A 139,229-nucleotide genomic window follows, 5' to 3' on the forward strand; every position below is an offset into this window, starting at 1 on the left:
TAAGCTGAAACCAGAAGCCAGTGTTGGCAAACATTCTATAGGAGTTGTTTCAATGTCAGTAGTGCTTTAGATGTCCAGAATTCAGGCTAAAGCCAAACATCCTCTGATCTACCTGGTTTCCCAATATATATTACATTGCAAAATGTCTTAAACGATCAAAGATGATAAATGCAATGTTCCCATTTTTCTTTACCCACATGTTGCTTAACTGCAATGTATTGATTTGCTTTACATTTACCTAAATACATGATACAATAGAAAACAAAAGAAGATACCATTCAGCTTCACCCTTCTTACCAGCTGTGTGATCAGAGGATTTCTAGTTGTGAAATCATTTGCAGAGGAGTGGAGATGGGATGTCTGAGGTGGCTGTGTTGTGCTCTCATGTAGCCTACGACAAACGCTTCCCATCACAATAGTAATTTAATGTTGTTCTAAGTTAGCATTATTAGGTAACCCGGTTAGCATGTTAGTGCTCGAACCATGAGGGTGGGAATAGAGCCATTTCCTGTGCAATACAGTACATGCCAGTCAACCTCTTTTATTAAATCAAAGCCATAATATAACCTGTACCACATACATTATATTCCTCATACTTTCAGTTTAACTACAAACATACTTTGTTTTCCATTTAAAATCTTTGGACCAGCACAACATTTTAAGAGGGCACGACAACACCAGTTCACCCTCAGGAGACTGAAAAGATTTGGCATGGGTCCCCAGATCCTCAAAAAGTTCTACAGCTGCACCATCGAGAGCATTCTGACTGGTTGCATCACCGCCTGGTATGGCAACTGCTCGGCATCTGACCATAATGCGCTACAGAGGGTAGTGCGTACGGCTCAGTACATCACCGGGGCCAAGCTTCCTGACATCCAGGACCTATATACTAGGCGGTGCCAGAGGAAGGCCCAAAAAATTGTCAAAGACTCCAGTCACCCAAGTCAGACTTCAGACACGGCAAGCGGTACCAGAGCGTCAAGTCTAGGACCAAAAGGCTTCTACCCCCAAGCCATAAGACAGCTGAACAATTAATCAAATGGCCACCCGGACTATTTATATTGACTCCACCCCCTTCCCCGTTGGTTTTTACACTGCTGCTACTCGCTGTTTATTATCTATGCATAGTCACTCTACAAATTACCTCGACTAACCTGTACCCTGGCACATTGACTCGGTACCCCCTGTATATATCCTCGTTATTGTTATGTAATTTTCTTGTATTACTTTTTGATTCGATTTTTTTAAACTTTATTTATCAAATATTTTCTTAGCTCTATTTCTTGAACTGCATTGTTGGTTAAGGGCTTGTAAGTAACATTTCACGGTAAGGTTGTATTCAGCACGTGACAAATGAAATTAGATTTGACATGTAGTTGATACAGAACTTTTTAAGCATGGGACCAGATATAATTAGAGCCACCCTAGCACCATCCCATCTCCACACCAACCGGGTTTGTGTGTGGTGTATTTTGTTAATAATGTTAGAACCTTATACAGACTAATGAGAAAAGGTGAGACATACTTTTCTTTTCATACACACTTAAAAAGAGTGAGGTAGATATATACTTGAAGGGGGAAAAAAAAAGTCCCCCAGCCATGACACCAAAGAAAGTACATATCAAAAATCCAACTTTATAATGAATGAAGGGGCATTTATACAGTGATTTAAACTGATATCACAAAAGGAAAATAAAAAAATAAATAACAATCCTACAGAGAATAACTTCAAAGCTGGAAACTTTTTCAAAAGATGAGGAGAAATCCTTCAAAACACTTTTCATACTGACACCCCCAGTAAGACCTATTCAATTCATGACATTGAAATGTGACCACTTCCCTGGACTTTAACCCATCCTTATTTGGTTTACAGGTGCCATGTTTAAGGAGACAAACAATAGAAACTGTTTTCACTTTGATCATAAGAGAATGAGTATGACAACACAAATGAAATGAATGATAAAGGAGAATAAAGCAGTAATGCTGCACGTGAAATCTAAGACACAAAAAGACAACTTTGAATATGGATGAGCTTTCTTTGAGAGGATGGCGAGTGGTTGGGATCATTAAGGCAAACGAGACAACCCAATTAGCCCTATCAGTTGAGAGGCAGGAAAATGGATGGGTTAAAACAACCAGATCCAGTAGAAAAAAGAAGATCCTGTGTAACTGATCCTGACTTCAAAAGGAGGCACTGGGGGAGGCAGGTGTACTGCACATTTCAGTGTGGGGCTGGAGGGGAGGGGAGAGGGCACTATTGGACTCAACAGAGAGGTGAAACAAGCAGAGGACAGTAATGAGAATGTATGGAGAAAGAAAAACATGTACTTCGACCTGAGATTAAGTTGCACCTAGGGGGCAATAACTAGGTACTAGACAACTGGTACAAAAAGGGTGTCAAACGTACACACTCGCACACGGAGCTACGGTGTCCATTCGAACTAATAATAATAATAATAATAATAATGATAATTATATAGAAATCTACAAAAAAAGAATGCAAAGAAAAACATGTTCATAAAAAATAAAAGGCAATGGACAATATGTTGTGATACAGACAACCTGTTCTGGGGTAAAGAAGAGAGAAAGGTCATTTTTTTAAATATTTTTTTTTGCTAGAAGTATGAAGCATAAGAAATGGACTGTAGTGGAGATCATAAAATAGTCAACCTGAAGGATTTCTTAATATATATAACATCCAAAAAAGAAAAAGAAAAAAATAGCAGCTTTATTCTGTACAGACATAGAAGAGAACATCTGAACCGTATAAAAGTTATAAAAGTGACAAACCAATGATGTGTGTGTGAAAATGATCCTAAGGTCTAACATACAACTGTAAGACCTTTATATAAATGTTTGAATTGTACAGAGAGACTAATGACTAGTCTAAAAAATACCTGCTGTGTACAATGCCTTTAGCAGACTTATGTATGCTCACAACGTGGAGTTCTGTTAAGTCCTTTAGTTCTCCTTGTATCAGAACTGATCCAATACCTTCCACTTCAGGTTTGTCTCTGTATGTGTTGTATTTTTGGCGCCAAGTCCTTTTTGTTCAATGTCTCTGTTGGTGATGTTGGTGTTTTCATCTCTCAGATGACACATACAATAAAATAGGACTCCAAATAAGGGCTCTGATGTGAACCCGAAAAACCCCAGAAAAGAAAACAGGCAAATTCCTTTTACAATTTGATTGTAATTGTGAAGTAGAAAAAGAAAAAAAAAACAGCAATGTGGGAGTTTTAGGATGCTTGATTGTGTTTCTCTCCATGTCCAATCAAAGAGAGAAATGAAGAGCAAGAGGGAGAAAATTGCTAACTTTGATTTGGCAAAACATATGGCAGATTTACAATAGCCCCTCCTCTATCCTATCTACCCACTCCTGAAAACATTCCCTCCTACCCCGGAATATTGACAGGAAAACCAATGAGCCTAATCCAGAACACATCAATGTCTGAAATATGGGAGAAGTATATTGATGGAAAGAAGTATGGAAGAGGAGCTATATCTTACTGTCAAGAGAATCATGTGTTTGTATAGAAATACACAATCAGATATATACAACCTTCTCTCTGAAATCATCAAAAAGTGCTCTTCTGTCGGATCTGCTGGCAGATATGCTTAAAATAAGTTATTGTCTCTCACTTACAATACCTGTCAGTCAGGGAATATTAATAAGTCTGTATTTTTGTCTTTCTTTAAGGATTAAAAAAAAGTAACAAATACTCTACAAGAAGGAAACAACAGAGCTCCCCAGTGTTGTAGTTCGGTTTGAGCCACCATGCTCCAAATGCTTTAACAGGTTTCTCTACTGTTTCTCAGTCTCGGTATTCAATCATAAATCTTGTTAATATTTTTTTTTTTAATAAAAGACTCCTACTGCAGTAGAGTAGTATAATGTCTGTCAGTTATTCACTCATCCATCCCCCCATTAGAACTAAAGCAGAGGAGAAGTTTATGTTACCCTGTCTGAGTGGAGGAGGTGGAGAGGGGTGATCTGGCTGAGGGGGGCTAGGGATCAGCAGGCTGAAGACTGGGGCAGTGGCAGCGCCCGCTCGTTCTTGCGCCCCCCGTTCATGTGAGCGTAGTTCTGCGTGTCCTCAAAGTTCGGCCGTAGCACCACCACTGGCCCGTTGGCCGATACCTGTGCTGAATGCTTGTCCAAAGCCAGGCTTGGGGAGGCCGAGGCCGAGGCAGAGGCTGCAGGGGCTGAGGTGGAGGGGGAGCCATGTCCCATCAGGGTACTAGAAGGGCCTTGTATTGGAGATAACTGCTGGGGAGGAGGGGGCGCTGAGCCCCGTGTGGCCCCCATAGGTCCCTGGGAGGGCTGAGGGACGGCAGTGGGGGGTCTGCTGGGTGCAGGGTCCAGTGGCACATTCTCCATGTTCTCCACCTCCATGTCCAGCTCCTCAGTGTCTGGGGGCTTGTTCTCCTTGCTGAAGAAGAAGCTCATCTCACTGAACGGAGGCTCCAGCTCCTCCTTGAGGCTGTTGATGATCTCCAGGAAGGAGGGACGCATCTTGGGGTTGTACTGCCAGCACATCCGCATCAGTTCAAACCTAAGGGCAACACACAGACAATCTCAATTATACATATATCATTACATCTTCTCACCAGAAGGTGGCAGAGTACACCAATATTATAGAGCCCATGAAAATGTTTCTGATACTCACTGAACCAAAGAACTTCCAGAACTTTCTATACAAACAACCACTGCAAACTATACATAGTATCTCAGTTTGAATGTACCATCATAATATACTGTAGAATGTGTACAACTACACTACATGTCCAAAAGTATGTGGACACCTGCATCCCAACGGTGTTCGATGGAGTTGAGGTCAGGGCTCTGTGCATGACAGTCAAGTTCTTCCACACCGATCTCGACAAACCATTTCGGTATGGACCTCGCTTTGTGCATGGGGGCATTGTCATGCTAAAACAGGGAAGGGACTTCCCCAAACCGTGGCCACACAGTTGGAAGCACAAAATTGTCTAGAATGTCATTGTATACAGTAGCATTAAGATTTCCCTTCACTGGAACTAAGGGGCCTAGCCCGAACCATGAAAAACAGCCCCACACCATTATTCCTCCTCCACCAAACTTTACTGTTGGCACTATGCATTCGGGCAGGTAACATTCTCCTGGCATCCGCCAAACAAAGATTTGTCCGTCGGACTGCCAGATGGTGAAGAGTAATTCATCACTGCAGAGAAGGCATTTCCACTGCTTCAGAGACAAATGGCGGCAAACTTTACACCACTCCAGCAGACGCTTGGCATTGCAAATTATGATCTTAGGCTTGTGTGCGGCTACTCGGCCATGTTAACCCATTTCATGAAGCTCCCGACGAACAGTTATTGTGCTGACGTTGCTTCCAGAGGCAGTTTGGAACTTGGTAGTGAGTGTTGCAACTGAGGACAAACGATTTTTATGCTCTATGTGCTTCAGGACTCTGCGGTACCATTCTGTGAGCTTGTTGCCTACTATTTCGCAGCTGAGTCATTGATGCTCCTAGATGCTTCCACTTCACAATAACAGCACTTACAGTTGACCGGGGCAGCTCTAGCAGGGCAGAAATTTGATGAACTGACTTGTTGGAAAGGTGGCATCCTATGACGATGCCACGATAAAAGTCACTGAGCTCTTCAGTAACACCATTCTACTGCCAATGTTTGTCGATGGAGATTGCATGGCTGTGTGCTCGATTTTATACACCTGTCAGCAATGGGTGTGACTGAAATAGCCGAATCCACTAATTTGATGGCGTGTCCACATACTTTTGTATATATAGTGTAGACAGTAAATCATAAATGAACATACTGTGGAAGGCCAGCGACAGAACACAGAAAACGTCAAAACAACATAATAAAAGGAGAATCATTACAGTTGGGTGCGGTGCTCCCCCACACACCACATCTTAAATTATACACAAACAAGCTAAGAATACCTTCTAAAGCCTCAGAATACCTTCATAAACACCTCAGTCATCTCCGTCTATCTCCCAGCAGCCACCTCTCTCTGTCTGATCTCACAACAGCCTGTACAGCTGGGTATTCTAGCCTCTCTGCACTAAAGCATTCTGGGTAGTTAAGCAGACACTTAACTTCAAACTACGTTTTAACCAGCCATGGGTTGTTTTTCACCCTCTCAGTTAGTCTCTTAAAGTTGTCTTTCAGATGGCTAAACTAAACCCCGGCTCCAAGACCTCCCATGAAAATGGCTGTAATGCTTGGAGCTGAGCCCACGCTCCAGAGTAACCTGTCCGCTTGGCGTTGGCCTGCTGCAAATTCTTCCTGAGCCATCTGTCGCTGTGTGTAACACTCGTTGATGTGAATACGCTGCAGTATATCCTCTCTGCTTGTCAGCACTCAGCTCCTCATCACACACAAACACATTCCAGGACCTTTTAGCAGATTTCACTCACATCATGAGATGTAAACGTTGCATCGTTCACAACATTATAAATAACCAAACCTAAGCTAGCCAGAGTAGAGCTAGAGAGAGCAACCTATGCTATGCCAGACCATTAACGTAAACAGGAATCTTCAGCTGTAGGCCATTAACATGTTCCCCAATATCACCACTCAAAATACCATATCTTTTCATGCAGCTCCCTAACATTGGACCAAATGTGTAGTCATCCTTTACCATAGAACAGTAGTTCAGATATTGAAAAAATGTCTATCTAGTATAAATATTTCATTTTTCACTCATGCCCATAAAAATTCAGCTTTGAGGGAATGTAACCCTTTGAAAATCAGAATTTCCTAACTAATTAAGGATATGATACACGTGGTAAAACCTTTCAAATATGACTCATCCCTTTCTCGATTATGTTCTCCTTGTCTTCTCTGTCATTGATGTTGCCAATCATTTTTATGATTACTTTATTGGCAAAGTGGGCAAACTTAGGCAGGAAATGCCAACAACGAAAAGTGAGCCATCATATTCATGCATGAAAAAAAAATCATCATTAAAGAAAAGCATTGCAAATTGGAATTTTGTAAATAGTCTGGGTGAGGTGGAAAAATTATTGTTATCGATCAATAATGACAAACCTCCTGGAAGCGACAACTTAGATAGAAAGCTACTGAGGATGGTAGCTGACTCTATAGCCACTCCTATCTGTCATATCTTTAATCTGAGCCTAGAGGAAAGTCTTTGTCCTCAGGCCTGGAGGGAAGCCAAAGTAATTCCCCTACCCAATTGTGGTAAAGCGGCCTTCACTGGTTCTAACAGCAGACCTATAAGCTTGCTGCCAGCTCTTAGCAAACTGTTGGAATTTTTTGGGGGACCAAATTCAATGCTCTGTAAACAAATTAACAACAGACTTTCAGCATGCATGTAGAGAAGGGCACTCAACATGTACAGCACTGACACAAATGACTGATTAGTTGAAATAAATTGATAATAAGAAGATTGTGTGAGCTGTACTGTTAGATTTCAGTGCAGCCTTTGATATGATGGACCATAACCTGTTGTTGAAAAAACGTATGAGTTATGGCTTTTCAACCTCTGCCATATCGTGGATTCAGAGCTATCTATCAAATAGAACTCAAAGGGTATTCTTTAATGGAAGCTTCTCTAATATCAAACATGTAAAGTGTGGTGTACCGCAGGGCAGCTCTCTAGGCCCTCTACTCTTTCCTATTTTTACCAATGACCTGCCACTGGCATTAAACAAAGCATGTATGTCCATGTATGCTGATGATTTCAACTATATACGCATCAGCAACCACAGCTAATGAAGTCACTGAAACCCTTAAAGAAGGTTTTGGAATAGGTGGCCAGTAATAAATCTCTAAAACTAAGAGCATTGAATTTGGTACAAATCATTCCCTAAGTTCTAGACCTCAGCTGAATCTGGTAATGAATACTGTGGCTGTTGAACAAGTTGAGGAGACTAAATTACTTGGCGTTAACTTGCATTGTAAACTGTCATGTTCAAAACATATAGATTCAATGGTTGTTAAGATGGGGAGGTCTGTCCGTAATAAAGAGATGCTCTGCTTTTTTGACACCACACTCCAAAAAGCAAGTCCTGCAGGCTCTAGTTTTGTCTTATCTTGATTATTGTCCATTCATTTGGTTGAGTGCTGCAAGGAAAGACCTATTTAAGCTGCACCTGGCCCAGAACAGAGCAGCACGTCTTGCTGTTCATGATAATCAGAGGGCCGATATAAATACTATGCATGCCAGTCTCTCTTGGTAAAGAGTTGAGGATAGACTGACTGCATCACTTCTTTTTATAAGAAACAATGTGTTGAAACTCCACAATTGTTTGCATAGTCAATTTACACACAGCTCCGACACACACACACTTACCCCACCAGACATGCCACCAGGGGTCTTTTCACAGTCCCCAAATCCAGAACAAATACATGAAAGCGTACAGTATTATATAGAGCCATTACTGCATGGAACTTCATTCCATGTCATGGAAGTGAACAGCAAATCTGGTTTAAAAAAACAGATAAAGCAACACCTCACGGCACAGCGCCTCTCCCCTATTTGACCTAGATAGTTTGTGTGTGTGTATTGATATGTAGGCTACGTGTGCCTTTTATATATATATTTTTTTAAATGTATTGATGTAGTTCTGTCCTTGAGCTGTTCTTGTATATTAATGTTCTGTATTATGTCATGTTTCATGTTTTGTGTGGACCCCAGGAAGAGTAGCTGCTGCTTTTGCAACAGCTAATGGGGATCCTAATAAAATACCAAATACCCCTCTCTCCCCAGACTCTGATTACAGCAGTGTTCACCTCTGCAACCCTGCGGGATCTACAGGCCTCTATAATGTAACTCTTCACTAACTCACTACAGTAGAAGTGACCAGCAGCTTTTCCCATATAAACCATCCCCCTAACCCTCACCCTCCCTCCCCTGCGTAACACAACCCACATGCTCCTGCAATCAGGACACCGCTGTGAGGCTGCCATAGAAACCTGAGGTTTGTGTCTGCATAACACTCGCCCCTCTCTCACCTCTCTGTAAGGTGAGGTCAGCCATGGAGAGTGGAGGAAAAAAGGGAATGCTTTCACATTGAGATCAGAGGCAGAGAGGAGAAATGCATGTACGCAGAAGAGCCACCTGACAGCTAAGGAGGCTGTTCTCTCCCACTTTCCGGACAGATATTTCTTAATGAGACTAGAAATTCAGGCTCTGTCTGTATGTCTCTCTCGCCCTCTCGCTCTCTCTATTACAGGATAGGGCTGATGAGCAGACACTGATCCGTTGCCTCGTACCCTCACTAATGGGGAATGAGGGAAATATTTCACACACGGGCCGTGGCATCCCTTCTATGGGCCTCGGCTTACTGCTGAGGCGGGAGCTCCTGTCCCGCCAGCTGAGCATGGGGGCCATGATGTCACTGAGCTCCATTTAAACCGTGACGTAAATGTCACCAGTCAGGCATTTGCTTAGCTCCCCACTGGCATACAGATCTCATGATATAGTATGCACATTTGGCCCCTCAATTCTAAATAGAAGCAGCAGAGGCAATATTCGCAAGAGGTAAATCTTTAGATTTAGCTAGGAAACAATGACAGTGAGCTGGTACTAAAGGACAATAATATCTGAAAATGCACCTAAAGAATAAGCATAACAGTGGAACAGGAAATAGGAAAAACATAGCATCTTGAAGGAGTGGCTAATAGTGTCATTGAGAAATTATCCTACCCCTGACCCAGCCCAAGAGCGACATTGACATTGAGAGAAAGAGCAGGGGACTCACAGCATGTCAGGACAGTTGTCAGGCTTGTCCAGGAGTCCTCCCTCCATGACGAAACGTAGCACCTGCTCGTTGGACATGCCCTGGTACGGCTGCTCAGACAAGGTGGCAATCTCCCACAACACCACCCCAAACGACCTGCAGGGGACGACCGAGAGGATACAGGCCTATTAGACAACACATGAGCTGCTGCATAACTGTGGTAGAACCATGCAGGGTAATACAGGCTAAAACATCCATACACTGCAGGGCATGTAACTAGTCTCTGGAAGCTCTTTACAATGATGGCGCTGCATAGTACAAGGTTGAGTAAGAATGCTCCCTCACAGTATAAAGCAGATGGTGCAAAGAACAGAAGAAAAGTTTATTCATAAATTCATGTTCCATATATTAATCAAAAAAGGACATAGACTGCATTATGTCTGTCATATGTAAATGTTTGTGTCATCTTGCCTTATCCATGTGTTGTTCATTAATATCATGAGACTGTATACTACCCAGAGACCACTAAGGAACTGCAACAGAAAACCAAAACCTAAGCTTGACACAAGAAAACAAAGAGTGCATCGTTGCCAATTATTATTTGTTAGCTCTCCAAGGCCACTGGCTAGGGATCTAAGACGGCGCTCAACACTCTTTAAAAAAGCCTATTACAACACTGACTTGTATCTAATTGGCTGAAACAGGAGAGTGTTGAAAGACAAAGCCACATTAAGAGACTTTTTTAGGTAAAGACACCTACTGGTAAATCTCATAAGAGCCCAGAACGGGTTCCCACAATGCTCCTTTTCATCTGCCTGACTTCAAAGAGGAAGATAGGGAGTGGGATGTGGAGGTGGGTTTCTGTTGGCACTCTAACCCATAATTTGAAAACATCTGGAGGAGTTTAAGTGTGCTTGTAGGGACAGACCCGTGGGACACTTTCGATTGGGAAACAAAAACTAAGGAGCTAGTAAACAGCTATATTTCTCTAATGCAGCCCATTCCAGAGAGAGAACTGGGCGGAGCCTTGATCTGCTGTTCTAAACTCACTCCATGGTCCTGAGAGCACAAAGGTACATGACTAAACAAGAACTATTTTTCACTGCCAAGACTTACTGTATCTACTAACTATAATGGCATTCAGATAACCTCCAAACTTCCTTCCCACTGGGCAGACTCTGGTTGAATCAATGTTATTTCCACGTCGTTTCAATGGAATTACGTTGAACCAACACAGAATAGACGTTGAATTGACGTCTGTTCCCAGTGGGTTAGGACATGGGCTGTGTGTGTGTGAAGTGATCTGCCGTTTTTTCCCAAGCTAGGGCATGCAATGTTCTAGAACACATACAGAGTACACTTGTTGTTCTGCGCAGGCCTCCTAACTCTGTGTGTGTATGAGTCAGGAAGGACAGCGGGGAGCTCGTACCAGACATCAGAATTTGTGGTAAACACGCCATCTTTCAGCGACTCTGGGGACATCCAGCGGACCGGCAGAAGGCCCTTTCCTCCTTTCCGATAGTAATCCGTCTCGTAGATGTCTCGCGTCATGCCAAAGTCTGAGAAGAAGAGGAGAAGAGAGGTTTAAATGGCCACTAAATATCCCACTAATGTGAGAAGAGGAGGCACATGAGGCCTTATCCATCACCTCACCTCTCCTTCTGTCCATTTAGATTTACGAGCTATTCCTCCCACTCAAGCACTCAGTGATCTCAAAATACTTACTTTGGAATACAGCAGAGGGAGTTTAGCGTTAAACTTACAGCGGGGATTATGAGTACTACTGTATTTTGAGGCACTCACCTCCGATCTTGACTGTGAAGTCCTCCGCCACCATGCAGTTCCTGGCAGCCAGGTCTCTGTGGACAAACTTGTTGGCGTTGAGGTATGCCATGCCGTCCGCAATCTCTCCTGCCATCTGGATCATCTTCTTCAGCGGGGGCAGAACCTGGCTGGACGTGTTCTGTGGCAGAGAGGCAGAGACCTGAGCACAAGCAGGCCATTCAGTCTCTCCCTCCAACCTCCCTCTCCCTGTCTGCAGCACTGAACCATGGCCTGGCCTGGAGTCCAGGGCACACCACACAATGGGAGAGACCAACTGGGGATATATCTCCCCCTCCATGTCTTTCCTGTGTGTGTGTGTGTGTGTGTGTGTGTGTGTGTGTGTGTGTGTGTGTGTGTGTGTGGACCAGAAGTCCCCGCAACAATAGTAAACAAACAAAAATTTGACCAACTGGGGATATTTTGTTAGTCCCCACAAGGTCAAATGGTATTTCTAGGGGGTTTAGGGTTAAGGTTAGAGTTAGAATTATGTCAAGGGTTAGGGTTAGGAGCGAGGGTTGGTTTTAGGGTTAGGGTTATGAGTTAGGGTTATGTTTAGGGTTAAAGTTAGGTTTTTGGGTTAAGGTTAGGGTTAAGGTTAGGGTAAGAGTACAGGTTAGGGTTGGGGTTAGGGAAAATAAGATTTTGAATGGAACTGAATTGTGTGTCCCCACAAGGTTAGATATACAAGACTGAGTGTGTGTGTCATATTAATGCACTGACACAATGGCCGTGTCCAAAATAAATTGTAGGCATTTTGGGAATGCGAAAATATGTTTTATAGTATGTGAAATTTTGATAAATAAGTATCCTTTAAATGCCAGGATGTCAAACTCATTTGGGCTTTTCATTTAGTATAATTCGCTGCACATTATACAGGTGGAGAGTCGTATTTTCAGATCCACGAGTGTTTGACAGCAGCTGATAATCAGCTAATAGTGACATAAGGTGAGACGCTCTACCAAAATGGACGAATAGCGGGAAACAACGCAATTGCGCATTAGATAACGCATTCTCAGTATGAGTGAGTCTAGTATGCTGATATTTGTTGCTTAAATTTTTACACAACAGTATGTTCTAAATAGAATGTAGTATGATTAGTACACACAGTATGCAGTTTTGGTAAGTAGTAGGCAAGACAGATTCAGGACAAGGCCATAGACTTGAGTTCTGTGAGAGACTATGGGAGAAAGAGCAGGAGGGGGTAATGTACGTACCTCTTTCCGGAGTGATCGCAGGTGGCTCTTCAGGTCTCCACGGGTCATCAGCTCCATTATCACCAAGGTGGGCTGGCCCTGAGAGACCACGCCCAGCAGACGCACCTACAACAATTAGAACACAGAACAGATATGGCATCAGAGGAAATGAGTACAAACAATTCTCATTGATGTAGTATTTCTTATGAAGCTTTTGGGCAATAAACATTATCTCTGTGCTATTATTGGGCAAAAAACATTATTTCTAAGTGTTATTAATCGAACTGACTGAAGTGATGTGGAATGTTCTTGCTTTTGAAACTACTCTGGTTCCTCTTAAACTAAAGCTACTGAGGAACTTTGAAGAAAGCAAGAAAAAAAAACTCCTCTTTGCGTCTAAATTATTCAAATTGAGCTTAATAATTAAATGTTTGACTTTTAAACATCCAGACATGCTAAAAGATTGTAACATAGTCTTTCCAAGGGGGAAATCCTTAACACTTCCGTTTAGCTGAATTAATGAGGATTTGGCTGTGATAGAGCTTAGAGGTCTCAGATCACACAGTTACAGCTGGCCTCAGGTTATACTGGAATTATACTGCATCTCCTTGGGTAGTGTACCCTGGCTTTGACCTCTGACCTCAACAGCCAGCTCGGTGTCTCTGACCCTATGCATCAGGAGGGGTGACTTATAACTCCCAAGCTGATGGATCTCTTTCCTTTGTTTCTAACTTTTAACCTTTGAAATTGAGGCAATACCTTATAATTTAAAAGCGAATGTTTCTGAGCCAATATCCCTGATGTTAACTGGTGTTTTGGACTCTCTCACCACATGGTGACAGTTGAACTCCTTCATGACAGAGGCCTCGTTGAGGAACTCAATCCTCTCCCTCATGCTGGCTGACTCGTTGACTGTCTTGATGGCCACGCGGGTCTCAGGCTCGTCCTTAACCACGCCCTTAGCCAGGCCCTCATACACCATGCCGAAGGAACCCTGGCCCAACTCCTTGTGCATAGTGATCTTCTCCCTGGCCACCTCCCACTCGTCTGGAACATACACTGAACACAGGAGGAGAGGACAGTCAGAGACAGCCATCATCTAAGGAGACATTGACACAATCTTATCATTAAAATGACAGTAGGTCTTTAGAGGGTTCTTACTCTCGGCAGCACTGAAGTACTCAGGGTTGACAGAAGCATAGAGGACACCATTCCCCAGCCTGTCACTGTTCCTGTGGACACAAACACATCTGTGTGAGCCAGGGGAGGCAGATTTGGCAACAGATAAATGGGATTGTTCATTCAGCAGAAAAGCCTACGATCTTATGAACTGACTATGGCAGGAAAATAATCACAATAGCACTATTATATCATTAAACTGATTAATACTGCATTAGTCAAATGTTTTGTTATTTGTTCTAGTGACCATTCAGCTTCTCTTACCTCTTTTTGTTGATAAAGAAGAGTACAGTGATGAGGATGGCGATGAGAATTATCACGATGATGGGGATGATGATGACCAGATAGAATGCGTTGTCATAGTCCCCTGCAACCAGATGAAAACAGAACAACTATTCAAATCTGACCAGTGAGAAAAGGAAGATGTTCAAATCGAAATAATTTCTGGGCATGAAAATCATCTATATAAAAAGTCCTTTGAAGAGGGTAATTTATGTGGAAATGCATGTGTTCTCCATACGTTTGGGTGGGGGCACGTAGAAGGACACTGGCTCAGTCCAGGACCCGTTTCCTGCCAGGGAGGTGGCACGCACACGGGCAGAGTAGTTCCCATAGCCCAGGTTGGTCAGACGAGTTCCTTTGTGAACACGGTAGTGCTGGCGTGACACACACTCGTGTTTCTCAGGCTGGAAGAAAACAACACACAGACAGTGTCAACCTGAGGTTTGAGGCCCTGCAGAGCTCCCACAGGCCTCAGGCGTCCTGGTCCATGCAGACTCACCTCAGTGCCCTGGCGGAACTTGATCTCATACATCAGGATGAGGCCATTGGGGTTGACAGGCTCCGGCCACCTCAGCAGCACCGAGCCCTCCACCTTCTCATCCCTCTCCTGGATCACGCTGCCTGGCATGTCATCCGCTTTGTCTGATGGACAGAGACAGACACTGGATATCAGATGGCTTCCTACTCATTAGCCATGTCCAAAAAGGCATAGTGAGTCTAGAACAATAATCTATGCAGATGGCTGCTGTTGTTGAAGCCTTTTTCTAGCGACTGTGTGTAACTGCCTCACCTGCAGGTTTCGTCCTGGAGAAGACGAAGGCCCCAGCGCTGCAGCGATGGACCTCCTGGTTGCATGCATGGATGTCGATGCGGTACACAGTGAAGGGCTGCAGGTTGGGGATCTCGATAAACTCTGTCTTGCTCCGGTCCTCCATGAAGGGGAACTCCCTCTCAGGGGGCTCTCCTTCTGTCCTATTACCCTCCAGGCCTGTGGTGTTGCCACCCCGTGCCAGGGTGCTGTTAGCCACCCCAAATAGATCCCTACGTCGCCGGTCTGGGGGTCTGAGGGACAAAGGGGGTCCAAAAAAATGTGAGAGAGACCCACTGACTGACTGCAGCACAAAAGGCACAAACGTGGCAAAGAAAGACAAAGGATAAAAGACAGAGGTTGAAGAGGAGGAGGAGGAGAGCAGATGTGTGGGCTTTCAGCTTCTCTGGAAGGGAGCAGAGGCACAGTTAAAGAGGAGAAAGGGGAATACGAAGTCAGCCAGCCATACAGTAATATACTCTGGTACACCGGTTACAGACAGCACACTAGGACTGGGAATTGCCAGGGACCTCACGATATGATATTATCACGATACTTAGGTGCCGAAAAGATTGTATTGCAATTCTCACAATTCCCAGGATTCTATATATCCATTTGTAAGTTGCTCTGGATAAGAGCGTCTGCTAAATGACAAATGTAAAATGTAAATGTAAATGTATATGTATTGTGATTCGATACTGTGATTATATTGCGGTTCGATGTTCCAAACATATTGCTCACCATGTCTGTTGCAGAGGGACAAGAAAGAGCCATGAGCAAACACGTGTTTATCAGTCATGGAAATAAAAGTGCTGTAAACACATTGGCTCACCATTTATATACTGAACAAAAATATAAATGCAACATGTAAAGTGTTGCATTTATAAAAGGGTCCCATGTCCCATAAAGGGTCCCATGTTTCATGAGCTGAAATAAAAGATCCCAGACATTTTCCATACACACAAAAAGCTTATTTATCTCAGATAATCTATCCAGCTGGCAGGTGTGGCATATCAAGAAGCTGATTAAACAGCATGATCATTACACAGGTGCACCTTGTGCTGGGGCAATAAAAGGCCACTCTAAAATGTACAGTTTTTTCACACAACACAATGCCACAGTTGTCTCAAGTTTTGTGGGAGTGTGCAATTGGCATGCTGACTGCAGGAATGTCCACCAGAGCTGTTGCCAGATAATTTAATGTTAATTTCTCTACCATAAGCCGCCTCCAATGCCACCTTAGAGAACTTGACAGTACGTCCAAGCTGCCTCACAACCGCAGACCACGTGTAACCACGGCAGCCCAGGACCTCCACATCTGGCTTCTTCACCTGCGAGATCGTCTGAGACCATCCACCTGGACGGCTGATGTAATTCTGTCTGTAATAAAGCCCTTTTGTGGGGAAAAATGTATTCTGATTGGCTGGGCCTGGCTCCCCAGTAGGTGGGCCTGGCTCCCAAGTGGGTGGGCCTATGGCCTCCAAGGTCCACCCATGGCTGTGCCCCTGCGCAGTTGTGAAATCCATAGATTAGGGCCTAATTTATTTATTTCAATTGACTGATTTCCTTATATGAACTGTAACTCAGTAAATTGTTGTTTAAATTGTTGCATGTTGCATTTATATTTTTGTTCAGTATAAAAAGAAAATGGGAAAAAAAGCTAGAGAAGAAGAAATACCTGAGTTTTGGCGCAAGTACAGACAATATTTTTTGAGAATCAATAGAATAGTCACAGAATCTATATAATATCGTCAAAAACAATAGTGCGATACTCTACTGTATCTAATTCTTCCCCCATCGCCACATCACACAATATTGTACATACAGTATACTGTAGCCTACATACACCGCCCACATGACGTCATCGACACCGAGTCACACTGAGCAAAAACATCCCCTTCAACCTCACTGGACAGGGTGGGGTACTCTACAAGAATCCAGAATGGGAATAAGAAGTAGTCATAAGTACATATCATGTAGTAAAATGACAGTTTCCAGTGGGATACAACACAACTGAGAGTAGAGTACAGTATGTTGAAGTGGCCTGGTGTTATTTGTTGTTGCAGTGTGTCTGTCCAGCTGCAGTGGTCTGCTCCCTGCGGAGCTGTGTGGTGTGATGAGGTCAGAGGGATGGGAGAGAGGTGCAGAGAGAGCGCACATCCACACACTGTCAGCTGCCTGCCTGTCCATACAGACCCCTACTGACTGTGTTATCCTACATGTCCTCATCCACAGGACAAATTCACTGCTCAGGGAAAAGTCATGGGAGAATAATAACCACCTGTTTGATGCATAGTGGTAGTTTTCATATGATAAAGAATGGGTAAATAAAGCAATAAACACAAAATCTAAATGGTAAATTTCACCCAAAAGAGCAAACAGGAGAGCCTGCAACAGGACTGCAGCCCTCTTTCATGGAGCGATGGAGATGGATGTAAACACAATCATGAGGATGATGAGGAGGATGATGGTGTGATGATGGAGAGCCGGCCGGCTGCAGGTGGACCCTGGCTGGAGCCACTGACAGCATGTAGGCAGCGGCAGCAGCAGCTCACCAGATGCTACGAGGCGAGGCCACTGGGACTCCACAACACACAGGGGACGCTGTGCCGGTACCGAGAGGAGCAGACCTTACCTAGAGTCACATTTTAGGAGACGCGGAACGACTGGCTCTCTCTGAGTCTCTGAAAGAATTCAACAGTCAGCCCACAGTGCAGTTAAATGGGCTAAGGAGAATACAGGACTGTCTGACAGTAGTGGGATGTGCTGTATATGTTGAACCAAATGACAGTGAATCCAGAATATATTTAGATTCATGAGGTATTTGCAGTACACTTGGAAAAGATACAAGTCAATATGTAATGTTGGTTATTCTTTACATAGCTGAGTCTTTAAGGAGAGGTAAATGAGTGAATGACTGATGAGTTTATCCGAAATGACTGACCTCCTAAGAATTCCTTTCTAACTTCACCTAACAGGCCAGCAGGGTTTACACAAGAATCCAAGAGAATGTTGTTTCTGCTTTACTTTACATTCCAGCATCTAGACCTTTAGAAACTGTAGAAAGCCCATGTCAATGTCCTCTCAGAACTATTCCTTGCGAGTATGACAATATTATGAGCGGGTGACAAAAGACCTTGAGACTGACCGGGCACCCACGGGAAAATAGTATTTACTGGGAGTGGAAAAACACAGCTGACAGACAGATCTGTGGGAAGAAAACAGTAGCCATCGCACACCACTGTCAACATTCCATTCTGACCCTTTTAACTGCTCCAGCAAAGTCCACGGTCCACCTCTCTCCAAAAGTATTAGTTACTATTAACAATACACACAACAGCACTAAGGACTAGCATAGCTTTAATGAACATCTTGTATAAAAGACAAGTGCTTGGAAGACAGCACAAGACGCCTGCCATTGAAGACTGGGTCACCCCCGAGATGAATGAGAGGGGTGATGGGTAGACCCCCCCCGTGTGCCAGTGTGCCCAGGAGAGGGGACAGACAGCAGGAATGCCAGAGAGCTGCCAGGGCCAGGCAGAGCAGAGCAAGGGCAGATCTGTCCTCAGATGAACTTCCAGACAGAGGCATGAAGCTGAAGCGTGACCATCTAACCGGGTGCTGACTACAGCTGGTGTCCTCCCTCCCCAGCTCCACTCCTACTTTCTCACCTTTTCTGCTGTGCGAGGGATCCTGAGTGGGACATGACTGCACACTCTGTCTGGAGCCAGAACAGCGTGATTTAACGCTACTCTTTTACCACAGCAGCTGAACACAGCAGTCTCTCATGTCAGTGAAAAGTGAGGTCAGAGAAAGGGGACCCGATACTTTTTTACTTCATGCTCATATACAGTATCAAAGCTAGTGGTGTCTGAAGGATACACAGAGAGATAACCAGAGGCTAAGGGCAGTGCCAACAACAGGACAAAACACACAGAAACCTTTACTGTACTTCCTTCTACATGAGGTCATGTTTGCAACAGCCCAATCAGCTGATGTCCAGTCAGTGAATCTAATCGGTCATCATCCATCCCTGTCCCCTGACTATTCTCCTCTACTACTCGAGCCAGTCAGTCTATCCCACTGAATGGTGTTCACTGGTCTGGCCAGCTCTAAGGGGATCTTCCCTTCCTTTCTCTCCTCTCATTTATTTGAATTCCAGATGGCTTCGCTGTACATTTCCTGGCAGCCGGTCACTCCGAACTGCGCCGCGGACAAAGAGAGCGTGTGAGTGGAGGAGGAGGGAGAGCAGCGAGGAGGGCGACAGAATGGAAAACATTTCCTCTTCCCTCTGTTTCTGTTTCCCCCTCCCTTCGCTCCCTCGCCCCTTCTCTGTAAATCTTGAACTTTTCAAAAAACTCACACTAATTCAGAGGCACTTCCCTCGAGTGTTTTGTGATAATGCTGTGTCTGTTGTGGTGGAGGGCCTGTGCATACACAATAATAGCCTTTAGCGGGAGGCAGGCAGGCAGGCCAGAGACCTGGTACTCCTCGGTTTCCTAGACAGCTATACTATAACAAATCAACACAGTCAAATGCAGGGAAGAGAGAGAATGAAAACAATTAGTAACAATAGTGGTCTTGTTTTATTGTTTATTTTCTGAGTTGGACATATTGTTTTAATACGGTGAAAGATCGCATCACAGAGAAGGAAAGGGCATCATAACACTACATGAGTGCATGAGCTTGGCCCAGCAGGTGATTAAGGGCAATCTGTACCAAGCAGGCTGGAGTCAGGACTAGGTCTGTGGCGGTCACGAAATTTCATCAGCCGATGATTGTCAAGCAAATAACTGTCGGTCTCACTGTAATTGACCGTTAATTAACATAAACACATTTAGCATCGCCTTGCTTCTACACACAGCCTACAAGCCTCTGATGCAGACCTTTGGAACATCTACATTTTAAAAAGTCTAATAAATCCATGTAATATAGCTTACACCTTAACAATAAATCCATTTATAATTTTAGACAGGTCTAAAGAAACATTATATGAATAAAATGTAGTCTATTTCAGAAGAACAGAATAGTTGTCCTTCTGTTAAGTCCTGATGTGACTATGCCATATGGCTGTGTGCTACACTAGTTAATTTACCAGACAAGATTTGCTTAGAATTCCATGGCATTATTTTATATTATTTTATAGTCTGAAGAATACAATTGAACAAAGCTGAATAAAATAGAAAGGATATTTTTCTCCAATGATTTGAGGGAGTGCGCACACGCGACTATTCTGTGTTGAGCTGTTAACATAGAAATAGGTACTCCTATATGCTTCATTTATTAATGTAACTTTAGTTGTTCTACAAACGTTGTGCTTTATGTTGTGATTTTTAATACATTCTAAGGCTGCATGATGAGACTCTAATGATTATTTGAAAAAAGTCGCTTGAAAAGGCATGAGGTCTACTTTGTTATTTGTGCAAGCTGTACACACTTCGTCAGTCTCTCATTCACAATTTGAGAAGCACTCGATAATGCCTCGAATTTCCAGGCGGAATCACCCTTGTGTGGCCATAATGCACCCTAAAAAAAAATCCATGCCTTTTGCAGCCCTTCTCCCTAAATGCTGCCTGCTCCAAAACACCTCTCATCTCACTCACATGGTTCTCCATCACGTGATCCATCTTTCTCACAGGCTACAAGTGAAGACCGACACATCGGGGATGCAACTGCGCATATCCTTATCCGATTCCGAGGTGCATATTAAAGATATTGGAAGAACTGTCCACATTAACTTTTCGTCAGCCAACATGATGAGTAGGCCTAACGAAGAGCAAAAGCACTAGCCTACAGTATGTCAATCTACTAACCCCATAGTACAAAAGTCGACCTATTCTATTCTGTGCGAGAAATAAATATTCCAAACATAGTCTGGGACAGTTGTGGGATGCGATGGATCCCAAATTAATACAACCACTAGCATTTTAAAAATGAGGCTGACGCAACAGATCAGAACGTTTAGCTTAAAATGTTGATAAATTATTAGGCCATTTCGTCACATTATGCACAGCAATGCGCACATGGTAGTAGGCTATAAGCTTGAATGTTCCATTAGCAGAAAACATCATTATCAAAAGTGCATGCATGTAATGCTTTTATTATAAAGGTGCATTTCTATGGTGAAAATTATCTTCCCCAAACTTGAAACTCAGGCGTTGCTTATATATGCCAGTCAGGTTCTAGACCCCTTGTAAAGCAGATTAATGTGCTACATTTTAAGAAGTTATTTGGCCACTTTAGTTGTGATGCAAACCTTATCAAACATATTGGCCTATGGGCTAGGCTACATGAGGTGTACAACTATGATTAGAAAAATTCACAAAAAAGGCATTATTTCTTGCCTTAAGCTGGGCATCATTCACAAGTATTAATATATAATTCACAAGTGATAGGCTAATATTGTCACCCATCAGACTATTCTTGTTTTAATCTTGTCTTTACATATACTAAATAATATATGTGTGAAATATGTTTTGATTTAGAATTGACCATTATCATGCACCTGTCTCGAAACAGGGGCAGGGTGAAAAATGCATGCAATCTCTGCACTTAAATAACAAATGGAGGACACTTTTCCTGTGGTTTATTTTCATGCCAGCCAGGTGGCTATACTCCTGTTGTAAAGATAAGCAATGTGTTTAACATTTGCTTAATATTAGGAAGGTTGAGAAATAAATATAGTAGGTCTAGCCCAGGGCTGCCCAGCACTCTTCCTGAAGATCTACCGCCCTGTGGGTTTTCAGATCAACCCTAATTTAACACACCTGATTCTACTAATTAGCTGCTCAACAAGACCTTAACTAGCTGAATCAGATACGCTAAATTAGGTTTGGACTGAAAACCTACAGGACAGTAGATCTCCAGGAAGAGGGTTGGGCAGCCCTGGACTAGCCTATAGAAAGCTGATGGGATCCTCCTCTTTTTAATAGAGGCCACCATTTCTCACGCAATTACATAACCTATAGACATGTTGCGCAAAATGAGCTCATGAGCTCTTATGAAGTGTTTTATTAGATTTTCGATTACATTTGCATTGATGTCAGAGTGACTAGAGGGACTTTAGAGTGTTTTTTAATGTCGCTGAAGAGGATAACTGACATCTTACATGCTCCTAACCAATTGTGCTATTTTTTTTATTTTTTTTTGCTTTTTTTTTTGTAACTTTTTTTTTTAACTTATTTTGTACATAATGTTGCTGCTATCGTCTCTTATGACCGAAAATAACTTCTGGACATCAGAACAGCGATTACTCACCACGAACTGGAAGAAGCTTTTCCTTTAACGAGTCCGACGAGAATGATATACTGCTCTCCCGGGAACAGGCCCAAATCCCCATCATTTGCATGAAGAAAAGACGGAGGAAAAGAGGACGCAGACTGGGCTGCCTTCTGAGAATTCGTAGGCGAGCAAGCGAGTAAACTCCCACTGCAATCCATTCTACTTGCTAACATGCAATCATTGGAAAATAAAATGTATGACCTACGATTACAATTATCCTACCAACGGGACATTAAGAACTGTAATATCTTATGTTTCACAAAGTCGTGGCTGAACGACAACATGGATAATATAGAGCTGGTGGGATTTTCCATGCATTGGCAGGACAGAGAAGCTACGAGGGGTGGGGGTGGGTGTCTTTGTCAATAACAGCTGGTGCGTGATGTCTAATATTAAAGAAGTCTCAAGGTATTGTTTGCCTGAGGTAGAGTACCTTATGATAAGCTGTAGACCACATTATCTACCAAGAGAGCTCTATATTATTCATAGCCATCTATTTACCACCACAAACCGATGCTGGCACTAAGACCGCACTCAACCAACTCTATAAGGCCATAAGCAAACAAGAAAATGCTAACCCAGAAGCGGCGCTCCTAGTGGCCGGGGACTTTAATGCAGGGAAACTTCAATCAGTTTTACCAAATTTTTACCAGCATGTCACATGTGCAACCAGAGGGAAAAAAACTCTAGACCACCTTTACTCCACACACAGCGATGCATACAAAGCTCTCCCCCGCCCTCCATTTGGCAAATCTGACCATAATTCTATCCTCCTGATTGCTGCTTACAAGCAAAAACTAAAGCAGGAAGTACCAGTGACTCGCTCAATATGGAAGTGGTCAGATGACGCGGATGCTACACTACAGGACTGTTTTTCTAGCACAGAGTGGAATATGTTCCGGGATTCATCCAATAACATTGAGGAGTATACCACCTCAGTCAGTTATCGGCTTCATCAATAAGTGCATCGATGATGTCGTCCCCACAGTGACCGTACGTACAAATTCCAACCAGAAGCCATGGATTACAGGCAACATCCGCATCGAGCTAAAGGCTAGAGCTGCCGCTTTCAAGGAGTGGGACACTAATCCAGACGCTTATAAGAAATCCCGCTATGCCCTCAGACGAACCATCAAACAAGCAAAGCGTCAATACAGGATTACAATTAAATCCTACTACACCGGCTCTGACGCTCGCGGATGTGGCAGGGCTTGAAAACTATTATGGACTACAAAGGGAAAGCAATTCGCAAGCTGCCCAGTGACGCGAGCCTACCAGATGAGCTAAATGCCTTTTATGCTCGCTTCGAGACAAGCAACACTGAAGCATGCACGAGAGCACCAGCTGTTCTGGATGACTGTGTGATAACGCTCTCAGTAGCCGATGTGAACAAGACCTTTAAACAGGTCAACATTCACAAAGCTGTGGGGCCAAATGGATTACCAGGACATGTACTCAAAGCATGCGCGGACCAACCCGGCAAGTGTCTTCACTAACATTTTCAACCCCTCCCTGACTGATCTGTAATACCTACATATTTCAAGCAGACCACCATAGTTCCTGTGCCCAAAGAAGTGAAGGTAACCTGCCTAAATGATTACCGCCCCATAGCACTCACGTCGGTAGCCATGAAGTGCTTTGAAAGGCTGGTCATGGCTTATATCAACAGCATCCTCCCGGATACCCTAGACCCACTCCAATTCGTATACCGCCCCAACAGATCCACAGATGATGCGATCTCAATCACACTCCACACTGCCCTTGCCCACCTGGACAAAAGGAACACCTATATGGCAATGCTGTTCATTGACTACAACTCAGCGTTCAACACCATAGTGCCCACGAAGCTCATCACTAAGCTAAGGACCCTGGGACTAAACACCACCCTCTGCAACTGGATCCTGGACTTCTTGACGGGCTGCCCCCAGGTGGTAAGAGTAGGCAACAAAGCATCTGCCTCGCTGATCCTCAACACTCAGGCCCCTCAGGGGTGTGTACTTAGTCCCCTCCTGTACTCCCTGTTCACCCACGACTGCGTGACCAAACACAACTCCAACACCATCATTAAGTTTGCTGATGACACAACAGTGGTAGGCCTGATCACCGACAACGATGAGACAGCCTATAGGGAGGAGGTCAGAGAACTGGCAGTGTGGTGCCAGGGCAACAACTTCTCCCTTAATGTGAGCAAGACAAAGGAGCTGATCGTGGACTACAGGAAAAGGTGGGTCGAACAGGCCCCCATTAACATCAACGGGGCTGTAGTGGAGCGGGTCGCGAGTTTCAAGTTCCTTGGTGTCAACATCACCAATGAACTATCATGGTCCAAACACTCCAAGACAGTTGTGAAGAGGAGACTGAAAAGATTTGGCATGGGTCCCCAGATCCTCAAAAAGTTCTACAGCTGCACCATTGAGAGCATCCTGACCAGTTGCATTACCGCCTGGTATGGCAACCGCTCGGAATCTGACCGTAAGGTGCTACAGAGAGTAGTGCGTACGGCCCAGTACATCACTGGGGTCAAGCTTCCTGCAATCCAAAACCTATACAATAGGCGGTGTCAGAGGTAAACCCATAAAATTGTCAGAGACTCCAGTCACCCAAGTCATAGACTGTTTTTTCTGCTACCGCACGGCAAGTGGTACCAGAGCCCCAAAACTAGGACCAAAAGGCTCATCAACAGCTTCAATCCCCAAGCCATAAGACTGCTGAACAATTAATCAAATGGCCACCGGACTATTACATTGACCCCCCCCCCCCCCCATTTGTTTTGTACACTGCTGCTACTCGCTGTCTATTATCTATGCATAGTCACTTCACCCCTACCTTCATGTACAAATGACCTCAACCAACCTGTACCCCCACACACTGAATCGGTACCGGTACCCCCTGTATATAGCCTCGTTATTGTTAATTAAGCTATTGTGTTACTTTTTATTATTTTGTATTTTTTACTTTAGTTTATTTGGTAAATATTTTCTTAACTCTTCTTTAACTGCACTGTTGGTTAAGGGCTTGTAGGTAAGTATTTCATGGTAAGGTCTATACTTGTTGTATTCGGCACATGTGACAAATAAAGTTCGATTTGATTTGAGTACCAGGCAGTTGGTAAGTTTGGTAGGCTACTAATGACCATCAGCAGCATCAGAGCTTGGAGAAGCCTAATTACCGTGACTAAACGGTCACATGGAATTTGACTGCCCTCATGACTCGTGACCACCGGTGTGGCGGTAATACGGTCACCGCAACAGCCCTAGTCAGGACAAAGTATAAGCACTGGGATTTATCAAGCACCAGAGGCTTCATTCTGGGGGTTAACTAGTGGACTAGAATTTGTTTTCCATTCCATTTGTTTTGAGATGAACTGGTACTAATTCAGTGAATACTCAAAACTGTACCCTGAATACACAAACACAGTACTGCTCATGCACTCATTTACCTCAGACACACACAGTCTGATCTGCCATCTGGTATGGGGAAACAAGTGGCCTGAGTTTACCCTGAAAAAGGCTCAATTTCAAAACGCAATCAGTCTCTCAGTGTGAGTGAGTACATCTGTGTGTCTGTGTGTGTATGACAAAGAGTGAGTGTGTGTGTGGGAATGGGTTGGAGTCTTTAAACTGTAAAGCATCCGTAGCCACGAGCAAGGTAAAATGATAACACAACACAGATGTCAGTCCCCATTCTGGCAAACAAAAGGCTAACGGGCTTATAGTGTGCAGCCAGCCCAGCGAGCAGAGCGCAGGCCCTTCAGACTCATTAATCAGATCCCTCTCCCCGGGTTTGTTTGTGCTGCCTAAATTACAGCCTGCTAGGCCTTAATATCCTGCCGCCGCTGTCGTCATGGTGATGGAATCCACAAGTGCCGTAAGCAGGCCTTTGATCCCTGCACCCGTGTCTCTCTCTCTCTGTCAGGGTCCTCTGACACAGTTCCAGCCCTACTCCCTCCTTACCTCCTCCCCTCTGCCTCCCTCCCTCCCTCCCTCCCTCCCTCCCTCCCTCCTTCTAAACCCTGATGATGTTTAGATCCTGTCAGTCCCAGTCCCAGGGCTGGGTAATTACAACACCACTGTGTCCTGACCCTGGATCTCTCTCTGGGCTATTAAAGAAAACAGGACCCAGATTGTGAGCTCAGCTCTTTGATAATCATCTACAAAGCCTCAGAAGGGTTTGGTCCAAAAGCTGTTAACAATGGGGAAGTTTTTAGGTAGAGTTTTACTATCTTACTGTTGTGTGATCTCTCTCCATAGAGGGAGGCTGCCTGCTGTCTGGCACCTACCTGGGGGTGAAGATGGAGTTGTGCAGGAAGTTCTCAAAGACTTTGCGGTAGGAGGCGTCGTCTATCTCTGCCTTCAGGTCCTCCTTGGTCTTGGGGCAGGGGCAGCAAGGGCCCTTATCCCCCCCAGAAAGGTCAGACTTGGTGGGCTTGGTGTCCTCCTCCATGTCTGCCAACCCCGTGGCTGATATCCTGATGGGGATCTTCAGCTCTGTTGTACAGTGGGAGGGGAACGGGACCCGTTAGTGAATTACATTCCCCAAAGAAAGCACAAACAGAAGGGGAATAAGGTGGTGTGTACAGGGGATCTGAATACAAGGTTAGAACAGATACAGTACTTGTATTGGAGAATCAGTGCAAAAATCTATTATATCAACTCCATAATGTACACAGATAAAAATACGGGTTGGTTAAGAAGAGGGGTTGGAATGCTGACCTTTGGAGCAGTAGTTGTGTTGGTACAGCTCCCTGTCTTCAGCTTGCTGCTGCCAGCGGACCAGGTAAAAAGTGAGATTGCCGTTAGGGTTGAGGGGAGGGGACCATTTCACCACCAGCTTTGAGGACGAGTTGGCATACGCACGGGCATCCATTGCCATAGACGGCTCTGTGACAAAAACACACAAATGTTGAAATGTTGTGAGTGGTGTTTACTATACAGTTTAAAATGTGTCGTTTTCATGAAGTGTTAAATAAGGGGGATACATTTAATGAAGTTCTGATAAGAAGTCTTTCAGTTTATCTTAGTTTGGTGAAAACTTACCCATGGCTGAGGTGACCTGCTGCTGTTTACAGAAGCTGTACTGTAGCCTAGTACTGTCTTACCTGAGGGTCTGGTACGTATGTAGACCACATCACTCTTGGCTCCTGGGATGTGTTTGTCCTCCACGACAAGGGTGATGGCCTTGACAAAGATGGCATACTGGGTCCAGGGCTTCAGTGGGGACAGCAGCACACCAGGGTCTATCTCTTTGTCCTGAGGCAGGTCCACGTCAACCATGTTCCAACTGTTGGAGCCACACCCATCCTGGCCATCAAACTCTGTGATGTTCTGGTGCGGTCTGGAATGCATGAAAAACACCACCTTCGGTAAATGTGAAGTATAAAGGCTATATAGTAAATTAGTGTAATATCTGTGTGTGCTATATGCGAGCACTCACGCCTCCTTGTAGTAGACAATGAAGCTGATGAGGTCTCTGTAGTCTGGTGGTCTGTAGCGCTCCCAGGTCAGCTTGATCCGGTTACTCACCGTGCTGTTGGACTTGAACTTCAGGATGTGGCTCTCACCTATAAACACAAACCACATCTTAGATATCCCCCTTACAGGAAACTCAATAGTGATATGATAAAATACTACATTGTATTAATTGAAGTACTGAATGAGCATAGAAAGTTAAAGTTAAAGTCCCACTCCATATGTCCAGTGGTGTACTCACAGCTGGCTCTGTCCCCATTGTTGCGGAAATCGTCCTCCTCAAACTTCTCGGTGATGCCCGTCTTCTCCCACATCTTGTGTATCTCAGACATGCAGAGTTTGGGGTTGAAGCGGAAGGACAACCTCCCAGCCCTGATGGTCAGGTTGTGTTGGGTCCAGTCCCACAGGTACTGCAGGCGCTGGTTGTCGATGGCAGAGAAAGCATACATCCTGATAAGGAGACAACAGACAGGTGTTAACTTCCTCATACACCTAGTAGCTGTGCTGTGGGCATAAATAGGGCCAAACCACTTTTCAATCCATTGATTTACTTTAAACACACAATAGAGCACTGAGGATAAAGTTGTCAAAATGTTGTGGAGTGGTTGGCTTAGTTTTCCATCTGGTGGATGTGTAAAGGGAAGTAGATCGGGTGTCATTGTGTGGTTGTGTCTGTCTAACACTGAGCCGTACAGACAGAGAGGGCCAGAGATGAAACAGAGCGACTCAGAGCCTCTCAGCTCCATGGAACACCTCGGAAACTAGCAGAATGCCAGTGCTGCTCTAGAGCACTCCTCCTGCTGTAACTCTAGCCTGGGAGGGATGACAACAAGAGGCCTGAGAGGCTTTCCCACGACCCTCCTGGTCATCTCCAGAAACACACTCCCTATCTCTGACAGGGGATAGGCCGCTGGTGATGTCATGCTACAGCCAGAATAGGCTGGGAGACCTGAGAGTTTCTGTTCAGATAGATAGCTCATCCACCTTCTCATTACATCACAAGGAGAGGTGCCATGTTGTCTTATGGTGGTTTTGTGTGAATTCCTCACTGAAAATGTTATGGCTGGAACCTTACTTACCCTAGCCACATATAAAAATAATTCACAAGGCTTTCAAAACCGTGTGGGATACATCTAACATGAGATAAAGGCTGACACTTCCCCTAGTCCCCAGACACGGCTCGGACTCAGACAGTGGCCTGCCGTACCCTTCCATGAGCTCCTCCCCGTTAATGTAGCGCAGGCTCTTGAGGAAGGAGAGCGAGCCTAGCGTGTGGGAGTGGCGGATCCTCACATAGCCTGTCACTGTCTGGATCAGCCCCATGAAGCTCTCCAGCTCTGAGGCGATGTTATCTGGAGAGAGGAGAAGGGAAAGTTAGCAAACACATACTCAGACACAACAGTCAGCATGTGAGAACCCCAGCTCTGAACACATCAAATCCCACAACAACTGTACTGAAGACATCAAATCCCACAGGCAACTGTACTGAACACATCAAATCCCACAGGAAACTGTACTGAACACATCAAATCCCACAGGCAACTGTACTGTCTAAAGATAAGCTGTAAGTCACCTTGTAAACTGAGCAAATACATAGCATAATAGCAAAATGTGATAATTGGTTTGGGGCACAGTGCAGGCAGCTGATGTAATGTTGACTCTGAGGCCCACACTAGCTCTCCCAGCGCCGCCGTGCTCCCTTCCCGGTCTCTGGGGAGACAGACAGACTGAGTGGTCCTGGTTACTGGTACTGGTACTGGTACTCACTGCCACGGCGGATGTTGATGTGCAGGTTGCCTTTGATGACTGTGCAGCCCATTAGAGACTGAGCAGCATCCACCGAGTCGATGGTCTTGGAGTCACAGATCTTATCACACAGGCCATCACAGGCACTGCAGAACATACTGTGATTGAGGAAGAGAGAGAAGAGGGAAAACAGTCAAGGAATGTCCTTAACCAAATAAATCTACAAAATTACAATTTCCAAGAAACCAGATTAAGATGCCTCACCCTAACTCACCCAAAATTTCAAAAAATGTGTCTAATGTTTGCTATGAAATAGAAGGTCACTTTCTTTATGAACTGTGTAATCTTTTATGGGTGCTTAATTGAACCCTTGGTTTTGTGAGAGTGACTCACTAAATGGCCCTAAAGACAAAGACTGATATGTCCACAAATATATGGCAACAACGACTCAACATGGAATGTTTGGAGAATGAAAATCTAAATATGGAGTCAAGTTACCCTGAGTCACAAACAAAGACATTCTCTTATTCAAACAGGGGAAATGTCAAATGGGGTAAATGTCCCGAGTTACAGTGCTGCTGTGAGGAATCCCTCCTGAATGCCTTCAAGCAACATTCATAAAGTATTTTTTGTATCTTAATGCACCAATGGATGAGTCTTGTATACCGGGCACTGAGGTCAGCATCTTCCTCTGATTCTGAATTTCATGGAATGTCCACAAGCTTCAATCATTCATGACCTAACATGACTTTCTGCCTGAAGCATTTTTAGCTCTGAAGCTTCTCTTTAAGAATGGAATCTCTGAGAGGACCAGGTGTGGAAGGGTTTCACATACAGTCTCTGAGAGGACCAGGTGTGAAAGGGTTTCACATAGAATCTCTGAGAGGACCAGGTGGGGAAGGGTTTCACATACAGTCTCTGAGAGGACCAGGTGTGAAAGGGTTTCACATATAATCTCTGAGAGGACCAGGTGTGGAAGGGTTTCACATACAGTCTCTGAGAGGACCAGGTGTGAAAGGGTTTCACATAGAATCTCTGAGAGGACCAGGTGTGGAAGGGTTTCACATACAGTCTCTGAGAGGACCAGGTGGGGAAGAGTTTCACATAGAATCTCTGAGAGGACCAGGTGTGGAAGGGTTTCACATAGAATCTCTGAGAGGACCAGGTGTGGAAGGGTTTCACATAGAATCTCTGAGAGGACCAGGTGTGGAAGGGTTTCACATAGAATCTCTGAGAGGACCAGGTGGGGAAGAGTTTCACATAGAATCTCTGAGAGGACCAGGTGTGGAAGGGTTTCACATAGAATCTCTGAGAGGACCAGGTGGGGAAGAGTTTCACATAGAATCTCTGAGAGGACCAGGTGTGGAAGGGTTTCACATAGAATCTCTGAGAGGACCAGGTGTGGAAGGGTTTCACATAGAATCTCTGAGAGGACCAGGTGTGGAAGGGTTTCACATAGAATCTCTGAGAGGACCAGGTGTGGAAGGGTTTCACATAGAATCTCTGAGAGGACCAGGTGGGGAAGGGTTTCACATAGAGGTGAATTATTCAGAAGACCTCTGCATGAAAATTCATAAAGCAAAAAAACAAACACAGGGCCAGAGACACCCCACAACCAATATGTCAGAGGACTGTATACAGTAACAATTGTGCTGTATATAATAGTATAGATGACCCATAACAGGACCATGATTGATCCTGGAGAGCCCTTTAGAGCCTTTGAGGTGAAGTGTGCTCTCTGCTCTTTTACCTATTGCTCTCATTGCGTGTAAAGCCTGATGGACACTCAGGCATGCACTCTCCTCCGTGAATGACAAAGTCAAAGTCGCTGGGCAGGTGCACGCGGGCACACAGGTCCATGGTGATGCAGCGCCAGCCCTCGAACTTGTAAGTGTCTGGGGGGCAGTCCTGCACACAGCGGCCCTCGTGGTAGTAGTGCAGGCAGGCTGCGCAGGCCATGTCGTCGTCCGGCTCATTACAGCTTCCCAGGCACTGGGCATGGCAACATTCACCACTGTCCGTACATGCCCTCCGCTCACACTTCTTCTCTGGGCACACTGGGCGAAACACAGAGAGAAACCGGTTAGTGAGATGACATGACTGGGTCAGAGTAAACAGTCACCATATTACAATAGGCCTGGATGACAGGGTTCGAGTAAACAGTCACCATATTACTATAGGTCTGGATGACAAGGTCAGAGTAAACAGTCACCATATTACAATAGGTCTGGATGACAGGGTTCGAGTAAACAGTCACCATTTTACTATAGGTCTGGATGACAAGGTCAGAGTAAACAGTCACCATATTACAATAGGTCTGGATGACAAGGTCAGAGTAAACAGTCCCCATTTTACTATAGGTCTGGATGACAAGGTCAGAGTAAACAGTCACCATATTACAATAGGTCTGGATGACAAGGTCAGAGTAAACAGTCACCATTTTACTATAGGTCTGGATGACAAGGTCAGAGTAAACAGTCACCATTTTACTATAGGTCTGGATGACAAGGTCAGAGTAAACAGTCACCATTTTACTATAGGTCTGGATGACAAGGTCAGAGTAAACAGTCACCATTTTACTATAGGTCTGGATGACAAGGTCAGAGTAAACAGTCACCATTTTACTATAGGTCTGGATGACAAGGTCAGAGTAAACAGTCACCATTTTACTATAGGTCTGGATGACAAGGTCAGAGTAAACAGTCACCATTTTACTATAGGTCTGGATGACAAGGTCAGAGAGAAAACACACTAATGCAGCTAACAGATAAAGCACAGCTCACTGTTTAAGCTCATATACAGTCTCGAAATACAATAAATTAAAAGGCTTTTAGACTGGAATACATTTATGAGCGTCTTCCCCTGGAGAGGAAAAACGGTTAAATGGGTTAACTATTATTAGACCTATATCAAGTGTTCTGAGGACAGGAGTGAGGATAGGTGACATGACGAGACTCAGATTAAGCTGGACAGTGTGTGTGTGTGTGTGTGTGTGCGCGTGTGTGCGTGCGTGCGTTTACGCACTATGTGTGCGTTCCTAGCCTGTTCTGTGCTCGTTGGAGGTCGAGGAGAGGCAAGCTTTAGGATTAGTGGGCTGTAAAATGGTAATCGCTGAGCAGAGCTGGGGAGCTGTAGAGCCCTGTCAGAGAGGAAGTGGTGTGCCGTCAGGGCGTTGAATGTTTGCGCAGGGCCCCACGCTGCTCTATGCCAGCCTTGTTAGTAAACTGCAGAGCTGGACCCACTACAGATACATATTATTGCTGTTTGGGACTATTAAGGGAATTTGAGGGAGGGGAAAGAGAGAGTGGAGAGAAATAGAGGTTGTCTCGCCAGTAGTTGGAGCTCCATTGACTCCAGGAGCAGTGGAGAGCTCCAGGACTAGGTCCCGCTGAGAAGAACCTACGGACGTACAGTACAGTGCACCCCTACCAGATTACAGTGCATCCCTTTATTCAAGTATGTTCTTTATTAAGTCAAGAGAAAAAGACTCCAAAGAAAACCCTCATCTTATGCATCATAGGCTATACAATCCCAGACAGCTAGACAGAGACAGAGCTGTCTGATTTTCAGTCAATTGCTTGAGAAACAACATTGATGTATTTCATTGGTTTACCAATATTGTGCCTTAACTAGGGACAAAAATGACACCACTTACAGAGCTCAGAACTCCTATCCAAACTACCAGAGCAGCTTCCAAGACAGATGAACTTCCTTCAAGACCGTGAGAAAATCAACAGTAAAATTATTATGTGGAGAACACTGGCATGTTTCAAATTAAGCTTTTAGCGACATGAATAACAGAATAGTCAGTGTTTACTGAGGATAGCAAAAGGACTGAACCGCACAACAATGTGGTATGAATAACAAAGCATTCTCTCTGGTTGAGACAGACACTGACTTTGGTTACAATAGTAGGAAAGACAGGCTCCAAACAGTCCATTGGATTTGCTGCCCTATCAACTCTACAACTACAAGACTTTAAATCCGCCTGTAATCAGCTCTGAATATCCGCCCAGGTATTAGGCCTGTGCTGTAAGATGTTTAGACCTAAGTGGTATTAACCCATAGTTAGTACTGCTTATTATAATCCTTATGTGCTATTTGCTGATGTCTCCGGCAAGAGAAGAGGAGGAGAGAAGACTCACTAGTTCTAATGTGTTAAAGGTCATCTGAGTTTGGTCAGAAAAGGGAAAATGACTTTTTCAGGGGCCCAAGGGATGCATGAGGGAAAGTGAGGCAGCATATCCCCATGGTAACTCATGCACAATGATAGGAGCTCTAATCTGGAGGCCAAGGGAAGTCTAATACACAGAGGCAAGTATGGGTGTGGGCCAAAGTGAATTGACGTGCAGGAGCCCTTGGTGACCCAGTGCTTTTTGCAAAGGATTGTCCCCTGTGTGAAGAGGATCTAGCTAGTAAAATACCAACTCCAACTGAGAAGGCCAACGGCGAGCAACACGACGACACTCCTGGTTCCTTAGCAACGGCCTCCTGGGGCCAAGCGCTGCAGGATGGACGGGCACAGCCAAACACACATACACGTCTCCATCATTCTGTCTGTTCAGGCCTATACATGCCACAGCACTAATGAGGAAAACCACCCATTGTGTGTTTATCGGGGTAATTCATCTGCATAATCTGCATTAGGTGTATACTGGGTGTGATGCAGAGCGAGAAAGAGTATGAGAAAATGAAAGAGAGAGAGAGAGTGTATAGTAGGGGTGTTTTTTCGAGAGACAAGTTTGTTTGCTTGTATAAGATGTGTCTGGTGTCAGAAGATCAGCGGTGCTTGTGAATCAGGGGAGAGAAGGAGTGGGGCTAAACTAATCTCAACATGAATATTTCATGCTGTTTTACCAAACATCTGTGTAAGTTAAGGAGAACGTGACAATGCACTACAGCAATTCTGCAGTGCAAACACATCATACTCCCACAGTAGAAACTAGCCTAGCACTTATCTTCCTAACAAGGGAGGATACTCTTTCATCATTCCCACTCTTACCCATTTCTCAAATAGTTGAGATTCTTTCTCACATTGGTCAAATCACAAGCTGAACATATACGAGGTTACTCAAACATTCCATCAGAGTTTGGTAATCAACAGAAAAAAAACAAAAAATGTAATGAACAAAAAATGCTAAAATGTTCAGCTATTTAGTTAAAACAACACAGGCATGATCCTTTTTAATTCTTCTGATACCTTTAGCCAACACTTCGGCTAATCACTCCATTTATTACCATCCAGAATGTGATAATTTGTTTATTACTGATCAGCTCCTCGCCTTTAGCACACAGGAGTGAATGAGGGAAAACCTTTTCAAAACCCTATCACAGGATAGACACAGTGGAATGAGTATGGGTGGCAAATGAGAACTACACTTCCTTAAATAGCCAAATGGTCCTTTTATGAGCTATATATAGATACACCATTCCTCGTTCCAATTCCAACTCTCTAACCAGGCTCTGGCTCAATGCTCCATAAATACCCAGCCATTCTGGACCTACTCCATGAAGAGAAATGCTTTTCCTTTAACTAGCCTATCCAATGCCAACACATATTAGTCATTGATCTCGGAGTTGATTCCCATATTTTCATGATGGAGGTGAACAGAGAGAGAAAGAAAAGCAGAGAGGAGGAAAAAAACAGGAAGCCATTCATTTCTTGGAACTCTGCCAAAAGGGGGCAGCCCAGGCAAACTCAAAGGGGCCTCGCTGGGAGAGGTTCCGCATCATTTAAACAGATTCCTCAATGAAGAGAAATTCCAAACATGCATACCTTCCGCTGGAAGGAAGAGGGGGGAGCTGCTGCCTAACAATCCATATAAGTCAAGCCCATTTCCCTGTGTGACCAAACAACCCGTGGTATCAAGGATACAATCCTGTATTTATAGATGCTCCAAGTGCAGCCAGCCTATTTCCACGCTGCTCGCTCTACACACAGCTATGCATGGCATTGTGGGTTTCCACTGCTTCAGAGGAAAGGGAAGAGACCACCAGACTACCTAACAAGGAAGGGGCTCCACGCAGGACTGGTCAGAGAGTATGTCTCATCAATTTAGGAGTTAGTTAGGCCCAATAGTGCTTATCAGGAAGGAGTGCTCTATCTTGCACAGTATTGGATCTATAGGAGATGAATCACAATTTACATGTATATCACTGAATTGAGGCTAAAATGTAAATAGATACAGTATAAAAAGTGCACTTTCTGTTATCCTTCATTAATAATTAAAGAGTTCATTACGATACTGGAACACTGGGCTTAGATAATATTAGCTATAAATTGTTGTTGTGCCCAGTCATGTGTGACCGTCAGTAGAGAGAGCTGACAACACACTCCTGCTGCAGTGAACCAGAGGGTTGGGGAGTGGGTGTAGGGGTTTTGTACCATACTCTTATCCCTGCACAATCTCTCCCTCCCCTCTCCCAGTGAAAACTGTCAGGTCAGACGCCATAGACACTGCAGCTGCCCAGCCTGCCCCCGCTGCATGCTGCAAAATCACTGCAACGTGAGGAGCAGCACGGTCCATCTCCTCTGTAGTAAACAACACAATGAACACAGAGAGAGAGACAGAGAGTGGGCTCACCGCAGAGACATCCACACATTCCCTCCAAGTAATAAAAGGAGAATGAACGAAGAGCTACAGTAAAATCAGTGCAATAACACACTGGAAAACCTAGATGCTGTATAAAAGCCCATTGACCCACTTGGATGTTTTTCCTGTCATATGTTGCTGCCTGTGGTCTGAAGTCACTGGAGGAGCCTATGTAAAGTATCCCCAGAGTGTTCTGGGCAGCTCAGTAATCAAGGAGCAGAATGTTAACCCCTTTATCCTCTGAACCAGCACAATAACAAACTTCAAGAGACTAGACTCAAATACAGGCTGTAATAAACCCTGGATATCCTCTAGTTCTGTAGTAGAGGGATGAGAATGCTCATCTTGCTGCAGGAATGCGACTGCAGGGCCGGGATGCAGACAAGTGGTCTGAGAGGTTTGGCTGACAAGCAGCATCTGCATCAGAGAGAGAGAGTCAGATCCTTGCATCGAGAGGGCTCGCTGGCGGGGGACATGTAATCATGGGGAGCTGTTGCGATCTTGGGTTTAGTAGCCTATGGGAACTTGATGTGACCCACCATCTGGCCGACGGCTCCCTCCCCCCTCTCCAGGGTTGGGGAGTAATGGACATGTAAGGGATTACAAAAATGGTAACTGTAATCCGTTGTTACCAGCAAAAAATATTGTAATCAGATTACTGATACTTTTGAAAAACTAGACGCTTACTTAGAGGATTACATTTAACTTCAGAAAGGACATTTGCGGGAAGAACATTATTGACACTTCTCTGTTTTCTCAATGACATTCAAATCAGCATTGAAAAAAGGCGCAAGTTTAAGTTTGTTCCACCTGAGCGAGTCTGACCAGAGACCACTATTCCACCTGAGCGAGTCTGACCAGAGACCACTATGATGACAGACAAAATGTGTTTGATGGATCACGGGAATAGAGCAGGAATAGGCTTTTGTAAACTACAGTCCAAGCTATGTCTTCCAATGGTGCGACTGCTGTTGGCATCCAAAGATTATCCAAATTGAATAAACGCTTGGAGGTAAAGATGACAGCAGTGGTGTAGTCTACGGTAAAATGGATATCACTTATTATTGATATCTACAGTACCAGTCAAAAGTTTGGACACACCTACTCATTCCAGGGATTTTCTTTATTTTTACTATTTTCTACATTGTAGAATAATAGTGAAGACATTAAAACTATGAAATAACACATATGGAATCATGTACTAACCAAAAATGTGTTAAACATATATATTTAATATTTTTGATTCTTCAAAGTAGTCACCCTATGCCTTGATGACAGCTTTGCACACTCTTGGCATTCTCTCAACCAGCTTCATGAGGTAGTCTCCTGGAATGCATTTCAATTAACAGGTGTGCCTTGTAAAAAGTGAATTTGTGGAATTACTTTCCTTCTTAATGAGTTTGAGCCAAACAGTTGTGTTGTGCCAAGGTAGGGGTGGTATACAGAAGATAACCCTGTTTAGTAAAAGACCAAGTCCATATTATGGCAAGAATAAGAAAAGAGAAAAGACAGTCCATTATTACTTTAAGACATGAATGTCAGTCAATCCGGAAAATTTCAAGAATTTGAAAGTTTCTTCAAGTGCAGTCGCAAAAACCATCAAGCTCTGTCACGTTTTCCACCGCTCCCCCTCAAATGGTGCTCGACGTCGCCAGTTGTCTTATTATTACGCACACCTGCCACAATCGTTAAGCTCACCTGCACCTCATGACACTCACCTGGACTCCATCACCTTCCTGATTACCTCCCCTATATCTGTCAGTCCCATTGGTTCTTTCCTCGGGTGTTATTGTTTGTGTTCCTGTTTTCATGTCTGTACGCTACCCGTGTTTCTTGTTTTGTTCCATGTTTGTTTGTTTATTAAATTCACTCCCTGTACCTGCTTTCCTGATTATTTGTGTACACGTTACAGAATAACGCCTCACCAAAGGGAAGCAACAGGAATGTTTTTTTGGGGGGGGGGGGTTTCTGGTCACGTCGGGTCCAAGCGCGGCTGCTGAAGCAACCAGGGATGCCTCAGCTTGCTCGTCAGGCTTCCATGCCTCAGCTGTCTCGTCAGGTTCTCAAGTTTCAGCTGAGCTGTAGAGCCAGGTTCTCAAGCCTCAGTTTGCTCGACAGGCTCCCGCGCCTCAGCCGGCTCGTAAGGCTCCCTGCGCCTCAGCCGGCTCGTCAGGCTCCCGCGCCTCAGCCGGCACGTCAAGGTCCAGCGCATTAGCCGGCTTGTCAAGAGGCTCCTCAAGGTCCCGTGCCTTAGCCGGCTTGTCAGGGTCCCGCACCTCAGCCGGCTGTACAGGTTTCCGTGCCTCAGCAGAAGCCACCGTCCCACTCGTGGTCCTCGGGACTGTCCCTCTGGTCGGCATCATCCAGCGGCTGGAGCCGCGCGTCAGTGGGGTACTGTCACGTTTACTCCCGCTCCCCCTCTCTAGCGCTTGACGTCGCCAGTTGTCTTATTATTACGCACACCTGCCAGCCACAATCATTAAGCGCACCTGCACCACATGACACTCACCTGGACTCCATCACCTTCCTGATTACCTCCCCTATATCTGTCACTCCCCTTGGTGATTTCCTCAAGCATCATAGTTTCTGTTCCTGTGTTTCATGTCTGAACGGTACCCCTGTTTCTTGTTTTGTTCCATGTTAGTTTATTTATTAACCTCTACAGGATCGGTGTTGAGCTAACGTAGGCTAATGTGATTAGCATGAGGTTGTAAGAAACCAAAATAAATCCCGGGACATAGACATATCTGATATGGGCAGAAAGCTTACATTTTTGTTAACCTCTCTAGGGTAGGGGGAAGTATTTGCACGGCCGGATAAAAAACGTACCCGATTTAATCTGGTTATTACTACTGCCCAGAAACTAGAATATGCATATAATTATTGGCTTTGGATAGAAAACACCCTAAAGTTTCTAAAACTGTTTGAATGGTGTCTGTGAGTATAACAGAACTCATATGGCAGGCAAAAACCTGAGAAGATTCCTTACAGGAAGTGGCCTCTCTGACCATTTCTTGGGCTTCTACACTCTCTTTATTGAAAACTGAGGATCTCTGCTGTAACGTGACACTTCCTACGGCTCCCATAGGCTCTCAGAAGGCGGCAAAACGCTGAATGATGCCTTTGCAGGCCCTGGCTGAAAAACAGTAGCGCATTTGGATAGTGGTCGATCAGAGAACCATGAGACTGAGGCGCGTGCACGAGGCGACACCATGTTTTTATTTTTTCGTCTTTGAACTAAAACAGGGTTTCCCGGTCGGAATATTTTCACTTTTTTACGAGAAAAATCGCATAAAAATTGATTTTAAACAGCGGTTGACATGCTTCGAAGTACGGTAATGGAATATTTAGAATTTTTTTGTCACGAAACGCGTCGGGCGCGTCACCCTTCGTCACCCTTCGGATAGTGTCTTGAATGCACGAACAAAACAAAGGAGATTTGAACATAACTATGGATTATTTTGAACCAAACCAACATTTTTTATTGAAGTAGAAGTCCTGGGAGTGCATTCTGACGAAGAACAGCAAAGGTAATCAAATTTTTCTAATAGTAAATCGGAGTTTGGTGAGGGCCAAACTTGGTGGGTGTCAAATTAGCTAGCCGTGATGGCCGGGCTATCTACTCAGAATATTGCAAAATGTGCTTTTGCCGAAAAGCTATTTTAAAATCGGACATAGCGATTGCATAAAGGAGTTCTGTATCTATAATTCTTAAATATCGTGAGTAATTTAGTAAATTCACCGGAAGTTTGCGGTGGGTATGCTAGTTCTGAACGTCACATGCTAATGTAAAAAGCTGGTTTTTGATATAAATATGAACTTGATTGAACAAAACATGCATGTATTGTATAACATAATGTCCTAGGATTGTCATCTGATGAAGATCATCAAAGGTTAGTGCTGCATTTAGCTGTGGTTTGGGTTTATGTGACATTATATGCTAGCTTGAAAAATGGGTGTCTGATTATTTCTGGCTGGGTACTCTGCTGACATAATCTAATGTTTTGCTTTCGTTGTAAAGCCTTTTTGAAATCGGACAGTGTGGTTAGATTAACGAGAGTCTTGTCTTTAAAATGGTGTAAAATAGTCATATGTTTGAAAAATTGAAGTTTTTGGATTTTTGAGGAATTTGTAATTCGCGCCACGCCTATCATTGGATATTGGAGCAGGTGTTCCGCTAGCGGAACGTCTAGATGTAAGAGGTTAACCAACATGGCTATCACAGCATTCTGCAGCGATACGCCATCCCATCTGGTTTGCACTTAATGGGACTATCATTTGTTTTCAACAGGGAAATGACCCAAAACACACCTCCAGGGTGTGGAAGCGATATTTGACTAATAAGGAGCAGGATGGAGTTCAACCCAATTAAGATGGCTTGGGATGAGTTGGACAGCAGAGTGAAGGAAACGCAGCCAAGTGCTCAGCATATGGGGGAACTCCTTCAAGGCTGTTGGAAAAGCATTCTTCGTGAAGCAGGTTGAGAGAATGCAAAGAGTGTGCAAAGCTGTCATCAGGCAAAGGGTGGCTACTTGAAGAATCGCAAATTATATATTTTGATTTGTTTAACACTTTTTTGGTTACTACATGATTCCATATGTGTTATTTCATAGTTTTGATGTCTTCACTATTATTCTACAATGTAGAAAATAGTAAAAATAAAGAAAAACCCTTGAATGAGTAGGTTTGTCCAAACTTTTGACTGGTACTGTAGATATATATATATATATATATATATATATATACATACAGTTGAAGTCAGAAGTTTACATACACTTAGGTTGGAGTCATTAAAACTCCTTTTTCAACCACTCCACAAATTTCTTGTTAACAAACTATAGTTTTGGCAAATCGGTTAGGACATCTACTTTGTGCATGACACAAGTAATTTTTCCAACAATTGTTTACAGACAGATTATTTCACTTATGATTCACTGTATCACAATTCCAGTGGGTCAGAAGTTGGCAAAATTGACTGTGCCTTTAAACAGCTGATGATGATGTCCTGGCTTTAGAAGCTTTAGAAGTCATGGCTTTAGAGGCTAATTGACATAATTTGAGTCAATTGGAGGTGTACCTGTGTATGTATTTCAAAGCCTACCTTCAAACTCAGCGCCTCTTTGCTTGACATCATGGAAAAATCTAAAGAAATCAGTCAAGACCTCAGAAAAAAAATTGTAGACCTCCACAATTTTGGTTCATCATTGGGAGCAATTTCCAAATGCCTGAAGGTACCATGTTCATCTGTACAAACAATAGTACGCAAGTAGAAACACCATGGGACCACGCAGCCGTCATACCGCTCAGGAAGGAGAAGCGTTCTGTCTCCTAGAGATGAACATATTTTGGTGCGAGAAGTGCAAATCAATCCCAGAACAACAGCAAAGGACCTTGTGAAGATGCTGGAGGAAACAAGTACAAAAGTATCTATATCCACAGTAAAACAAGTCCTATATCGACATAACCTGAAAGGCCGCTCAGCAAGGAAGAAGCCACTGCTCCAAAACAGCCATAAAAAAGCCAGACTAAGGTTTGCAACTGCACATGGGGACAAAGATCGTACTTTTTGGAGAAATGTCCTCTGGTCTGATGAAACAAAAATAGAACTGTTTGGCCATAATGACCATCGTTATGTTTGGAGGAAAAAGGGGGAGGCTTGTAAGCCGAAGAACACCCTCCCAATCGTGAAGCACGGGGGTGGCAGCATCATATTGTGGGAGTGCTTTGCTGCAAGAGGGACAAGCGCACTTCACAAAATAGATGGCATCATGAGGGAGGAAAATTATGTGGATATATTGAAGCAACATCTCAAGACATCAGTCAGGAAGTTAAAGCTTGGTCGCAAATGGGTCTTCCAAATGGACAATGACCTCAAGCATACTTCCAAAGTTGTGGCAAAAAAGCTTAAGGACAACAAAGTCAAGGTATTGGAGTGGCCATCACAAAGCCCTGACCTCAATCCTATAGAAAATTTGTGGGCAAAACTGAAAAAGCGTGTGCGATCAAGGAGGCCTGACTCAGTTTCACCAGCTCTGTCAGGAGGAATGAGCCAAAATTCACCCAACTTATTGTGGGAAGCTTGTGGAAGGCTACCCGAAACGTTTGACCCAAGTTAAACAATTTAAAGGCAATGCTACCAAATACTAATTGAGTGCATGTAAACTTCTGACCCACTAGGAATGTGATCAAAGAAATAAAAGCTGAAATAAATCATTCTCTCTACTATTATTCTGACATTTCACATTCTTAAAATAAAGTGGTGATCCTGACTGACGTAAGACAGGGAATTTTTACTAGGATTAAATGTCAGGAATTGTGAAAAACTGAGTTTAAATGTATTTTGCCAAGGTGTATGTAAACTTCCAACTTCAACTGTGTGTGTATATATATATATATATATCATTCCGGACTCTGACATTGCTCAGATATTTATAAATGTTTTATTTCCATTTTTTGGATTATATATGTATTGCTAGGTATTACTGCACTGTTGGAGCTAGAAACACAAGCATTTTACTGAACCTGCGGTAACATCTGCAAATCTGTGTACACGACCAATACACTTTGATTTGATTTTCACTTTTGTAATATCTATGCTTTTCAAGGCCAGCAATAAAAACAATAAATATAATCCTATAGTAATAACAAAAATAGCAGTTATTTAAATAAAAATAACCCCCTAATATTATACACATTGGATTATTATTATTAAACGCATTCTTATAATCCTAGATATCCAATTTGCCAGTGTCATGAATGGGACGTGCGACGTGTGCAACAGAGTTGGGAAATGATTCATGATTTACTGGGGAGGAGTTTGAGGGGGTGTAACTGGGAGAGATTTCTTGTGGACTAATAACAGACGTGCAGGGGCGGCTCTGGATGATTGGCATGTTATTGAGTCTGGAGTAGAGACGGTAAACAATTCTTCTCTGGTGAGGGGAGTGGGAAGGGGAGCTGTAACCATGGTGATTAAACATGCCCTTTTCAGCATACAGTGACTATACCTTCAGGAAAAACATGAAAAGATGTTGTTTGATAAGATACAATACAATTTCACTCTCAAAACTCAAAAGTCCCCTTTGTTGTAGAGGATGTTATTTTGCCTTCGCTGGAACAAAACCTGCATGTTTTAGGGGCCAAAAACGTTGAGAAAAGAGTATCAAAGGAGTATACTCATTATCTTATCACAACCATGATCTTTGAACGGTAGTTAAATGTCATCTTGTATGTCATCTGACCTGGAAACAAGCCTACATCTGTGGCAAATCAATGTACCATATGTTCAATTAGATTGTTATCTCCTTCCTTGCTCTATTAACATGAACCCATTAACAGTTCAAGTAATCTGCATGCATCCATTTATTGCAATTTCCAGCCTATACACCAAGACCATCTATGAAGATTGAAACTAGTGAGCTCAATGCTGACCCCAGCAGTCAGGTAAAGTAGCCACTCATTTTGTAAACAGTGTCAAAGCTCTCTGTCTCAAGATTACCAGCAGAGCCAAGAGCAGTAGCAGCAGTCTGCAGCCGTCTGGACCAACCGCCTCCACAGGCCTGTGTAGCTCCTGCAGCCTGAGTCCTCCCCCACCCCCAGCTCCCTGGCCTCCATCAGGCCACATCCTCATCCAGCAACCCGATCCTCCCCTGGAACCCCCAGCGGATCACTCTAGACACTTGTTTAAAGCACATCAGCACAGCGAGCCAGATCGAGAGAGGATGCTTCCTTCCTACACTCAGCCTAGAACAGCCAAAGGCAAACAGCACCAACAAATCCAAAACTACTGTTGCTGTTACAGCGAAGCGTTTCAAGGACTAGCTCAAATGGGCCGATTTAATCAGATGTTTTGCACATTTACAGACACAACATCCGCTTGTTTGTTCATGGAGTTACTGTAGGCCTACATGTTTTGCTTTAAACTGTATTTTTATGGTCAAACTCTGTTGTGTCTACAATCATACCAGATCTAGTTTTCTCATGCAGACAGCTGGCTCAGGAAAGCTTGAAAAATGTCTCCTCAGTGTTTTGCAGGTGTACGTGAACTCATTCCTCTCAACCCAGCGTTTTTGAGTCTCTTCCACTCCCATGCCCACTAAAGACCAGCACTGTGTTTTTCACTAAGGTATGTGCTGGTCTGTGTGTTCAGGCATGCATGGCATTTCACATCACCCATGTTCAGTCACAACAACACACACCCCTTCCTTCCACCCTCAGGCCTCAGCCCACTGGAGCTGCTGCCTGCTAATGTTGTCTTACACATATGCAATACATTATTATATAGAAATGTGTTTTCCTATCGTAGATGCATGAGAGACCATTTAGTGGAGAGCATTTTGAGTATAGGCTTACTCTTAAGCAGCTAATACATTATTATATAGAAATATGTTTTCCTATCGTAGATGCATGAGAGACCATTTAGGGGAGAGCATTTTGAGTATAGGCTTACTCTTAAGCAGCTATAGTGCCACATACGATGGATGTCTTCTGTCAAACATCTGTAAATATTGTTTTTTTTTTTCAAAATGGCTGAAATATCAAACATACTTTTAGGACTCAGGGAGTGGAAACATATTTTACCTTTATCAGCTATCAGCAGTGAGTCTTACACAATTATATACAGGAAGGGATTCTGGTCATAGAGAGATAGGGAATGTTTCGAGCCTCATATTTGATGGGGACCCTTCCTGGATCCTAAATGTGTTGTCTAAATATGGTGGTTGTGTGAGGTCCTGGGCTTCAGAGATGAGGCAGCCCAGTCTCCCAGGCCAATCTCTCAGCTCATGCCCAGACAGACACAGATAGACAGAGGATGCCTCTAGATCTTATTTTTTGTCCAAACAGTGCCCTCAGCATTCTCCCTTATTAATTCAGGAAAGTCTCCAAGTTCATCTGAGGACTCTTCACGGCGGCTGAGTTCAAGCTGTCATGAATGAAAAACAGAACTCTCTCTCTCCTCTCACTCTTGTTTTCTCGTCTTGTCATCTCCCGGTGTGACTAACCTGCCTACTAAGACATTGCTCAAATTAACGACAGCGTGTCATTTGATCTCCACTCTCCTCCAACGTGGAGCGCTTTCAAATCAAGGAGTTATTGAGATGCCTGTTTTGTGACAGCCAACAAAATGTATCATGAAATAAACAGTGGCAATATAGTGCATACTGCATTTTTCTGGCAAACCCATTCACATAAGAATGTATAGCCATGTTAAAGACTGTCAGCAAGAGCAAATCAAATTACTGTCAGTTTTGTTCTGGTCAGGCATGATGATGATGACATTCATGGTAGAACACAAACATGGAAAGCATTCCGGCACACAAGGTTCTATTTGGCAGGGCCAAAGCACCCATGTCTTCTCACTGGCTTAAACACACATTAGTATGGGAAAAGGCAAACTCGGTGAGAAACCAGGCTAGGATTTTTTTTCACCGATTCGGAGGTGTTTCCTCTGAGTGTAAGTGGCTTCTAAAAATACCTGAGTTACCAGATCTGCTTCATTAAATGCACTGTGTTTCCTGGCAGCCCTGAGCTGGCTGGCTGGCTAGTTGGCTGGCTGGCTGTTTGGCTGGCTGCCTAGTTGGCTGGCTGGCTGTCTGGCTGACTGACTGGCTGGCTGGCTAGTTGGCTTGCTGGCTAGTCTGTCCCTCACACCCCCACCCAACACATGACCATATAGTCCCTCCTCCCAGCACTACAGACACATACACCAGTACTATTTCCCTATATCCAAAGGAACAAAAACAACAGCATGATTTCTTGCCACGTGTCTGCATGTTCACCTAAATTATGCCCCATACTCCCACTTAGCACATTCCATAGCATATACCATATTTGATTAAGTTGTGCTAGACTCCAATCACAACAATATAAATACACATGACTCCAATCACAACAATATAACTACATATGACTCCAATCACAACAATATAACTACACATGGCCTTTGTCCCCTTCTCCATGACTTGTTTTGACTGAAGGAGGCGTGAGTGACGCACTTCAGTGTGGCTATGCACCTCCCTGTCCCCAGACTGCAGGAGTCAGAGACTAGGAGCATTATAGGGGAGCATTACATCACAACACAAGCTAATACTAAAACTGGCCAACACCTTGGCTGCAAACCGGTCCTTTTTCATGAACTGGATTATTACTCTGCCTGTAAGTATGCTGTCTGCACAGAACAGAGACTGAGAGTCCACAAGCACAGAGCCAATCAGAGCCTCTGGATTGTGGCGGTTCTGATGCTGCCAAGCCCTATTTTTGTGGATAGCCATCTGCAGCTTTGCGGCAGGCTTCAGTACGATTGGCACACAGCACACACACTTCATCCTGGCACTGCGGCTTGCACACACTGCTGGCACAACATCTGGATTTAAAATGACATCTGTATTTTACATTTACTTCAAGGAAGCCCTAATCCTGATTAAGCAGACAAACATTTACTCTCACTTAAAAAGCGGATGAAGCTGTATTCATATTCACTCTAGGCCTCCTCATTTGGATAAATTGGGAGTGCTTTACCAAAACAGATAATGTCATTAATGAATTGCTAATCTGACAGCTGGTGGATAGAAAATCCTCAAATTATACTTAAATGTGTAGTTGCAGTGTGTGTGTGTGTCTGTGTGCGCACGCGTTCTAACCCAGACGACGGTTCTGTTGTCTTGAGCCACTCTTTAACAGAGGTTGTCAGGGGCGATACGTCTGACTCTGCAGTCTCTTCTCTTATCTTTCCTCTCTCGATCTCTCTTCTCTCCCTCCTATTTCTCTCCCTCTCTCTCTCTCTCTCTCTCGTACGACCGTGGCTAGGCAGCTGGCACACCCAGACCAGCCTTTGGCGAGAGACATTTTGTTTTGCTGCCTATTTCACTGGCTTTCTCTGTCTTGTTTTGTTATGGGGATGCCAGCAAGCGTCTTCCACTTCTCCGGCTGGCATTCCGATCTTCAAGAAAACGTTGGTGGCCACTTAAGATTTGACATCTGGCAGGGAGCCCCGTTTCATTTCATTTTCATATTGTGTTTCTCAAGGATTCACATGGTTGGTGTGTGGATGTTTTTCTACTTTAAAAAGGACCAGCCAAGGGTTCAAAAAGTGCAGTTGTGACTGGTCTTGACATCTGTTGAAATAGGGCAGAAAGATAGTCTGCCCAACATCACTAAGGGCTTTGTTTTGATTTTGGATTTTAGGCCTTTCAAGTGTAATGGTCTGATAACGCGCTCTTCAGCCTGACTGTATCAATAGGTAGGCCATGATAACATGATGACCAAGTACCCAACACAAAGTACCATAAGCTTCATTTCACATGAAAGAGACGTAGCCTAGGATCTTTCACATCACATGGATATCAAGGGTTCAATGCTTGTTTTGCTAATTTCCTACCTGCCTATCTATTGTAAAGCCCAGGGCTCTCTGGCCGTTCATGGACACTTGAACAAAAATACAGAGGAGAAAAAGAGGCCACTCATACTGAATTACTGCCATGTTTACACACTGATAAGATTATAGAGGTGTAGTCATATTAGAGGATACACTCCTTTTGTATAATTGACACAATACATATTTAAGAGTGTTACACCCTCCCTTGTTTACAATTTCATCCTGTTTTATCAAAAGGCCAATTCAGAACGCAAATAGTAGAGACAAGATATTAGCAATCTTCTTTATGCTCATCTGTTAGAGAGGACAATAAAAACTGCCGGTATGTGTTATGGTGAGGATTAGACGGCTTTGATTACACTAAGACGCTATTATATTGCCGTAAACAATGAACTCAGAATAGCGTGTCCTCATTAAGCATTGGGTAACAACAGCACCAAATAAGGCTCTGCAGTTACACATGCAGTGGTATAAAAAACGTCACTGTTTACGGTCTTTGAACAAATTAGGGGTTACGTCACCTAAGTTTCTCCCTCAGACCGAGCAAACACAGTTCGAGCTTTGCAGGACAACTGAAGTTAATCTGGGGTATTGTACCACACCTTTTACACTACTGACTTCAGATATGACGTTTGACAGAACAATATTAAGATCTTAGAAGTAAAAAGGGACAGAGGCTGCACACAGCCTTGCTCTGGTACACAACAACAAGTAGTTCATGGAGAGGGTTGCTTGGAAATCCCCAAGTGTTGTTGTTGGTTAGGGAGAGGGGCAAACTGTGAGGTCGCCTGGCTGGCATGCGCAGAGTCAGACGCAGGGATCACGGGATTGAGGATAGGGGCCAGAGGCCAGGGGCCAGAGCTCAGCGCAAGCCTGGCCTGGTTAGCCCTGGTCAGCGCTCCAACAGTACACACTTCCTATTGGCTGCCGGTGACGTCATCATTTTCTTCCCCCTTTTCACCTCCTCTTTTCAGTGAGAGGAGAGTTTTGCCCTTCCTCTCTCTCTCTCCCCACCACTATTTTTTTGTCTCTCTTCCCCCTTTTAGGGACTCCGTGCAGCTCATATGGCCACCCTAGTACAAGAGGAGAAGAAACAGAGGGAAAGAATGAGAGAGAGAGACAGAAGTTTTAGTCACTGGTACAGTCATTATGAGCATCAGAACTATATAAGCCCATAATGCAGATAGGCTTAACTAAGCAGCTCTCTCTCCGTGCTTCCCCTCGTTTTGATAGTGTATCTCTTGTTGGAGCTAGCTGGAGGTTGGGCTGCGTGAGGTTAGTGTTCGTGTGCTGGTGTGGAAAGTGCACGCTGTGTCTGTGACATTCACAGGACGTGGCATGTGCGCAGGGCTGCAGAGCCCACCCCCAGTGAACCCCCTCTGACACATCACACTCAGTTACCATTAATGTCCACCGTCAGTGTGGGCTCCCATGGGCCAGTGTGAGGTCCGCTGAGACAGGGCAGGAACACACACACACACACACACACACACACACAAACACAAACACAGCTGCACACAAGCGCTCCTCAATCTAACAACCGACCAGTACTCCCTGGCTAAAACCATGTGTTATGGTGTGTTATTGTGAATAGAGCTTAAGTTGTACTGTTTCAAAACTTCCTTCATCACCAGCTGAACTTCACAAACATATTGGAAACCCAAGAATGAGGGAGACAGAGAAAAGGAGATACAGAGACAGAGACAGAGACAGGGACAGAAACAGGGACAGGCCGAGACAGGGACAGACAGGGACAGACAAAGTCAGGGACAGAAACAGACAGAGACAGGTACAAACAGAGACAGGGACAGATAGAGACCCAGACAGGGACAGACAGAGACCCAGACAGGGACAGACAGAGACAGACAGGGACGGACAAAGACCCGGACAAGGACAGACAGGGACAGACAGAGACAGGGAAAGACAGAGACAGGGAAAGACAGAGACAGAGAGAGACAGACAGGGAGAGACAAGGACAGACAGAGACCCAGACAAGGACAGACAGAGACCCAGACAGGGACAGGGACAGACAGGGGCAGACAGGGAAAAATAGATACAGAGACAGACAGAGAAATAGATTGATCTCTGTACCAGACAGGTGTCACTTATCTGGCGGGGCAGGGAGGGAGAGACTGAGAGATGGAGGGGGGGAAGGGGAAGAGTGAGTCAGCCAGTCTGCCTAGCAGCTCTGCTCTGATCTGAGACCTGGCCCAACAACCCACATCCTCCCGGTAACAGATTAGCCCTTAGTCGGATTAAGGAGGAGTCAGCGCAAGCTGCACGTAGGAGAGGTGAAATGTCGTCAGAGCACTGCAGGAGGAATCAAGGGGGCTACACTGCAGTGGAGAGCGCAACACAAGACAGCGGGGGCCCAGGGAGCAGAACGCTGGGCCAGGGGCAGATGGCCAAGGCTCTGCTCCACTCCACAGGCACGCCACGCCACGGCACGACACAGGCAACAGTCAGTTAGTCAGTCAGTCCCTAAAAACCTCCACACAGCCCCCCCCCTCCCCACAGCCCCCCGCTGCTCTAAGCATAATCAAACATTCTGCCGTACATTTAAGGCACAAATCACAACAGAGCCATGGGTGAAATGGTGCCTGTGCATGTTTGTGAGAGTGTGCATGTGAATTGAGAGACCTCACTTGAACGGCAGTGGGCAGGACTGCTGAGAAGGACAATTAAATACAGAAACAGAAATCTAATTTGTATAAGTATTCACACCCCTGAGTCAATACATGTTAGAATCACCTTTGGCGATTACAGATGTGAGTATTTCTGGGTAAGTCTCTAAGAGCTTTGCACACCTGGATTGTACAATATTTGCACATTATTCTTTGTTAGACAGCACATTATCATTGCTAGACAGCCATTTTCAAGTCTTGCCATAGATTTTCAATACGATTTAAGTCAAAACTGTAACTAGGCCACTCAGGAACATTCAATGTCATCTTGGTAAGCAACTCCAATGTATATTTGGCCTTGTGTTCTAGGTTATTGTCCTGCTGAAAGAAGCAGGGAGCAAGAACATGAGTCTGAGCCACAGGAAGTGCTAAACACCCACCACGTCAAACATAAGACTTCCAGAAATGATTGAAAAGGAATACCCGAGTTCTCTCCCCCAAACAAACAATGAATCCCATTGTAGAATGTTGTGGCACTCACAGCCAGGGGAGACATAAAGGCACAGTTTGAAAAAGCCTCTCCCCTCTCCAAACCCCCTCCCTCTCAGATAGGACATTGACGAGGCCAGGCCAGGCAATGCCACAGCCCACTTCGCAGCCCCTGTTCTGAAAAATATGCCCTTTGTCGCCAGAGACCTCACAGAGCTAAACAGCCATGCAGACCCAGAATCAGAAGCACTACCGCTGCCAGCCAGCAGGGGGCTAGACTACACCAGGCTAGATTAGAGGAGAAAAACAGGCTGCTGCTGCCACTTTGTACTGTTTTAAGACTGGGGAATGAGGTACAGAGTAATGTTACCCACATAATTACACAGAGAACAACCAAAACAAAAATGTAGGAAGCAACTTTCCTAATCATGGGAAACATTACCAATACCAGACCCATGTTCCACCCCTATAATAAAGATTTATGATGTTTTTAGTTACAGTATATTTGTATATGGTCCCTAGAGTATTTAATCTTAATATGTTGACAAAAACAAAATATGTTTTTCAGACATGATCCCAAAGTGAAAAATACTAAGTTCTCCAGTCACACTCAAGCACATAGTGGGTAACTACCAGCCAATCACATTACATGATCAGACACAATAACAAACAAACGATTCCTCATTGAGTCTACTCAATGGGCTTGTATGAAACTGAACAATTGTTAGCCACTTCAGGCATGCGAGCAATACAGTCCATGGCTTAGCTCATTCTGCCTGGGGGCTTTCCCCTAACAAACTACTATAATTCTATTTTCCCTTCATTCAAAAATAGGATATTTTGTTCCACTCACATGCCAGTGTAAACCTGAGCAGGCTCCTGCACCTGACCTTCCCATTTAACACAGCTAACCTGCCCATTCAGCAAAACTCCCAAACCATATCCTACTACAACCAACCAACAGACCAGACCAACAACCTCCAACACACCAACAAACCATCCTGTCCGGGTAGGAGGAAGAGAGATAGTAAAAGTTTCAGTTTAGTTTAATGTAGAACATATGTGCATTAAATTAACCAGATGGAATGGAATGTTCTCCACTACGTGCCTGTATCACCCAAAGTGTAGTATGTCTCCTGATCTGACATATACTTGTTTTACATTGTGCATTATCTCTGATGTTTGATGTAATCATTTGTTGAAGGTTCTTCATGAATGTTTAGTTAACTGTCACTGGTACGGAAGATGCCAAATTACACAGTCCTAGGGAAATATTGACTGTTACATGGTGGTGAAGTACCGCTCTGGAATCGGTTCAAAAACATGACTACGCCTGAAGATAACAAGAAAATAAGGAGTTTATCTAGCGCCTAAGGGAACTAAAAGTAAGGGCATGTTGATTAATCAAAAGTCATTTTCTCCCAAATGAATGTCCGTTGAGTCAGATTTCTCTCCAAAATGATATTTCCTCAAGGTGTTAAACCTTGACCTGGTTTTGCATTGCTGCTAGTCACATATCATCAAGCTATTACTGTGTAACAATGGTATCACAGTGTAGAGGCAGGGTGCGACAAGGAATCCCACTTGCTAGAGCAATGAGTTAGTTCCTCTAACTAACATGTCTCCTAACCTGTGTGTGTTGTTGCCTGACCGGGCTGCAGACAGGGAGCCGATAGCTGCCTCGTTCAGCAAGGAAGCGGGAGCACGCTGCTCAATCAGTGACCCATCAATCACACTGAGAGAGAGGGAGAGGAGAGAGGGAGCTAAAACAGGAAACTGGAGACCATATCCTTTAACTAGCACTCAAAAGAAATGAATCAAGGAGCTGGCTAGGACTTTCCAAGCATTGGTTTCACTTGTGATGATTTGATTAGATCCACTGGTGCTGTGACCGTCTGAGAGTTCCCTATGCTCCGTCCTGCAGCCTGATGCGGTACCTGCTACTAGGCTATATCCAGATACTGCCAAGCCCACCACTGCAAGGCCTTAGGCCTCACAACACTGTACTGGGCTTTCAGACAAGTAGGGGTTTAAAGCACTTTGTTTTCAGGAAAGTATAGGTTTTGGGGAAAGGTTGGTAAGGGGAGGGGTGGGATTGGGATTGATTGTCTGTGTATTTTCCACAGTGTGGGAGAGAGAGAAGGAACAGGAACACAACCCAGCTGGAGGTTAGTTTAGCACCAGACAGCCTGCAGATCAAAGGCACATTCCAACCCTCCTCCCCAGTCCCAGCCTGGCCCTATTCTGCCTGCAGGAGGACATTCTTACTAACTACATGCAACACAAGGCACACCTGAAGCATTTTATTACCCGCCCGCCTGCCTGCCTTCTCTGGAGGGAACATAGACAGGCCAAATAAAACCTTACAACCTTTGAGCTCACACAGCTCAGTTGTTGGTGTTTTGATCAACGTGGCCTTAACTTTGAATGAGAAAATCTCTAGAACAGTGAACAGAGTGCAGTAACAGCGCCAGAGCCGTTTGTTTGTCTCCATGGCCTCAGAGTAAGGTCAGACAAGAGAAGGGAAGGGCAGCCTCAGTTAAGTAAGTGCAGACGGTGAGTGGAAAACAACACTGGGACCGTCCTCCTCATGGCGGGGGGGAGGAGAGATCACCACAACAACACATAGGCCCTGGAAAACCACAAACTCTGAGTTACCAGCTTTCTTGGAAATCTGGCCAATTGTCAGGTGTATATAATGAGGAGAATGAAGAGCCTCTGCTGAGGCTCTCATACTGTATATCCTCCAGTTAATCCACAGTGTCTCAAGCATTAGGCTACCTTTCCATGTTTACACAATGCCTTCTCATTTCTCAACGAGCCAGCTAGTTGCCTTTTTATGGGCTGCCATTTAAAATAAGAAAAAAACGAAATGCTAAAAAGTTCAGAGGTGGAACAAAGGGGAGATAAATCTACATTTGCGTCAGGAGGGGACAGGCTAAATGAAAAAGACTCCCCCATGCCCAGTAGTTGTATCTTTGCCTAAACAAAATGGCCTTCTGCCTCCATAAAAGCCCCTGTATGCTTATTCAACAGCAGGCCTGAGTTATCTGGGCTCTTTCAAAGAGCTTTGGAAAATAAAAATGGAGGGAGGGCTGGTGGGGGTGGCGAACGTTTGACCCATTTCCCCTGACATGGGCCCCTGGTCCCATCATGCATCAAATAGAGTTCAGGGATGGAGGGGCAGCAATGCCAGCATTGTTGGCGGTTTAAGGATGGATTCAAGCAATGAGAGCATGGATCAATAAGTCTTGGCGGTCTGAACACCACGTCAGGGACATCCATGTAATATACTGCATCTACAAAGAACAGAGGTTTCAACTCACTGTGACCTCGCACTGACCATGTATAAGAAAAATATGACAAACAATGTTCCCTCAGGTCGGGACAAAGAGAGCACTTCCAGTGTTCCCAGTTCCATCGCTCCCTCTACGCCTTCGGGAGACACACTAATATCGATGTGTTTCATTCTACTGAGAAGAAGCAGACACCAATCAATTGTAATAATACATGGCGATTTTGACTCTACCGGTGGGAGAACTGAAGATACTGAAGATGCATATGCGAAAAGAGAAATATATCTTTAGATGCGGGTGTATGGGGGACATGATACGAAACAGTCAACACCTCACACACAAACATGTACAAACAGATACATAAAACCATTCCTGCAAGTCATTGAGGTGTTCACAATGTGAATTAGAGAATGGAAAACAGAAAGCGCTAGAGTGGGGCATTCTTCCTTCAACACCCCAGACAGAGGCTGATCTAGTCAGGCTGCAGAGTGAGCAGTTTGGGGCGGAAAGGAAGCTCAGCCCAAACTAGGTCTTTCTTTCCACACTGCTCTTTGCTTCGGAGAAGGCAGGAACAAAACACTAACACACAAAGCCTGCGGAAAGGAGAGGAGAGGCAGTGTGTGGGCCCACCCCAAGCTCCTCCTTATCCAGCGAACACATACACACACACTCCGCCACGATCGCCTCGCTGAGCTGCGTCACGCACACACCACCTGACCAACTCCCCCTCCCGCTCCCTCTCTCTCTCCCTCCCTCCTTCCCACCCTCATTCATAAAATGGCCGCTTCACAACTCCAGCTGCTGGCATGGGATTTATAGATGAAGAGTCACAGCCAGTGGCGGGATGAGAGGGAGGAGGGGGTGTTTGTGTTTTTCCATTTTTCTTCGCTCTGTCTCTCTATCTGTCTGTGTATCTGATTCCACACCCGCTTTTTTCATTACGCACAATGTAAGAATTCTCCCTCCGTTTGTCCTCACTGCGTATGCCAGCCTTAGCCCCTTTCCCTTGCCCTCCAGGGTTGTGCTCAGTTCAGAATTTAAATGCGAATGCCTCAAATTCCAATTCAATTCTTGACAAGATACAGAATTGCATTGAATTCAGCTAAATGAAATTAAAATACCTTCTTTTCTATATTAGGTGTAGTCTATACAAATATACTGTACATCTTGTACATAAAACATACATGCATATAAAATATTGATGGAACAATTGATTTTCAGGACAAACTTAAAATGAATGATCAAGGAAAATAATGAATCACTTACATTTTGTTCAATATGGGGAAAATATTACGTTTCCCAGAATGCATTACTTTAACCCTGAAGTTGACCCTAAAGCCTTCAAAAAGTAGCCAAACAAATGAATTAGTTGGCGGAAATATAATTGGCTATTCTAAGTACCAATGTTAAACGAGTATATGAACATTGTTTTAAAAGAAAAGTGATATATTCTTTGGTATCTGGAAGTGTGACCTGTCAGAGTCAATGAAACTCTCATGTTCTATGACTGAGTGGAATTTCTTTGAATTGTACTGAATAAAATGTTACTTCCTGTCACTTCAAATTCTACATCACGTGAGGTGTGGCCAATTCATTCAAATTGCAACTCTTGAGTTGAATGGGAGTCAATTCCAAAATTCTGAATTGAACACAACCCTTCTGCCCCCCCAAACAAACCTGATACCCCCATGGTCTGGGAGGGAAACTGAAGCTCTGTCTTCAGCAGGGAGAGAGCGGGCAGGAGTGGGAGTGGGTGAATCCTCCTCAGAGGCCAACGAGAGGGAGCAGGGACATTCTCACGTTCCAGTCCAGGAACACAACTTCCATGTGTCTGCTATTTTACCACATCACACGCTGAGCCTTGAGGCAAGGCAACATAGAACCTACTGTTACTGTATGATGCCCTGCTGTTTCTCTTTACAGAAACACTTTGTTTTTGTCTTTTTCTTTTATAGGATGCTGTAAAATGATCTAGATCCAGTGAGAGATTGTGTCTAAAAAGAGAAAACAGACAAGGGAAGGAGTACCAATGGACTGTATTCCTGAGCAGCTCATTCCAGACTGCCACAGCCTTATAAAATTATCAATCAGAGGGAGAGGGAGAGGGAAAGCACCAGGGTTGAGTTCCTGGAGAAATGACTGAGACAACAGCGTCAAAACCGTTCAGACAAAGCCACAGGGAGCAGGCAGGCATCCTGCATCAGCCAGTGTGTATGTGTATGCGCGTGCCTGCCTGCGTGCACGTGGATCTGAGGTGAATGAGTGCATGAGCGGTACTGCGTCTGATCCTCCTTTCCGCCACACTGCAGCGTCTTCTGCTGTGAGCAGACAAATTAAAACTCACTCAAGCAAAAGGCTTGGCTATACCCCTCTTCCTCTCCACCACCACCCTACTCCCTCTCTGCTATCCCCTCCCACTCCTCTCCTCCCTCCTGCTGCTGCAGCCCCTAGCCAGACAGGGGCACCGGGGAGCAGGGAGGATGGGGGGGGGGGGGGTCACAGCCAAGCCAAGCGGACACACCTCTTGCCTGAGTGCATTTTAATTTGGGAGGGGTGGGGCTGGGCCTCTGTGGCAGGACAGGACACGCACGTGTGCCACACAAAGGGGCATGTGTTTATAGAACATGAGGGGACACACACAGAGTGACTGACAGGGGCCAGTCTGAGGACAAAAACAACCCCTGCTGCCGCCTGCTGTCACCCCTCATATCATCACTACTCTCTAATGAACCAACATGGATACCAACCCCTGTATGACCCATTTTTTCACAATGAAATTCTGAGTCTCCTTTCGAACAGAATAAATATATGCATCTACAAAGAATGTAGTTGTGCACATACCTACTGTACTGTGCTACACTATACACGTTATAAAGTCATTATTTTTTGTTTTTGAGTTGTTGAGCTATAACCAGGACATTACATTTCCCTTCCTCAGCCCACTACCCACGCAGGCTACCACCCACGCACCCACTACCCACGCAGGCTACCTCCAGCCCACCCACCGCCTGCCTGTCTCTCAGCCCTGGCCCAGTTCCACTCAAACTTTCCACAGATGGGCACGGGCTCTGTGGCGGTCGGTGTGTTTAGCATGCAGCCTGCGTCAACCACACCACAGCCTGGGGACCAGAGGCTGCCACCACAGGGGCGGAGCCAAGGGACAACAGCCTGACGGGGGCAGAGCTAAGGCATCGGCATGGCGACGTCACTCACCATATCTGAGGGGCCGACACAGGAGAAAGGCCGGTCTAACACACGGACCCTGCTGCATAGTGTGGTTTATGCAGCCAGGCTATTTATATGTGTCCCTCCTTCAGAGGAGGAAGCTGGACCTATTGAATCCAGATGTGAGAGGACAGAGAGACGGCACAAGACAGAACCAGAGCCTGAAGAGACAGGGCCAGAGTGGCAGCCTACTGTGTCTGAACAGAGAACACTGTCACACAAACACAGGTAGGATATGATAGGCCTCTGATTAATGTCACTCAACATGGGTTCACAAGGAGGAGATTGTCATTACATCCATACTGTATATTGGACAAATACAGATGAAAACAAAGTTACACGCGCATACATTCCTGTAACGCTACAGACATGTAGAGACAACGAGAGACTGGACAGTACTGTGAGATGTGCAGGGCAGGACAGGGAAAATACCAACAGGCCTTGCATATTTGTACCAAAACAAATCACCCATTGTCAGTCACACACACACACACACACACACACACACACACACACACACGCACGCACACACACACACACACACACACACACACAAAGAGAGAAGCGCAGTGAATATAGGTCACCTAAAAGGGCCATGGTGAATCCATTTCCGGATCTTTCCATGTACTTTAATATTTAATCGGCCCTGGTCAAGCTGCATTGGTGATTTTATGAAATAGTCAGGATAAAGTAAGTGCTATTCTGAAGAGCCTCTATCCTATAGTTTAGCCCAGCGCAGCTCTCCCCGCCCATGTAGGTCCATAGCACTTGAATGACAATGAGGGCTTGTGGGACAGGGCTAAATGTGTTGTGACCCCTGATGATGAATTGCCAGAGGCCAGCCTTACTGTGGGCCTGGAGCCCATTGATCTGCTGCAGACCCAATGACACATCATCAATCCCTAGTCAACAGCTCACAGGGGGGTTGGAGGGGCCACAAAGGCCAGGAGGTCTTCACTCTGACCCTCACTCCTCCTGCAGTGGTCTATGATAAGAGAGGAACCGTACTAGAGTCTCTCTCTCTCTGTCTCTCTGTCTCTCTCTCTCTCTCTCTCTCTCTCTCTCTCTCGACCTCCACAGTCATAGACTTACAGGACAAGTGATGTCCAGTCAAGAGAGCGGATTTCAGACCGTAGACAATGGAGAATCTGGTCAACCACTAATTCAGTCACCTCTGGCTCTATAATCATAGTACAGTATTCACATGTATTTTCAGACGTGGATGGATAAGTATTCAGTATAAGTATACTCAGATCAGTATTCTCTGAAATAATATACTGAACTTTTGATCCAGTATTGCATCTGATTTGCACCAGCCTGCATTGTGAAAGCAGACACACACGCACACACAAACATGTGTGGTTATGGGACATCAGTCAGGATGAGGTCTGAACAGGAGCCATTGTGGACTGAGATCCCAGCCACACTGCAGCCTACTCTCTCCTCTAATATACCCAGAGATGAACAACGACGTCAGCTCGCAAGCAGCCTGCATGATGTCAACAGATATGTACTTTGACCAGAAGCCTGAACTGTCTGGACGTCATGTTGAAATTGTGGCCCACCATAACAAAGCGTGAGATCAGCTTTGAACAGAGGAGCACAATAAAACAGCAGCATTTCAGTGCAAGCATCACTGTCAGTGCAATGGTACAATTATCTGTCTGCTCTCCTCTCCAATAACGCTGAGGTATTCCTGGTGCCAACAACACGTCCAGTGTTCATAGAAACACTCACGTCTTGTTGACCTGTGGGGGCTAACTTATATTTACAGAGAAGTGATAGGGATGGCAAAGTGTATATTAATAAAACACATTTTAACCAAGGGGAGATAGATTAATGTCAAATTGGATTTCAGGTCTCTCCAAATGAGTCAGCATTTCTCTATAAATCATGTCTACCTTATTAACACAGTAGCCATGTGCTCTAGCTCTGTCCAGTGATGGGTAACACAGAATGACAGTGTTGATATTGTATTCCGTTAGCTAATAAATGACATCATGTTGCTGGTCAACTAACTGAGTTGTGTAGATATGACTGGGTGAAAGGAACCAATGGGAGTAGCTCTGGGTTCGGTGAAGAGGGTTATAAAAAAAGAGCACATACATAAACCTCGGAGTGCATTCCATGCCTTCCTCTGCAGCCTCCATGTGCTGCACTCTGAGGCTCCTCCCCCAGGGCCACCCGGGCACGAGGCGGGAGCAGGATCTGACATTCCACAGGGCTACGTGTGACGCCACACAATAGCTTAGGCACAGGGGCAGGAGGCCTCCCCTGCCAGTCCCAACACAACCAATCACATAAGGATGCATGGCCTCAATACAACAACTTTCTCACCAACCACATCATGTCACATATTACTAGAACGTTTTAATTTACATATTTTCCCCCATTTTTTTCCCCAATTGGTAGTTACAGTCTTGTCCCATCGCTGCAACTCCCCTACAGACTAAGGAGATGCAAAGGTCGAGAGCCACGTGTTCTCTGAAACATGACCCTGTCAAGCCGCACTGCTTCTTGACACACCGCTCGCTTAACCCGGAAGCCAGCCGCGCCAATGTGTCAGAGGTAAGTAACTACATCCAGCTGATGACCGAAGTCAGCTTGAAGGTGCCTGGCCCGCCACAAGGAGCCATTAGAGGGCGATGGGACAAGTAAATCCAGGCCGGCCATAACCCTCCTCTAACCTGGACAACATTGGGCCAATTGTGCGCCGCCTCATGGGTCTCCCAGTCACAGCCGGCTGTGACACAGTCTGGGATCGAACCCGGGTCTGTAGTAACGCCTCAAGCCTTAGACCGCTGCGTCACTCGGGAGGCCCATAATACTTTATTTTTTTGATTTGTGATATCTGTTATGTTCATGTGCTGGTCAGCTGGTGAGGCTACTGCACATATGGTCAAGGTTACAGACCTCCCCTCCCATCATCCAGACCACGTTACCATCAAAACACGGTCGCAGCATTTGAACCGAGTCCAGTGACCAATGGGGACCGGAGGAGGGATAATGGGCTTAAGTGAGTGTCCAGACTACCCACTGCTCTCCTAAGCCTGTTTGACCAGCTGTCTGTCTGTCTAAAGACGGCTAGAGAGTGCCTCACTCACTCACTAACTTAAGGGAGTGCTCTGAGAGGCTAAACACACTCCTGCGTAGCGGCCTACCCTCCCATCTGTTCCACCAACCGCCAGCCTCTCCTCCAACACAACAAAAGGCAATATTGACTGGATGCAGAAAACAACAAGGGGCGAATCCAAAAAGGAAAAGCTAAAACTTTGAACTCCCTCAAAAACGTCCAAAAAACATCATACAAAACAAAAAAAGTAATCCTCAGTAATTCAAATTCACTCAGAGCCCTACACAGATCCGGGGAACTGAGAGGACGGAACTGCTCCAGTCAGTATTCCGTGCAGCTCCTCGCCTGTGACATCCTTCAATCCCAAGAAGCGTTTAGCTGCAGATATTATAATATCAATCTTTCTAGAATTCTTATCCAGTCCGGCACTGCAGTCTATCACCATAGCAATAAATGCCAAAAAGTCCACAGCATTAGACTGCGGTGCCTCCACCATAGTGACCGTCACACTCCCACTGTCTTTCACTCTTTTTCGCTGCCTCGGCATAAGAGCAGTGGTATAAAGTACTTAAAAGTAAAAATACTTTAAAGTACTACTTAAGTAATTTTGGGGGTATTTGTACTTTACTTGACTATTTATATTTTTGACTACTTTTACTTTTACTTCACTACATTCCTAAAGAAAATAATGTTATTTTTACTCCATATATTTTCCATGGCACCCAGAAGTACTCGTTGCATTTTGAATGCTTAGCAGGACATGAAAAGGGTCCAATTCACACAATTATCAAGAGAACATCCCTGGTCACCCCAACCGCCTCTGCTCTGGCAAGAAAATGGCACCATCTGGTTTGCTTAATATAAGGAATTTTTAATGATTTGTACTTTTACTTTTACCTTTGATACTTAAGTATATTTTAGCAATTACATGTACTTTTGATACTTAAGTATATTTAAAACCAAAAACTTTTAGACTTTTACTCAAGTAGTATTTTATTGGGTGACTTTCACTTTTACTTACGTTATTTTCTATTAAGTATTCTTTACTTTTACTCAAGTATGACAATTGGCTACTTTTCCCAGCACGGCATAAGAGACACGCAGCTGCTAGGCTGGCGATCTCTGCCTCCTTCACCCTAAGAGGGCACTCAGGGGACTCATGTGCATGTTCTCCACCACAATTCCAACATTCATAGTCTTCTTCTATCTTAGCAAAATGATCACTCATATCCAGTTTCCTACAAACACATGACACATGTCCAAGCGCTTTGCAGTTTGTACATTGCAATACCCTGGGAACAAATGCTCTCACAAGATAATTCACATAACCCATTTTTGTGTATAGGGAGAGACCCCTCTTTAAAAAAAGAGTAGCACTGACACACTTCTCTTTTCTTCCATTGATGACCATACGAGACAACCGAGGAACACCAACTGCTCCAGGAGTTTTCCTCTTCATAATCAACTTCCCCAGAGACCCCAAAAATCACTCTTGGTGCCCTGCACTGAAAATTGAAGCAAGTCAACTCTTTCGCCTTCAATCTGGTGAGGCCCAACGTGCGCAAATTCAAATTCGCTTCCACCCTGTTCCTCGCCACCATCTTCTTCTCCTTCGTTGGGGTTTTAAACCGATGTACATACCAATATTAGGTGCATTACCGCCACCTACCGGGCTGGAGTGTGATGGACACTATGGAGGTGTTCTAGATTCTACACTCTAGTCTACATGAATGGAGGAGGGACATTATTGCTGAGTGAATTAGTTTGTTCTGGACGGGTTTTGAGTAAATAGGGGAGGGTAAAGCTTATTCCCAGAGATGTGATCGTTCTTCTGAGCGTTTGCCTTTGATGTTCATAGGTTTGACAGTGAAGGAGGATGTGATCTTTAGTTTCTGCCACTGGACAGTTGGGATATGAACCTGTGTTAGCCGCCAACTTTATCACCCACATCCCCCTATGGAGGGTGGGCGTGGAGCAGAGGGTGAGTGACGGAGAGATCCAAGTACCCATCCCCACAGCACATAGAAGGTGGCACCGCCCACCACACGTATCATTTGTTGAGGCAGTGTTGCCAATTTAGGGCCTTTGTCGCTATATTTAGGGAGTTCAGACTCCAACATGGAATCCAAGATGGCGTAGCAGTCAGACGTCTTTGTCTTGTCGTGTCCCTTGTATATATCTTTTTACATCTTTTTCTTCACATATCTTTTAAAAATATTTTCCTAAACCTCAACTTCTAAATACTCTCCTGCAACCCGCCTCACCCAATGTGGCGTGGATCTGTTTTTTTCTCTAAAGTATTTCTATTTACTTCAGATCTGGAATCCCTCAACTGAAGCTAGCCAGCTAACTACCTACCAGCTATCAGTCAGCAAACCATTGCTAGCGGTCATCAGCTAATCTTTAGCTCGGAAAGCTCTCGCCAGTTCTACCAACGTGACTCAAACCAGAGCATAACGGACCTATTATTATTTTTTATATTTTTTTCCCCACATCCCCGGATTCCTACTGCAAACTCTGAACATTTTCATCTGGATATTCGCAACTAGCTAACCGCAATCCAGGGTGACTACTCCTGGCTAGCATTTACATCCCGGAGCAAGCACCAATTAGCATGAAGCTAGCCCGGCCAGGGCTCCTGTGCTACCACCGAAGCCCACTCCTGGGCTACAATATCCGGACCCCTTCTACTGCCGGTACGGGGCACGGAACCCCGCCGATCCTCTACGACTGGAATACCGACATAATCTGCCCGAGGATTCCAACAGGCCCCTCAGGCGCGATGTCCGCTGAAGGCCCATTCTGCTAACCGCGGCCTACTAGCTACCTAGAGCTACTTGGAACCCTACTAATTCCACGACTGGTCTATCGACGTCACCGCACGAAGTGGCAAAAACAGACTTACCCCCATGGCGACGTCCAACAAAGGCTAACTTGCTAGCCCCGGTCGGTTAACTGCTAGCTTGCTTGCCCCGGTCTGCTAACTGCTAGCTTGCCTGCCCCGGTCTGCTAACTGCTAGCCCCGGTCTGCCAACTGCTTGCTTGCTAACCCGGTCTGCTAACTGCTAGCTTGCCAGCCCCGGTCTGCTAACTGCTAGCTTGTTTAGCCCCGGCCTACTAACTGTTAGCTTGTTAGCATCGGCCTGCTAACAGTCTGAATCGCCGTGTCCCCAGTCAGCCCAACCACTCACTGGACCCATATGTTCACTTGGCTACGCATGCCTCTCTCTAATATCAATATGCCTCGTCCATTACTGTCCTGGTTAGTGATTACTGTCTTATTTCACTGTAGAGCCTCTAGCCCTGCTCAATATGCCTTAACCAATCATGTTGTTCCACCTCCTACATATGCGATGACATCACCTGGTTTAAACGTCTCTAGAGACTATATCGCTCTCATCATTACTCAATGCCTAGGTTTACCTCCAATGTACTCTCATCCTACCTTACCTTTGTCTGTACACTATGCCTTGAATCTATGCTATCGTGCCCAGACACCTGCTCCTTTTACTCTCTGTTCCAAACGTGCTAGACGGCCAGTTCGTATAGCCTTTAGCCATACCCTTATCCTACTTCTCCTCTGTTCCTCTGGTGATGTGGAGGTTAATCCAGGTCCTACAGTGCCTAGCTCCACTCCCACTCCCCAGGTACTCTCATTTGTTGACTTCTGTAACCGTAAAAGCCTTGGTTTCATGCATGTTAACATTAGAAGCCTACTCCCTAGGTTTGTTTTACTCCCTGTTTTAGCACACTCTGCCAACCCGGATGTCTTAGCCGTGTCTGAATCCTGGCTTAGGAAAACAACAAAAAACCCTGAAATCTCCATCGCTAACTATAACATTTTCTGCCAAGATAGAACTGCCAAAGGGGGCGGTGTTGCAATCTACTGTAAAGATAGCCTGCAGAGCTCAGCCACGCTCAAGGTCCTAAATGACATCATAACCGCCACCAATAAGAGACATTACCGTGCAGCCGTATTCATCGACCTGGCCAAGGCTTTCTACTCTGTCAATCTCCACATTCTTATTGGCAGACTCGACAGCCTTGGTTTCTCAAATGATTGCCTCGCCTGGTTTACCAACTACTTCTCTGATAGAGTTCAGTGTGTCAAATCGGGGGGCCTGTTGTCCGGACCTCTGGCAGTCTCTATAGGTGTGCCACAGGGTTCAATTCTCGGGCCGACTCACTTCTCTGTATACATCAATGATGTTGCTCTTGCTGCTGGTGATTCTCTGATCCACCTCTGCGCAGACGACACCATTCTGTATACTTCTGGCCCCTCTTTGGACACTGTGTTAACTAACATCCAGACGAGCTTCAATGCCATACAACTCTCCTTCCGTGGCCTCCAACTCCTCTTAAACGCAAGTAAAACTAAATGCATGCTATTCAATCGATCACTGCCCGCACCTGCTCGCCCGTCCAGCATCACTACTCTGGACGGCTCTGACTTAGAATACGTGGATAACTACAAATACCTGGGTGTCTGGTTAGACTGTAAACTCTCCTTCAAGACTCACATTAAGCATCTCCAAACCAAAATTAAATCTAGAATCAGCTTCCTATATTGCAACAAAGCATCCTTCACTCATGCTGCCAAACATACCCTCGTAAAACTGACCATCCTACCGATCCTCGACTTCGGTGATGTCATCTATAAAATAGCCTCCAACACTCTACTCAACAAACTGGATGCAGTCTATCACAGTGCCATACGTTTTGTCACCAAAGCTCCATACACTACCCACCATTGCGACCTGTACGCTCTCGTTGGTTGGCCCTCGCTTCATACTCGTCGCCAAACCCACTGGCTACAGGTTATGTACAAGTCTCTGCTAGGTAAAGCCCTGCCTTATCTCAGCTCACTGGTCACCATAGCAGCACCCACTCGTAGCTCGCGCTCCAGCAGGTATATCTTACTGGTCACCCCAAAGCCAATTCCTCCTTTGGTCATCTTTCCTTCCAGTTCTCTGCTGCCAATGACTGGAACGAACTGCAAAAATCTCTGAAGCTGGAGACTCATATCTCCCTCACTAGCTTTAAGCACCAGCTGTCAGAGAATCTCACAGATCACTGCACCTGTACATAGCCCATCTGTAAACAGCCCATTTATCTACCTACCTCATCCCCATACTGTATTTATTTATTTATCTTGCTCCTTTGCACCCCAGTATCTCTACTTGCATATTCATCTTCTGCACATCTACCATTCCAGTGTTTAATTGCTATATTGTAATTACTTCGCCACCATGACCTATTTATTGCCTTAACTTACCTCATTTGCACTCACTGTATATATACTTTTTGTTTTCTTTTGTTCTACTGTATTATTGACTGTATGTTTTGTTTATTCCATGTGTAACTCTGTGTTGTTGTATGTGTTGAGAGAACTTGTTCTCAACTAGCCTACCTGGTTAAATAAAGGTGAAATAAATAAAGACTCCTCCAGCGAGGAGCAACAAATTCAGCTACTTTTCAGGCTGCCTTTGGGGAGTTTTGCCAATGAGAGTTTCTATGGTTTTGATAGAGAGTTTCTATGGTTTTGATAGCATTAACCGAGTTTTCCCACTCAATTCTGCCGCAAACGAGATTGGGAGAAGCTGACTGTGCAACAGAAGTTATAGCAACGGTGCACACACAGGCAGAGAAGCACAAGATAAGGGGGCGTGCGGCAGGAGAGGGGGCAAAAACTAAAAGCTACTTTGGGGACCGAAGCTGTGGTATAGCAAGCAAATTAGTGCTGTGACATCGTCGTGGCAACATCAAAACGTAATCTTGCGACTTCTAGTGACAAATCAAGGAGCCAGTAGCAGTTCTCACTGAAAAAATGTTGTCACCACTGGGTTGAAGAGCATTCACATTATACTATGCTCGACACAACGTAGCATGCATGGTGATACGTCAGCAGTCAGCACATACATGTACAGTTGAAGTCGGAAGTTTACATACAACTTAGCCAAATACATTTAAACTTAGCCAAATACATTTAAACTCAGTTTTTCACAATTCCTGACATTTAATCCTAGTACAAATTCACTGTCTCAGGTCAGTTAGGATTACCATTTTATTTTAAGAATGTGAAATGTCAGAATAATAGTAGAGCGAATGATTTATTTCAGCTTTTATTTCTTTCATCACATTCCTAGTGGGTCAGAAGTTTACATACACTCAATTAGTATTTGGTAGAATTGCCTTTAAATTGTTTAACTTGGGTCAAACGTTTTAGGTAGCCTTCCACAAGCTTCCCACAATAAGTTGGGTGAATTTTGGCCCATTCCTCCTGACAGAGCTGGTGTAACTGAGTCAGGTTTGTAGGCCTCCTTGATCGCACACGCTTTTTCAGTTCTGCACACACATTTTCTATAGGATTGAGGTCAGGGCTTTGTGATGGCCACTCCAATACCTTGACTTTGTTGTCTTTAAGCCATTTTGCCACAACTTTGGAAGAATGCTTGAGGTCATTGTCCATTTGGAAGACCCATTTGCGACCAATCTTTAACTTCCTGACTGATGTCTTGAGACGTTGCTTCAATATATCCACATAATGTTTCTTCCTCATGATGCCATTTATTTTGTGAAGTGCACCAGTCCCTCCTTCAGCAAAGCACCCCAACAACATGATGATGCCACCCGCGAGCTTCATGGTTGGGATGGAGTTCTTCGGCTTGCAAGCCTCCCCCTTTTTCCTCCAAACATAACGATGGTCATTTTGGCCAAACAGTTCTATTTTTGTTTCATCAGACCAGAGGACATTTCTCCAAAAAGTACGATCTTTGTCCCCATGTGCAGTTGCAAACCGTAGTCTGGCCTTTTTATGGCTGTTTTGGAGCAGTGGCTTCTTCCTTGCTGAGCTGCCTTTCAGGTTATGTCGATATAGGACTCGTTTTACTGTGGATATAGATGCTTTTGTACTTGTTTCTTCCAGCATCTTCACAAGGTCCTTTGCTGTTGTTCTGGGATTGATTTGCACTTTTCTCACCAAAGTACATTCATCTCTAGGAGACAGAACCCGTCTCCTTCCTGAATGGTATGACGGCTGCGTGGTCCCATGGTGTTTATACTTGCGTACTATTGTTTGTACAGATGAACGTGGTACCTTCAGGCGTTTGGAAATTGCTCCCAATGACGAACCAGACTTGTGGAGGTCTACAATTATTTTTCTGAGGTCTTGGCTGATGTCTTTTGATTTTCCCATGATGTCAAGCAAAGAGGCACTGAGTTTGAAGGTAGGCCTTGAAATGCATCCACAGGTACACCTCCAACTTACTCAAAGATGTCAATTAGCCTATCAGAAGCTTCTCAAGTCATGACATAATTTTCTGGAATTGTCCAAGCTGTTTGAAGGCACAGTCAATTTAGTGTATGTAAACTTCTGACCCACTGGAATTGTGATACAGTGAATTATAAGTGAAATAATCTGTCTGTAAACAATTGTTGGAAAAATGACTTGTGTCATGCACAAAGTAGATGTCCTAACCGACTTGCCAAAACTATAGTTTGTTAACAAGAAATTTGTGGAGTGGTTGAAAAACGAGTTTTAATGACTCCAACCTAAGTGTATTTAAACTTTTGACTTCAACTGTAGCTTTACATAGTCACATCTAACAATACAAATCTTTGTTTTCTAATCTATTTTTTGGTTAGCTAATCATTTCTGTTGACTGTAAATACTTGTTATGCATGCTTATGGTGTTATAACAATTTGCTTTTCACACGTTGAACATTTTTTACTCTGTTGCTATGGTCACCGGTGGCTGCCTTCCTCTGCGTGTGTGTGTGTGTATAAAGGACTTCATGCTGCTTGCTTAACGAGTGCCACTTCCTCCCGATTCTGCCCATACCTGGCGCGAACTCAGGACCTCTCACAAACACACGTCCTCCTCAAGCATCTTAGCCGATCATGCCACCTCAATAGCTAGCTAATGAGGCAAAGCAAGCAGGACACTTAAGGCTGAGGAGTATGTTTCACAGATACCCATGTGCTACAGTATGTCTGTGTGTGTGTGCGTGTGTGCGTGCGTGCGTGCGTGTGTGTGCGCAATTTATGGTTCACTTTCAAAACTAAAGTTCCCCATTAAAAGTGATGCAAAGGGATAGCGGAACAATGCCATATTTGGACTAGATAATGCTAAACAAGGTTGGAATGTTGTTACATAATAAAACATGTATACAATAATTCATTATTTTGACAATACAAATAACTGCTGATGTATTAGACTGCATAATTGCATTGGGGCATACTTATATGCACTGTACAATAGAGCTAAGACACTAATATTTGTGTAAACTCTAAATAGTTCTACGGGTGTCACTGAGTAGGCTGATGCCCCATTTCATGGGTGCACAATCCATTGGTAACGCTGTACATGGCAATATGAATGCCCAATACATACAATAGACTGACTAGAAAGGTGATTTCCTACAGTCAAAGTCCTACAATAAGAGCGAAGACGCTAATATTTGTGTAAACTCTTCAAAATAGTTTTTTGTGGGTGTCACTGAGTAGGCTGATACCCCGTTTCATGGGTGCACAATCCATAGGTTAGGCTCTACAGTGTATATACTGTAAGTATGCCTCCAATGCAATTATTAATACATCAACAGTGACATTTCCCCACCAACAAAATCCAGTTTATTGTCAGAATAATTAATTATTGTATTTCATTTTTAAATTATGTAACAATATTCTAACCTTGTTTAGCATTATCTAGTCCACATATGGCATATCCACTATTTGTATCCGTTTGCATCACTTTCAATGAGGGACTTGTATTTTGAAGGTGAACCGCAAATTCCACTATTGTTCAGCAGGAGGACAAACACAACGTTGGCCAACGTTCAGATAGAAATGTATTATGTAGAACAAACATGCCTCTCTGATTATAAGGAATCATGTCAGTTCTATTCACGGCCTTTCTATCTGCAACGTTCCAAGACGATTTTGTACTGAACCTACTGAGCTACGGGATACGAGCTCCGCTCTGCCTGTCGCTTGTCTGTCTGGAAAGCCTCCGCAAATGAAAATGTGTGGTGGGCGGGGTTGACCCCCGCCGTTCCGTGTGCCGTGGCGAGGGGCTTCTCTACAGATAAGGCTGCAGCTACACACACACGTCTGTCTGTCTCTCTCTCTCTCTCTCTCTCTCAGTGTATTACACAAACATGTACTCTGCTGCTCCGCAGTAGCCGTGTCTCTAGTCTGCTGCTGTTCAAATGGCCATTCATGGCAGTGCTGTGGTGTAAGAAAGAATCCATCAGAGGAAAGTGAGTGTGTCCCCCCAGTTTGTGTGCCTCAGCAGCCATTTCCCTCCACACTCATCTCATTACAGCTACAGAAGTGGAGGAGAAGAGGAAAACAACCACCACAGATCAGTGTGATGGAGTCTGCCTGTCAGCTCGCTCTCATCCCTGTGCAGTACAGTACTCTCTCTCTCTTTCTCTGCCTTCCCTGTCTTACATTCCCTCTGCTGTTAACCAGGTATTAGCCTGAGATGAATGACTACATTAATTGCTTGGGATAGCTAGGGGATCTCTCTGTGTGTGTGTGGTGTGTGTGTGTATGTGTGTGTGTGTGTGTGTGCGTGCGTGCGTGCGTGTGTGTGTGTGTGTGTGTCAAACCGTTCACTTACAACCAGTCCTGATGGGTAAATGTCCCTGTGCTCCCTCTGTCTCCTCCTTAAAATGCAACTCATAAGAGGAACAGCGGGGCACTTAACCCCACTTTGTTAGAGGGACACATGGCACTCTCTCTTTCTCCGTCTCATTCTCTGTTCCTCCTCAACTCAGAGCTGTTCCCGTAAGGTGCGTCCCCACACCCCTACACCCCCTCCAAGTCGGTCGACTGACTACTGGTGTTCTCAGATTGCTGCAGCTGTCAGGGAGGCCCAGCGGAGTGAGTGTCTTGTTTACCTAGCTCACTGAGGTGGCAGAGCAGAGGGCTACCCTCATCTGCCAGCCTGCCTGCCAGGCCGCCTCCACAGCGAGCAGGTTAAGAAATGGCTATGAGAAGAACTGAACTGGTGTTGTTACAACAAACCTGTTTGCTTGGCTGGCCCTCTAGACAGGTGCCCAGTACTACATGGCCTCAACCCCATACATCTGCCAACAGGCAGGTGTCATATTCTCTAACATGTGATTAATAGTCATGTGAGAGCTGAGACTGGGGCGGTTGAGGGAATACCTCTGTGTTCTGTTGTACTGTATCATCATGGCACCTTTCTCCAGAGGGTACATCTAATCCATTTAGTGAATTAAACAAAGGTATTGGTCTATGATTGGTTCAGATTTGATCTGGTCCGGACCAACCAAATTCGGTCTTGTTTTGGGCAGAGCTCATTAAAATAATATCAAGTGAGAAGAATAATACCCAAATATGCCAAGGAGGATATTGTATATTTATACCTTTGTGTACTTATTTAGGATACATCCCCATGAAGAAAATGACAATCTTTTCCATAATTATGCATTTCTGTGTAGTACAGATCAGGGACCGCAATTCCATTACCGGGTGTAAATCCACTTCACTTACTGTAGTTCAATAAAGTCAATGTGTCATGGCATAGCTGACACCCCATTATTTTCTGTGGAAATTGTTCAAAGTAGTCCTTGTGCATAGAGTTGTATGGTTTGTTAAACTTTGAAATCAATGGTTTTTGTTTGGCATACAGTTTAAGTGGAAAATCAGTGCAATTCCGTTACCGTGGAATTGACCAGCACCAACACATCAATGACACCTCCACATCAGACCAGTTACCTCAAAACAGCATAAACTTGCCAACTCATGGCACCACCTGCATGACAGCCTAACACTCCAAACAGTGCATTTCTACGTTTTATAGAAAAAATATCAAGTTAAAGCGTTTTACTGAATGACAACATCATAAATTAAAACATTTTAAAAACACTTATTTCCAAACACTATGAGATTTGAGGTAACTTGGGGAGTAAGAAAATACCCTCCCTCTGACTAGAAAAGATCATCAAGGACATCAACCACCCGAGCCACTGCCTGTTCACACCGCTACCATCCAGAAGGCGAGGTCAGTACAGGTGCATCAAAGCTGGGACCGAGAGGCTGAAAAACAGCTTCTATTTCAAGGCCATCAGACTGCTAAACAGCCATCACTAACTCAGAGAGGCTGCTGCCTCCATTGAGACCTAATCACTGGCCACTTTAAGGAATGGATCACTAGTCACTTTATACAATGCCACTCTAAATAATGCCACTTTAATAATGTCTACATATCTTACATTACTCATATCACATGTATATATTGTATTTTATACCATCTAGTGCACCGTGCCTATGCCGCTCGGCCATCGCTCATCCATATACTTACATGTACATATTCTCATTCACCCCTTTTAGATTTTTTGTGTATTAGGTAGTTGTTGGGGAATTGTTTGTTTTCTTGTTAGCTATTACTGCACGGTCGGAACTAGAAGCACAAGCATTTCTCTACACTCGCATTAACATCTGCTAACCATGTGTATGTGACCAATAAAATGTGATTTGAACTGAGCTTTTTTAGGACCTTTCTTATCTTTTTAATCATAGAAACATGCTGTTTTCACATATATAGACACTGGTATGTTGCTGAAGATAGTGTATATGAGGTTGAAAAGTGGCGGAATTGCCCTTTAACTCTTCGCCCTGATTCCCTATTCCCTCAATACACGGAGAGAAACAATGGAAATCCCAAATACCATTCGGCATCCGCTAATCTTGATTAACAGTTTTAAAAAGAATAAGAAGGGCGGAATTTGCTATAAATACCCTGATTAGTTGGGGTCTAAGAGGCTAAATGCGGCATGCTGGAGTAGCTGTGCTCTGATGCACTGGGGTGGGCTGAATAGGAAGAGATGTTTTGGGAGACTAATTTCCCGTCATACATTCTTTATTTGAGCCGTGTTCCTGTGACTGTTTAAACTCCTCTAATGCCCGTGATGCTACGGAGCACAAAGGGTTATTATACATAGAGCAGGCATCGTCATGGTGACAGGACAGAACTAGAACTAGGCCCTCTGGTTCTTCAACAACACACTGCTAGCCAATGAGGGACTCCAGATCCCCAATGCGCTCTTTAATTTAGCGACAATTTAATAAGATGATACCCTCTCAGAACTCCTACATATTTTCCACTGCTCTGGACCAAATGACACAGGGAAAAACAATGAGTCATCGGTTAAATGTGCCGGCTTACATTGTTTAATTGTACTGATCCACTGAAAGGAAGGTAGGAAACGATGAGCACAGAAGTGCCAGCTGTGACAAGAACTGTCTGTCTGGACTGAGGGGGAATTGAGGAACGGGGTCTTGGGAGGACAGAGGTTGTGTCCTATTTTTGCCTTTGTAATCACTGTAGCTCCCTCCAGTAACCATGAGCACAACCGTTCCTTGATTTTAACTGCCAGCTTTATTCTGAAGTTTTAGTCAGAATTATCACCTTCCGTGAGAACTATAAAGTAAATGAAAATACAGTTAAGCACACTCTTACAACTTTCTTGTCTTACGAGAGACTTATTAGCTTGGTATAACTCTGAAGTGCTTACATACATAAACAGTTTAGCTGGAGCTATAACAGTATCAGATTAAACACATTAATTAAGGAAAAATACCTAATTGGCTGCTTATTACAGAAGGGAGGAAATCAAAACTTCACACTTAATATTCCTGGCATGAATTCACGCTTCAATGTTAATTATTACAACGTTACCATGCTAACATACACACTTCAACCTTTACGAACTACACCCGAAGACATGAAAACTTAGCTAACACAGCGCGGGATCGCCTTCACTCCAAAGGTGTGTTGCTATGATAATGATCCCCGTTACAACAGTTATTAGCCACGTAGTTCCGCTTGTCTTATCATTTCCCCCACATAGCGAACACGTAAACAATTCAAACAAAAAACAACGACATAGCCTTACAGGTCAATTGTCAGTTACAATTACATAAAGCGCCACCCACACACTGTGCCCTCTGTAACAATAGAAAAAACTTCTTAGGGATTGCCCCCTTTTTTTCAATTTTCGCCTAAATGACATACCCAAATCTAACTGCCTGTAGCTCAGGCCCTGAAGTAAGGATATGCATATTCTTGGTACCATTTGAAAGGAAACACTTTGAAGTTTGTGGAAATGTGAATTGAATGTAGGAGAATATAACACAATAGATCTGGTAGAAAAAAATACAAAGAAAAAACCAACTGGTCTTTTTCTACTACCATCTTTGAAATGAAAGAGAAAGGTCACAGTTGTAGCCATCACTCTGGTTGTAATTCCGATACTGTCCACAAGATGGCAGCAGTGGATGTGCAAGGTTTTGGATGGATAACTTGAAAAATTAGTGGTCAACACGACTTATAGTGTGAAGTCCCCAGGTACATTTGGGAAAATTGTGAAGCAGACATTCACATTTAAATTCTATTTTTCTGCAAGAATATCGTCAAATCTGTATACTTGGACTTTGATTTAGCTTTCCAAGTATTAAGTTCAACATTTGCAAAACAACCAGTTTTCATAACTTCATAATCCTGAATATCCTTATAATTTTTGTCCAAAATGAAAAGGTATGCTGTCGTACAAGGTTAGAAGCTACATTTTACGACATATATATGGTTTCCGGATACTCACGTAAAGCCCAGCTCATTGGCTATGTAGCTAGCTTTGTTTGACCCTGATTGGTGCTTATTTGACAAAGATAGTCGTTCAAGAGATGGCCGCCCGCGTCATCGGCGTGCCATGAAGGCGTCGCTCTCTGACCAAATATGGTGTCCTATAGGATATACTACACCCCTAGTGAAATAGTGAAGTCTTGTTACCTTCTAGGATCTCTGAGGAATAGATATGAATGTGATTTGACTCGTTCAAACAACGTTTAAGGTGAGATTTTCACAGATTCCTTTGTTTGCAAATTGAACGATTGGAAATACAAAATCAATCATGCATGCTATGTGGATCTTTTTAGGATACGAAAAAGGATTTTATCTAACAAAACGAAAGTTCATGTTATCTCTGGGACCCTTTGGATGATAAATCAGATTTCAGAATGTAAGTACACATTTCACCTTCAGAGGTGAATTTATCAAACCTATCTGTTACTCTCGTTGTTTGAATGAGACCAAGGTGCAGCGTGGTAAGCGTACATCTTTCTTTTATTTGATGAACAATTGACAAAACAAAGAAAATACAAAACTAACGTAAAGTTCTACAGGCTTCACAGCAGCTATACAAAAACAAGATCCCACAATCTCAGGTGGGAAAAAGGGCTGCCTAAGTATGATCCCCAATCAGAGACAACGATAAACAGCTGCCTCTGATTGGGAACCATACTAGGCCAACAAAGAAATATAAACATAGATTTGCCTCCCCATGTCACAGCCTGACCTAACAAAATAGAGAATAAAAAAGGCTCTCTAAGGTCAGGGCAACACTATCGCGTTGAAAAAAGTGTTTTGTTGTTAGGAGCTCTCCTCAAACAATAGCTACTGTAAATTGGACAGTGCAGTTATATTAACAAGAATTTAAGCTTTCGGCCGATATAAGACACTTCTATGTACCGACATTTGTTGTTACTCTAAAATCAGCAATCTTGATATAATGCGCTGCATGACTTACAACTGTCCCGTTGGAGGAACGCCGATCCTTAAGAAGTTTTGTACCGGCTTACATTGTTTAATTGTACTGATCCACTGAAAGGAGGGTAGGAAATGATGAGCACAGAAGTGCCAGCTGTGACAGAACTGTCTGTCTGGACTGAGGGGGAATTGAGGAACGGGGTCTTGGGAGGACAGAGGTTGTGTCCTATTTTTGCCTTGGTAATTACATAAAGCGCCACACACACACTGTGTCCTCTGTAACAATAGAAAAGTAAAAACAACTGCATCAGCCATGACATGAGAGAGAAAAAGTAGCCTTTACATTATCCTGTCCAGATCAGGGCTTTTTATCCTGGGTAAAGCAGGCCAGCAGTGCCCACAGGGTGAGGAGAGGTCTCCCAGCTCTGCCCTGCTCAGCAGCTGTTCTACTAAAGATGAGCAGGCCAGGGAGAGCAGGAGGAAGAGGAGGAGGATGAGGTGGATGGGAAGAGTAGATAAAGAATAAATAGAGGACAAAGAGGAGATGAAGAGGAGGAGAGATGGACTAGGTGAAGAGAGAGACTAACAGCTTTTGGCCCAGATAGAGCAGACCCAGAGGTCATCAGACAAGACAAGTAATGAGAAAACAATAAACATTCTGTGAATTCCTCTCACTGCGAGGGCAAGACAATGAAATGAGCACCCATAGCAGTGGCCTACAAAAGCAATAACAGTGAGGAGCTAGCGGTCTCTGTCCTCCTATTGTGCTGTTATGTAAAGCTGCAACTTAAAATAACAAGAGAGACAAACTCTCATAAGCTAGACATGACATCACCCGGCGATGAATAATAACAAAGCCATGCCAATCAAGTAGGGGCACTCTGAGAGCCAGAGTCCATACCAGCCAACACCACACACGTATCTTAACCAAGAATCTGACTGTTGCTTGACTTTGGTTTGAAGTGCCTCATCTCTCATTGCTGTCTCTCTGGCCCAGAGGCCACTGTCTGTCTCCTCTCCTTATCTACAGCCCAGCACGAGGAATCCCTAAAATGCAGCAGGAATGCCCACCAGGGAGGCCAGCCATGGGTCAACTGACTCCTGATGTGAGTCTCTCTGAGGGGATCAAGGCTCCACCAACAGAGTGCTGGGTTAGGTAAGAATGCCCCACCGTGGCTCATATCACATTCTCCATGCCAGTATTCGTTCCAAGAAACATAGACCATTTGGTTTCACAGTAACCTTTATGAGTAGCTGTTTGATTTTCAGTCACCATACAGTGCCTTCGGAAAGTATTCAGACCCCTTGACTTTTTCCAAATTGTGTTATGTTACAGCCTTATTCTACAATTTATTACATTGTTTTCCCCCTCATCATCTACACACAATACCCCATAAGCAAAAACAGGTTAAGAAATAATTGCAAATGTATTAAAAATAAAAATCTGAAATATCACATTTACATAAGTATTCAGACCCTTTACTCAGTACTTTGTTGAAACACCTTTGGCAGCGATTACAGCCTCGAGTCTTCTTGGATATGACACTACAAGCTTGGCACACATGTATTTGGGGAGTTTCTCCCATTCTTCTCTGCAGATCCTCTCAAGCTCTGTCAGGTTGGATAGGGAGTGTCGCTGCATAGCTATTTTCAGGTCTCTCCAGAGATGTTCGATCAGGTGCAAGTGCAGGCTCTGGCTGGGCTGCTCAAAGAGATTCAGAGACTTGTCCCGAAGCCACTCCTGCGTTGTCTTGGCTCTGAACTTAGGGTTGTTGTCCTTTTGGAAGGTGAACCTTCGCCCTAAGCTGCCACCACCATGCTTCACCATAGAGATGGTGCCAGGTTTCCTCCAGATGTGATGCTTGACATTCAAACCAAAGAGTTACATTTTGGTTTCATCAGACCAGAAAATCTTGTTTCTCATAGTCTGAGAGTCCTTTAGGTGCTTTTTGGCAAACTCCAAGCGGACTGTCATGTCCTTTTACTGAGGAGTGGCTTCCGTCTGGCCACTCTACCATAAAGGCCTGATTAGTGGAGTGCTGCAGAGATGGCTGTCCTTCTGGAAAGTTCTCCCATCTCCACAGAGGAACTCTGGAGCTCTGTCAGAGTAACCATTGGGTTCTTGGTCACCTCCTTGACAAAGGCCCTTCTCCCCCGATTGCTCAGTTTGACCAGGCGGTTAGCTCTAGGAAGAGTCTTGGTGGTTCCAAACTTCTTCCATTTAATAATGATGGCGGTCACTGTGTTCTTGGGGACCTTATATGCTGCAGATCTGTGCCTCGACACAATCCTGTCTCGAAGATCTGCGGACAATTCTTTGAACCTCATGGCTTGGTTTTTGCTCTGACATGCATTGTCAACCGTGGGACCTAATATAGACAGGTGTGAGCCTTTCCAAATCATGTCCAATCAATTGAATTTACCACTGGTGGACTCCAATCAAGTTGTAGAAACACCTCAAAGATTATCAATGGAATCAGGATGCACCTGAGCTCAATTTCGAGTCTCATAACAAATGTAAATAAGGTACTTCTGTTTTCTAAAAATCTGTTTTGGCTTTGTCATTATGGGGTGTGTAGATTGATGAGGAAAATGTTTTATTTAATCCATTATAGAATAAAGCTGTAATGTAACAAAATGTGGAAAAAGTGAAGGGGTCTGAATACTTTCTGAATGCACTGTACATGTCATACCAGCACCTCACGGTGTAGTTGACAGGGCGTTATTACCCAGTGTCCATACAAGGCACTGTGTACTTCCCTCCCCATGGACAAAATGCCAGGAGAGCCAGGGCAAAATGAAATCCTGGAGAGGATTTTCTTTTCAATAATGTCTGTGTGCTCGCTTGTTTATTCCTGGTTGAGACATTTGCTTCCATGGGTTTAACAGAGCGGCACACTCTCGAAAACTCAATTAACAGATTTATAGCCCTTCAGCCTCAAGTCACACACTGGCTGGGAGAGAAAGAGGAGAGGGAGAGCAAAGAGCAACCGGGGAGAGCAAAGAGCAACCGGGCTGCCCAGATGAACACGGACTAGCCTTGGATTACACAACAATAGGCTCATTTACATCTTGGAACCAATTCAATAATGATAGAAGCAGTGAAATGCAATATTCAGATCAAATAAAAAGGCCATGGTGCTACTTTGCCAAATGCCAACCAACGTAACAACAAGACTACAATAGAATGACTTCTATTTTCCATTGTCCATTTTAAGAAGCCAATGTGAGGTCATCTGGCGCCTTGTGTCTCTTCTCCTCCAATGGGAGAGCCAAGTGTAAAACTGCGTGGAGCAGAATAAGTCCAGAATAAGTGCATTCTCCCAGTGTTGATGATTCTTAGACAGACTCCAAACTAAGCAAACAGCCCATTAATCCCCAGTTGTAAGAGGCCATTAGCAAAAAGAGGGACTTCAGTCTGCTGAGTAACATAGCCTAGTTTTAGCTTACAACACTCAAAGTTAGGCTGAGGCCTTTGATGACTCATGAAGACTGATGCCAAACTGGACAAATGGCAAACGAAAGAAAGGCTCATGCAGATGGGATTGAAGTGAGGATGTTGTCTTCCCTCTGATGGGGTAGTCCAGTTATCCATCCATCCATCTCTCCTTCCTCCTGCTCATAGCAGTGAGGTGACACCACCATTCTCAGGAACTTAATCCGAATGAGAATGCCTTTGCTCTCAAAGGATGCCCGCAGCCCAAGAGGGAGATGGATGCCAAACAATTAAATGGAAACTCACTGGTTCAACAGTCACGGTCTGGAACCGTTTTAATAAGCTGGAAACTATTTCCAAAATGGTTGACGGTTCTGATGGCGACCAGAGACAAAGGGCCTCATTGTAAAGGGAGAGCGTGTATTTTTCTTCACTGATCAAGTTCACTGCCAAGAGGCAAGGAACAAGCGACAGACCCAAGAGCTGTCATCTGTTGTTTTTTCATACCCCCTGCCCCCACCACCACAAAAGGAGACAGACGAGACCTCCTCCATTGAGTGCTGATAGAGAATGCCACACTATAACCATCCCCACCGTGGCCTATTGCCAATATCTGAATCAATCTATGATAACCCTAATCTTCCCCCAGTCAAAGGGGATGTAATTACTTGGAGAAGTTAAACTCAGTAAAACCACAAAACATTTCTGGAATGGGTGTGTCAGTTCACACACCAAAAAAATGCTAAGAGAGAAAATGTCACAGACAGATGCACTTCTTCTCAGCACAATGCCATCGTTACAATTACAGACAGCAAACAGTGAGGAGACAGAGCTGCTTTTCTATTACACTTCTCTCCCACAGTTTCTAAGCTATGGCTCACAGCTGTAATCCACAAAAATAGCTAATGCTTTTATTCTTTAAAGAAATTATGAAAGAGATTGGTGTGTTTTGTTACTATCTAATCATGGCATGGCGTTGTTTAATGACAGTCATTTATTTGTTTAAAATCTACACTACCGTTCAAAAGTTTGAGGTCACTTAGAAATGTCCTTGTTTTTGAAAGAAAAGCACTTTTTTTTGTACATTAAAATAACATCAAATTGATCAGAAATACAGTGTAGACATTGTTAATATTGTAAATGATTATTGTAACTGGAAACAGCAGATTTTTTATGGAATATCTACATAGGCGTACAGAGGCCCATTATCAGCAATCATCACTTCTGTGTTCCAATGGCACGTTGTGTTAGCTAATCTAAGTTTATAATTTTAAAAGGTTAATTGATCATTAGAAAACCCCTTTGCAATTATGTTAGCACAGCTGAAAACTGTTGTTCTAATTAAAGAAGCAATAAAACTGGCCTTCTTTAGACTACTTGAGTATCTGGAGCATCAACATTTGTGGGTTCAATTACAGGCTCAAAATGGCCAGAAACAAAGAACTTTCAGCTGAAACTTGTCAGTCTATTATTTTTTGGAGAAATTAAGGCTATTACATGCGAGAAATTGCCAAGAAACTGAAGATCTTGACAACGCTGTGTACTACTCCCTTCACAGAACAGCGCAAACTGGCTCTAACCAGAATAGAAAGAGAAGTGGGAGGCCCCAGTGCACAACTAAGCAAGAAGACAAGCACATTAGAGTGTCTAGTTTGAGAAACAGATGCCTCACAAGTCCTCAACTGACAGCTTCATTAAATAGTACCCGCAAAACACCAGTCAACAGTGAAGAAGCGACTCCGGGATGCTGGCCTTCTAGGCAGAGTTCCTCTGTCCTGTGTCTGTGTTCTTTTTCCCCATCTTAATCTTTTCTTTTTATTGGCCAGTCTGAGATATTAATTTTTCTTTGCAACTCTGCCTAGAAGGCCAGCATCCCGGAGAAGCTGTTAGAGTCACCTCTTCACTGTTGACGTTAAGACGGTTGTTTTGCAGGTCTAAAATCTAAGAATAAAAAATCTGAGAACAGTAATACTTCACACACACATGAAGGTGTGCTATCATTTCTGATTAAGAAAAAAAACAAAATTAAAAAACTTGGTGGATATAGCATTTTAGAAATAAACTCTTGATGTACTTTTAAAGAAAGTTATTTTATCAATCAGAAAAGTGTTTTGTTATTTCTGATGTTCATTTCTTCTCCTGTGAGTTTCTCGGCAGCCTTAGTTGGTGATTAGTAAGAGGAAAGCTTACTTTGCCATTTCAGCTGCCCATATACCAACCCGGAGAATCAGCAGTGGGTCCAGGGGGTGACAGGCTTGTTTGATCTAGACCTCGCGTTACAGAGATGTCAGTGTTGTGTGTGATCCAGCCCACAGACCTATGAGTGCAGTGGGGAGATGGACTTCCTCCTTCTCTCTCTCTCTCTCTCTCCTCTCTATCCCCCCTCTCCCTCTTTCTCTCCCATCCTCCTTCCCTCCCTCCATTCAGAGTTTTTCCCGTCTGTCCACCTCCCCAGTAGCCAAGCTCTCCGGCAGGACGTGACCCGCCCAGCTCACGCTCACTCCATAAATCACAGGCCGCGTCTCCGCCGTCCACTTGAAAAGAGGCCGCTGCGCTGCCTTTCTTTGGTGTGCTCCAAGAGGCCGCTTCCTCCCACTGCGCTAGCCTGTTTTGAGCCAAGAGTTTAAACATATGCTTGTGTGCAGCACTTTCTAACACCCGCAGGCACAAAGTGACGCGCAGTGCACAGAGGTGTCTGTCTCCATGGCAGCATGGAGAGTGCGTTCTCCAGAGCACGTACTTACACGCTAAGAAATGGCAACCCCCTTCGATATTTACATACACTTCAATGCAAAATCACAATGGGCTAGTGTGCTGTTGCGCAGCTTGAAGAGAAACAAGGAAGCGGAGATCACTTAAAATACTTTTAATGTATCAAGCTTGGTAAAGAGCGGAGACAGAGAGAGGCTGTGCTCCCCCACAGTATTGGATTCAGCGCAGTTCACTCACTCTGTATGGAGCATGACTCTTTACACTATCAATAAAAATCTACTCCAAAACAAAGAAAAGATCCTAATACAAATCGTAAAACTAACACACATTTAAGGGGAGAACATGAAATGACAATTGCCTAGCTTGAAGTAAAACCAACTAGGAAATACTGAATTCTAAGAGAGCTCAAAATCAAGTCTTGTACTCCTTTCACAAAGGATTCTTGGTATGTTGCCTATAAAACCAATTGGGCAATGTTTATATGATCCCCTTTCAAACAGCACAATTTTGACCTATTTATTACCGGCATTCACCTTTTATATAGCCATTGCTTTGTCTGTCAAGGAGCAAGAGACATTAAACTTTGACCCTGTTGTTGTGACCGTTGACATGGTAACCTGATGTGACAGCAACTTGTTCTATATTCCTCTGTTTAAATTCAGACTTTCCACTAGGGGTGAACAACTCCAGGATTTTGGGAGTCGACACCGACTCCTGTAGTTGGAGTCGAAGGAGTTGACTATTGCTCGACTCCTAAAACACGCTGAAACACCACCTCATTATTACAGTCCTACTAGGAGGGGATTGGCATGAGCATGCTGCTGCCCATTTGCTTCTCATATTATAAAAGGCCTATTTTGTTTGAATATAGAAAATGATGTGTAGGAAGTAGATTATTTCAGTGATAATTCTGCTGTGCGCAGCCTTGACAGATTCCCATGGGATGATATGGCGCACTCTCCACGCTGATAAGCCTATTCTTTGCCGTGTTATATACCCCTATTCGGACGGGACAAGTATTGATAGAGACGCTGGTCATGTAATTATTATCCAAGAATATGCGTTATTCCAGAGGGCGATTCACACAGGATTGGTTTTTCCAAACTGCCCCCTGTAATTCTTCATATTTTTTAATTCAATTGATTCTTGTGATTGAAGCCTGGAGTGGAGGTTTGTATTCTAGCAGTGAAGAAATGTCAACGTCATGTCTAGATGATAACAAGCTACACTGATAACTCATGCTTGGCTGCGAAATCTATAGGTGTCCTCATAATATTTAAATTGAGGAAGTGTGATCATAATCATTACTTTAGCGATCCATGGTAGACTTCCCTCCTAATAAAAAAGCCCTTCATCCTGCTGATTTGAGCTGCTGAACAGTATTTGCACTTGAGATGTGTTTAACGGTTTATGGATGAGAAAGTGAACTTGCCATTTCCAAAAAGTTTAGACCAGTGGGGAATTGGGAATGCCATGCTTTGTGATCTATTGCCTAGGACATCAACAGCCAGTGCTTCATTAAATAAGTTATAGGCAATATATACAAGACATAGCCTATACGTACAGTTCTGACTGTCTATCTGTCTGCCTGCCCCTTCTCTCTACTTTGCTGGCTCACCTGCTCTTTCACTTTGCTATGAAAGATTAAGTGAGAGTGTGTTCAGTCTTCGGTCTGTTGCGTGTAGAATAGTTTACGTTAGCCTACTCATTGATAGCCTCTACTTTAGTGAACTTTTGAGACATTGCAAGCCCAGAAATTGTGAGATATATACAGCATTGCAAGATGCTGTGCCCATCCCCTCTCTTTCCCTCGCTAGCTCGCTCTTTCTTTGGTGTGAAAGATGTGAGAAAGTGTTTTCTTGGAAGTAGCTTACAGCAACTACTCAGTCTCCTCTGTTGCAAAAATACTGAATCTTAGGAGTCAAATCGAAGATTGACAGCCAGAAAGGCGACATCATGAGTCGACAGGCAAGGAGTTGAGGAATCTATTATTTTGGAGTCGACTCCCCACCACTACTTTCCAATGCTTTTTTCAGTCACAATAGTAAGTTAGCAGCTTGCCATACTTGTAAAGCATTTGTAAATGAATAACCTTGTAATGTGTTAATTTTCCTGTTATGGTGAATAAAAAGTTTGCTACAGTTAAGCACAAAACGTTGTGGTAATTCTGGTAATATATGAGCTGGATAGCCAGCTAGATAGCTAACTAACAAGCTAGCAACTAATTAAAACATTGTCTAGAAAGTCCCTTTTAGTTGCCTGGCTTGTTAAATTGACATATCCCCGCAAAAATAATTTAACGAATGGGTTTTGTGTATATTTTTTTGTTGTTGCATGTAACGTTGCTATTTGGAACAGGCTGCTGCGGTGTCATGCCATTTACAGTACCAGTCAAAAGTTTGGACACACCTACTCATTCAAGGGTTTTTCTTTATTTTTTACTATTTTCTGCAGTGTACAATAATAGTGAAGACATCAAAACTATGAAATAACACATATGGAATCATGTAGTAACCAAAAAAGTGTTAAACAAATCAAAATATATTTTGGAGTTTAGATTCTTCAAAGTAGCCACCCTTTGCCTTGATGATACCTTTGCACTCTCTTGACATTCTCTCAACCAGCTTCACCTGGAATGCTTTTCCAAAAGTCTTGAAAGAGTTCCCACATATGCTGAGCACTTGTTGGCTGCTTTTCCTTCACTCTGCGGTCCAACTCAACCCAAACCATCTCAATTGGGTTGAGGTCAGGTGATTGTGGTGGCCAGGTCATCTGATGCAGCATTCCATCACTCTCCTTCTTTGGAGGCCAGCATCCTGGAGTCGCCTCTTCACTGTTGACGTTGAGACTGGTGTTTTGCGGGTACTTCTTAATGAAGCTGCCAGTTGAGGACTTGTGAGGCGCCTGTTTCTCAAACTCGACACTCTAATGTACTTGTCCTCTTGCTCAGTTGTGCACCGGGGCCTCCCACTCCTCTTTCTATTCTGGTTAGAGCCAGTTTGCACTGTTCTGTGAAGGGAGTAGTAGTACACAGCGTTGTACCAGATCTTCAGTTTCTTGGCAATTTCTTGCATGGAATAGCCTTAATTTCTCTGAAAAATAATAGACTGATGAGTTTCAAAAGAAAGTTCTTTGTTTCTGGCCATTTTGAGCCTGTAATCGAACCCACAAATGCTGATGCTCCAGAAACTCAACTAGTCTAAAGGCCAGTTTTATTGCTTCTTTAATCAGAACAACAGTTTTCAGCTGTGCTAACATCATTGCAAAAGGGCTTTCTAATGATCAATTAGCCTTTTAAAATTATAAACTTGGATTAGCTAACACAACGTGCCATTGGAAAACAGGAGTGATGGTTGCTGATAATGGGCCTCTGTAGGCCTATGTAGATATTCCATAAAAAATCTGCCGTTTCCAGCTACAATAGTCATTTACAACATTAACAATGTCTACACTGTATTTCTGATCAATTTGATGTTATTTTAATGGACAAAAAAATGTGCTTCTCTTTCAAAAACAAGGACATTTCTAACTGACCCCAAACTTTTGAACGGTAGTGTATTATATAGTAAGAATTCATATCTTGGAATAACAAAATATAAAAGTGTTTTACTATAGAAACATTAGAATCTGCTCTTTCCGATCATGTAAGGAAATTAAAAAAACTGACCTGGATGAACATCTCAAGGATGATTTCAAAAAGTAGTTTTTTCATCCATGTTGGATGTGATCACACCGCATGCTTTCTCTCCTTTCAAACTCCCCACCAGTTATTTTGGCTGAAGACAGGTAGCCTCCTAGCAATTTGTAGTTTAAGTTACAAACTTAAGCATATTAACCCATCATTTATTTGCTAAATATAAAGTTAAGAAAAAAAAGTTGAAATGGCAGTGTGCATTCCCCCAGGCTAAATGCCAAAGCATTTCTGTGACATTAGACAAGAACTACTCAAGGACAGAACTACATACATTTCAATGGAGAGAATAAATGCATTAAAAGCATTTCTGTGAAGCTTTGTGATTGACAAGGCCAGGTTTGATGTCGGACAACAATATAATGTTCATGATTTAATGCGTGCCAAAGACCGGTAAGATGAAAAGCGGGTCGCCAACCCCTCAGTAAATTACCGCAGTCACGAATAGGTTGGTTGGGGGAAATAAAAGCACAGGCTTTGTTACTGGCAATACTTTTCAGATATAAAGAAAAGGCAGCAAAAAGTTGGTGCCAAAAGCATCCTTGGTGGTCTGAAATACTTCCTTTACTTAGCCCTGCATACTTACACAATTATCCCAACACTTAATGCTTTCAGTTAATTAAAACATGGCCAGTGTATCCAACAGTGTAAAAAGTTCAAAAGCATTCCACGTCACTCCGATAGCATAACCACTCAGTTAGGCAAGGGGGCGGCTCAGTCTTTTTATGATCATGAGGTCTCCTGAGGGATAGCAGCCTAAAATAATACCAATGGCAACACTGACTAACTAAGGGAGCAGGACAGAGTCCAGCATGTCTGACTATGTACCAGACAGTCATGCCAACATAATGCCTCACCATCTGACTCATCCTGGCTGACTGAACCTTCTCCTTCCTACAGTAGACTACCTCACATCTGACACACTAGGAATCCAACGTGGATTACAATGTTTCTACAATCCAAGATAGTCCAAGAAAAGGATTAAAAAATGCAGGGGGGGAAATCGATGTCTTAGTGCAGTATCTTTCCATCTAAGCTGTGCTCTCTAGAGTGTAGATTGAACTCTCACACACAGACAAAGACACTCAGACACTCACACTTCACTGCTTGGGTTCAGGCCTGAACTCTCCATGCTGCTCTGTACTGAGGATAACCAACACCAACTCAGCCATCTGAGCACAATGTCAAAAACACACAGAAAAATCCCTCCAGACTCATTCCTAGCTTCTCTGTTGGTCAGAGGAGTGGGAGGAGAGAGACAGGAAATGAGATTCAGCAAGCATTACATCAGCAGCTATAGGGCCACAGTCCTCAGCCCAGGCTGGGAAACATGTGAACCTTAGCACCTGTTGCACCTGCCTCTCCTCCACCCGCTCAGCCAGTGCTGTGCTGAGGAACCCTGTGACAGTGTGCTAAGGTCACCACTGTCTCCCACTGTGACAGCAAAGTGGAGGGAAAATGTCAGGCAGGGAGACATCGTCTCTCCTCTGTTAAGCCCCTAGAGAGGCTCCAGTCAGCCCCTGTCTGCCTGGCTGTCACAAGATCACGTTACATCAACATTCCCTGTGCTGCACACCAGATGAAGTCAAGGACCACCAGGATCTACAGCACACAATGCTATACAAGGTCAGCAATACAGACACTACTGATGGCTGAAAAAAAATCAATACAGTTACATATCGCAATATCATAATATCGATACTTTGACTCCAAGTATCGATAAAATATGTGTGTTTTTGTCAGGTAGCGTCAGCTAGCGCTAGTCGTGAGAATTGTGAGAATCGCCATACATATCGTACAGGCACCTAAGTATCGTGATGATATCGTATCGTGAGGCCCTTGGCAATTCCCAGCCCTTGAAGATACGTCATATAATCCTCTCACTGCCAGCCAATAAAACACACTGTCCTCTCATATCAGTCTTATTTGATCAAGCGTCTTGTCAGCCAGTGGTTAGCAAACAAACGCAAGTAGACTGACAGACAGCCTGGTTTCTGGTTAACTTCAGATCAACCTGAGTGTGTGTGGCCCATCTATACCACATGGTCTCTTTATTTCACACAGCCCAGTGATGTTCACAGTCCCTGCGGGACAGACCACAGTTAAGCACATATTGGATTAAATGTTCTGCCCATGTATTAGACTGAGCAGAGCAATGGCGGCACATAGTGAATGAATCCGCAGTGAAGGAGAACAGATGACAGCACATGGGAGACGGGGTTCAACTAAGTGCTTCATCTAATACAATCAACATCTAATACAATCATCCACTGCAATTGGCCATTTGTGTGGCACAACGCAGACGCTCTTCGGTGCTGGGGGCACTAATCACGTTCCCTTGATGACTCTGATGGAAACAAAATTAGCCAGTCGTTTTAAAAATGCCATGGAGGGAAAGAGAGAAAAAAACTCCACACGTAGAAATATGACCCAAAGGAAACGGCATTCCACAGTGCAGATGAATGACGGACTTGCGTACGCTGAGTGAGAAACATCAGAGACACAATGTTGCAATCCCCTTGAACAAATGCCACTTTGTGTTGCACACACACACACGCACACACACACACACACACAACCCACACACTTCCTATCACACCACGCCTCCCAACCTCAACTAGCTCTATGTCTAGAGGACACACATCTGGAGTTGGGCTTTCACATCTTTGGCATTTGTCTAAACACACGCATCTAGCATGTAGGACTAAAGTTAATCACAGACAGCCACTCTCAAGCTGGTAACAGACAAACTTTCTGTGAGCTCTGAACTGCACCAGGCAAGAGAGAACACAATGTTGTTCCAGACAAAAAAATGGTATAAAGTGACCTTACGTAACACATCTTTTCCCCATTTTTGGAAATTCTTCAGAAACATTTTAACTACCCTCAGTGCCAGTATCAACAGCAGATACATGGACAGATAGAGCAGTAGTTTGGGTGGCAGGTAGCCTAGCGTTTAAGAGCGTTGAGCAAGTAACTGAAATGTTGCTGGTTCGAATCCCCGAGCAGACTATGTGAAAAGTCTGTCAATGTGCTGTTGAGCAAGGCACTTGTAAATCACTCTGGATAAGAGTGTCTGCTAAATTACCAAAATATAGTTTGGTTGGGTAGACAGATAGAGCAGTAGTTTGGCTTGGAAGACAGACAGGTCAGTTAGACAACTGTACCAGCTAAAACTACCAGCCTGTGATTCCAGGGGCTTTCCTCAACAGGAACATCAGTATCATTACCACACACAGGTGGACGGCAAAATGGCAAGATAAACCATATATCACCCAGTTAAGGGGGTGGAATGTAAAAAAACAAGGTCTTTAACAAGTTAGTACATGCCTGGCCAAGGAACAGTGCATACTGCAGTACACGAGAACAACTCCTGACTGCAGTGAAGAGGTGGGAGATGGACCACACAGCACAGATCTGATGCCTCATATCATGACAGAAAATACCATTGTACAGATGTAGGATCTTCATTTGATCACTCTTTTGTTGCTGAGAATTTACATAAATTCACTGAAAACCCACACTAACACACAGTTATATTAACAGTATTACACTTTTCATGTCGCATAATATTGGCCAGCGAATAGCCTTGCCACTGATCAAGCAACATTATGGAATAAACGTTCAGATCCTGTTGCTGCAGGATTATTTTGCTGTGACAATACAGGTAAAATAAAGATCCTACATCTGTAACTCAAGTATCAACAATAATTTATATGCTTGTCCACTCAATTCTATCCAAAGGACCCAGGCAAGTGTAACAAAATAAATCCTAAAAATAATAATAATTAAAAAGAAATTGTTTAGCAACAAGAGGCAGCTTTGAGTAAATGAGTATAAGTAATGTGGACTAATAAAACATAAATGAGAATCGGAGGTGTTTACGTGAACGCTGTGGACTAGCGCCTGTCGTGTTTATCAGAAGACCAGAGAGAGGTGGACCTTAAAGCGCACTCAAGTGCAAACAAGCCTGGCTCGGCTGGTCATGTCTCAGTAATTGATGTACTAATGGGAGAGGGTGGGGGGGGTTGGGGAGAGAGTAACGGAGGCTGGGACTTCAAAGGCTTGCTAGACGCTTATCAACAAACGTGCTCTCATCAGACACAAGAGGACGGGCAGATGAAAGGTAGACTAATGCACCTCACCCCACCGCTCCACTCTACTCTGCTCTATCAGCACTGGGCCTGGTTATGGGAGCCAGACGACCACACCAGAGGAGAGGACCGGGGGAAAGGGGGAGGACGGAGGAGTGGGACATGGAATCAGCCAGAATCCAAACATATGAGATAGGGAGTCAAGCCAGACAGTGTTTGGGCGGTTCAGTAAGACATCTGCACAGATACCCAATAAGCAACTTCCTCTAGGATTGGGGAAAAGATGGCCACACGTGGCATGAACAGTGTCTCCATAATGGCGCAGCGGTCTGAGGCACTGCATCTCAGTGCAAGAGACGTCACTACAGTCCCTGGTTCGAATCCAGGCTGCATCACATCCGGCCGTGATTGGGGATCCCATAGGGTGGTGCACAATTAGCCCAGCGTCGTCCGGGTTTGGCAGGGGTAGGCCGTCATTGTAAATAAGAATTTGTTCTTAACTGACTTGCCTAGTGAAATAAAGGTACAAAAATATATATAATAATGTAACTTAAGGGCTGTTTTCCCACAATATACTTGTAATGATGCCAGGGGTTACCTTGGGAGAATTTTTGGAGGATATAGAAAATGTAACATGAAAAAGAGACAATAGTCTGCCGTCACCCTATATTAACCCATGGCCAGTCTTTAACCCTAATCTCCAACAGTAAGATGACAGTAAGGAACACTAAATGAGTGTCCTGTGGGTTCTGAGCCAGATTAGCCGGCTGGATGAATGAGGATAGTGAGGTCTCCCAGGTGACGTGGCCTTTCCCTCCCCTCCTAACAGACTGAGATAGAGCTGCTGCTGGTGCTGCTCTGGAGACAGTCTATATTTAACACAGTAGCGGCCCGCTGTCCGCTGATGAAACAAGAGAGCAGCTGTGCTGAACCTCCTCAGCTCCCAGACCTTACTACAGTACTGCAGACAGGGATAAAGACAGGACAGGGATTAGGACAGGGCAGGGATGAGGACAGGGCAGGGATTAGGACAGGGCAGGGATGAGGACAGGACAGGGATGAGGACAGGACAGGGATTAGGACAGGACAGGGATTAGGACAGGGCAGGGATGAGGACAGGGCAGGGATTAGGACAGGGCAGGGATTAGGACAGGGCAGGGATGAGGACAGGACAGGGATGAGGACAGGACAGGGGTTAGGACAGGACAGGGATTAGGACAGGGCAGGGATGAGGACAGGGCGGGGATTAGGACAGGGCAGAGATGAGGACAGGACAGGGATTAGGACAGGACAGGGATTAGGACAGGGCAGGGATTAGGACAGGAAAGGGATTAGGACAGGGCAGGGATGAGGACAGGACAGGGATTAGGACAGGACAGGGATTAGGACAGGGCAGGGATGAGGACAGGACAGAGATTAGGACAGGACAGGGATTAGGACAGGGCAGGGATGAGGACAGGACAGGGATTAGGACAGGACAGGGATGAGGACAGGACAGGGATTAGGACAGGGCAGGGATGAGGACAGGGCAGGGATGAGGACAGGGCAGGGATGAGGACAGGGCAGGGATTAGGACAGGACAGGGATGAGGACAGGGCAGGGATTAGGACAGGGCAGGGATGAGGACAGGGCAGGGATGAGGACAGGGCAGGGATGAGGACAGGGCAGGGATTAGGACAGGGCAGGGATGAGGACAGGGCAGGGATGAGGACAGGACAGGGATGAGGACAGGGCAGGGATTAGGACAGGACAGGGATTAGGACAGGGCAGGGATGAGGACAGGACAGGGATGAGGACAGGGCAGGGATGAGGACAGGGCAGGGATGAGGACAGGGCAGGGATGAGGACAGGGCAGGGATTAGGACAGGACAGGGATGAGGACAGGGCAGGGATTAGGACAGGGCAGGGATGAGGACAGGGCAGGGATGAGGACAGGGCAGGTATGAGGACAGGGCAGGGATTAGGACAGGGCAGGGATGAGGACAGGGCAGGGATGAGGACAGGACAGGGATGAGGACAGGGCAGGGATGAGGACAGGACAGGGATTAGGACAGGGCAGGGATGAGGACAGGGCAGGGATTAGGACAGGGCAGGGATGAGGACAGGGATGAGGGCATGGCACCTAAATCCACCACTGATATGAAGACATATCAAATAACATAAGATCCTCCAAGAGTGAAGAGCATTTCTCACACAAGATCAGACTGAAACGATATTGAAACAGGCTGCAGCATTGTCTATCTCCTCTTTAGTCAATGTGAGGACTTCGACACCTCCATAGTTCTCTGAACAGGAGCAACTTGACTTACCCCCACACCAGTGTTTTGTGTTAATGTTAGCGCTGGTGTTATTATGTTACCACAGGAGAGTGACACGAAAGACTTGTTGCGAGCAGAATCAACAAGCTTTGTATCATTCAAGACTGTTGCTTTGTGAGATGGTTTTAAAGTTCACAGTTAGCCATTGTTATGTTAATGCCAGCTGAAAAGTACCCAGGGCATTGCCTTGGCTCCAAGTTGGAACAGGTCCGCCGGAGCCATGGCCCAGTGAGACACGGGTGCTGGCCCGCCTAGCAGCAAAGAGAAAAGTCTGAGCCTTTTGGGTAAAACACTGGGGTAAATCCTCAGTGAAAATGCGCCATAAGACCCCATATTTCATCCTTGGCCACCCTGATGCTAACAGAGAGCCAACTGGTGAAAGGCCAGTTGGTGTGGCCAAGGAGCAGCAGTCCTGCCAGGAGCAGGAGAGATGGACAGGCTGAGAGGAGAGGAGAAGGCCAGCAGCAACAGCAGACCAGAGGAGCCCCATACACCTGTTCACATTACCCAGGGTCCTGACAACTGCTCTAGGGCTTGGGTATTAAACCCAAACAGACCGGGGGACAGAGGAAGGGGAAGCATCCTCCTTGTCCTCCCAGATGAGGTCAAGGTCATTCTTCATTCACAGACAAATGCAGACATGACTTACAATGCTCGGATAGACAGCAGCTAGACCTCACAGGTCTATATGAACAAGGCACTCGGTTCTCTCTTCACATTGACTGAAGAAGCTCAGTAAAGGGTTAAAGAGGAAGTGTGTTTGTCAGAGGCATTTCAATTAGCTGAGTAAGTCCATAAGATTTCCTTTGTAATTTTATGACACCCTTTTATCTCCTCAGTGCATAAGAACAGACTGGCATGTTGCAGCCTGTTCACACACGCACACACACACACACACTCCTACATGTGGCTTTTCTTTAGCTCTTAAGAAGTAACACAAAGCGCGTTGTTATGTTAACCTCTGTTATTTCAAAGAAGTTCCTACCCACTTCATTCCAAAAGAGAACAGTCATAAAAGTAAGTATTTTTTTCTCTAGACAAAGACCAGCTAAAGCTATAAAGAGCATTAGCCTTGACATCTGATTTCCATTGTTCCACACTCCTAACATGTACATCATGTTTACACTGCTTAGCAAATTCCCTTTACCATATTTCCTCATGATAGGAACTCATGGTGACATTGGCCACACTTTGTTATCAGCAGCAGTGATTTGAATGAACCTTCCATATCGCATATCAGCTGTAAAGAGTAACAAAAACACGAGCTAAAATAATACGTGAAATTAGAAAAGACATTAGAAAGGACAGACAGTGATCAAACAATGTTCTGGAACTGAGACATCTCTGGGGTCACCCTTCTTCTACCGGCCAGCTGGTCTCGCCTCACTACCCAAAGGGACTTGGGTAGCTCAACTAAGCATCTCAAGACCCACCCTCCTCATCTCAGTCATCACACGTGCCACATCCACACACTTTCCCCTCAGTGTGTATGTCATAAGCTTCTGTCTTGAGCCGTACACATTTATTCGATGTGAGGGGGCATCACACATGTACAGAAAATATACAAATAAACACACACACTATACAGGGAGAAGGAGAAGACGCCAGCAGAGAAGCGGATCTGATCTCGTTGCCCCAGAAACTAGCTGTTCACCCATGGCAGAACAATATTCTTCCTCTGTGGTGTGTCAAATATATCCACCAATACCGCACACACCCTCACTTCTGCAGGAGAGATTTGTCGGCAGGAGATTTTTTTCCCCCGTTGTGGAATTAACTTGTGCTCTGAGAGCTTACTTGCGGGCATGGCGCATTATCCCCCCTGGCAATGCCAAGCCTGCCCAGTAGTGAGCAGTGGCTGCAGCGGGCACAGAGCTCAGGCAGGCAGCCCAAGCAGCGTGGAGCAGAGCAGAGCAGAGCAGAGCGGAGCGGCTGCTCCTCTCACCTCAGTGGGGAGCAGCTAGCGAGTAGCAGTGCTAACAGACGGAGAGGAGATAGGCCTCGTCCTTCCTGCCATTACACTGGGACTGAGCGGAATCTATCACAGAGCGGGGGCCCCACGGCACTGAGAGAGGAAGTTATAGTATTCACACAGATTTATGAATGAGTGTTAAGAGTGCCGGATGAGTCACAGCTTCCGCACAGAGCGGCCAGAAGGCAGCAAGCAGCCCATCAGCACAGGCAATGAGTGGCTCGCACACACCGGCACCAGTCACCACGTGCATGCAGACGCACACACACACACACACACACACACACACACACACACACACACACACACACACACACACACACATACACACACACACACACACAAACACACAAACACACGCACAAACACATGCACACACACAATAGGCACACTGGGCGCTGACAAAAGCAAATGTGAGGGCATGGAATGCCTATGTGTGTGTGTGTGTGTGTGTGTGTGTGTGTGTGTGTGTGTGTGTGTGTGTGTGTGTGTGTGTGTGTGTGTGTGTGTGTGTGTGCGTGCGAGCACTCACATTTGCGTGTGTCTCTATCCGTCTCTGTGGAGTGGCAGCATTGCTACACAGTGCAGCCTTTTAAATCATTATAGAAGTGTCTGTGGTGGCAGCATTGCTACACAGTCCAGCCTTTTAAATCATTATAGAAGTGTCTGTGGTGGCAGCATTGCTACACAGTCCAGCCTTTTAAATCATTCTAGAAGTGTCTGTGGTGGCAGCATTGCTACACAGTCCAGCCTTTTAAATCATTCTAGAAGTGTCTGTGGTGGCAGCATTGCTACACAGTCCAGCCTTTTAAATCATTCTAGAAGTGTATGTGGTGGCAGCATTGCTACACAGTCCAGCCTTTTAAATCATTCTAGAAGTGTCTGTGGTGGCAGCATTGCTACACAGTCCAGCCTTTTAAATCATTATAGAGAGGCATTGATGACAGTATTTTCATAACGGGTATTAAAATTGTACAAATACACCTCAGATAACCAAAACAAATGTACTATTTGAAAGACATTATTGTTAAAAATGGTTTGCATAGTAGTATATGTGTTGTTGACACAAGCAAGCATGTAAGTGGCTTGCCAAGCATTGCACTACAAACTAGCAATCCACTGAAGCAGATAATATATAAAACATTTGCTTTAGGGTAAAACTAAAAACAAACTGTCTGACCAATCATACTGTCCAAAGGAAACCTATAAAACCAATTGAACAGAAAAACTGTTTGCAACCAAACCGTTTTATCCCCATGCTTCGCGAGGGCTCTGTTTATTGGGGCCGACTGAAGAGCGTCTCTATAACAGGCAAACATATCAAGATCTCCTGCTCACATTTCTCAAGAATGACATTTATGAATGTCACCTAATGGGAGAAAATGTGTCAGAGGCCAGGAGAGGGGAGAGAGGGGAGAAGAACTGCATGGAATGTACTCACATACACACACAGACACACAAAAAACTATAGGACAACAATTATTTGTTCTTGTACCTGCACAGGTAATAAAGCTTATTAAGCACTATACAAAATGTCTGTTCATAGAAGGCCTCTGTCCACCGACCACTCTTTAAAATACATCACAGTCTGAGAACACAAAGATAGGGATGGGGTTGCACACAGGCCTGCCATGAAAGGGCTTGTCAACGTTCTCTAATGTTGTTTTATTCAATGGCACCATAGAGTAGCAACACAAGGAATCAATATTCCCTAGTCCTCTGAGGAAATAATTTAAAAAAAGAAATAATAAATAAACACTGTGGTTATGCTAGCTAGCTAGCGTGTTGTGCAAGTCCAGTTTCCCATGGCTATTTCCCTCTTTCAAGAGGAGTTGTAGTGACCCATTGAGAGCGCTGCAGTGCTGAGGAGAGTGGAGGAGAAGATGAGGGATCTGATTATGCCGTCTTTACTGTGGGGGAGGAGGGAGTAGCGAAAAGGAGGGAGGGCACGATATGTGAGGCTGATAAACAGAGTTGTATGGCTCTGTCTTCACAGTGGAACACTGCCTGGGCAGAGCTGGGCAGGCATGCTTGGCACAGGGAGATGTATCCAGGAAGTGAGTCACCAGCAGCACTACCATACCCCCCAGGAAAGCACCGGGCTCTTGGAGAAAAGGCCAGACTCCTGGAACTGGAGCCTTTCCTGCTTTCTGTCCCTCACCACGGCCCTTTGATAAGCCTCAGAGAAGCCTTTAAAAATGTAAAGCCTTCCCTGCATGTCGAGGCAAGTGTCTGGGATTACGTTGGTTAAACAAAAACAAGACAACCGATCGTATGACATAGCCCACCTAACGCCTCACGCACACACACACACACACACACACACATTCCCAGTGCCTGTCTCTACCACCCACATCATCATCTTCCATTCAGTGATCTCTTGGTTTTTCACAAACATTCTTTCTCCACCATACCACATGGCCTCTGTACATACAGGGAGTTCTGTGTGTTTCCCCTCTTTATCCTCTCAAAGCTGCAATGACTAAGCCGGCAGGAATTTCTACCTTATATACTCCCTTAAAGAGACAGTCACCAGCCCATTTTCCCATTCCTGTCCAGTACACACTCTAGCTCTGCTGTAGATTTAATGTATCGAATCTCACAAACTAAACATTTCATTTAAAAGCTTTCATCACAATGACTTCCTCTAAAACGGCTCCCCCTGCTCTAAACCATGAACATAGTTCAGGGCAGAGTGATATCAAGTTGTACACTTGAAGCAAAGTAAAAGATACAAGCCAACAGGGTGTTATCAGGGGAATGTAAGTAAAGGGCAGTGTGGTTAAGAAACCAGACTCCAGAGTGTCATTCAAGCTGAGCGTATTGTAAGTAAATATTTAAACACATTAATGGGAAATGTTAGCTATATGAGGTCAGACGAGTTGTGTGGTGGTGTGATCTGCACTAACAGAACAAGGTTGGTCGGGACAGCCTGGGTGCTGCTTATCAACCAGCCTCTCTCTCTCTCTCTCTCCCGTTGGCTGGCTTTGCTCACTTCTCCTCTGGGGGAGGAAGACATACCCGTCTAGAACAGAGTGACCAGAGGGCCACATTCGAAGCAGGCCAGAGAGCAGGTCACAAGACCCAAAAACACACACCAACAACACGCAAAGTCACAGGGGCCACGGCCAGCCAAACAACTCAACTGGCGGCTGGAGTGTTGAGAGAATGAGCACAGTGTGTAAACAGTCAGGAGATATCTCACAGCTAAAGCTGTTAACAGTCTCTGATAAAGCTGGCAGAAGAGAGAGGGGGAAATACTAGTCAAACTATGAAGAAGGGCAATAAAAAAAGACCAAACTTGAGGGAGGGAAGGAAAGCGGGAAAGGGGTAACAGATGAGGAGGAGGGAGCTGGGCTGTGTTATGCCTCCTCCGGGGTGTTAGTGAGAGCCTGCCGTTATGCTTGTACACTTGACATTTCTGTGACATTTTCCCCTCAGCCCCCCTTCTCACATAAGCCACCCGTTAGCGCCTCTCCACATGCCATGGCCCGCTACTAAAGAGAACCCACTACCCCCTTAAATCTCCATGGCCCAGGTCTGCCTCTTTCCAGACAAAGAGCCTAATACCAGCCAGGTAACACTATCCTACTCTACCCACGCCCAGCCAGACAGGAATATAGAGCCAGGAATTAACCTCGAAAGTCATGTGTTGCTATTTTCATGCCCATTTCTGAGGCAATCTGTTCCTTTCTAATTAAACATTTAGTAGATTGGTGTTGCTTAAAACTGTACACAGCGAGTTCATACAAGCAGGCAAGGCAAGTATAGAGTAATGCCTGTTTGACCTAACAAACAATAGCGCTCCAAAAAAACTTCCCCAGAGGCTAAAGTAGTCCTACTAGCAAACAGCATCTCCTAGTCATGTACTGTAATTAAAGAGATGCATTCAGAGTAGAGGATTGGTCCGGATTGACTAGGAAACCGCTGCACAGCATGCCCTTGAAGAAACATCTGTACTGGAGAAAAACAAGGCAATTATGCAGAGGGGTGGAGACAAGTGGAGTATCTGCCCTTCAGTGAGAGCCAGAGAAAGTCTCATCTCTGCTAGACTCAGAGCCTTGAACATTGTATGGGTGAGAATTGAGCCTACAAATCTAGCTGTACTACCACTAAGCCACAATCACACACCCTCTAAATGAGCCATTCTATCCTGATATCACAATCTCTGTTAGTCTTTATTTGCAGAGTTGAGACCTCAAATCTCAGAGTATTTACCCTGACATCTGCTAGGCTTTAAGGTGGGAGAACGGATCTGCGGGAGCAAATCAAAAAAGCCCTTTGTCTCCTTACCATAACAAATCTTAGGAAAAACAAAAATGTTGACCCTTAACATTGGTTCCAACCAACATCAGATCAATTACAAGCAAATCTTTGTACATCAATGAGGTTAATTCCACACAGGTCACTTAAGCCAGTCCAGACTGTCTATACTGCAACATACAGTTAGATACACCCGAGACCATTACAACAAATACTATAAACATCCTCATTCATTTAATACTGCAACCAAAAGAACAAATATCACAACAATAAAGTCCATTCCTTGAAACATCAATGGTCACTAATGAAGTCACTATTTAGAGGTTGATTTCCTCGATTTGTTTTCTGGGTCTGAAGGGAAGATGTTTAGAACTACCAGTTATCCATGGGAGCTGTAAACAGGTCTTCAAAAGGCCATGGCTGGGAGGACATTTTCCCATTATTATTTCATGTTGAGAGGAAAGGAGAGCAGACAGGCAAGTAGGAGGCTAGGAGAAGTGTTTTCCCCCAAAGCTCCTTGAAGTCAAGGTCGACCTACAGTAATCTCCTTCACAGGGTAAATATGCATCTGAATACCTTTGATTTGGACCAGTGAAAAACTGTCCACACAGTGAGACACTTGAGGTTTTAAACAGGCGCCCATTCCAACTCAAGCTCTGCAGTGTGTAATCGTCTAGACAAAACAAACAAATACACTACGGTGGGACCCTGGTTGGCCAATACCGTGGCACTGATGTCACCCTCTCAGCCACACATCCACAACAACAACGCCAACCACAATGCCTAAGGAAGACAACAAAACAACAAGACCAAAACAACTTTTCCCACTATCCCTTGCCCTTAACTTCCAGTCCCAAATAAGTAAATTGTTGACTGTTAAAGTCTTACAACCAGACATTCATTTTATTTCTTAACTTAAAATGGCAATCTGAGGTTGCTTCATCCATTTTTTGACTTTTTAATTAATTAAATGTACCAATTGATTCTTGAAAAATATAACTTAGAAATGCTCATGAGCTTAGTTCATCTGTCGTACCCCATCAGAACCCGAAATATAAGCTTGTTTCATTCCAATGTTTGTAAACAAAGTAAATGTAAACAAACACTATATAGCCTCAAAGCATGGTTTAAACTATCATTTTTATATTAGCTCTGTCTATGAATTTCAGAGGGGTTACATTTCTCCAGCCCTATCCCTCAGCTTTTTATAGAAACAAGGGTGGGGAGAACGCTTTGTTATTGTTTCAACTGCTGATTGACAGTTTAATTCTCATTCTATATCTGTGAGTAATAGACATGTATACATTTCAAGTCCCAGTGTAGACAAAAAAATGACTTCTTGTTTTTTTATATTTCTCTCCACACTATGAGGTTTGAATAATACTGTGAAACTTGGAAAATGATGATAATGCCCATTATAGAGCTGTATAAAAATACCTTTGAATTTTCAGCCAGGTTTGGTGGGATGGAGTATGTCATCGGGTATTAGTTAATAGACCAATAAGAAAGAGAGTTCCAAACCTCTCTGCCAATAGCAGCTAGTTCTCCGTTTTTCCCTCCCCACTCAGACCACTACCAGACAGTCCCAGCAAAATTATTGCTTGAGAAATTGCTCTTGTAATTGAAAACAATCACAGTATGGTACTTCATTGTTACCCAGAAATGACTTGATATTGAGGTAAAAATGGCTGCATTGGACCTTTAAAAAAATAACTATAAAGAGGCTACAAGAAAACAATATCCTTCCTTTTTCATAGACTTTAAATACTTATGCTGTAGTGTAGTGTGTCATAACTCATTAATCACACCAGATAAGATTTAGTAAATATTGACCTGATATGGTCCAGACATGAAGACTCACTGCCTCGCTTTTTGGCAGAGCAACAGTAACCTCAACTGAGAATGTATTTAATACCAGAAACTGTATTATGCACACATCCTTAGTTCTGTCAGCAAATAGGTTGATCTAAAGAAAAGACCTCCACAACAAACAGAGAGGAAATGTTTTTACTGGACGGGGGACAATCCTGCTCCCTGACAAATATGAAAGAAAACCAACATTGATTCATGCAGCGTAGCCTAGTGGTTAGAGCATTGGACTAGTAACTGAAAGGTTGCAAGATCAAATCCCTGAGCTGACAAGTTACAAATCTGTTGTTCTGCCCCTGAACAAAGCAGTTAACCCACAGTTCCTAGGCCGTCATTGAAAATAAGAATTTGTTCATAACTGACTTGCCTAGTTAAATAAAGTTTTAAAAAAATAATACAAATAAAATGTTATTTGTTCACTGGGGAAGTCACAATTTGAGAATGTTTGCGAGACTGGAACCCACCTAGCTACCTAGATCAAAGACACCTCTGCAAATAGTTGCATCACAAGTCGGATAGACAAACACCGCCAAATACCCCAGTTATTTGAGAAATAATCTACCTTAAAACCAGAGGTGGTGACTCGAGTCACATGACAGGTTTTGTAACTTTGTGGCACAGAGTTTCTGTGGATTACTCTCCATGCAGCCAGAGACAGTAGCCGCAGCATCGCACTTGTAAAAGAAGCGTGCAACAGAATGGCTAGTGAAAAGCACACTCGGCCCTCTGATTGGACCAGAAAACTGTCAATCTAAACAGGTCAGGTGCTAGTGAAAAGATATTTGATTTTCGATCGGCTGCAGCGCAAAACTCAAATTGTAGGAAAAAGGATTGCCATAAATAAATATGCATGTCCAAAAAATGGTTGTTAATAACTGTTTACTTTGCAAGCTCACCAGCAATGGGGTATCATGCAACAATGACTAGCATAGGCCTACTGGTCTTTTGGTACGTCAAAATCGCTTGAAATGTATAATTTACTTGCATTTGGAATTTTTGTTAAAATGACTTATTACATAATCAAAATGTGTTGTAGACAAAATAATGAAAATGCGTGTCTGGTAGCCTCAATAAATAGACAAAGATTTGTCATTGCATGTATAGATGTAATTTTTATTGACTTTGTTGACTGTTTTCCTTGGGACTCAACTTGATACTCAGACCTTGCGAATTGAGACTTGCTTGTGACTTGAATAATAGTGACTTGATCCCACCTCTGCTTAAAACCTTAAAAACCAACACAAACAAATACAAAATTCTGCAGGAGTAAACAAAAAAATAAGTAAACGGGAGCTCTGTGGACAGGCCATCCTCTGTGCTGATGTAACTGGGTCTCTGCTGCCCAGACTGTGAAGAGAAAAGTTCAGAGCTCCTTACCTTTCTGGCAGTGGTTGGATGTCCAGCAGCGAGAGTTAAAGTTGCCGTTAAAGCTGGTCTTGATGCACTGAGCGTTGTCCTCCATGATGCCTGGACACACGTCACCACACTCCTTGGACTGCTTGTTCCCCGCGATGACGTTGTTGAACTCTGCGTCCATGATGAGAGACCAGTCCACAGAGTCCAGGTAGCAGAGCTCCGGGTTCTTCACGATCCGGATGGCCCCTCGTGTGATGTTCCTCAGGTTGTACAGACCAATGTCCTTCAGACTGGTCATCTCGAAGATCACCAGGGCGTAGTTGTAGAAGAGGTTGCGTCCGCGGATGACGTTGAGGTTGGGGAAGAGCGTGCTGAGGCTGTCCAGGCCGGACACGCGGAACAGGAGCAGGTAGTCGGTGATGACGGTCAGCTTGGGGAAGCTGAGGGAGCGGAAGAGCTCTTGGTTGAGGTTGTTGGTCTTTTCTCCGATGAGGAGGATCTGCAGGTAGCCCTCCACCACCGTGCAGTTCTCCAGACTCTTGAACTCACTGATGTCATTACGGATGTCGATACTTAGACCACAAACTGGAGGAGAGAGAAAGGGAAAGAAAAATCACACATTATTACACATCATAGTTGATCATTTTAAAACACAGTATTTGTGTCCCTTATTCAATGTACCTAAATAAAATGTAACCTTTAATTATATTATATATTAATTTACTTGTCTGCATACCTATTCATTGTATTCATCTGTTTACTATGTCTACCATGTAAATCTAATTTCAAGTCAATGATTCTTTTCAGGGGGTGACCTGGCTTAAATGCATACTGTCAGCCAGTTGTAAAATTGTAAGAAACAAATGAGAGCACCAAAATAACAAGCACAACACCCATTAAAAGGGCTGAATCTAATCTTCTTGAGATCATTTCTGAAAATATATGGACTTGATAGTAGCTTACAGCAGGACTTCTTGTGTTATGTTATACTATTTAGGCCATGCTTTGTTCTCTTCATGTACAAAAGCTTTTGTTTCATGATTGCAACTATTGGTCTGTAATGATGGTCCAACGTGACAACAAGGTCTGGGGCAGAGGCATTCTTTTTGAGACAAATGAGAGACAAACAGACAGGGTCATCTGAGGTGAGTGTGCTCTTCATACTGAGCAGACTCAGGAAGTTGTCTCTCAAAGACAAGAGTCAATATTTTGAGACACTCTCTTGACATATATCTTATTAAGCTCTGGGATCCTAGGTTCCTCTCTTTTACCGAGATAACACCTCAGTTTAAAAACATCCCATCCCTCTCAGCTCAACACACAGAAAACAACACACAAAGCCACAGTCCCTGAAGCCTCTTCTGTCTCTCTTTCTCTGTCTCTCTTCTGTCTCTCTCTCTCTCACACACACACACACACACACACACACACACACACACACACACACACACACACACACACACACACACACACACACACACACACACACACACACACACAATCTATTATCAATCATCTCTGCTTTCAATTGTGTCTGTCAATTACACCAAGCAGGAATGGATACAAGTATAGCTAATGGGATGTCATCACTGAAAGAGAGCTACGATAACAGACCATATAAAAACCCAGCCGTTGTTTATATAAGTGCTTCATGTAGGACACTGAATATACTGCCCGAATGTAAACAAAACATCACACCTGTAATGCCTGTCGCCTGTCACCCTATAAATCAAAGACAATCCTTTCATTGTAACACTTGGAGTAAACCATCTCCTCTGGGTCTATTGATAAATAATGATGACAATAATGATTCTAACAGTCCATTTACACCAGGGGAGCAGAACTACAATTGTAGCCATGACAAAACATTGAATGTGTTGAGATTCTCAGGACTGTAGTTCAAAGACAAACCCAAACAAACAGTATCAACATACACATTCTCACAGTGGGAAGGAGACCTGTTACGCTCCTTACCAACTCCCTGTCCCTGTCTATATGTCAAGGATGGTACTGGTCAAGACAGTACAGTGTCATATAGATGTAACAAACATAGAGAAAACACCACACCAAAAAAACATAGAAAACCCGACAGGTAGCCAAGAGGTTTTAAATGCTACTTGGAAGGTGAAACGATCCGTTGAAGAAATGTCTTGTCATATGAGCTCCTTTGGCTGAACCTGTTCTGTTCTTCCAGAGGCTTAGGACACCCTCTCAGTGAGCGTCACAGGGCATGTGCAGCGAGACAAACAGTCGTGCTTCAAATCGCCCGGCCCTGATCCATGTCAACACACCATTTACCTGATACTATGATTTCTAGAGGTCGACCGATTATGATTTTTCAACGCCGATACCGATACCGATTATTGGAGGACCAAAAAGGCTGATACCGATTAATTCGGCCAATTTATATATATATATTTGTAATAATGACAATTACAACAATACTGAATGAACAATGAACACTTTTATTTTAACTTAATATAATACATCAATAAAATCAGTTTAGTCTCACATAAATAATGAAACATGTTCAATTTGGTTTAAATAATGCAAAAACAAAGTGTTGGAGAAGAAAGTAAAAGTGCAATATGTACCATGTAAAAAAGCTAGCGTTTAAGTTCCTTGCTCAGAACATGAGAACATATGAAAGCTGGTGGTTCCTTTTAACATGAGTCTTCAATATTCCCAGGTAAGAAGTTTTAGGTTGTTTATTATAGGATTATTTCTCTCTGTGCCCTTTGTATTTCATATACCTTTGACTATTGGATGTTCTAATAGGTACTTTAGTATTGCCAGCCTAATCTCGGGAGTTGATAGGCTTGAAGTCATAAACAGCGCAACGCTTGAAGCACAGCGAAGAGCCGCTGGCAAACGCAGTAAAGTGCTGTTTGAATGAATGCTTACGAGCCTGCTGCTGCCTGCCACCGCTCAGTCAGACTGCTCTATCAAATCATAGACTTAATTATAATATAATAACACACAGAAATACGAGCCGTAGGTCATTAATATGGTCAAATTCGGAAACTATCATTTCGAAAACAAAATGTTTATTCTTTCAGTGAAATACGGAACCATTCCGTATTTTAGCGAACGGGTGGCATCCATAAGTCTAAATATTGCTGTTACATTGCACAACCTTCAATGTTATGTCAGAATTACGTACAATTCTGGCAAATTAGTTTGCAACGAGCCAGGCGGCCCAAACTGTTGCATATACCCTGACTCTGCGTGCAATGAACGCAAGAGAAGTGACACAATTTCCATAGTTTAATATCGCCTGCTAACATGAATTTCTTTTAACTAAATATGCAGGCTTAAAAAAATATACTTCTGTGTACTGATTTTAAGAAAGGCATTGATGTTTATGGTTAGGTACATTCGTGCAACGATTGTGCTTTTTTCGCAAATGAGCTTTTGTTAAATCATCCCCCGTTTGGCGAAGTTGGCTGTCTTTGTTAGGAAGAAATAGTCTTCACACAGTTCGCAACGAGCCAGGCGGCCCAAACTGCTGCATATACCCTGACTCTGTTGCACAGAACGCAAGAGAAGTGACACAATTTCATGTTAGCAATTTCATGTTAGCAGGCAATATTAACTAAATATGCAGGTTTAAAAATATATACTTGTGTATTGTTTTTAAGAAAGTTGTGGATGTTTATGGTTAGGTACACACTGGTGCAACGACAGTGCTTTTTTTGTGAATGAGCTTGTTAAATCACCCGTTTGGTGAAGTAGGCTGTGATTCAATGATAAATTAACAGGCACCACATTGATTATATGCAATGCAGGACAAGCTAGATAAACTAGTAATATCATCAACCATGTGTAGTTAACTAGTGATTATGTTAAGATTGATTGTTTTTTATAAGATACGTTTAATGCTAGCTAGCACCTTACCTTGGCTCCTTGCTGCACTCGCATAACAGGTAGTCAGCCTGCCACGCAGTCTCCTCGTGGAGTGCAATGTAATCGGCCATGATCGGTGTCCAAAAATGCCGATTACCGATTGTTATGAAAACTTGAAATCGACCCTAATTAATCGGCCATTCCGATTAATCGGTCGACCTCTAATGATTTCTGCTAATTTCCACAAAGCTGTATCTAACCTCACAACAATGACCATAACAAAAGCTCCCAGTTATCATTTTTATCTACTGATACTTAGATTTGAATTGAATGGAAGACAAAATATAGCATCTATATATGAATGACATCCATAGAACCCATATTGCACCATAGGCCAAACATTTACTCGAAAAAAAATCTAGAAGTATCCTAAATGAGATTCCACTTCAGTAATAAAAAAATAAAATATTCAATCTATTCTGCCAAAAATAGTGAGCACATTGTTTATCAGGATGAATGGCCTTTATTTGCTCCTGTCAGTGTGATGCACTTTTCCAAATTTAGAATGCAAATGATTACTTGAGTAGAAAATAGCATTTGCTTTCTCCTATCGACACGAATGCCCTGGGGCTCCACTTGTGAGCCATCGAGCTGCATGTCCTCTTTGTTTCATTGAGAATTTTTCCTCTGCTCCTTGAACAGCCAGAGGGAGGGGGAGGGGGTAGAGCAACTCAAACACAAAGACTAATTTGTTTGTTAGTAAAGAGAAACTCTAGGCCTCACTTCCTGTTGGAGGCATTAATACAATCAGTCTGGTGGGGAAGAGACAGGAGGAGGGGCAGTGGGGGATATTGTGGCAACGGAGGAGATAGGGATTCTGCCAGACAAGTCTATCTGAGGCCTTACTATTGGTGTAAACCCGTCAGCAATAAAAGGAGAAGGTGAAATGAATTACAAGTATTTTGGGAAGCTATAGTGGCAATTACCTAAGAGACCACGCTTCCTGAAATTATGAACAGATTGTCTAATACTATAACTAACTAACTAACCTGTGACACTCCTACACCTGAACATGTCACGACATCTCTGTTCTGAAACCAAAATAGAGGGAGAGAGAAAAGATGGAAATTAAGAAGGTAAGAAAGAAATGACTAATCCCACCTCACTGCTTTCTCACTACCTTGTTAAAGGCGTCAGCATGCTTCCGTTCGGCTGGCGCCTAGCCGAACTCGGCTAGGTGAACCGAATGAGTGTGCTTGCATACTCCCTTAAAAGACCTTCACTTGAAAAACAAGAGAAAAGCAGCAATAGTACTGTTTGTCCATTTTGAGACGCCATAGCCAGTATACACTTCGTCAAAAAAGTCTGAATCTAAGATAACTCTGTCATTAATATAGACGTTTTTGCTGAGGACATCTTAGTCGCACAATTTTACAGTATTTCTCATTTAAAAAATGTGCATGAAAATGAGCTGAATGACAACAAAGACTTCACTGAATAATCCCTACTGTTGACCAATCACCAACGAAGGGGCGTAGACTTTCAGATCTGTGCATCCTGACAAGCCTGGTCCATTTGCACAAAATATGATTTGTCTTCATACTTGCATAAGAATTCATTTAAACAGACAGTATGGGGAAATTAATACAATGGCAGCCCTGACAGCAGTCATTTCCTATTGTTGTGTAACGGCTGTATCTAGCAGTAACCACTGTCCTCACAATGGGATAAGCACACATAGAATAAAGTGCTTCTCCCTGTCCCTGTTCACACTGCTGAGTAAACACACATATCTCCAGCGCGTAATGGGATCCAGCGGCTCATGTTCATGATTGATAACCTTGCCCTGACCTTCCACAGAAATGTTATCCCACACACACGCACAAGCATGCCCACACACACAAACACGTGACTCTGTAAAAGAGCCAGTGCATTTTTAGTCTGTAAAAATCCAAGGGTAGTAAACAACTTGACTATTACAATATATCAGCCGTGATCTTTTAACAGACTAAAAATGCACATTTTGCTTTAACTGAACTTTGACTGACAGGTTAAGCTGTGCCGCATAACAGGAGAGGAAGTCAGTCCCTACGGGACAGATCAGTATGTTGAGTTCTTTATCAAAGGTTACTGAAACCATTTGACAGTCTAGTATGAGATCATTCTCGGAAAGCAAACAACTGTATATTTTTCAGGTCTTCCCACTATAAACCCCAGCAAGGTTGTTACGGGGAGTAAGTCCTTTAATCTGATGGAGACAAGCACTGAGGCTGGACTTTATTGAATTTAATCACCCACAAATTCATGTCCATCAGCACATATGATACTTTCCCCCAAAAATGTGCTCAGATATGCAGACAAATGTGAGCATCTGATGGGCAGTGCAAAGGCAGTGGACCTGGTCCCTCCCTCCATCCCAGTACCTCACACCTGCCACCTCAACTTCACTTAATCCCCCACATGCTGGAAGTCATCTGACCAGTGGTCTGGTGGGTCTTTACTTCAAAAGGCTCAGACATCAGACCCAAACTGGTAACACAACACTGTCACCCCCTACACGCGCACTCCAACCCCCCTCCTCGGCTCCATCGCAGCATGGCAGAGAATGGGTAAACACACACATACCTGTGGTCTTTTAAATGTAGTTTAGAGTGACATTTAATAGGTTTGCACAATCAGTTCCAATACCACGTATAGTTTACATTAACAGTTGAGCTATTGAGGTACAGCTAAAACATTAGCTCCCCACCACTATTCCAGCATCTACAGCTTATTTATATGGTTTCATCATATCAAGTGTTACAAATCAAAGAGCTGCATATTACCAAAGAGAGGAGGTCCCCCCCCCCCAGAACAATAATGCAAGTGATGAAAGTCCCCATTTCAATATGCATCTGCCCAGTCTCTTGATCTGCAGCCTGTCACTGATATAGTCTGTGCAATCTATTAGAAGAGATCATATTTGCAATCATCTTGCAAATTGTACAGTACTCCACGGGCTATTAAAGCCACGGGCCACAGCACATGATGTTGTATGCGGCTGGCCAGAGATTGCATATGCGCAAATACTCTGACAGCCCATTTTAAATAAGTGTTTAATTAAGCATTGTAAACCTCAGCTTGCGGCCTGGAGAAGCCGTAGGACAGCATTTGACTGCACTCTCACAAACTAGCACAGTGACACACTTTCCCATCCCTGCCTGCACAGGGGCATGCCAGTGAGACAGGCTGCCTGCAACGCTGCGCTGTACTGCAGTGCGAGAGCAGAACAGCGCACAAGGCACACACACACAGGCATGCCCACTGCACTGACTCCCTCATGGGGGTGAGGAACAATATGCCGGTATCACTGCCCCCTTAGCGGATCCAGGGCTAGGGGGTGGGCAGATGCACAGAGCGAGAGACCGAGGAGTCTTACTGTCTCCCCCATGAGAGAGGGTGCATTTCATTTTTTTATTTAACCTTTATTTTGACCAGGAGTCATGCTGAGACCAGTCTTTTTTTTTTTTTTTTACAGATGAGCCCTGTATACACATCAATACACATCAATATACACATAAAACTAATTCATGTCTGAGTCATTAGTCCCAGTCACGAAGGCCGCAGCACCGCAGTCCTCTGTACCCCTCAACCAAAGGCAGAGAGGGAACTTGGATGTTAAATGCAGAGGAACATCTACCCATCCCCCCCTTTCTATGTAACCTTGGTGACAGCTACTGCCATTCTGCTTTCCAGGAAGAATGGATCCAGTCGTAACTATGCATTAGCAATGCCAGGGAGTCTGCGTTAAACAAGGGGCAGGAGTCACAGGACATGAACAAACAGTGGAAGCTGAGTCTAACAATACACACACAGTGAGATCTGTCTTCATTTAAGTCCAATAGTCCCTACCCAATAGTCCCTACAGGTGAGAATAGCATCATTATTCTGAATTGTAATTTTAGCCCTGAATCCCACACAAACCTTTACTTGAGCTCCAACAAGCGGTTAGTGGAGTAAAGTTATGAGTCATGCTAGCCAAAAGGATTACCTCAAATAGTGTGTGTCAAAGTGTGGCTGGGGCTGGGGTTCGATAGGAGCATGTGTCTGCTGCCAGGCCAGGCTGTCCAGAGACCGCCCGTGTGAACAGCAAAGACCAATAAAACAGTTCACAAACTCTCCACTCTTCCAATCAACAAAACCATGTCTGTTTCCCTAGCGGGTGTATTTTTGCACATTCTATTTCCAAACACCAACTTTCTCCTCTCGCTCTCTCTCTCTCTCTCTCTGCCTCTCTGTCTCTCACCCTTTCTCTCTCTCTCCCTCTCTCTCGATGTATCATTGAGCCTTGTTTGCTGTATACTTGGAAGCAATGGCATGGAAAGTTTACTGTGGTGGGAGTTAAAAGGGCGCTTAATTACATTTTATTAGCAGGGACAGATTATTAAAATGCACAGGGTAAAAAGTATACAAGCCCTAATGGAGCATGACCATTCATTTGCTATGCCCAAAATAATTGTAAATTCTATACATAAAATATAGTCCTTGATTAAATTTAGCAGATTTTTTTAAAACTTTTGAGCAATATCATTCTCATGTACACGACATGACCAAAAGTATGTGAACACCTGCTCATCGAACATCTCATTCCAAATTCATGGGCATTAATAAAGAGTTGGTTCCCCCTTTGCTGCTATAACAGCCTCCACTCTTCTGGAAACGCTTTCCATTAGATGAACATTTCTACGGGGACTTGCTTCCATTCAGCCACAAGAGCATTAGTGAAGTTGGGCACTGATGTGGGGCGATTAGGCCTGGCTCGCAGTTAGCTTTCCTACTCTTCTCAAAGGTGTTCGACGGGGTTGAGGTCAGGGCTCTGTGCAGGCCAGTCAAGTTCTTCCACACCAAACTCGACAATCCATTTCTGTATGAACCTCGCTTTGTGTAAGGGGGAATTGTTATGCTGAAACAGGAAAGGGCCTTCCCCAAACTGTTGCCACAAAGTTGGAAGCACAGAATCATCTAGAGTGTCGTTGTATGCTGTAGTGTTAAGATTTTCCTTCACTGGAACTAAGGGGCCTAGCCAGAAAAACAACCCCAGACCATTATTGCTCCTCCACCAAACTTTACAGTTAGCACTATGCATTGGGGCAGGTAGCGTTCTCCTTGCATCCACCAAACCCAGATTCGTCCGTTGGACTGCCAGCTGGTGAAGCGTGATTCTTCACTCCAGACAACGCGTTTCCATTGCTCCAGAGTCCAATGGCGGCGAGCTTTACACCCCTCCAGCCGACCCTCGGCATTGCACATGGTGATCTTAGGCTTGTGTGCGGCTGCTTGGCCATGGAAACCCATTTCATGAATCTCCCTGATGAACAGTTCTTGTGCTGAAGTTGCTTCCAGAGGCAGTTTGGAACTCGGTGGTGAGTGTTGCAACCGAGGACAGTTTATTTTTATCCGCTATGCACTTCAGCACTCTGCGGTCCTATCTTTGAGCTTGTGTTTGCTACCACTTCGCGGCTGAGCCGTTGTTGCTCCTATACGTTTCCACTTCACGATAACAGCACTTAAAGTTGACCGGGGCAGCTCTAGCAGAGCAGAAATTTGACGAACTGACATGTTGGTGGTGCTACGTTAAAAGTCACTGAGCTCTTCAGTAACACCATTCTACTGCCAATGTTTGTCGATGGAGATTGCATAGCTGTGTGCTCGATTTTATACACCTGTCAGCAACGGGTGTGGCTGAAATAGCTGAATCCACTCATTTGAAGTGTCCACATACTTTTGTATATATAGTGTATATTCTCTACACTGTTTATTGTAAAAACAGATGGGCTGGCATCAACACTAATTTAGAGTACAAAAAACAGTTAACCATTAAATTAATGTAAACAAGATTTGTTGCTGAAGTGAAATGGTAAACAAAGATGTTTATTATCACTTGTTTACTGTTGTCTGGGCTGTATTGGTCTGACCTGAACGTTCTGAGCTTGTTTCCAGTCCCTACACATGATAGTGAGTTATATGTTGAGAAACACCACATGGCTTAGAGGTCAGTGTCAATGGACTGAGAGGTGTCATTAGCATGCTGTGTGTCAAGACACAGTTCAAGAATAAAATATTTTCATGGGCTTCCCTACAGAGGCGGTGGGACCTTGCCGGGCTCAGCAGGGTGCTGAGAAATGCCCCACTCTGTGATTCACAGTGGTGAGGACGCTGGCCTGATGACACTGGTCAATAGCTCTCAATTGAGTCCTCCTCCTTTTTTCATGCTAATTGAGGTCGTTCCCTGTCTTCTTTCCATGTGAAAATCATCTCCATTATTCCACATCCCCTTCCCTTCCTCTCCTCAGTCCTTGCACAGCACACAGTCATTCTTATCAATGACATACACATGGCAACACAAACACATTAGCTAGTAATTATACGAAATCAACCAGAAATCAATCACATAGATAAAAACCCTTCATAAAGTATCCAAGTGCAAATGTAATTTCTGATAGTTACCCATAATCATTTATAATGTAAATGCAACCACCAAAGTACTATAGATATAGGCCTCTATCAAAAATAAACAGCACCTGACAAACAAATAAATAACAACTGGCTGACAGCAGCTTGTAATAAAGACTGTGTCTAAGTACAATCTGTGTCTAAGTAATTGTTTCACCAATAAACAAATTGTCACGCCCTGACCATAGAGAGCCCTTGGTTCTCTATGGTGTAGTAGGTCAGGGCGTGACTAGGGGGTGATCTAGTATGTTTATTTCTATGTTGGTGCTAATACGGTTCCCAATTAGAGGCAGCTGTTTATAGTTGCCTCTGATTGGGGGTCATATTTAGGTAGTTATTTCCCCACCTGTATTTTGTGGGATATTGATTGTTAGTGTGTTTGGGCACTACGTCCTCACGGTATTTCTAAGTTTTGTTATTTTGTTTTGTTAGTTTCACTTTAATAAATATGTGGAACTATACTCACGCTGCCCCTTGGTCTGCTCATTTCCAAGAACGTGAAACAAATGACACCCCCTTATTGAGCAATTCAGAAGGTTAGTTTGTGAAGGGTCTTACTAATCTATCGATTTTGCAGGAGACATGATTCTGTCAGTGGTGGGTCCCTTTTCTCCACCACACGGTGTTTAGCCTTAGAGATTCCACTAAGCAGCTGAACAGCAAACTTAAACAACATCAAAGTCAGACTTTACAGTAAATATTCCTAATATATTTATTCCTCAAGTTATTATCTTTCTATTATTTTTCTATTCTTCTCTCTGCATTGTTGGGAAGGGCCAGTAAGTACGTGTTTCACTGTTAGTCTACACCTGTTGTTTATGAAGAAAGTGCCAAATAAAATTGTATTTAATGGTAACAAACTGGCCATACTCTATTCAGAGGGGACAAAGTCTTCCTAAACTCACTGAGGCTCATTCAACTTTTCCCATTAATATAATACATGACTGGATAAAACATTTTTGTTCTATTTAGGTCATATACCTTCAACTGTCTTTACAGGTGTACATGAATAAGACTGGAGAATTGTATACTATGCAAACCTTAACATAGGTCCAACTTTAAGAGAAATATTGACAAAGGAGCTTGCATCGAAACATCAAGACCACTTTATTCACTCTTCAAAAAGACCTGTCCATTCTTGTCCTGCCACAGTTGTCTTCTACACCAACTCACAAGCCATTGCCTCTTCATAGAGACTAATCAAAACATGATGAAGCACACTATTTACATCAATCAGCACAATTAGGAGATTCTATGACAGGTTATAGGAACTATTGTGAGAGAGAATTGCAAGATGGATGGGGAATGTAGATCAACAGTCCTCAAAGCAGAGGATGACCAAAACATTGGGAGATCTGAGCTCACGTCCAATGAATTGTTTTATGTAATGGAATATAACCTATTTCTTTACACGCTGCGCAATCCTTCAAAGTCATTGTGCTGCACTTGTGGGAACTACTTACATGTTATTTAAAGATAATTATTCATTACTTTAACATAGAACTTGCATGTGGATGAGAAGTATTGTAAATAGAGAGAGGACTGAAAAGTAGCTCCGTTGTAAATGTGATTTTCCTGAACAGGTCATCTGCATTTCGTGTGTATTCCACCAATTGCTTGCTTACTCATGGCATAAACAATTGTTTAGCCTACGCGGGTATCCAACGACCTTGTCCCTGTTTCTGAATATCACACCACTTTTAAGAGGTCGCACAGACCTGTGGTAAAGAGATTGAGGCCTGTATCTTTATTTGAATACATAGAAGTGGGTAAGAGACTCAACTTTACCATTGTATTTTTAAACTAAATCTGGTGAAATAGCCTACTACTAGATTTCCTCCAGAATGTGCAACGTGACACCAAAGTCCTATATACTATTATAATACAATAATAACAATCGTTTTCTGTATTTGTTGTCAGTACATCAAAGGCCAAAAGCGAAGATTAGGCCTATATATGACAGTATTTTCCTCTAGGCTACTATGCTTGTGGATGTGCATGCGCAGCATGAAATTGGTTCGACTCGAAACCGTGCTTTGCCACCACCACTACGAATGCAAAATGGCCACATGGTTGAAGTAGTAACCTTCATCCATAGATTCATCCTCGTTCGTTAGCGGAAAAGCATCATTGTAAAGACTCATTGTTACAGGTGTAATTCACTCATAGCCTAAAATTGATCCAAAATGAAAAACATTATTTGTTTGTAAGCTACTGTGGAAATCTAACAATTCCAATGACTAATGTGATATGTTTACATTATGCAATGTACCATATGTTCAGCAATTTTCAATAGCTAAGATTTGTTTTAATCATCCATTTGCTTTGGCTATTTACGCCAAATGTGCTTAATCTCTGAACTCATATGAGCCTGGCTATGAAGCCTACAATAACATGTAGCATGTAGGCCTATGTATCTCTTTAGTGTCATGTAGCCCATATGATATGGACCAAAAATGATAGCCCACTGATGCTGTAGTCAGACCAACAATACAGCTGTAACTAAGTAACGTTAATAATAACAGATCAAATAGCTACAATCTCAAACGATAAACATTGTAACAGCAGATGTCATTGGCGGCTAAATGTTGAAGCATTGTAACGGCTCGCATGAATGAGGATAAAACCAAAGAAACACGCCAACGAATAGCTACAGTATTATTTTGATTAGGACATCACAATGACACTTACTTTTTCCATTTGCGGACAACAGGCAGATAGCGGAGACAGACAGCATCAGACCCCAAAACAAGGTCGAATTATTCCTCTCTGTCCCAGATCTCATTCCTGATCAATTATTAACCTCACTAAAAAGCAAATAACTTTATTCCAAAAAAGTGGAAAAGGGAGATGATGCCACCAAGATCACAAAAAGTAAAATACACTGTTTGACAGGTCGATTCAAATTCGTGTTTAGAGGATAGGCTACTCTTGTTCCAAGTCTCAGGGTTTTGTGTATAGGGGTATTATAAAAAAATATATATATATATAAGATGAAATAAATTAAAACAATTCGTTATTCTTGCCAAAGACAGAATGATTCAAGGGTGGCTGGCAAAACAGACATCCGTGCCACTGATTTTACTCGACATATGACAGTAATCCGCATCCTCAGTCTCCATCTCTTGAAACATCAGTAATGGTGTGCACGAGCTTTTATGACTGGCAATCGAACGAGAATCACTTGTAGACCAAAGAGTCTTCCGATCTTCTATCGTTAATTTCCGTCTGAGTGATGGGCATTAACAATAGAGTCTAGGGTGGAGGCTGAGATGGGAAATGAATGAAAACGTAAATCTGCTCAATAAACCCTCTCAACAAGACGCAATCCAAAATATCCGCCAGAACATAAATGGTTTCACCAATCGCACCCCCTTTTTCTCCCCCCTCCGCTTTCTGTCTTCAAGGTTAACGCAGTCAGTCGGCTCCTTTTTAGCTGAAAAAAAAAATGTTATGCCACGCGAGAGTAGACTATCGGCCTTCGGTTGGAGTGGAGTATGGTATACTTGCACCAAACTCAAGCTTCCGTTATGTCCTGTGAGCCGTGTATGGTTGATGATGTGTATTTTTTCGTTTTATCGTACAGCTCCAGTAAGCAGCTATCCTATCACTTGCCCTGGTTCTCGGTCTAGTCCGTAGAATCACTGCTGTAAACAAGAGTCAGGTCCGCTCACATAGAAACACAGCGCTAAGCATAAGGCAAGTCATGGAGAAAAGCTGGAATGGAGTAGGCCTAGCCTCTGACATGGATAAGCAATGTTTAGATCTCTTTCCACTTGATTCATTCAAAAGTATGCAGTCCTGCAAAAAAAATGTACAAATGACGCAAAGGTTTCCAGTAGATTTGTACACTGTTATTTATAGCACCCTTTATATACATTGGTTGCATGTGTTTATATAGGCATATGACCAGACTACACTATTATTCATTATTAGACTACTTTTGTTATTACCAGTGCAGTCATGGGCAAGTGCCAAAAGTGCCACTGTTTATTACATTTATAAACTATCTAAACTAATAATTAAGAGTTTATAATCTACATGTAAACCATTTATAACCATAGCCAACCTTAATGTAAAGTAATGTAAATTAAGCTATTTGGTCTGATTAGTGGAAGCAAATGAAAAAGAAAAAGGCATTATTCTGCACATAGGTTTATCTATATATTCCATATATTATTTTGTGTAGTAGTAAGAAGTGCAATATCTAGAAGGAAATATCGTTTATTTGTTGTTTCCTGGGAATAGAATATTATATCAGTAGCCTAAACGTCATATGAAATCTAGAAATGTTAGAATCCAGCCCCTCTTGACGGCTGGCTGTATCAAAACAGGCCAGCCTAATCCCTCTTTCCGGGACAAAAATTTAGCAAGCACCAAATATTTTTGTTGTTGTTTCACAATCACAGTGCAACATTGTATTTTCTGATGCATTGTACTTTCTTAGAATGCAAAACAATTTGTTATATTAGATTAGGCCTGCTGGTATAGATTTACACAGAGAATATAAATAGCCTAGCGCCCTAGCCTATATATTAGTATATTTCCGCAGTGCCTGTTTGATTGAATTCTGTCGGAATATTTTGATTGTAGGCTAAATGGATGGGAACGTCTTTTTCAAATGGTTTATCTCAAACAATACCCAGTTCCGATGTTTTATGTGCACATAGGCTACTTTGCCTGTGACACACGATTTCCCAAAGCAAATAGTAAAATCCGCCACAGAGTTTTATTGAAATGCACGGATTGGACTCAATGTTAGCCTTCATTCATCCGTAGCCTGTCTCTGGCTTGTTTTGCATAGATTGCGCACAATGGGCGGACCTCAAATAATCAAAGTTAAATCTGCAACAGTACAATTCTGAATTGAATACATTGAATTGTGATGAAATAATAAAACTGGTCACCAATTCTTGTTTGACATTTTTGGTGTTAACTTATATATACATCATCCCATGACATGATTTTTGTTTCACAAAGTTTATTTTGTTTGGATTTGTTTCTTAACATTTTGTTACTTACAAATTATTTGTAAAAAAAAATCCATAGCATATTTGTTCAACCATGATAAAATAAATTATGAGGAGAATTATGTTCCATATTTTGTAACTTACAAATGTTTGTAAGTATAGCCAAAATCAATTTCATGTTGCCAAAATTAAGAATCAATTATTGATACTTAGTGTAATTTGTGTAAATAGTTGTGACTGCTTTAGATTTCAGTCAGTGAAGAATAGCTCGACTATTACAATTTATACTGTAGGAGTGTTGAGCTCAACAAGACAATTCTGTTTACACTGCCCTGCTCGGAGGGGGCAACTGCCGAGCGAGTCTTGTGCGAGACCTCCGGAGGTAGCGCTAGAGACGTGATAATTTCGCAAGTTTAGACAACAATATTTATTGTCTCTCGAGAATCGATATCTCTCGACAACCTCTCGAAAATGTCCCTTTGCTGTCGTCAATGTCAAAACAGTCTAAGTTTGAAATTGTTAAAACTGAGAGAAGTAGGTAGACCTATTTATGTTAATCTTACAGTTATGTGAAAAACAAAACAAACTTCTGACAAAACAATCAAAATCTACAGAAGATGGCATCATGGCATCATGGCTTGTTTGCCTCTTTTACAGCATCGTATGTGAAACATGGCATAGGAATGCCAAAAACGGTTTGATGTGTAGCCTACTCATGTTTTCTTTAATCAAGGAATTGTTATGAGAAAGTGTGTCTGTCATAAAACTTTGACTGACAGTGTGCATTTTATTTATGTTTACCTCAATTTCAAACTCATATTTTATAAATAACTAGACCTAAGCAGTGGCATCATGCACCAACTATTTTTTAGAGGGCACTGATGATCACTGTGTTTATATTTAAATGGATAGAATTAATGATGCCTCTAAACCTAAGGGAGAAAAATAAGACAAGAAACGAGATAGAGAATAAAATACATTTTTACTTGCACTCCTGAACCCCTATACTGATTTTGCTATCAACTATTGCTCATATAAACATTTGCAAACCGTTCCTTTCAATATTGTTTTGCCATCTGTCCAGACCTCGTCTACACAACGCTATCAAGAACATATACAAGCACAATTTTGTAACTGGCGCCCTCTGTTGCTACAAAGATAGTATTGATGCATCATTGAGCATTGGACAATGCACCTTTAAACAAGGGCATGAAACTCTTGAGTGTGTTGCTCTGTCAAAGCTTCTTCAGAGTGTGCTTTGTCTGACACCCTGTTGTATTGCAAGTCTTACTGCAAGCCAATAGACCAAATGGTCAGTCATTCACAAGTGTAGGCTACTCTCGCCTTGTTCTTTTAATCCTAACTGGTACCTGGGAAAAGGTGCATAGAAGCTTTGTAGTGTGGCCCTATCACTTTATTTAGAGAAGGCAGCAATAATATTCTCAAATCAGGTAGAAATTAATCCAAGGTCATTAATTAAAGGTCAAATGCAATAGTTCTTGTTGTAATGGCTGCCAACAAAAATACTTTATCTGCAGCATGTTTGATGGTCAGCAGAACCATTCTATCAGAAAATAAAACTGTCTCAAAGAGATAAATCCTTTCACTGATTTAAATAAATATTACAAAAAAACAAGCAGAGGATTTCTGGCCACCCAGACTGCAGATATGTTGAGTCATCCTTGCATAATTGCACACTGTACTACCAACACAATGTCCCTGGTCTCCAGTGAATGGCCTGCCTGTCCACTTGCATTTGTTAAATCATCATAAACAATTACTCATAAAGAGTGGCGGCAGGGCCCACCTACCTTGATCGCCACTCGTTTGCTTTCATTCTGCCCTAGCACTCAAGTGGAAATAAGTGTGTTTACCACCAGAGGGTCACACATGCTAATGAGTGGCTGTTTGTTCTTCACAGCACTCACGCAGGAGAAAATGAATTTTAGAAAGTGATTATTGTGTGAGAGACAAAAAGTGATATTCCTAAAATCATAATGTATTTGTGATGCTTAAACACTATGCCTAACTATGTACATTTAGAAGTATAGGTGCATATTTCAAGTCATTTATTGAATATAATGTTTAACAAACTTCATCAAGGGTAAATGTTTACAGAATTGGAATAACCTGAACAACACAACAGAGGCAGACTTCCCTCACAGGGATGCGGAGATGGTCATTTGCAATATGATATTCTAATCCTGTTGACATATGTCTGAGTTATATATTGGATTTGTAACATAGACAATTGTGTGCGTGTGTGTGTGTGCGTGTGCATGTGTGTGTGTGCGTGTGCGTGTGTGTGTGCGTGCGTGTGTATGTGTGTCACAGGGAAAGCAAAGACTAGGTATAGGTTATGTCTCTGCCACCCTCCAGTATAATAGCTCTGCTGCCAAAACACCTTCATTGAGTCCACGATAATGAGAAACCCATAGCAGTGGAAAAACAGATTTCCTCACTAGACTGCGGCTTTTCCCTGCAAGTGGAATTCCAGAAATGTATTCTATTTCTCTGTGGGAAGCTTGCGGTTTTGTGTAATGGTGAAAGAGACATGGATAGAATAAAGAAAAGGACAGACATGACTGGTGAACCAGACATGACTTAAATTCCATTCTGTGTCATGGGACCACAGGCAAAGGCATGGGAAAAGAATACCTTATCATAACATTTACTGAAGAAATGGCCATCAAAGACACAATTTACATGTAGGCATTGTTTTTAGAAATGGACTGAACTATTCAAACTTATAGCCAACCTTTAGCCAAGCTATGACATGCAAAAACACATAAAGAGAATGCAAAAGTACATTCAACTCTGGTGGTGATATTTACAATCTGGCACAGTTCCAATCGCTTCAAAATGGGGACCAAAACCTGACTACAATCAAATGTACACATGAAATGCCAGTGGGACACATTTGACCTATCAATGAGGATGTTTGGCTGGCCTGTTGTAGTGCTGCTTGTTCCTTATGGTGTTTAAGACCTGGGAGGTCTGAGGCCTTTTTAAACACTGCAAAAAATAATGAACAATGGCTCTTTATAAAATAGGACACCCAGCACAGGACGTGTCCCCATCAATTATGGTGACAAGACCGCACAGCAAGAGCATTAAAGCTACAGTGACCTTCATTGCAGTCTCCTCACAGTTTGATGATGAGCTGCATAATGTGCCCTTATGATTTGTGACTTTAGAGATCAGTTGGGTTGGTTTGGAGTTGCCCATTCCTCAATATACCACTGTGTCTGATTTGTGCTTAGGAACTAGTGCCAGGTATATTGCCACAAGACTGTAAGCCCCCTGAGATAAAGCCTACAAATTAGCTTCAGGTCTCAGACAAGGTTAGTGCATGGTTCACTAAACCACCTCCACTACACTTATGGTGATGCTCTTAAGACCTGGTTGTAACATCTATTCAAAGTCATGGGTTCTAAATCAAATCAAATGTTATTGGTCACATACACATATTTTGCAGATGTTATTGCGGGTGTAGCGAAATGCTTGTATGCCCACTTAAGGGAAACAGTCAGAGGCAGATATAAAAAACAAGGCTATTGAAGGATAAAGGTTTGCTGGTTTTAAACAGGTTAGAGTACAACTCATCAACACAGATAGCTTCTTAGATCTTTCGCTTACACTGAATAGAACTGACACTCCTCAGTTCAGTGCATTCACAGGACAATAATTGTTAATGAGCAAGTTACACAATATTGACTGACCAAAAACAGTGACAAATAAAACTACAGCATGAAAGAAAGAGAAAACAGTTAGGCACTGCATTAAAACAAACCGTCAATATTTCAGAAATTGAAATACAGTGCATTCGGAAAGTATTCAGACCCTTTGACTTTTTCCACAGTTTGTTACGTTACAGCCTATTTCTACAATTGATTAAATCGTTTTTCCCCCTCATCAATCCACACACCCCATAATGACAAAGCAAAAACAGGTTTTTAGAAATGTTTGTAAATGTATATACTTTTTTAACGGAAATATATAATTTACATAAGTATTCAGATCCTTTACTCGGTACTTTGTTGAAGCACCTTTGGCAGCAATTACATCCTCAAGTCTTCTTGGGTATGACGCTACAAGCTTAGCACACCTGTATTTGGAGAGTTTCTCCCATTCTTCTCTGCAGATCCTGTCAAGCTCTGTCAGGTTGGATGGGGAGCGTTGCTGCACAGCTATTTTCAGGTTTCTCCAGAGATGTTCGATCGAGTTCAAGTCTGGGCTCTTGCTGGGCCACTCAAGGACATTCAGAGACTTGTCCCAAAGCCAATCCTGCGTTGTCTTGGCTGTGTGCTTAGGGTGGAAAAAGTGAGGTGATCTGAATACTTTCTGAATGCACTGTATGTATGCACTACCGGTCAAAGGTTTTAGAACACCTACTCATTCAAGAGTTTTTCTTTATTTTACTATTTTCTACATTGTAGAATAATAGTGAAGACATCAACACTTTCAAATAACACATATGGAATTATGTGTAGTAACCAAAAATATATTTCATATTTGAGGTTCTTCAAATAGCTATCCTTTGCCTTGATGACAGCTTTGCACACTCCTGGCATTCTCTCAACCAGCTTCACCTGGAATGCTTTTCCAACAGTCTTGAAGGAGTTCCCACATATGCTGAGCACTTGTTGGCTGCTTTTCCTTCACTCTGCAGTCCAACCCATCCCAAACCATCTCAATTAGGTTGAGGTCGGGGGATTGTGGAGGCCAGGTCATCTGATGCAGCACTCCATCACTCTCCTTATTGGTCAAATAGCCCTTACACAGCCTGGAGGTGTGTTTGGTCATTGTCCTGTTGAAAAACAAATGATAGTCCCACTAAGCACAAACCAGATGGGATGGCGTATCACTGCAGAATGATATGGTAGCATGGGTTAAGTGTGCCTTGAATTCTAAATAAATCACAGACAGTGTCACCAGAAAAGCAACCCCACACCACAACACCTCCTCCATGCATTATGGTGGGAAATACACATGGGGAGATCATCCGTTCACCCACACCGTGTTTCACAAAGACTATGAATGCCATGAAGGCCTCATTCAGTCTCCTCTGAACAGTTGATGTTGAGATGTGTCTGTTACTTGAACTCTGTGAAGCATTTATTTGGGCTGCAATTTCTGAGGCTGGTAACTCTAATGAACTTATCCTCTGCAGCATAGGTCATTCTGGATCTTCCATTCCTGTGGCGGTCATCATAGCGCTTGAGGGTTTTTGCGACTGCACTTGAAAAACACTTTCAAAGGTCTTGAAAGGTTCCGTATTGACTGACCTTTGCTTATTTGAGCTGTTCTTGCCATAATATGGACTTGGTCTTTTACCAAATAGAGCTATCTTCTGTATCCTCCCCTACCTTGTCACAACACAACTGCTTGGCTGAAATGCATTAAGAAGGAAATCAATTCCACAAATTAACTTTTAAGGAGGCACACCTGTTAATTGAAATGCATTCCAGGTGACTACCTCATGAAGCTGGTTGAGAGAATGCCAAGAGTGTGCAAAGCTGTCATGAAGGCAAAGGGTGGCTATTTGAAGAATCTCAAATATAAAATATATATTGATTTGATTAACCTCTATGGGCTATTCAAATACCTTAGAAATGCTATTACTTCAATTTCTCAAACATATGACTATTTTACACCATTTTAAAGACAAGACTCTCGTTAATCTAACCACACTGTCCGATTTCAAAAAGGCTTTACAACGAAAGCAAAACATTAGATTATGTCAGCAGAGTACCCAGCCAGAAATAATCAGACACCCATTCTTCAAGCTAGCATATAATGTCACATAAACCCAAACCACAGCTAAATGCAGCACTAACCTTTGATGATCTTCATCAGATGACAATCTTAGGACATTATGTTATACAATACATGCATGTTTTGTTCAATCAAGTTCATATTTATATCGAAAAACAGCTTTTTACATTAGCATGTGACTAGCATTCCCATCGAACACTTCCGGTGAATTTACTAAATTACTCACGATAAACATTCACAAAAAACCTAACAATCATTTTAAGAATTATAGATACAGAACTCCTATATGCACTCGCTATGTCCGATTTTAAAATAGCTTTTCGGTGAAAGCACATTTTGCAATATTCTGAGTAGATTGCCCGGCCATCACAGGCTAGCTATTTTGACACCAACCAAGTGTGGTACTCACCAAACTCCGATTTACTATTAGAAAAGTTTGATTACCTTTGGTGTTCTTCGTCAGAATGCACTCCCAGGACTTCTACTTCAAAAACAAATGTTGGTTTGGTCCCAAATAATCCATAGTTATATCCAAATAGCGGCGTTTTGTTCGTGCGTTCAAGACACTATCCGAGGGGTAAATAAGGGTCACACGTTTCGCGACAAAAAAATTCTAAATATTCCATTACCGTACTTCGAAGCATGTCAACCGCTGTTTAAAATCAATTTTTATGCGATTTTTCTCGTAAAAAAGCGATAATATTCCAACCGGGAGTGGTGGTTTTCGTTCAAAGAGAGAGAAAGTAAACATGGAGTCGACTCGGGCACGCGCGCCCCGTCCCATTGTCCTCAGATCGACCACTATCAAAATGCGCTACTGTTTTTCAACCATGGGCTGCAAAGCCACGATTCAGCTTTCTGGCGCCTTCTGAGAGCCTATGGGGGCGTTCGAAAATGTCACGTCATGCCAGAGATCCCCTGTTTTTGTTAGAGATGATCAATAAGGCCATGAAATGGTCAGAGAGAGCGCTTCCTGTTTAGAATCTTCTCAGGTTTTGGCCTGCCAAATGAGTTCTGTTATACTCACAGACACCATTCAAACAGTTTTAGAAATTATATGCATATTCTAGTTACTGGGCAGGAGTAGTAACCAGATTAAATCGGGTACGTTTTTTATCCGGCCGTGCAAATACTGCCCCCTAGCCCCAACAGGTTAACACTTTTTTGGTTACTACATGATTCCATATGTGCTATTTCATAGTTGTGATGTCTTCACTATTATTGTACAATGTAGAAAATAGAACAAAATAAAGAAAAACCCTTGTATGAGTAGGAGTTCTAAAACTTTTGACAGGTACTGTACAGTTGAAGTCGGAAGTTTACATACACCTTAGCCAAATATATTTCAACTAAGTTTTTCACAATTCCTGACATTTAATCCTAGTAAAAATTCCCTGTCTTAGGTCAGTTAGGATCAGCACTTTATTGCACTGAATGTGACATGTCAGAATAATAGTAGAGAGAATGAGTTATTTCAGGTTTTATTTCTTTCATCACATTCCCAGTGGGTCAGAAGTGTACATACACTCAATTAGTATTTGGTAGCATTGTCTTTAAATTGTTTAACTTGGGTCAAACGTTTCGGGTAGCCTTCCACAAGCTTTCCACAATAAGTTGGGGGAATTTTGTCTCATTCCTTCTGACAGAGCAGGTGTAACTGAGTCAGGTTTGTAGGCCTCCTTGCTCGCACACACTTTTTCAGTTCTGCCCACAAATTTTCTATAGGATCAGGGCTTTGTGATGGCCACTCCAATACCTTGACTTTGTTGTCTTTAAGCCATTTTGTCACAACTTTGGAAGTATGCTTGGGGTCATTGTCCATTTGGAAGACCCCTTTGCGACCAAGCTTTAACTTCCTGACTGATGTCTTGAGATGTTGGTTCAATATATCCACATCATTTCCCCTCCTCATGATGCCATCTATTTTGTGAAGTGCACTAGTCCCTCCTGCAGCAAAGCACACCCACAACATGATGCTGCCACCCCTGTGCTTCACGGTTGGGATGGTGTTCTTCGGCTTGCAAGCCTCCCCCTTTTTCCTCCAAACATAACAATGGTCATTATGGCGAAACAGTTCTATTTTTGTTTCATCAGACTAAAGGACATTTCTCCAAAAAGTACGATCTTTGTCCCCATGTGCAGTGGCAAACCGTAGTCTGCTTTTTTATGCCGGTTTTTAAGCAGTGGCTTCTTCCTTGCTGAGCGGCCTTTCAGGTTATGTCGATATCGGACTCGTTTTACACTGGATATAGATACGTTTGTACCTGTTTCCTCCAGCATCTTCACAAGGTCCTTTGCTGTTGTTCTGGGATTGATTTACACTTTTCACACCAAAGTATGTTCATCTCTAGGAGACAGAACGCAACTCCTTCCTGAGCGGTATGATGGCTGCGTGGTCCCATGGTGTTTATACTTGCGTACTACTGTTTGTACAGATGAACGTGGTACCTTCAGGCATTTGGAAATTGCTCCCTAGGATGAACCAGACTTGTGGAGGTCTACAATTTTTTTTCTGAGGTCTTGGCTGATTTCTTTTGATTTTCCTATGATGTCAAGTATAGAGGCACGGAGTTTGAAGGTAGGCCTTGAAATACATCCACAGGTGCACCTCCAATTGACTCAAATGATGTCAATTAGCCTATCTGAAGCTTCAAAAGCCATGACATAATTTTCTGGAGTTTTCCAAGCTGTTTAAACGGACAGTCAACTTTGTGTATGTACATTTCTGACCGACTGGAATTCAACACCGGAATTCAACTGTAAATAAGGTATTTGTTTTTTATTTTTAATACATTTGCAAAAAAAAATCTAAAAACCTGTTTTTGCTTTGTCATTTTGGGCTAATGTGTGTAGACTGGTGAGGAAAAAAAGTGATTTAATCAATTTTAGAATAAGACAGTAACGTAACAACATTTTGAAAAGGTCAAGGGGGTTTGAATACTTTCCGAATGCACTGTACATACTGTAACGGAAAGACAATCACCTCAATGGAGGACGGTTCAATACTGATTGGACCCCCAATAACATCTATCCAAAGACAGAATAAAATGCAAAAAAATTTATTACTGCAGTGCCAGTAGCGGAACTTTCATCTAAAAATAAATAGTCTGTCAAATTTTTATAAACAAACACTGATAAACAAAGTAAACACATAGCTTAAACTGGGGCACAAACTAACACTTTTTAAAAAGTTTTTAATCTTATTTAGTCTAACACTGTTTGTTGTAGATATTTAAAAATGTGATACAAACAACTTTTAATAGTAGTACTATTCCAACTATTTGACTGAAACTGGAAAGTGTTTTTAACTGGAAAGTGTTTTAACATGCTCAAAATCAAACTCTCTGACAGTTTGAACATCTTGAAGAAAAATGTGGCCTTAATTGGCCAAGTGTACTCTTGAATCTCAACCAGGCACAGCCAATAGAGGAATGGCCACTCCTCTCTAGGTTTTCCCCTAGGGCCTAGGCTTCTGCCTTTCTGGGCAGTTTTTCCTAGCCATTATGCTTTGCTTTCTCTTGTGAGGTTTAAACCAGGTATCTGTGTAAACACTTTTCTATTTTTTTACCTTTATTTAACTAGGCAAGTCAGTTAAGAACAAATTATTATTTACAATGACAGCCTAGGAACAGTGGGTTAACTGCCTTGTTTGGAACGACAGATTTTGACCTTGTCAGCTCAGGGATTTGATCTAGCAACCTTTCCGTTACTGGCCCAACGCCTTAACCACTAGGCTAGCTGCTGCCCCACTTATTGACAACTCTTGATGTAAAAAGGGCTTTATACATAACATATGATTAATTGAAAGGTGTGTACAGTGGTGTGATTGCCACCACCTCATACAGGTCAAGAATTTTTTGGGGAATTTAAATTCCATTGGTGACTACTCACCTGTAGTTTGGTGCTACATAATGTTGACTTTACTCAGGGGTTTAGTCTAACCCAAGGTCATGCTTCTATTCTACCAGCCTGGTTTGTGAAATTGTCAGTTACTTTGAAATTACTGTCCAGACATCAATAAATATGATGCGTGTGAACAAACAATCATGGGATAACCAAATAAAATGATCTCAGACCCATCCTATGTACTCCACCCAAAGTTTGAACATCTCTCCTTAGGCAGATGAAACCGTTTCTCATTGTAAGCTGAACAGATAGCACTCCTTAATCCTTTTAATACTCCTAAACAGAAGTATGTGGGGGTAGACCATATGCAATGTGATATGGACATATTCAGTATATACACATATACTACCGTTCAAAAGTTTGGGGTCACTTAGAAATGTCCTTGTTTTTGAAAGAAAATCACATTTTTGGTCCATTACAATAACATTAAATTGATCAGAAATACAGTTTAGACGTTGTTAATGTTGTAGTCTAAAGAATGCCAGTTTTATTGCTTCTTTAATTAGAACAACAGTTTTCAGCTGTGCTAACATCATTGCAAAAGGGCTTTCCAATGATCAATTAGCTTTTTAAAATGATAAACTTGGATTAGCTAACACAACGTGCCATTTGAACACAGGAGTGATGGTTGCTGATAATGGGCCTCTGTACACCTATGTAGATATTCCATTAATAATCAGCCGTTTACAGCTACAATAGTCATTTACAACATTAACAATGTCTACACTGTATTTCTGATCAATTTGATGTTATGCTTTTCTTTCAAAAACAAGGATATTTCTAAGTGACCCCAAACTTTTGAACAGTAGTGTATATTTATTATATAATTCATGATTTGGTGAGCTATATGTTAAGGACATATCAGGTTCAAAGCGTCACTACTCACATTCTGAGCCTTTTTTTAGATTGTCCCTTTGAAATAAACGTAATATCGCCTATTCAGTTAAGCTAAACAATCCTGAACCACAGATTTTACATGGAGTACAAGTAATGATACAGGAAGTCAAAATCACATCAATGTTTAGCCTGGTCTGATGGTGTGGTCATGTGTTGTATAACCAGGAGTCCCGAAGCATTTGAAAATAATCCGGTTTTATTCCCTATTCTTTATCATTCTAAACTTTGGTGAAAGGTGAAGTGGAACAATGATCAAAACACAATTTGCCTTTAGGGTTTGAATATCACCTATATGTGACATCTTCCTCTAAATCCTCACCATGTTCTCCTTTAATATATAAAATTAATGACGACAATGTCCCTCTTCTGGACGAAGTGGTTACTGCAGTCGTGTGTGTGTGTGTGTGTGTGTGTGTGTGTGTGTGTGTGTGTGTGTGTGTGTGTGTGTGTGTGTGTGTGTGTGTGTGTGTGTGTGTGTGTGTGTGTGTGCGCGTGTGCGTGTGCGTGTGTGTGTGTGTGAGAGACAGAGAGAAGAGAAGAGAAGAGAAGAGAAGAGAGAGAGAAAAAGATGAGAGATGTCCATTTACAATATTTGAAATGTGTTTTATGTGTATGTTACCTGAGTGGGACGTCCAATTAAGGGAGAAAGTGTGTGAACTGAGACACCCCCAGACTTGATGGTGCCATCCTCATGGCATCCCATGTAGCTCAGTTGGTAGAGTGTTGTGCTTGTAACACAAGGATTGTGGGTTTAATTCCAACGGGGGACCAGCAGAAAAATGTATGCACTCACTACTGTAAGTTGCTCTGGATAAGTGTGTCTGCTAAATCACTTAAATTTAAAATAAGCAGGCTAGACATGAGTCAACATTGAACTGAACCCAATTAGCAACAATTGTCTTTCTAAACACACAGTCGCTGCTTAACAATAATCCCCCACCCCCTTGCTGGAAATCATAGCTAATGTTTATATTTTATTATATGATGTGGTGCGATGAATGTAGGTATGTGCTTTTTAACTCTATGCTGCACAGCATTCAATCTCCTTGACTCCATGTGTGCCCACACACACGCATAGTCTCTTGGTTTTGTAGCTAGAAGGCTTGCAGAAGGGGCAGTGATATATACAAAACAAAAATATAAACACAACATGTAAAGTGTTTGGTCCCTTGTTTCATGAGCTGAAACAAAAGATAAAAGCTGAAGAATATACACACATCCAGGTACTTTCCGCAGATCCTGGAGTTGTAGGCAAACTCATGGAAAACTGAAAGGAAAACGCTGCACACTGCTGCTCATGCTCCCAGGTGATTTTATTTATAACAACGTTTAGACCATTATATGCCTGATGAAGACCTAAGAATCAAAACGTTGTTATAAATAAAATCACCTGGGAGCATGAGCAGCAGTGTGCAGCGTTTTTGTTTCTGTGTTTGCTGAAATAAAAGATCCCAGAAATGTTCCATATACACAAAAAGCTTCTCTTAAACAGCCTGATCTTTACACAGGTGTACTTTGTGCTGAGGAGTATTTCTGTCTGTAATTAAGCCCTTTTGTTTGTCAGGAAAAACTCTAATGAATTTATTTCAATTGACTGATTTCCTTATATGAACTGTAACTCAGTAAAGTCTTTGAAATTGTTGCATGTCGCCTTTATATTTTTGTTCAGTATAACTTGCACTTCATGCACATGACTAATTCTATACAGCCATCAGCGTCTTTTCTCACAGTGGTATTAAAGATTTTTAGAACTAACCCAAGATAGACCACAGCCTGTCGTTTCCAATGCGAGCAAATGAATCCTAGTGGGCAGAACAAGCAATGAGGTGGGCAGAGCCAAGCACGAGCTAGTGAGAGCCTATTGGCGTGTTCTAGCATGTATTTATTTTTATTTATTTATTTCACCTTTATTTAACAAGGTAAGCTAGTTGAGAACAAGTTCTCATTTACAACTGTGACCTGGCCAAGTTAAAGCAAAGCAGTGCAACACAAACAACAACACAAAGTTACACATGGAATAAAGAAGCATACAGTTAATAACACAATATAAAAAAAGAAAGCTATATACAGTGTGTGCAAATGGCGTGAGGAGGTAGGCAATAAATAGGCCATAGTAGCGAAGTAATTAGAATTTAGCAGATTAACACTGGAGTGATAAATGAGCAGATGATGATGTGCAAGTAGAAATACTGGTGTGCAAAAGAGCAGAAAAGTAAATAAAAACAATATGGGAATGAGGTAGGTAGACTGGGTGTGCTATTTACAGATGGACTATGTACAGCTGCAGCGATCGGTGAGCTGCTCAGATAGCTGATATTTAAAGTTAGTTAGGGGAATATAAGTCTCCAGCTTCAGTGATTTTTGCAATTTGTTCCAGTCACTGGCAGCAGAGAACTGGAAGGAAAGGTGGCCAAAGGAGGTGTTGGCTTTGGGGATGACCAGTGAGATATACCTGCTGGAGCGCGTACTATGGGTGTGTGTTGTTATCGTGACCAGTGAGCTGAGATAAGGCGGAGCTTTACCTAGCATAGACTTATAGATGACCTGGAGCCAGTGGGTCTGGCGACGAATATGTAGCGAGGGCCAGCCGACTAGAGCATACAGGTCGCAGTGGTGGGTGGTATAAGGGGCTTTGGTAACAAAACGGATGGCACTGTGATAGACTGCATCCAATTTGCTGAGTAGAGTATTGGAAGCTATTTTGTAGATGACATCGCCGAAGTCGAGGATCGGTAGGATAGTCAGTTTTACTAGGGTACGTTTGGCGGCGTGAGTGAAGGAGGCTATGTTGCGAAATAGAAAGCCGATTCTAGATTTGATTTTGGATTGGAGATGTTTAATATGAGTCTGGAAGGAGAGTTTACAGTCTAGACAGACACCTAGGTATTTGTAGTTGTCCACATATTCTAGGTCAGAACCGTTCAGGGTAGTGATGCTATGCGGGCAGCGAACGGTTGAAAAGCATGCATTTGGTTTTACTAGCATTTAAGAGCAGTTGGAGGCCACGGAAGGCATTGAAGCTTGTTTGGAGATTAGTTAACACAGTGTCCAAATAAGGGCCAGATGTATACAGAATAGTGTCGTCTGCGTAGAGATGGATCAGGGAATCACCCGCAGCAAGAGCGACATCATTGATATATACAGAGAAAAGAGTCGGCCCGAGGATTGAACCCTGTGGTACCCCCATAGAGACTGCCAGAGGTCCGGACAACAGGCCCTCCGATTTGACACACTGAACTCTATCAGAGAAGTAGTTGGTGAACCAGGCGAGGCAGTCATTTGAGAAACCAACGCTATTGAGTCTGCCGATAAGAATACGGTGATTGACAGAGTCGAAAGCCTTGGCCAGGTCGATGAAGACGGCTACACAGTACTGTCTTTTATCGATGGCGGTTATGATATCGTTTAGTACCTTGAGTGTGGCTGAGGTGCACCCGTGACCAGCTCGGAAACCGGATTGTACAGCGGAGAAGGTATGGTGGGATTCGAAATGGTCAGTGATCTGTTTATTAACTTGGCTTTCGAAGACTTTAGCGAGGCAGGGTAGGATGGATATAGGTCTATAACAGTTTGGATCTAGAGTGTCACCCCCTTTGAAGAGGGGGATGACCACGGCAGCTTTCCAATCTTTAGGGCTCTCGGACGATACGAAAGAGAGGTTGAACAGACTGGTAATAGGGGTTGCAACAATGGCAGCGAATAGTTTTAGAAAGAGAGGGTCCAGATTGTCTAGCCCAGATGATTTGTACGGGTCCAGGTTTTGCAGCTCTTTCAGAACATCAGCTATCTGGATTTGGGTGAAGGAGAAGCTGGGGAGGCTTGGGCAAGTAGCTGCGGGGCAAGTAGCTGCTTGGGCAAGTAGCTGCGGGGCAAGTAGCTGCTTGGGCAAGTAGCCCCTCCTCTCCCCTGTAACTACTCCCCAGGTCGTTGCTATAAATGAGAATGTGTTCTCAGTCAATTTACCTGGTAAAATAAGGGTAAAATTTAAACAAATTTAAAATGACTTGTTTTCTCAATTATTTTAATCGTCTCCGCATAGGAGATTTGATAGACCGCTCTAACTGTTGGCACCTCAATCACCTTCACCCTTACAGGGCACTCCATGAACTCGGGATCATGATCCCCACCACAATTGCAACACCTTCGTCCTTCTACACACCATTCTTCAGCATAATCTGTCCTTCTTGCACACACTTGAAACAAGGCCAAATCCTTTACAATTCTTCACTCTGGGTGAATGAAAAAAAAAGAAAGAAAGTATGTCGGTCCTGTTATTTTTTTATAAAGAGCAACTACCTACTCATGTGAAGCTTGGTTATGTAAGATAGGCAACGTTGTAAGAGCTTTTGTCCCCAAACCACTGCAGTGTTCAGACGCTGGGCACCAACCACACCAGGAATTCTCTTCAGGTATTCAACTTGAACAAATGTCGTCACCCCTGAGATGACTCCTTTGACGGGTGCTCTACCCCGAAGTTCAAAACACAAAACTTTTGTTGTCTGGATTATTTTGAGGCCCACTGCAATCTTCCTCTGTTCTTCAGAAATACAATTACAGTTTTTGCCGATTGCTTACACACTGAAAGTGAATGCTTAAACAAAAGCATCATGTCGTAAACAAAGGCACCAAAAGTACAAATCCATTTTCTGCTTTGCACTTTGTTTGCAATTCTGCACACACTAGCAAAACACTACACACTGTTTCTTACATTAGACACTTTGTTCAAGAATGAAATCTCTTGCAATCATTGAGAAAACACTTCTATTGAAAATGCAAAACATTCCTGAAATTGGCAACACCCACACACACATGAAAACACTTATACAGTAATTGAACACCAATTAGTCTGAGCCTTAGCACTACAAATAGACCTCAGGTACACTCACCTCTTTTGTGAGAACTTTGCAAACAAGGAGGCAGTGAGAGCGAGAGGAAGAGGTGGAGGAAGATGAAGAGGGAGAGGAGTAGGACCAGGACAAGAACAAAGAAGGGGACCAAGCAATAGACGGAGACATATTTCTGATGACATTAGGGCCACTTTGGTGGACCATGTCATAAATCATGGCCTGACGATGAGGGAGGCTGAGAGTCCAGCCCAACCTGAGTCGCTACACGGTAGCATCCATAATACAGACATTTAGACTGGAAAACAGTTATGTCTTCAACTTTCTACACTAGACTGTACCTATGTAATTGTTGCATATCATTCTGCATCATAGTACAATACAATGTAGTCCTACAATATTTAGCTCTATGCTCCTCAGTGAACAAAAAAATAGGTATAGTGCTATGAAGTACATGTAATACAGTTTTGATGTTACTGTGTACAGTATGACAGTACAGTATGTAAAAAAGAACCTAACCAATGACATCATATTCTTGCATTTTCTACAGAACTGCCAGACGACCTCCTGCGGGTGGAAGGAAACGTCTGTTCACCCATGAACAGGAACTGGCCGTTGTCAATCTAGTGTTGGCAAACAACACCATCCGCCTACATCAACTACCAGAGAAAATGATCGCAGATCACACAACATTCCATAATATCAACCATGTCAGTATGTCGACACTCTGCCGCATCTTGCGTCAACACCAATTTACGATGAAACAGCTGTACAGGGTTCCATTTGAGAGGAACAGCGTTAGAGTCAAAGACCCTCACTATGACTATGTGCAAGTAAGTGTCATTGTACTATACTGTAATACAGTAATGGCAGTAGATTGTGTCCTATTGGCACTGCATAGATACATTCAGACAAAGCAGTATGTGACCTAGGCAGTGGCGGAGGGGGGATATGGGCAGGGGGGGTGTTGTCTGTGGGGGCACCTGCCTTGCGTGTAGCTTGTATTTTGACTGAATGTGCCTGACCCAACCCAACCCACCCCCATCCTTGTGTGAAAATGTAGACATTGTAGTCCTGTGTTTTGAGTTACATCATGTTCACTGTACAGTGTATGTATTTTCTGTTGCAGAGAGTCCTGGACTTTGATGCAGCTGCACAGCCTCATGAGTTTATTTTCTTGATGAAGCTGGATTCAATCTAGCTAAAACCAGGCGTCGGGGCCGAAACATTATAAAACAAAAAGCCGTTACGAATGTCCCTGGGCAGCGCGGGGGAAATATCACCTTGTGTGCCGCCATTAGTCCGCAAGGAGTTCTCCATCACCACGCCACCATAGGTCCCTACAATACTGCACACATAATCATATTTCTGGATACACTACATAATGCAGCTGTACAGGACGGACCAGAGCAGCCCAGGTTTGTTGTCGTCTGGGATAAAGTTAGTTTCCACTGGGCTGCTCTGGTCAGGGACTGGTTCACCAACCACAATAACTTCACAGTTGTATACTTGCCCCCTTTATACTCCCCCATTTCTCAATCCGATTGAGGAATTATTTTCGGCTTGGCGTTGGAAAGTGTATGACCGCCAACCACATGCCCGCCTGCCTCTTCTGCAAGCAATGGAAGAGGCATGTGGAGACATCGAGGTGGGGTCAGTCCAGGGTTGGATATGGCACACAAGGCGATATTTTCCCTGTTACCTAGCCAGGGGTGACATTGCTTGTGATGTGGATGAAGTGATGTGGTCAGACCCTAACAGAAGGAGGGATCCATAAACCATCTACCCCATGCCTTACAATTCTTACAATACCATTTCTTGTTTACCATTGCACTGTAATTTTACTGTCATTTATTTTGTTTCCGGGAGTTTACAGTAACATATTGTATTGATTACTGTACTGCAATTCTACTTTTCTTTGTGTTTATTTGTTGTCGTAATAACCTGCAATGGCAAAAACATAAGCTGTCTACATTGTTTTCTGAAGCCTTTCTATTTTGTGTTTATTGAAATGTGAGTAGATGTACTGCACTGGAACAATCTTTCACAGAAGCCTGTATGAGAAAATGAAAAAGGTATACAAAGTACTAAAGACAGCAGTGTTTTGTATAAAGTACATCAGTGTGTTGCTGCTTTGAAAGAGTAATTCAAATGGTGCATGTGTGTATCATTTTGTGTCAAAAATGCCATTTTGAAAAAGGATTGTTAGGTTTTGACTGCAGATTTTCATTTTGACATAGAAGTGAGATGTTTATCTCCAAGTGTTGTGTCTTATTTGGCTTGTGTGTAGAGTTTTGACACAATGAGCCAAAATCCGCAACAAGTATGTAAGCAATCGCAAAAAACTGTAATCAAATAAGACCACTCCTGGTCACTCTGTGACAGACTCCTGGTCACTCTGCGCAATACTTCACAATTTTCAACACCTCAAACGGATCTCCCACATATGCATCCTTACTCAACAAACGCATCCCAACAAGAAGTGATTCCTTATCATTCATAAACGTATCCTCCACTCCAATTTTAGACAATTTCCTTTTTGTTCCAGTTTTCGATACTACTGTTGTCCATTCAGGACATTCGTCTTCACCAACTCTGTTCAACGTGATGCTTGTTTCGAACTCAGCATCCACTTCCGCCATCTTCTCCCCTCCTTCCGGCTTGCCAATTGGAATTGCTCTTGATCCTCCCATTTCTTAAACCCATTGCTCTCCAACCCCACACTTCTCTCACACTTCTCTCAAGTCACTCCAGCAATGCAGCTACCTATGACTCGCTTGAAGTGCCTCTAAAAAAACGATGTTTTGATGTAAGTTTTCCCTGTCGCCACAAGGTGGTAGTGTTGCATAACATTCGTCGTCGTCCAGTTGACAGAATTTTCAAGATGGAATCCAGTCGGACCTCGCAAACACAAAAGACAGGTAAAAGAGAGTAACGTAAGCCCATTATGTGACACAAATGGCTAGAATGTTCAGTAGACGATTTATTTTTCCTTTTTTTATACTCTTAAGATGTTGCTGACAGTCAAACACGTTACACAGTCGTATTCCAAGCGTCTTGTAAAGTTCAGAGTTCATTTGCGAGCAGTCACAGACGCTAGACAATGTTTCAAGTTACGTTTAGACCTCAACACGGAGAAAAGATCACATGCGGAGTTTAATGTTATGTTTTACTTTTGCCCAAGGGGAAATCAAGGAAATATATCCCATTGACCTCCCAGATCTAGATTACAGGGCACTGAGTTCAACCTCTGAAAACATATTGACCTCCCTGGCGTCAAACACCTATGAAGGGGAGCATTGGTTTATACCCTCAAATGGCTCAAAGGTATGTTTCTTTAATGATGAGTTTCTGGTTACACTCACTCCAAATAAAACATCATGCTTCTGTAGGCTACAGATGAGCATCTCCCCCTTAAAAAAAAGATTACAGTCAGAGTGCAGTATAACTGCAGTACACTGGAAATACTGCATCCAAAATAACAGTGGACTGCAGTTTTAAAACTGCAATCTTTTTTTGTAAGGGTCTTACAAAAACATCCAATGTTGGTGACAGATCTATCACCTGCCAAATTGAACCCCTTCGTCAGGTGGAGGTGACACATGATAACGTGGGCAGACTCCAGCTGTTCGGTGATGATGATCCACCTTGCACTCTGCTGACTCTGCACATGCCTGCAGATGGAACTCAAGGTTGATACCCTACAGAGAAAGGTTGCCTTTCAGATCCGCTGTGTTTGGTTGATGTTATATAGGCTACAGTATAATGTTACATAGAATGTTATGTTTTCACAGTGGTGGCCCTGAACCTGCATGGAAAGTGGTGGTCTTTAAATGATGTTTTGAAGACATCCATCAAATCCAGATCTGGTCTTGTGATGGTACGTTCTTTACATTTGCACTTGTGTCCTCCATGGTAAGAGAGTAAAGGGCATCCCTCTAAATGTAAGCCTATTCCATGACTTCCCATTACCTTCATTTTGAGATGGAGTAGGCACACATAAATGAAATATGCACGAAGTTAAATGTTTTTACATGGTTATTACATCTAAAGGGTGTATTATTAAATGTAATAACATGCAAAGACCCCTCCATACCTTTTGATATAATTTGATTTAAATGACTAGTCCCACAAATACATCCAATTAGGTTTTAAACCAGTGAATGTGGCTTTTGTCAATGTATTTAGGATAAGGCTTAGATGTGTAGGTCATTCACAGGTGCAGTCTGTTATGGAGAGAGTGATACTTTTCCTGCTTAGTCAAATCATTTTTGGAGTTTTGGAGAAGCCTTCAGGGGAAGAGATTTACTTCTCACCTCACCCAATGAGGGAATTTGGCAAAATTCTATGGCATAATGGAGAGGCAGTTGGATTCTACACCATTAAAAAGAAAGGTAAGGCATTGTGTTAGTTTCTCATTTTCTGCCAGTTGACAAAAATAGTGTCTTACAAAAAGATTCTCATCTGCACTCAATTTATATTTAGAACAGGGAGGGTTGCTAGGTCAACACTGTGCATTGCAACAAAATAGTAAGGCTGCACAGGAAGAAAATGTATGTTCTCGGTTTACACAATAGGCTCTGTATTTGTATGTGTACATGTTGAATTTGGGTGAGTCAGAATTAAAGGAAAGTGTCACATTCAATCAACCCATTCCTGTTTTCAAGTCAATCATTTATAAAAGCTAAACAGTGCAGGGAGGAATTTATTTTCTTTTGGGGGTTGCATATGTTTTTGATCATTTGGTCAAAGCAACATAACGTATAATTGGCTCTTTCAGGAAGTCTGTGTGATGGATTCACTCGTCGAAGCTATCAGCTTTCTGTCCTTGACACTGTGTTTGTGAGGACTCGGTGGAGGAGGAGTGGTCTGGCACTGCAGATCCTGGCAGACTTCTGTAAATCCCTCCCCAACGAGGAAGTGATAGGAATCAGCTGTCCCATATCCCCAAGCATGATTAAAGGTGGGTCAATCAGTATTAGAAATTCAAAGGTTAATTACGTCAATGCTGGTTGCACCTGTTGTAGTCATCCATGTAAAGATTGCTGAATTTATTTAAGGACAAAGTCAGATAATATGAGGTGCTTCCAGTCAATTTGGAGATGGCACACGCTATCACTTGGTTGGACGCACAACAATTTATGGTGTGTTATGAAGGACTGTTTACCTAGTCAGAGATCTATGAGCCAGGAGAGGGTGGGGTGGGGTAGGGTAGGGTTTCACACTAGCTGTACTTTATCTTCCAGGATATGATTTACTGAGTCATAATGTATGTAGCCTAATCTTTAGACATAGATCCACACTTTTAGATGACACTACATTTGAAATAATGCTAGCCACCTTGTCCTCTTAAAAAATAATTGGGCAACACTTTCAGATAAAATGTAACCGCGATACCCATACTATACTGTATGTCTGGACTCCAAAACATTAATAAGGTAATGAGGTTTTTAAAATGAGAAATTTGCTGCAGGAATTGTCAAGAAATGTACCTTTTAAACATTATAACGTCATGTTTATGAGCACAATTTACAACGAAATAAAGGAATGTTACTAAAGTAATTATGTCTTATGGGCAATTCAGGACAACGTCAAAGTTGCCCCATTTAACCCACAGTGATACTTATATTCTAAGTCAAATCTCAATTCCAGTGAACTGTCCATTGTAGATCTCCAACTTCCCCTCCAGTCATTTACTGAAATGTACATGGTATGTCTCCAACTCCCTCTCCAGTGTGCAGCAAGTATCTGCTGATGCACCAGGACCAAAGGGACCGGCTCTATGAGGTGGAAGCTCCTGGGGGCTGGGGCCAGAGACGGAACATATGGCTCAACATACAGCTCAACCGAAGCACAAACAGTGAGGCCCTCCCTAGGTTTGGATCAGGGTGTACCAATGCAAAGGTTGTCTGATAATGAGAGACAGACATATCACTGTAAACATCATAACATGGTCTGTGAATTGTAAGACAAGAAAGCACATTTTGAAAGCCTTTCACTTGTAAATAGGGTTCATGTTTGATTATATGATGTCAGGATTTTAGAGCTATTTTATTTTAATGCTATTTTCATACATTTTAAATGTGAAGTACATCTTTGTAAAGTGGGATTGTCTTTGTAGGCTCAAGTGAGGAGCAATGTCCAACAACAATGAACAAGGAGAAACTATAAATAATCATATCATCAGGTGAGGTCATTTTATTTTCTATTTCATTATGGTTACGGAGTAGTAGTTAGGAGGGACTGTTTATGACCTTGTTTTAGCTTTGGTCTCAACCTCAAGTGACTTTTAGAGTCCATCACAACAAATTTAGCAACCACTGGATATTGTAACTAAGACAATTTATAATATGTAGGAGGAAAATAAGCGAACGTATCCATGGGTTAGGGAAATCAATGTGTAATCAAATATATTAAATCTGATTTAGCCTACTCACATTGTCTGAGGAATGTGTATTTATAACTGTACTATCTGCCTCTTGCCTAACCCTTCCCTCAAGATGTCTCTTGATTATTGGTTTTCTTATGGTTTGGCTGCCGCCAGTGACGCAGCATCTTGTGATCACCACAGAAGTAAAAGAGAGAAGCTTCCGGCAGACGAGGCTGAAGGGAGGGCTAATTCCAAACAGGCTGGGACATGATATTAAACCTCAGACCACAGATGGATCATGGTCCTCAGAAGACTTCAAGTCATGTTTTTTTTATGTCATTTGTAGCAGGACGTAGAAGGGCATTTGTGTCAGCTGTTATTTTGAGCAACTATAAGGTGCTGACTAAGGCTAGAAATAATGGATGTTCAAATCGTTTAAAATTTTGGAACCTGAACTGCAAATAATACATACCAGTTTCATATTCTGCTTAATAAAGTGATAACATCATCACTGTGGTTACATGGGTGTCTGTTGCAATGTGTTTACTGCTTTGTAATCATTCTCTCCTTCCATTGGATGTTAAAGTAACTGCCCAGTGAAAATCTCACTTGTAAAAGTTCATATTCTGTTAACTACTATCCAAAATAATGTTGTTGACTCGTCCTATACTCGTATTGGTGGCCAAAGCATACATTGGAGAAAAAAACACTTTAAAACCCCCACCTCAAACTTGGATCTCAAACAGACCATTTCAAAAATGCTTGCCATTTCCTCATAGAAAATTATGTAATCTCCTTGAGGAGGGAGGATGAGCTGGCAAATCAGCGGCCTAGAGGAGAATGAGCTAGCCAATCAGCGGACTACTTGCGTTTATATTTTTAATGACTGGTATACGCCCCCACCCCATTCTGTTGTTGGGGTACACCCACCCCATTCTGTTGTTGGGGTACACCCACCCCATTCTGTTGTTGGGGTACACCCACCCCATTCTGTTGTTGGGGTACACCCACCCCATTCTGTTGTTGGGGTACACCCACACCATTCTGTTGTTGGGGTACACCCACCCCATTCTGTTGTTGGGGTGCACCCACCCCATTCTGTTGTTGGGGTACACCCACCCCATTCTGTTGTTGGGGTACACCCACACCATTCTGTTGTTGGGGTACACCCACCCCATTCTGTTGTTGGGGTACACCCACACCATTCTGTTGTTGGGGTACACCCACACCATTCTGTTGTTGGGGTACACCCACACCATTCTGTTGTTGGGGTACACCCACCCCATTCTGTTGTTGGGGTACACCCACACCATTCTGTTGTTGGGGTACACCCACCCCATTCTGTTGTTGGGGTACACCCACACCATTCTGTTGTTGGGGTACACCCACCCCATTCTGTTGTTGGGGTACACCCACCCCATTCTGTTGTTGGGGTACACCCACCCCATTCTGTTGTTGGGGTACACCCACCCCATTCTGTTGTTGGGGTACACCCACACCATTCCAACACAGAAAATCTGTTTTTTAACATACTGTAATGACCTGACTAGATCATAAAGGAACAATTGTCCAGACAGAGGATTGAGTTTACGAATTTACGGTTTATTAACCCATCTTTACACAGGCTACTGTTTGGCCGTAGCCCACGCCAAATAAATGAAAGAT

General features: G+C 43.3%; 2 protein-coding genes across 2 annotated transcripts; one reads left to right on the forward strand and one right to left on the reverse strand.

Moving 5' to 3' along the window:
- Positions 1–1,777: 1,777 nt before the first annotated feature.
- igf1ra (insulin-like growth factor 1a receptor) lies at positions 1,778–114,549 on the reverse strand. Its single transcript, XM_029757682.1, has 21 exons — positions 113,491–114,549; positions 100,483–101,046; positions 31,248–31,554; positions 29,519–29,655; positions 28,959–29,103; positions 27,993–28,201; positions 27,717–27,843; positions 27,382–27,617; positions 26,996–27,163; positions 26,563–26,770; positions 14,985–15,256; positions 14,694–14,836; positions 14,433–14,598; positions 14,177–14,279; positions 13,895–13,965; positions 13,563–13,792; positions 12,755–12,859; positions 11,520–11,679; positions 11,146–11,275; positions 9,738–9,872; positions 1,778–4,556 (listed from the first exon to the last, which is right to left on the reverse strand). Exons 1-21 carry the CDS (start codon positions 113,582–113,584, stop codon positions 4,016–4,018), a joined length of 4,251 nt encoding a protein of 1,416 aa, XP_029613542.1. The 5' UTR covers positions 113,585–114,549; the 3' UTR covers positions 1,778–4,015.
- Positions 114,550–133,957: 19,408 nt separating this feature from the next.
- On the forward strand, positions 133,958–138,084 carry fam169b (family with sequence similarity 169 member B). Its single transcript, XM_029757684.1, has 9 exons — positions 133,958–134,115; positions 134,379–134,521; positions 134,784–134,886; positions 134,989–135,074; positions 135,414–135,588; positions 135,975–136,157; positions 136,929–137,098; positions 137,316–137,381; positions 137,739–138,084. The coding sequence occupies exons 1-8, from the start codon at positions 134,079–134,081 to the stop codon at positions 137,346–137,348; spliced, it is 930 nt and encodes a 309-aa protein (XP_029613544.1). The 5' UTR covers positions 133,958–134,078; the 3' UTR covers positions 137,349–137,381; positions 137,739–138,084.
- The last annotated feature ends 1,145 nt before the right edge of the window (positions 138,085–139,229 follow it).

Source organism: Salmo trutta, chromosome 7 (genome assembly GCF_901001165.1).
Source record: "Salmo trutta chromosome 7, fSalTru1.1, whole genome shotgun sequence".
In the NCBI taxonomy this organism is placed as follows: domain Eukaryota; kingdom Metazoa; phylum Chordata; class Actinopteri; order Salmoniformes; family Salmonidae; genus Salmo; species Salmo trutta.

Bases quoted from the DNA above. Each gene is read 5' to 3' on its own strand.
- fam169b (XM_029757684.1), top strand. From the start codon at position 134,079: ATGGAATCCAGTCGGACCTCGCAAACACAAAAGACAG. The intron at 134,522-134,783 runs GTATGTTTCTTT...CCCCTTCGTCAG, and splicing joins TACCCTCAAATGGCTCAAAG to GTGGAGGTGACACATGATAA. The intron at 136,158-136,928 runs GTGGGTCAATCA...CTCCCTCTCCAG, and splicing joins ATCCCCAAGCATGATTAAAG to TGTGCAGCAAGTATCTGCTG.
- igf1ra (XM_029757682.1), bottom strand. From the start codon at position 113,584: ATGAGATCTGGGACAGAGAGGAATAATTCGACCTTGTTTTGGGGTCTG. The intron at 101,047-113,490 runs GTAAGTGTCATT...TCTCTCCTCCAG, and splicing joins GTTGTCCGCAAATGGAAAAA to TTTGTGGTCTAAGTATCGAC. The intron at 14,280-14,432 runs GTATGGAGAACA...ATCTGGTTGCAG, and splicing joins CTACGTGCCCCCACCCAAAC to GGGACTATGACAACGCATTC.